Source organism: Calonectris borealis, chromosome 1 (genome assembly GCF_964195595.1).
Source record: "Calonectris borealis chromosome 1, bCalBor7.hap1.2, whole genome shotgun sequence".
NCBI classification, from domain to species: domain Eukaryota; kingdom Metazoa; phylum Chordata; class Aves; order Procellariiformes; family Procellariidae; genus Calonectris; species Calonectris borealis.
The window spans coordinates 7,114,432-7,236,327 of record NC_134312.1 but is presented as its reverse complement, the minus strand read 5'-3'; the positions used below and the strand labels follow the sequence as shown (position 1 = coordinate 7,236,327).

The window sequence follows — 121,896 nt, the reverse complement described above, 5'->3', positions numbered from 1 at the left end:
CTGGGGCGACTTTAGGGTTGCCCAACAGCCGACACCATGGCCAGGCGCACAGATCGTGAGCGTTTCAAATAAACTGGGAAGTCTTGTGCAACTTAATTTACCGTTGTAAAATGCCTTCGGATGTCCAGACAAGAATACTGTCAGGACAGGAGGACGAAGTGGAGATGCCATATTTAGACTGCAAAACACAACGGACGACATCCGTTAAATCATCAGATTACATCATAACTTGGTATTATGCCACTATTATTCCCACTATTTTATCATAGCGACTGTGAACAGATCAGGCAGCGCCGTGCCGGGTGCCCACCGGTGCGGTACAGCCACCGCGCGGTCCCCTCAAAAAGGCCATCCTTGACATGACGACCAGCGTGACGCGACGTGACGCCTCAGGACGAAAGACACGTCGCGGCAGTGACGTCACGCGGGGCGACAAGGCGAATCGTGCGCTGGGGCCACCAAGGAAGCGCCATTCGGGGCCCGTCCCCCCCCCCCCCCCCCGCTCCCTCCCGCTGTGAGGGACGGCGCCACCGAGCCCCCACCCCCTCCCTTCACCACTTCCGCCTCCGCACCCTCCCGGTAACCCGAGCAGGGCCGCCCGCCGTCAGGACCCCACCCGGGGCTGCCCTCCCCGCTGCCTGACCTCCGCCCGTCGGGAAGCGCCGCTCACCCAGCCGGCCGGAGCCGCGGCGACGGCGCGGTTAGGCGGTGCCGCCCTTCCTTTCGCGCCTGGGCGTCGCCGGGCGGGCGTCGCGGGCTTGCTCGGGGCCGTGCTGTCGATCAGGCAGCGCGGCGGGCGCCCCGGCAGGGAGCGCGGCGGGCGTCGTGAGGGGAGAAGAGCGAGGGGGCCTCGCGCGCCGGGGAGGGGGCCGCGGCGGGCGGAGGAGTCGGCGCTCCTCGGGAGACCGGGCCGATGTCTGCACCGGGCGGAGGTAGCGGGCATGGGGCGGCGGGGGTACCAGCCGCTTGGGGGGAACGGGGACGCCGGGCGGCCCGGAGGGTGGGGCGGCGCCGCGGTGTGTGGGGAAGAGGGCCCAGGGGAGGCGGTGGGAGGGCGCAGGGGCCTGTCGGAGGCGGGGGCTGTGAGGCGGCGCGGGGAGAGGGTTCCTCGGAGCTGAGGCGTCCTGAGGCAGGGGGGCCGTGGGGGTGAGGAGGAGGAAGGGCTAGGGTGAGGGGGGCCGCAGGGCACGGGGAGGCGGTGGCAGGGAGCGGGGCAGCTCGCTGTTTTTCCTCTGTCTTGCAGTGCGAGCGGGGAAGGCAGAGCCCGAGAAGGTGGCCGGGTTGTGGGAGAGCCTGCCTACGTGGATTGGCATGTGTAGGGGCGTCCTGAGGGAAGCGAGGAGGGTTGTTAGCTAAGAAGTCTTTTGCTCCGCATGTAGTTAGTGACTTGTCCGTAGGCCTCCTTTTCCCAGTGAAAAGCGTGTTCCTGCAGGTCTGACAGCAAAACACTTTCTCCGAGACGTATGGAATCGAAAGTAAAACTGCCCGGCTGGTTAGGCAGGCCTGCCTTCCCTGCCAGGGTGTATAGGGGGCTTCTTTCTCTGCACTATAATTTCCTGTCTTGCTCTGTGTCTCATCTTTCAAAACTTGTGGCTAAGTTTATTTTCTTCTGATTGATCGTGGTATTTTTCTTATGTTCCTTCCCTTACTTTAAGAGAAACCTTAATTGCATTTCAATTCTTGAAACTTTTAATTTTTGAGTGGTGTGATTTCTAACGATGAAGAAGTTTGTTGCTCTTTGAGGGTTTTCAGCTGGTCAGAAGTGGGACATCTTGCCTACATTCTTTATCTTCTTTATCTCTTTTGTAATAAAGTAGTTGCATAAAGGATTGTTTATGTGAACAACTTGATTTCCAGTAGCAGTAAAAAAGAATGTGAAAAATCTCAATATTTCTAGTTTAATAAAGCCGTATTTCTTCCCCCCACACTTGTGTTCGCAAGGATTGAGGTCTGGTTCATGGTACTGCAGTCTGTAACAGTCGGATGGTTTTGTTGATTTGAGAGGATTCAAGCATATCAGACCAAAGTGTTGATGTTTGTGACTAGATTAATGATGCTGAATACCTTTATGAATCTTCGGTTTCCTTGAGAGGGAGTACCTGGATGCTTTCTCTTAAATGTTGCCTGTGCATTTCAAGACCTATTTCTTAAGTTTTTGAGCCTAGAGTATCATAAAGCCAATCCCATCAGTTTTTCAAATTCTGAGATTGGTATGACAAAAACTAAGTAGAAATTCAGGTACAATAAAAAATTTCTTAATTAAGATTGAGTTAAGGTAGGTCAAATAGTGAAAAATTAAGATAAATAGTTTTCTCTGGAAAAATAGCATCTTTAAGTGATAAAACTAAGAAGATAAAGTGTTAAAGCATCTAAATGTCACTACAGAAATGAACTGCCAAGAGTCCAAAAGCATATGGAAAGCTTGCCTTGCATCTGTCTTCGCTGTCCTTTCTAATTTTCAGCTGTGAGCGCCAGTTCTTCCTATCTATTGGCTTATGAAGTTCATGTCATTTTTTCCTTTTCATCAGTACATTCACATAAACATTGGGTATTAAATAGAAGTTCTCTTAATCATTAAGTTTCTCTTAATGTTTCCTTTCCATTCCCTTAATCTGGACCAAACCATGTATCTTCAGCCTTATTTCCTGTGGAAATGAGACCCAGGCAAGCCTGCTGCTTCCCACAACTTCTGAAACTTTGTGCCAGTTTCAATCAAATTAGGCACATGTTTTGAAGGTATAAACTTTCTGCAGGTCTTGTGATAACTGGCAGCTGAGGAAGAGTAACAAGGTCTAAATTAACATTCTTGCTGAGGGAAGGGCTATACCATACGCTCAGTGGACAGTTCTGTTTTCTCTGTGCTGTTAGCTGACACTCATGTGCTGACCGGTGAATCAGTCTGTGCATAGCTTGGAGGCAGCAACCGCGCTGCCTGCCTCCTGCGATCAGTGGGTAGACATAAATGAGCAGACAGTGCGATCGGAAGGGTTTGTGTGATAAGGAGCTATATACGTAGCAGGTAGTGAGGAGTATTGTAATATATGTATTCTGTGATACAGGACAGAAATCGATTATAAACTAGATTGTTGGGGTTTTTTTGGTCACCAGTGTTCATGGGGGAAAAAGCAGATAATACTGCCTTATGGTCGAAATCACAATGTACCCAATTATGCTCCATCCCTTTTCTTTTTATCCCATCTTCTCTATTTTGTTTTTATACAAGCAAATGTCAGATATGTCTTTAAAACAGAATTCTGAGTTCCTAAATTAATGAGAATTTGAGTAATGTAATGATTTTGGTAAGTGACCATGTTGTTAAAAGTTGCATGTGTAGCTGGATATTTTGTTTTGTTTTGATTCTCCCCAGTTGTGTTTGAATTACCCTACTAACAACAGGTGGGGGACAAAGATAAAAGCCGGAGTATTGGAATTGTGGCATGTCTTTCCAGCATTTCTTTAATCAAACAACTCTTTTTTTTCCCAATGTTTTCTTTTTAAAGTTAGCTCCCAATTCATTACCTTTCAGAATCTAACACTTTTTTTTTTAATGAATGTGTTACTCTATTGTTTTTTTGTTTAATAGACTTCTTGGTGAAAAACTTTTTAATGTAATTATTGGGAGAGTCTCATGCAATGTTCCAATGGACCTAGTCTTACTAGTAAGATATTATGGTGATGTTTAAATGCTAAAAGTTTCCCTTTCAAACCCCTTTTGTTAAAAATGGTGGGAGAGAGAGTTTAGCTATCTCAAACTGATGGAATTTCCAATGTGGATTTGTAGTGAGAAAAGGTTAATAAACTGTTATTGTTGAATTTGAGACAGAACATGTAGAGGATTTGCATCTCCCAAATGGATCTGTGAGGAACAGGTCCCATTTAACTGGCCTACAGAGATGGAAAAATTAGTTCAGAGCTTTATTATGAAGGGGCATGAAGGGGCATGAGGGGGCTGCTTAGTTGTTTGGGTTTTGTTGATTTCCCCCCCCCCCCCCCTTGGTTAAGTACTGATTTAATAATAATACTGTTTTAAGATGATGTAGATCAGTGTTTTTGAAATCCAGGTAGTTCTGAGATGTTGAGCTGTGAAATCTTTTAGTTGTAGACATGCATAAGGGCGCCAAATTTGCTAGTACTTGTTTAAGCAATGCTGATTTGATTGGTCTCACTTCCATAAATCAGTGTCAGAAACATTTCTTCGTTGGTGCTGTTGCCAGTTGCTGTCAAAGAGGCCAAGTCCTGAATAGGTTCTGTAGTGGTAAGTTGTCTCTGCCCATATCTGAATATTCAGTGAATTTTTGCAAACAATTTTTTCTTCAGAAGACCCGGACAAACATCTTAAAAATTGTAACGCAGTGTTCTATATGGGATAGTCAGTGTATGAATCTGTGGTATTATGGTTTGAGGGTGGGGTAGGGAATGGGGAATACATAGTTAGAGATTTTCTTTAGTGTGATGCCTTATTTATAAATATCTTTCAAAATAGTTAAAAATAATACTAGAAGCACTCTACATTAGATTGGAATGCAAGTGTTTCATTATTCACTTTGTTGAGTAGATGCAGGAAACATGTGAATCTAGCATATTTTCATCATCCAGTCAGAGTAAAATGCTAGAAAGGCAAAAGTAGGGGTGGCAACTGGGAATCAAATTGGTGTTACTAATAAAAACTAAGTGATGTTTTTTTAGGAGGTATCACATGCGATCATGTCCCATCAGTCCCGCCTATATATGCATTTAACTTGAACATGTAAATATGTGAATATTATTTTTTGTTTTAAGAAATTAATGTAGTCTGAAGTAAATAAGGCTTAGGCGGTTCTAATGGCCTCTTTCAGTCCTGTCTGGCCCTATCTGATCCTGGACATGAGTTGGCAGAATGCCCCTGCATTAAGGCCAGCTGCATTCTAGACTGTACTAACAAGAGTTAGACAGCAGGTTTAGGGCGGTGAGTCTTCCTCTCTTTTTGGTACTTATTAGACCACATCTGGACACTGCATCCAGTTGTAGATTCTCTGTTCCAAGAAAGGCATTGACATGCTGGAGCGAGTCCACTGGAGGGCCACCAGGATCATTAGGAGGCTGGAGGACATGCTATCTGAAGAGAGACTGGGAGAACTGGGTTTCTTCATCTGTAAGAAGCGAAGGGGAAGTCTTATTACTGTCTACAACAGAAGATGGAACTGGGTTCTTCTCACAGCTGTACAGGGGTAGGATGAGAAGAAATGGACACAAGATGAGGCATAGCAAATTCCAGGATGATATTAGGAAAAGGTTTTTCACAGTGTGATTATTCAGGTACTGGAACGGGCCCAGAGGGGGCCATAGCATCTCCATCCTTGGAGATACTCAAAACTTAGGTAGCCAAGTCGCTGATCTGATTTGACCTGCTTTGAGCAGGGGAGTGAGCTAGGTAACCTCCAGAGTTTCCTTCCGATCTAAATTATTCTGTGATTCCATCCTTTTTTTGTTCAATATTTGTTATCTTTTGTATTCTTAGCCACATGAAACTAAAGCTTAGAGAGCTAGAAACCCCAAAGATGCTAAAGCTCCTACAAGTCCCCAGAAAAACATTGGTTGAGTAGAAAGAGATACAAATTGGAGCCTTTCTGCTATCATTTCCATTTGTTCTGCTGGCAGGGAGGGTTGTGCATACATCTTAGTTAGCACAGCATGTGGTACTTGTGCTGGTGCTTGTGCTATATGGAAGAGTGCTTGAGATGACTGGGGAAATCTTGGGTAAGGAAAGAGGGGAACAAGATGGTGCCTTTTAACAATGAGGACAGTCAGGCATTGGAGCAGCTTGGCCAGAGAGGTTGTGCAGTCTCCTTCCTCGGCAGTTTTCAAGACTGGAGCCTACAGCAATCTTGTCTGACCTTATAGTTGACCCTGCTTTGAGCAGGAGGTTGAACCTCTTGAGGTCCTGTCTAACCTGCATTATCCTATGATCCTAAGTAGAGGTAGTGGAATGGGGAGTATTCTTAGGATATGTGTCAAAAGGTCAGTGAGGCACAGGTGCATGCTGATGAATCAAATATTTTGATTAATTTTTAAGTTGGGGGTACTTTGCTTTCATCAGTCTTGGATTTTTTTTCAGATGGACTTCTGCTTATGTTCCAAGATCTTGTATTCCTCAAGTAGCAGAAACTTCAAATGCCTTTACTTCACAATTCATGCTGAAGACAACTTTGCAGTATAACACTATACCTGTTACTAGTTTTTACCTGTTGTTAGGTCCATTCCTTAGTTCAAGAAAACTTACCTTAAACCTGTAGTTTATTCTGAGAGTCAGGCATTTGTGAATTATCTTACTTAGTTAAGAACTAAATGAGTATGGGTGGGCTGTGAAAGTGACTTTAATATATCAACAACAAGTTAAAAGTACTTATTTTCCTGTAATTCTGCAGACTTGCCTGGGTAACACAATGCCAGCTGAGCGCAAAAAGCCAGCCAATATGGAAGAAAAAGAATCTCCGTTAAATAATAAAGAAAAAGAATTTAGTGAAAGGCGACCAGTGAGCACCAGGGAGAAGCCAAAAGAAGATGTCAAGGTTGGCATGAAGAGAGAGACTTTAAAGGTTCCTGAAGATAAAAAGAAAAAACTGGAAGAGGATAAAAGAAAAAAAGAAGATAAGGAGCGGAAGAAAAAAGAAGAGGATAAAGTAAAGGCAGAAGAAGAGCAAAAGAAGAAAGAAGAGGAAGAAAAAAAGAAACTTGAAGAAGAGGAGAAAAAGAAACAAGAGGAGGAGGAGAAAAAGAAACAAGAAGAAGCAGCTGCTCAACTGAAGTAAGTTGTCTTTTAATGGTTTAATTGTGCTAAATGCTGTAGTCCTGCTATCAGGGTTGTGGACAGAATTTTAAAAGATGAACTGTTTAAGTTACTTCTTATAAGTTGTATGTAGCGTTATAAATTTTACATGGCTAGCTAAGCATGCTTTATGACTTCTATGTAATTTTGATTTTCACCTCTAACCTCTGTTACTTTAGTCTCTAATATGGGTTTTTGATAGCGTTCGCCATGTGATGACCCTGTAATGCACAAATATGACTGAATAAAGAAGCACAGTTTCTTTTAAGATGGAGAAGTGTTGGTGTCATAAAATAGGGAATACAGGCTCTAACAGGTCCGCAGACCGTAACAGGAACAAATCTACCGCGAGGGTTGACTGTAATTTCTTATAATCAATCATAGACAATTGAAATCTGGATGGCAAACACAGAATGAAACCTGGCAGTTTAATATGTGATATTAGGAAGACAATGTTTCCTAGTATATTATCAAAAGGTACTACAGTGTTGAATATAGCATCTTTAGATTCCATGTAAAGATTCCAGTCAGTCTTGTGTTTGAAGTATGTCACTTTCTAAGACTGAGGCAATGTCATAGCTGAATTCTAGCTGGGATAGATGTATTTCACCTATTTAAAATTTTCTGTGTAATTTCAGTAGTCTGGGAATAAAAGATTTCCCTTAACTGTATAATACAGTAACCTGTTGAAAGGTTGTTGTCCTCTTCAGTAAGAACTTCATCTCTGTCTGGAATAAATGGAGTTTTATGTTTATATTTTCTAAGGCTGTTGGGATTAATATGTTCTGCATAGAAATATTTGAGAAATTTCATTTTGTAACAAGTAGTACTTGCCTTTTGCAGCAAAAAAAATAAACAGAGTAGTTTAAGAAGCAAATGCTTTAGCTTTCTAGGATTAACTTGTTAAATATTTAAAAATAGAGTATTAAGGGGAAATTGTGTTTAGAACTACTGGACGATTTCCAACTATGACTTTTTTCCCCTTGAACTGTTAACCTGAAAGTAAGGTTCTGTAACAAAAATGACTAATTTTTATTTCTCTTAGAGAAAAAGAGGAAGCACATCAGCTCCATCAGGAGGCTTGGGAGCGCCATCAGGCAAGAAAAGAGCTTCGCAGCAAAAACCAGAATGCACCAGACAATCGCCCCGAGGAAAACTTCTTCAGCAGACTAGATTCCAGTTTGAAGAAGAACACAGCATTTGTTAAGAAGCTAAAAACCATTACAGAGCAACAGAGGGACTCCTTGTCCCATGACTTTAATAGCCTGAATTTAAGCAAATACATTGCAGAAGCAGTAGCTTCTATTGTGGAAGCCAAACTGAAAATATCAGATGTGAACTGCGCTGTGCACTTGTGTTCCCTCTTTCACCAGCGCTATGCTGATTTTGCTCCTTCGCTACTTCAGGCTTGGAAGAAACATTTTGAAGCAAGAAAGGAAGAGAAGACTCCCAACATTACGAAGTTAAGAACCGATTTGCGTTTCATTGCAGAATTGACAATAGTTGGGATTTTCACTGACAAGGAAGGTCTGTCTTTAATCTATGAGCAGCTTAAAAATATTATTAACGCTGATCGAGAATCCCACACTCATGTTTCTGTGGTTATCAGCTTTTGTCGGCACTGTGGAGATGACATTGCTGGTTTGGTACCAAGGAAAGTAAAAACTGTTGCAGAGAAGTTTAACTTGAGCTTTCCTCCTAGTGAAATAATTAGCCCAGAGAAACAACAGCCCTTCCAGAATTTGTTGAAGGAATACTTTACGTCTTTGACCAAACACCTGAAAAGGGACCACAGGGAGCTGCAAAATATTGAAAGACAAAACAGGTGACACTTGAATGTTGCTTTTTATTTATGGAGAGAAAAATAGTTATTTATGAAATGCCTAGCTTTGCTGCAGTATTTGTAAACAGAGTCTGTTAGCGGTGTGTAGTAGATAAGTGTTTTCTGCAATATAGCTAAAAAAAGTTCTAAATTAGCTCCAAATACTTAAAAAGCAAAAACCAAACAGACTCTTTGAATATCTTTAAAGAAAATGGAGGTTGACCTTTAGTTTTAGTTCTCTATAAGCTTGGTGATGCTCCCTTAGCAGCTTGAGAATAATGCTTCTTTCCCAGCTGGTACTGTCCTTTTCCAGTTGGCACAATCTAATTTCTCCCTTTCCACCCATATGTATCTAATGGAGCATATGCCACAATGGCTTTGGCTTGTTTACTTTTTTTAGTTTACCAGTATGGAGGAAAAATTAGGTTAGGCTAACAAGGTATCCTTTACACTTTACTGTGGGCAAATTTTATATATTAAATTGTTGGAGGGTATAGACAATTTGAGTCAAATCCTCTTAAATGTGTATATGAAATACTAATACTGAAGGGTATGAATATACACACCTTTAAGATCTGAATAATTTAATTTCTACCATGACCACATTGTTTCATAATTGTTTGCTTTTCTTTAAAGCATCCTGAATTGCCATTATTGGAGCCAGCCTAAACCCAACTTCGGGGCTTAAAACATGGTCATTTTTAAATCCTTTTGGAAGCATTCCAAGCGGATAGAAATGAACATGTTACTGTGTGTAGGCACAGGTTTCAACTACAAGGCTGAACATCGGTCTGGAGCCAAATGTATGCTTGGAATACATTAAAATTTTATGTTCTCAAACCAAGACTTTAAACTTGGATCCACTGTGCTGATGGGTACTGTGCTGCAGTCCTGTCTGGTCTCGGTCAGCTAAGTGGTGTATTTCACAGGACCATAAACTGACTTTTGAGCTACTATTATTTCTACAAGTACCTTATTACTTTCAAGTGTGTTATTGACTTAGTTGTTATTTTTTTAAAGTTAATGAATATGAACTTTTATACTTTCACAATTATAATTGGTTCTGGGCACATTGGTTCTGTCTGGAATTTCAATGAGTGAGTGTTGAAAAGTCTGTAGGTTAGGAAATAAAGTGAAAAAAAATTCCAAGAGATATGAAGAATGTTAAGAAACCATGAAGGAGAAAGAACGTAAGTGATCTGCGAGAGGGAAATATACTTTGATGTCTACTTGCACAACTGGATAAAAATGACTGGATAGAACCCTGAGCAGCCTGGTCTGATCTCATCATTGAGCCTGCTTTGAGTAGATCAGACTAGAGACCTCTTCATGCACCTTATCTGAATTATCCCTATGAACTTGGGTGCAAGGCTTTGTTTTGGGGAAGGAATGTGAAGAAGTATAGTTTATCACTGGATGAAGATAATTCTATTATTTATCTCTGTCTGAACTTTTAGATGTTTATTTTAGCTGCTTACTAAAAGTTGGGGAATAAGTTTTGTTAAAGATACAAGACATCAAAAAACTTTCCTGCCTAATTTTATTTGCTTACAACGTGTCTGTAACAAGAGAGATGCTTGGCATTTGCATGCTATGGATGTGCAAGGCGTGGGGTCAAAGACAGAAACTTGCCTGGTAAGAAGTCTTTGAATACTATAGAAATCTTCCTAAACTGTGGATTTCTGAAAAGTGATTGTGGTGATGTGTTGTTGGTTTTTTTTGTTGTTTGGTTTTGTTTTGTTTTTTGTTTTTTGTTTTTTTTTTTTAAAAAAATGAATAATACTATTGGAAAAAACGGACCTTTGTGTATTTGAAACCTGATCAGCTTTGCTGATAGCAACAGCTTTTATTCCTACTGTTATTCCAGAACTGGTGAAGTGAACAGGGGGTGAACTGTTCCCTCTTGTGCATCAACAGTGTCATATGTTTAGGTCATGATATTTTGCCAGGTAAATACCTCTTGAATTTACCTCTGTCAGGAGAGTGACTGTGAAATAACTCAAGCTGTACAGATTGGTTGAGTTAATTGAAAATTAATATGCTAACTTTAACAGTGCTTTCATATTGTGTTACCTGCTGAATCATTTAGGTAAAATTAAAGCATTATTAGACACAAGGGTTTCTGCAAGTGGATAATTAGGAAAACTACCTTGAGTTACGCTTTGACAGTAGAACCTGATGGTTGTTTGGTTACACGGCTAAGGGCACAGCAAAACCTGTGCGGGCTGTGTCATTGGAAGGAAACAACTTGATTCCCAAATTGTAGTGTGAGTTTTCAAAAATGTGTTAGATGTGGAAAAAACTTCCTTTGTCTAAATTAAGGATGTTTTTAAGATCTGCTGAACTTGCATGATGGCACTTCATGAAATTCTGAAGAGACATAAAGTAAGATAAGTACTGTATGCTGTACTTTTAATTGCATTCAAAAATGAATTGTGCTTTTAAAAGTTTGCTTAGTATGCTTTAGCGTGCTTGGATTTGTTAACACTTGTCTTTTGGGAACTGAAACTGAGAACTGAAACTCTTGTACTGTTGTTACAGCACTTTGCTTTTTTGGTTTTTAATAATAGCACAAAGCTTCAGTGCTCATGTTTATGAGGCTGCCGGTATATTTTAAACTTAAAATATGTACCTAATGCATAGCTGTCTCCATGGAAATGCTATGAATTGGCACTTAACATGTTTCCTGAATCCAAACTGAACTACTGCACTTTAGAAATTGTCAGTGGTTATTTAATTTGTTAATTTTTCTTGCTCCACTTTGCAGGAGCAGGTAATACATGTTACATAGGTGTGTTTTTGCAAGAGGGACAAGAAATAGAACTTTTGCTAGCATTACTACTTCTTGCCCTCTAGCAAGACATCTATGTCAAGTTTTGGTTCTGAGCAGATAGGGATTTTGTTGCTCACCCTGTGAATGTGTTGTCATTCATACAAAGTCATCATACAAAGATGACTTTTGTTTTACAGTTAACCTGGAACTGAAAAATGCCAAGATTGTTATCCCTCAACGTAAATTGCTTAAACTGTTTTAGAATTTTTATGCTATAAATCGTTTGAGTCTTCTGGCAAGAATGTGATTGTATAGTTATTGCTTAATAAAAGCCTAATGATAATGTAATGATCCTACCTGCTTTAGGATTTATGGCATTCACACCATACTTCAAACTTTATCCTCTGATGCTTTCATCTCAGTGCGGGGTGCATTGTCAGTGGTTACAGCTAGTTAGTCCAATGTTACTAGCATTATTCAAGCTACTGTAAAACAAATTGGAAACTTGCTAGGCAAGCTCATTCTATCAGCTTCCCTTTGAAAGTCCGTCTGATCTGAGCCCATTTGTATCTTTGCTGTAGTAGGTCCCCAAACAGCTCAGCCGTCTCGAAGTGTCCCTTACTGGTAAAGAACTGACCATGCCTCGTCCATATAATAACTGTTCATGCAGAGTGGATCAAGCCATGGATGGGAAAATGCACTTCTCGGGAGCCCTAGCTGAGGACAAACTAGAACATTGCTAATGAGCAACCAGCTTATTCTAAGTTAACCCAAAATCAAGGATGATGAAAGACTTCTATGGCAAGCTTTGTACTAGCAGAGATTCCGTTGTTCTGTATATTTGGTTCAAACTACTGAAAGTTCTTGATATTTTTTGTCTGAAATCCAAGATGGCCTTAATTGTAGTTTGGTAAGAAAATTGAGTTGTACTGTTCTGCATGTAGTCCTGAAACTGCTTTACTGTGCACTTGTAAGCAGTGATTATGTTCCTTCAAATGCAAGTTGCTTTTGACAAAGGATTTCAATTTTAAAAATGAGAATTTAAAATAAGTACGGATAGTTTCATAAAAGAAAACAAAGAGCAAGTGAAATAATTTGGTTTATTGGAAAATTAATGGGCTGGTCTTAATGTGCAACTTTTTTTGAGCCTCCTAGCAATGATCGCCCATTTAATCATTTGAACAGCATGGAAATGTATTGTTACAGATGCAAAGCAACTTTTATGTAACTTTTATGCTTTCATGCAAGTTGAATGTTTTAATTTACTACAAAGGTCTTTTCATGGTGCAGGACTGTTACAGGAGAGTTATGACAAAAAAAAAGTTAGTCTTTCTCTTTGGACGTTGAAGTTAGGGCTCTTGTGACTGTGCTACCCTCAATGATACTGAAGTCAGTAATTCAGTATGGTTGTTTGGAAAAAAATAGGGTTGCTCAAATTTTTGCTATTGCGGTCTAAACTAGAATTCTTACAGTTCCCTCGAAGAGGGAAGATTAGCTTTGCTCAGAGAAATCGGTAGTGGCTCAGTATAGCTCAAATATATTTTAAGAAAAAAGGTCATCTTACTGTAACTTTGGTTTTTATAGGCGCATTCTTCACTCCAAAGGAGAGCTGAGTGAAGATCGACACAAGCAATATGAGGAATTTGCAATGTCCTATCAGAAGCTGTTGGCAAATTCTCAATCTCTAGCTGATCTTTTGGATGAAAATATGCCTGACCTTCCCCAGGAGAAACCAACACCTGAAGGTAGGCCATCTTCTAAAGCAAGTAAACAGGATGCTGGACTTGGCTTGGATGTGGTGGGAAAGCTAACCAAACCCTCTTACTGATGTGTTCTTCCCATTTATTTTTTTTTTATTTAGGTTTTCTCCCTTAAGGATATCAAAGAATGAATAATACATATTTTTTTATTAAAGTAATTAAACCTAACATGTAAACATAACTATTGTATAAGTAAGTAGATCTATTTAAGTAACATTAAATAATTAAGTAATAATTATTTTTAAGTAATATCTATTTAGATTTGTTTCAGGTAATACAGGAATAAATGGAAAATTAAAAATGTTTTTAACCTAATCCTTTCAATTTAATGTAATGCATTTTTTAATATTTAAAGAACTGTGTATGTTAGAGTTTTAAAATCTGATATTGTTAAAAATTGTATTCGAAGTATATTTTGGGATATGATGCTATGAGCAGGAACGTACTGTTAAGCCAGAAAAGTCACTAGGTGGCTCTCTGACCTCCTGACGAGAGGTAAAGCATTTAACTGGCAGAGCTATTCAATGCCTTGATGAATCTCAAATTTTAGATTTAGAGATGTTGAAATCATGCGTGTACCTTTTGTCTGAAGAGATCTTGAGCTTAAAAAAGCTGTATTTCTTGAATACCTCTAAATTTAAAATTATTCTCTTCAAACTTCTGTTTTTAAAATATGATAAGTATAGTTCATCATGCTCAAAGCAATTACTTTTTATGCTAATGTTGTTGAAGTCTGTTATAGCTTTCCTTTCTAAAACCACATAATGTGCTGCTTGGTTTTACTTGATTCGACTTTCACTCTGATACTGTCTGTGTTTTCTATCAATGCCAAATTTACAATTTTAAGATGGCTTATTCATATATCTAATATTAAGATTGGGTTGAAGAGTACGTTGCAGTATTTAAGTGAAAACAGTGGTAGTAATAAGTAGGTTAAAGTGCCTCCCTTTAGAAGGTGAAAAATGTGTGTGAATAACTTTCTTATGGTTTCACTATTTTTGCAGAACACGGACCTGGTATTGATATTTTCACACCAGGAAAGCCTGGAGAGTATGACCTGGAGGGGGGTATCTGGGAAGACGAAGATGCTAGAAACTTCTATGAGAATCTTATCGACTTAAAGGCTTTTGTGCCAGCAATTCTGTTTAAAGATAATGAAAAATGTTCCCAGAACAAGGATTCCAGCAAAGATGAATCAAGAGGTAGAATGCTTAGATGAGTATTTTTTTAAAATATTTTGTCCAACAGATATGCAAATTTGGTGGAAGTAATGAGTTTCTAACAAAATAATTTGTGATGATCAGGACAGTACACCAGTTTGGATGAAGTTTTAGGGAAGATACGAAATTTAATTGGAGATTAATAAATGCAAGTAAATGTTAACTTTTCTGTGAGAAACCAAGTAGTTTACCTTCTTTGAAAGATGTTAGTGTTCATTCTGTTTTTTCCACTAAATTTTCAATGGTAGCCAACTGTCTCAGTATGAAATTCCAGTAGATTAAAAGGCCTGGATGGTTCCTCACTTCTGACGCAGCCCTCGGTTCACAACCAGGCCTTGATAGACTTTAGTTATAATGGGATTAAAATGACATTCACCATCACTGGCTCAAAGTGTAACGGAAGATGCATGTTTGGATAAGAGCAGTGTTTTGGCATTGAGGAAATGCCAACAAAGACACAGGCTACATGGTTTTCTAATAAACATGTGGTAGGTCATTGTTGAGTATTAATGGAATTTCAACTTTATAGCTCATGGCCTTCTTTCTAACTTCTAAATTCTGAAATTTCCCTGTGAGGATAATTAGATGTTGGAGGAGTTTGCCCAGGAAGACTGGAATCTCTGCCTTAAGAGATTTTTCAAGACAACTGGGAAAAATCCCTGAGAAATCTGGTCTGAATACAGTGCTCACCTGCTTTGAGCAGAAAGTTGAACTAGAGACCTCACCAAGGTCCGTTCCAGACTAAATTAGTCTGTGATTCTAAACAGGTTGCTTGCTTTGTGAGTCTACTATTTCCATATGATGTGTACACTGTTTAGTTGTCATGGTTTTGTTTGAAAAATTTAAGTATTTTAATAAGGTTATTTGCCTTGAAAATTATTTTTTTATGAAGCGTAGTCTGCAAATGAGGCTTGAAGGAGACCTAAAAGAATGGTAAAATGTTGTAGATAGTAATCTCTTGGAAAAATGCTCTATGCTGGACCAGTGTTGTCCAAGAAAAACATTAGCTATACCTTTCTGAATCTTCATCTAGAGAGTCATAGGTTATTTGTGTTTGAGGAAAACATGATTTTTATTTGACCTACATAGCACGTTATTTCTTCAGTATCTTCCTCCTGTTCTGCTTTTTGCTTTTTTTTTCTTGGTCTGTATAAAATACTTTCTCTTTACCTTGCTTTGTAGATTTTGTTATCAGTTGAGCTATGAATAATATGAAGTGCAAGCATTAAATGAGAATTTGTACCTTTGAATCTGGGTCTCTTTGAATAACGTTTATGATATTCATTTACTGGGGTTTTGGAGGCTACTGTTTTTCTATCTGCCCTTCCCAGTATGGGAGGTTTTTTTGCTTGCACTTTCCATGTGATGACCTTGAATCCACTTTAAGCACTTTCAGTCTTAGATTGCTACATTTCTGAATATCTTTTTCTATTTGAACGTATGCATGTCATCCAATGAAGATGTACCAGGTGTAGTTCAGAACAAACCAAAGCACTCAAAACTGTTGGCAGTCCTTGACAGACCCCAATGTAGGTAAATGTTTGCAGTTTTCAGGCATATGGGTAAAGCTGTATGAAGGATATCAAACCACTGAGACCTAACAGATGAGACAATATAGTCTCAAGAAGTAAATACTCTTCTCCCTATTTCCTTTTAACGAGACTAAGACACTAAAGAGACGTAGGTTTAGCAATGTGAGTCTTCCTGTATTCTGATTATGACAGTGTGTATGTAATAGTTTGATATTTCTACTTAACTTTTAAATAGATTCAAAAGATGCCAAAGACAATAAGGAAGCACCTGGGAGTGAGGATTTGGAGTTGGAGCTGGAGAACCTGGATATTAATGATGATCCTCTGGAGTTAGACTGTGGAGATGAGGCAGAAGATCTTACAAAAAAGCTTCTTGATGAGCAAGGTAAGAAGAATTGGTTTTAGGAATTCTTTGTTGCTTCCCGATTGGTGGTTTTTTTTGAGCTTGATGGTTTTTAGTTAGTAGCTAGAATGACTTCAGGGAGAATTATTATTTATTTATGAAACTTTAGTAGCTAGACACTGTCAGGATTGTGGTAAAAAATGCAGTTGTAACGAGACATTCAGGTACAAGTGAAAAGTATTATATAGAGGTTTATGTAGTGGAAGTTACTGATTCCTTCATATAGCTTTTAAAAATAATCAAACGTGAAGGCAGTTGCCTGAAAAGTGACTAGAAAGAAGTATGTAGACTTCAGTGCATAAATGATTTTCTCATCAAATGTGCTTAGGGTGCTAATAAAATATTTTCTGGTTTTAACTTCTATTGAAATCTAAGATTCAGCTCTGCCTTTCTGTCTTGTTAATTGTTAAAGACTTTTCTTTTGATGTTATGGCTTTACATAGCAGGATTTAAGAATTCTAACTTCTAATTATGCGTAAAGGGCTGCAAGTGGCACCTATGAAAATCTAGCTGTGTTAGTTTTACTAGGAGAAACAGCAGCAAAATGTTTCTTAAGAATTTCTACCTGATGTAGTGAATTTATAATCTAATCATTCTCTTGCTTGAAACTGCATTGGGCTTTACAAGCTAAGAAATTAAAGCCAAAACTTCAAGCCATGGAGTTCACATCAAAGCAAAGAAGTTCAGGCCCTAGCAAAAACTGTGTATCGGTGTTTAAAAAGTAGGTTCGTCTAACCAAGCTGATCCATGGATCTGTGGATTTGGGCGTTGAGTAGCTTGAAAAACTCTTCAAAGTGCCAGACTCTCTCAGCTGACAATAGGGAAGGGTTAGGGCATATGGGTCTTTAAATTGGATGACTCTCTTGTGTACCGAAAGTTAGCTGAGCCTGGGACTATGCTGGTCTGTGACACCTCACAAATTTGAAGAAATTGGACAGCTCCAGAGTCAGACTGTTTCAGATTCCTTCTGAAAGGAAAACTGTCAGGATAACTCTATGTGATATTTCCTTAGGTTTTTCCTTTCTTTACCCAGACAGGTTGGAAAAAGCCATACCCTCTTTAGAATAAATTTTCCTTTCCATTTATATTCTTCTCTGAGTAGTCAGCAGCTCATTAAGCTGCGTAAGATGTTAAGTTTTAATTTCAGGATGTTGACCTTTAGTGAGTTGTTATCCTCCGGTCAGAGATCTCAAACAGAACAGTGAAGAGCTTGGTTCCAGCTATCTATAAGGGAGGTACACATAGATGTTCTCTTGCAATCAAAAGGAAAAAGAGCAGTTCATTCTGGATTGGTCATAGCCTGCTAGATAGGCCAAAAATACTTTTGGATATCCTTCATGTCTTTTTTTGACAGGATTCTTGACTTTATAGGAGGATGAAGATTATTCCAAATACAAAGACAAAGTCAAATAACATGAGTGTGAGATCCTGTAGAAGTGAGGAAAGAATAACAGCAGATGAGATCAGAAATAGAAGATGCAGTCTCTGTATAGTTCTAGCTAACTGGGAGGCAATGCCAGTTTGAGTATGTACAGTAGCACAAAAGGGATTGATGATCATGCTTTTGATTGTAAAAGGAAGATGATGCATGTTTAGTCGTAATGTAAAATATTAACCACCAATACTAGTTTCTGTTTTTAAACTAGCTATTGACTGAGCATTAAACATACTCCCATCTGAAAGGTTAATCTAAAATGGGTCAGAATGGGGTTTACTTTTTATCATTAAACAGCCAGCCCCTAAAGAAAGCCTTTTACCTTGTGAAGGTAATGTCATTTGGCTCCTAGTGTAGGCTTTTTCTTAGTGGAGAACTATTGCTTCATGGTTGTCTTTGCTCATTATTTATTTTTTGTGAAACATGCGGAAACTCAGTGTCTTTGCGAATTCTATACCTTTGTCAAATTTCTTTGATATTGATAAGTAGCTTCATAAATTAATGATGGAAATTAAAGTAGGTATGATCGCCAGATCCTTGTTCTGCTAGAAAACTAGGCTATAAATTAGCAGCATGGAAGTGTTACTTTACTTGAAACATACAGAGGAACACAAGGATTGTTTTCTTGGTGTATGTGTGGAAATCTGAGCACCCCTAGTTGGTAGCATCAGGTACTCAGAATTAACAAAAATCTGAATTTAGATGTTGTTTCAAGTTCTGTGATGTATTTCCAGCTAGTGAACTAGTAGATTTTTTTTTTCAGCCTTTCTCTTAAATAAAGTTCACTTAGGTTTGAAACTAGGAAAATTAGGTGTCCTTCAGCTGCAAAATCTAGCTTTAACTTTTCTTCATACGTACTGAATTTTTGTGCGTCTGTACTTGAGGTAAGTTAGTAGTTTTGTGCAAAGCCAGCAAAGAATGAAACCACTGTATTATGACACTATTACAAACATAAACCAGAGTATTCCTAGGTTGAGATGGGCCTTTAGTATAAAAAGGGAGGATGCATGAGTCCAAGACCCCATCACAGGCTCTTGGATGTAAGGTCCAAGATGAAGAAAAAAAGTAGCTTTAGTTATTGTGATAATCTGGGGGTGTGGATTTCACTGGCAGAGGGAATAGGTAAATTATAGAGGGGAAAATGCTATAAATGGGGTAGATAGTCCAGTCAGACAGTGGGTACTCCATATCTTTTGTTACTTCTGCATCTCCTTCTGTCACTTCTCTTCAGTCTTTTCCCCCCTGTCCAAATATGAAGGAGACAAGGCAGTTTTCCAAAGTGTGTGTTTTTAAAGCAGGTCTGCACTGGTGTACCCTCCTTCACAGCATTGCAGTGCCTATTTCTCTGCTTTTTCGCTAAAGGTTGGAGTCTGTAGTCAGCTAAGTTTAAGATATGAGTTTTAAAAGGAAAGTTGATGCATTTAGTTGAAGAGGTTTGTTTACTAGGAATTCAGCTAATTTATTTTGTTTCTCTATTGTGTTAACTTTAAGTGAATCTTAATTTTCTTATTTTCAATATGCTCAGGGAAGAGAGAGGGAGCAGATAGCACCGGAGCTGAAAATAGTGACGGAAAACATGCTGAAAGAAGTGAGTTTTGAGGTTGTTTTTAAAAGAGAAGATAAAATGTTAAAAATGAAGCTGTGTGAATGGAGACCAAGATGTTAAGTAAAGAATGGCCAGGGTGGACGCCATCAAGGGTACTGGAAGCAGGAGGAGTCTGATGTTAATATATATCTAGTGCCAGTTTTTGTAAGGTTGGTCAGCAGCAGAGATGATGCGTAGAAGTGAGTATTAAGTCAACCCTGTTAATTTTGCTACACTGTTTAGAGAGCTAGCAAAGTTCCTATCAGAAGAGCAGGAATTTAAAAAAGATCTAAAAATATTCAGTAAGAAATACTTTTTGGACTTGGATGACTTGTGAGACTAGATTCTGAACACATTCTTCAGTGAGGCTTTGATTCAACAAGATGTTTAACATCACGCTTATGCCTAAATGTTATGCAGAGAGGGGAATCCAGCCAACAATTTGCTCACAGTATTGGTTTGTACCATCTGAATGTGAGGGCTCCTGTATGATCAACTTCATTACAGAAGCTCATCTCGCAGAGGAATAGCTACTAGCATTACAAAAGCACTTCTGTTATTTCCCCTGTCTAGGTGATACTACACGAAATAGACTGAAGCTTTCAGGCAGAGTCAAGTTTCTAGAAGAGAGCCCTCTGTAAGGTTATAGTTTTGTAAAAATCAAAAAAAGATGTTAGCAACAAGGGAGCCAGGGCTTTCTCAGAAAGTATGTGTGTAGAGAGAGGGGAAGGCAAAAAACTATTGTTACTGAAGTAGAAGATTGATTGGCTCTAATCGTTGCAGGAGAACAACTTTGGTAAGTCCTTAGGGTCTTCTCATATTTTCTCCCCAAAAATTGCAGGATTGCATGCATTTCTGGTTAAATATAAAGGTGTTTAAAAAGAAAAAAATAATTTTTCTTTCAGTCTCTACAGTGATCTTGCTGCATGATTTGATCTGCACCCAGATAGACTGTTACAAATAGTCTAACCCTAATTGTTACGCATTACTACTTGTAGTAAATTTTCAAAAAGAGGAAATGCAGTTTTAAAATGTGGTGATGATGAAAGACTGCAACTCAAGAGGATCAAAGTGAAAAGCAAGAAATGAATTAATCGTTTGCATGAATTGCATACTTAGAATCGTTGTTTGCCTTAGAGAAGGAAGCTCTGACCATTTTCACTTCCTATCACTGTGAAATTCTTAATTTTCTGTTTTAAGTCCCAAACCTGGTTCAGGTACTTCAAAAAAGCCTTTCCACTTAGAAAGGATCCACATGCTATGATGAGAAAGAAATACCTAGAAATATAATGTGAGAGTATCTGTAGCTCTCTAGTCAGGGAGAGGACCAGTGAAAGAAGAGATATATTTGGGAACTCTTGAAATTCAATATGATTGTAGGGCCTCTTGCAAGATTGTCTTGAAAAGTGACTGAATTGTCAAAGACTTACTACTTGAATTTATTCCAAAAGCATTGAGTCAGTTTGAGTAGGAGACTGAGGTAAGACAACTGATGGCTGTAAGGGAAAAAGGGGAAAATGAAAGGTGACAGGAAGGTGTGAGCTATAAACATCTAAATGGAAAAATGCATAAAAACAAGATTTGCTAATAAAAATTGTCTGGTTTGAGCTATTGCATGCATCTTAGTGAACTCTGAGTATATGGGTGATGAGAGAGTCAGGGTTCTTTAGACTTCATGGTCCTCTTTTGTCTGAGCATCTGGAACATCTTCCTTTACTTCTTTTTTTCTCCTTTCTTAATGAACCCTTCTCTTGTTCTTCCGACTTCTAGTTACCTGTACAAGAGAGCAGGCGATGTCATCTGCTTTAATCTCTCGCATCTTCAAGATGGGATAGCTGGCAGTGTTCCTTGGAACAATTCTTAGTGTTTCTCTACCTAAGCTCAACCCCTGGCCCCAGCTGTCTCCAGAAAACACCAACGAAAAAACGTCCTACAACATAGCATCTTTGTTTTCTCTTTGCCTTTCAGTAACTTGAAAAAGGAACTTCAGTCTTTTATGCTAGTTTACCTTACTGTGTAGCCTGTACAGACAAAGTAACTTTACCAAGTCGTGGTTATTTTGTAGTTTATTTGAGTGCTATTTTACCACTACCATACTCACCTTTTTTGAAGTCTGTCTGCCTCTGTTCTGCTTTCAAATACCTCCTAGGTATTCTTGTTACTGCTGAACGTCCTCAAACTGAAAGAAAACCAAACATCATGTTCCTTTTTCAGGAAGCAGTGTTCTTTTGTGTTGCTTTGGCCAATGCAGGCTTCTTTCCAAGCATTTCTGTTATAACTCATTGTTTTGGCTCATGTTGTGCTATAGAGCAAACTAGGCTCTTCTCTAGGACTTAGTAAAATCCAGAAAATTTTTGAAGCATACCACACATTTTGCAATTAAAGGGTAACTGTAGGGGCATTGGTCTGGTGAGATGTTCGTAGTTGATGCCAGAAAATCTGAATTTCAGTGGTAGAGTTGTCCTACAGTCTTTTACTCGAGTAGTGTTACTGACTCAATTAGTAGATACATGTCACTGTCACTGCTTCCTATGTTGCAAATTACACGGAAGCATTTGCTTGAAAAACAAGTTGTCACTTGCCTTGCAATTGCTATGTGATCAACCCTCCATCCTTGTCACTTTATGGTTCTATACTCTGGTTTCTGTACAGATGAAGGAATTGAGTTGGCCTCTAGCTTTTACAGCCTCAAGTGAAAACATGTCAAGAACATACCAGATGAAAGAATGGCCTTAATGGACGTTTTTGATCAAAAATTCTATTTCTCCTGCAGGGCAAACATACATAAAAAAAATAGAATCCACAATTGCATTAAGGTGTTTTGTTGTGGTGGGGTTTTTTTTCCATATTATTTTCCCCCGTGTTTGGGCCTTCTTGTGGTCCTCCTTTTATCACCTAAAGAAATTAACGTAGTTTTCTAGGAATATATATTTGTTGTTACTCCTGACAGCATAAATTAGGAGGTAGAGAACTTCATGAATAGGAAGACAAGATACTTTTGACTTTTGTCGGCATAGACAATCAATGGATTTTTTGCATTAAAAAACAAAATTTTGTATTCACCTTTATATCTTTTTCTTTTTAATCTGTGGATGAATATTTAACAACTAAACGTTACAAATGCACTGTGTTTGGGGAATGTGATTGTAAATCATTATATTTCATAGCTTAAAGATGTGTGCTGCTTGTTTATTTCACTCTGTTAGAACAAGAGGATGAAGAAGCCAGTACTGGATCTCATTTAAAACTTATAGTAGATGCTTTTCTTCAGCAGCTTCCAAATTGTGTCAACAGAGACCTCATAGACAAGGTATAGTCATGGTTTTCTTTTTTCCCACTCTTAAAAGCTATAATGCTAGATCAGATTGATCGGAAATAAAGATTTGAAGTCTGGAGTCTAGCAGTAGTAGAATTTACTAGTAGTCTAGTAAATTAATTTTTAACCTGGAGGAAGTATTTTCTTTTTCTCACTTAGTCAGCCATTGCCCAAATACCATGTGATACTGGTTTCCTCTGCCCATTCTCTTATGTGTTAGTTTGTTTTAGAAGTAGAGTTGGCTTTTTCCTTTTTTCTTCCCATCACTCCCTGACAAATTACTCCCTGTCTACCTAAAGCTGCTTTCTTCCTTGTGTTGATCCAAAGAATCAGTCTGTATTCCTGTAACTGGACATGTTTTCTAATTATGTCAATTCTAGACAAAAATGAAGTGTTTTTTTTTTTCCCCCCTTTACGGTTGTTTTTAAAGCAGCTGCATGTTACAGGAATAGCTCTGTAAAAGATGCTTTTGAAAAGCATGCTATATTACTTTAAATAAAAAACTGCTGCATTAAAGGTGAAGTATTATATTGACTTTTCTTTTTATAGGCAGCAATGGATTTTTGCATGAATATGAATACAAAAGCCAACAGAAGAAAACTAGTACGAGCACTTTTCATAGTTCCTAGACAAAGGTAAGAACTGAAGGGGAGCAAGCTGGATCCACTCGTTGGTTATTTAACTTAACATATGTATGTATTTTTTAACTGTTTAAACTACTGAAGAGCAGTGCATATTCCAAGTTGCATTTGTTTATTCCTGATGTGCACTTCTGGAGTGATTTATGCTAGAGCACCAAAGAAATATTTAGGATTAATGATCAAGCAATTTCCCACAATATTTTGCCATAGCAGTGTAAATTTTTCTTAATAATTAGTTTCTCTTTTCTGGTACTTGTGTGTTTATAGTGGATCTTTTAATGACTTTTTAACCATGAAAACAACAGCAAAGCCTACCTTCTATCAAAAAAGTCAAAATATGTTATTCAGGAGAACTAGCGCTTTTTTATATAAGAACCGATGAATTGTTAGAGCATAGTGTAGTTTAGGAAAGAGGATTTCTTGTGACATGTTAATTCTGGTATAGTACATAGCCATTGTAGCCTTTTATCTTCTGGAAGAGAGCTGGTTCTACGCCGGCCAGTTTAGAGAAAGCAAGGATAAGAGTTTGAGCCTGGCCTCTTCCGCCCGTGTCATTCTGTCTAAGTAGAGTTTTCCTGTTTCTCCTTGTCCCTCTCTTTGTGTAAGAGAGGTCCCTGCACTTACAGGACGAGCCATGCTTACAGAAATGATTGCAAATATTGAGATAAAATTGTTAAATTCATTGGAAGAATAATATATTTCTTTGCTCTCTGGTAAAATTGTAACTTAAATAGATGCAACTTAAATAGGTGCAGTTATGAAGGAGTCGCTTTTCTAGCTCCACCTTGCCCTGTTTCTCCTAAGAGGTTGTTTTGATGCTGCTTTTAGTTTCAAATGTTTCATCATCATCTTGGATTTCTTGTTAAGAGTTCACACCACTTTGATTCCATTCCCTTTTAACACCGAGGAAAAAACATAGTTTGAGTGTCCATTTTGTCTCAAGACTTGCGTAGACTACTGCTTTGAATAAACACACTTTGGTGTTTTGTTTTCTTTGCTTTTAATCACTTAGTTCTTGCATTGTGTTTTCAACCTTAATTCTAGCCTATTTCTACATCCCATCTGTAATAAGCATCTGCTGTGCTAATAACTCTACTCTCTTAGCTGTTTATGAATGGTTTGTTTGCTGACTGTATGCATTAACCTGACTCTACGTTGATACTAGTTTTGCAATTAGAAGTGCACATAATCTTTCTTTCTCTTAGGTATTCTTTTCTCTAAAAATTATGGTTTTGACACCTCTTTGGTGTCAAAAAGTTGTTGGAGACTTTGATAGAGGCCTGATTGTGCCCGAAATAGGAATTACTGACAGAGGAGGCAGGCAGTTGAATATCTTCTGTGTTAGAGGTAACAAGGTGCTCTTCAGCCCAAATTTATGATGTAGAGGAAACAACATTTCTATTTATCAGCCTGCTGGTAATCACGAAATGCATCAAAACACAATTTGAGAAAAACTTTTCCTCACGGCCTAGAACATCTACAGCAATGTAAATCAGCAGGATGACTTAGACTCTTGTCTCCAGCTCTACCATAATAGCGAATCTTCCATGTTTGTTTGCAAAATGGAAGTGGGTTGTTGGCTGGTCTGTGAACATACAGTAATATTCGTACCACTGCCCTGTATTTCTTCCTGGTGCTGTAGATTCCGGACTGCTCAAATTGATCATTAACTCTTGGAACCTCTTTGAAGATGCATGATTTTCTTTGCATAAGCCACTAAAGTGTACTAAATGATAATGACCTAAAGGAACTTGTTGACATTGTGCACAGCAAAAGAGGTAGTTTCAAAGAACAACAATATGACGGCTTGTAAATTCAGCAGTGTGATTTCACAGATACCATGAAAGCAAAAGTTAAATTCCTGGTGTATTGTGGTATTAAAAAAAGAGATGTGTCTTTGATCAGGCTGTACTAGGAACATGGTAAGTTGCCAGAAACGTGTATAAGTCTCCACATTGCCACTGATTTGTTGTCTTCCTGATGGTAGTTCCATTATCCCACAAATTTGTTTTAAAAATAATAATTTTAAAAAGATTAATTTTTCTGTAGGAACTCAATAGTCTAGTGTAGATGGTGTGGTTGGCTCAAGGATCTGCTATCTTTGTGACAGTTCTGTTCTCTAACGGTTGGAACTAATACTGAAGCGAATGGCTCAGCTGATCACTGCTGTTCTTTAATTATAAATATTAATTATTCTTAATATTAAGAAATATTAATATTCCATGTACAATTCTTTTTTTTAATACCTTTTTCTGCTGTCTGCTCTGAGACCTACTGGACTAATGAATACTCCAGCTTCCAATTGTGAGATCTTAAGTTCAGTTGTATATATCTGCCTGTTCTTTTGCCTGCATTAGTGATGCCCGTCTCTGGGCTACTAAGCAGGAGAAACAGGATGTTGACTGAGCTTTTTGTTCTGAACCACAAACAGTTGCAGTGAAAATACCAGCTGAATAGCCCATAGATGCAGACGATTTTAAAGGGCAATCTATCCTAATATTTAAGTTAGTTTTATTACTGTAGTTGGTAAAGGTGTAGTTCTGCTTTCTGTCTCAAAATCAACATTCTTCACTATGAGGGTGGTGAGGCACTGGAACAGGTTGCCCGGAGAAGTTGTGGATGCCCCCTCCCTGGAAGTGTTCAAGGCCAGGTTGGACGGGGCTTTAAGCAACCTGGTCTAGTGGAGGGTGTCCCTGCCCATGGCAGGGGGGTTGGAACTAGGTGATCTCTAAGGTCCCTTCCAACCCAAACCATTCTATGATTTATAATCCTTGTGGAAAAACTTCAGGTGGGTATATGGCACACAGTATTAACGGTTGCTATAAAATGCTACCAATTCATTTAGAAAATTATTTAACACACTGCTTCGAAGCTCTGTATACTATGCATTAACAATGTTTTTGCTTCGTGTATTTCTTCACTGAGCCATAATGGTATGTCTTTACCTTCTGTTATTGTTGTTGCATACTAGTTTTTACTAATTCCAGGATTTTCTGCAATATCCCTCCAGGTTACCATGGGAGAAGAAAGCTTGTTGTGGTTATGTTCTTGAGGACTTTTGGTTTTTTGTGAAAGATTCAGAGGAACAGTATCCTTATAGGATGTAGATAAAGCAGTATATTTTTCAAGTGTTTAGTCTCCAAGCATATCGGATAATGTTGTCTAAGTGTAGCTGTTATGTTGGCAGCCATAATAAGGTATTTCAATAACAGAATAAGTTCTGTTTCTTCTCTTGAGAGATCAGTTTTAGGAAATGTGCAGGCACAACAATTTTACCAAGAAAGTACAAAACTGGTGTCTGAGGCGTAATGCAGACACTGTGAAGCCAAAGTGATTATGCAGTGTTGCCAGGGAGCTTTCGTGCTCCTACTAGGGTTGGATAGATTGGGATAAATGCAGGGTTCTTGAAGACAGAAAACTTAATTTGACAAAAAAGGACAGTTTTTCCTCAACTGACTGTAAATTAGTGTTAGAATATAACATCATTGCACTGCTCTGTTGAGTACTTACAAACGGATCGCTTTTGTATTTTCAGCTACAATTTGAACCTCCAACCCAAAACAACAGAAAGCCTTTTAAAAAGATTTTTTCAATGCTAGTATACACGTGGCTTTCAGATTTGCATTGGAGGATTGATTTAAAATTAAATATTAGCCTTTTAATTCAGGACTATATAGTTTGCACTAAAGTGACAGTACAGTGATTTAACCCATACTGCTCGCAACTTTAGGGCATTTTTGTGTAATTCTTTGCTATCTAACTGAATTATCTTCCTATACAGATAATTATTTGTGTTTAATTGCATACTGCAATTTTGTTGAAATTTTTCAACTTCAATATGAGAAGTTTAAAAACTGTTTTTAGGCCTTAAATTCTAAACAATTCTAGACAAATGCTAAACAGCAAATAGGGGCTGTTGTGGCTTCTGATTTTTTTGCCATTCTCATCTATGGTGAACTATGAAGTTGCAGGTTTACTAAGCAAGAGATCTGTTGTTCATACAGAAATTTTAGCATTATTGTTGGCTATTCTTAATTCAGAAGTTAGCTGCTTAAGTGTTAAATAGTTCTGAGCATTTTAACTCAAAAGATGTAAATCTCCTGTATATCTACCTTCTTTCAGCTTTTTATCCTGAGAATCCTCAGTAGCAAGGGCCTTTTTGTTCAATTGAACTTGACTTACCAGTGTTTCAGTGGCCTCTCTCATTTGAGGATAAAATTGAGGGATGTGCTTGAGATAAGGAGTTTATGCCATGGCTAAGAAACAAAAGCAGAAAGTGCTTATCTGATAGCATGCAAATTCCACAGCATCATTCTCTTCCCACTGAGCAGCGTGGGTGGCAGTTTGTACCTGTTCAGGCCCTGTGAATATACTGCATTTATCTGGATTATGATTATGCTTGTGAGGCAGGAGTTCTTGCTCTGTTGCTTCCATCTTTAAGTGTCTTTCTGGTAGAATCCCAGTTAATAAATGTACCAAATACCCCCTTCACTCTTTCTGGGTATAAAATTTTGAGATGCATCCATTCTAGAGAGATTGCAATTAGGACTTTAATTGAGCAAAGTCTCTTTTTTTTAAAAAATAAACTAACATTTGAAATTCTACAAAAAAAAGATGTGCTCTTAGATATTTCACTGAAGTGCAGTCCATGTGATCCAGAGTTGACTAAATAGCAATCCAAGGTATGTGGTCAAAATGACAATGGTCAGAAGTAGTGGGTTTTTACTGTGGTAGTTTGTATTCAGGGTGCTTAAAACAGGCTTCAGAGAGTAACTGACTCATCCCTGATGCTAGATCTTGCTTCATAATGTAGAAGAGCAGGAAGAGAAAGAAATACTGTGAGTTTTGGGGGGGTTTTAGTTAATATCTGCCCCCCTTCTCAAGAAAAAGAAGTGCTTTTGGAGAAAACAAAAAACCTAATTAGATTAGCCTTACTGCAGGTACCAGTAGATGGTGCCACTGATACTGCAATCTCTCCACTTCTGAGTCAAACTAATTTTTGACTCCCCTGTGGGAGAGGGAACAGATTCAATCTCTGATTGCCAATTTCACAGTAATTGACCCAATGCTTTTCCTTATTATATTTCACCTATTTAGAAATACCCAGTCTTAGTATTCTTCCTCATGAAGAAACCTTTTGTGTTCTTTGAGGGAATAACAACAATATGCTCTAAGACTTTAATTTTCCCCCAGGTATGTTCAGTTTACAGAGATGAAATTGTTAGCTCTCAGCAGGCAGGTGCTTGTTCAGACCAGAATAAAATTTTCTGCTATTTGTGTTAAAAGAGATGCCATATAGAAATCCCCTCAGTTAAAACACACCCCCTCAATTCAGCTAAAGTCCTTCTTTAGTTTAGCTTGTGTATTTGTGTGTGAAGTAATGAGACTTTCACTTCTTCTCTGAAAGTTAATGGCTAAATGCTTAATAACATCATAGTAATTTGCTGTGGCTAGTCATCCTTGACTGTGTGTTCCAACAAGCTTGAAAAATGTAAATACTGCTTCAGTTATTGATTAACAAGAGAGAATAAAAACTGTTAAATAGGTAACTGGGATACTTGCAATGTTTCACCAGGAGTTTTATGTATTATCAGGAGGCTGCTTAGCTATGCCTCTTTCAGGTAGTATATTCTGATGCTTTTAGTCCACAATTAAATACATAATTATCCCTCTCTTTCTATGAGTGGATATTAAAGATCTTGGAAATATGCTCTAGTGACATAGCAGTAGAAAGGAGCGGGGAGGCAGTCATGTATGCTTTGTTTTGGGGTTTTTGTCCTGATGCTTTTCCAGTTTTACTTTGTGCCAGGGCAAGCTCTATGTATCGACTGTGCTTTTAGATATTTTCAACAGTGTTTTTTTTTCTTTTCCTTTTTCTTTTTTTTTCCTTTTCCCTAGCAGTAAGGAAAACCTTAATCCTTTATAAAGTGTAAACTCAAGATCCATTTTTCCCTTACAGGCAATTTCTCACTTGAAGCATGCAAATTTAAGATATTTCTCTCCATTTAAAACAGTAGGCTTGTTCTACAGTTCATCTGTTTACAGCATTAACTTAACGTTCTGAAAATAAAACAAAAATACTTTCTTCACCTTGTTAAATGATATTATGAGGCCTCAGAGTGCAGTTGGTTTCTCTGCATTTAAAAGTGATACATGCACATTTATGTAAAGCAGCTGTGTAATATTGTGTGTCCTGTTACACGATGCCGTAAACCAGGTTTAAGGGCATTTATCCCATTTTTACAACCAGATAGAATCTTTCATGGACAGAAACAAAGTACAAACTAAGGAAAACACAAATTGCCCTCCAAAATTCCCTAAGGGAAACATGTGATACTGTGAAATGGAAATGAAGGCATGTAATCAAGGAAAGAGAAAAGAAAATAAGGAAAGTTCTACAGAAGATTTTGAAATATTACCATTTGTGGGACTACTAACTGAGTTTTGGGCAAAAGGGTTGCCACATTGCATCTGCTGAGCTTTGTTTTATGTAATACTATTACTACATTCATTTAGAAGTTCACTGCCTTAAAAATAAAGATGTTCTTACCTTCCTGGTTATGTCTTCTGCTGCTCTTAAAAAAAAAAAATTGCAATAACAAATGGAGTTGTCTGTAAGAATTTTTCATTTTGCATATTGAGCGGGATCTGACTTTTGTTTGTATCTGGTAATTTCTTAAAGGTCGAATTCCGTAGTTAAGATGGTGTTTGGCATTTCACCTAAGGCAGTAGTTTTGAAAGGAGATTAACTGTAAAGGATTCCAATAGGATGTGGTAGTATACCTTTTTGTATTGTTATTTTTAAATAATATTGCAATCTGAAGTGTGAGCTCATAAGATTGCACGTACATAGTTCTGTCAGTATACGCACATTCATTCTTTTCACGAGCAAAATGGTATCCATACTTGTAGACATAAATACATTTTTGTCTATAACATAAATTAATTGTCTATTTTATCATCTCCTTTGTTTGCAGGCTGGATTTGCTACCGTTTTATGCAAGGCTGGTTGCCACATTGCATCCCTGTATGTCTGATGTAGCAGAGGATCTTTGTTCCATGCTGAAAGGGGATTTCAGATTTCATGTATGTTTTGTTGGTTTAGTTTTCTGCGTTCCAATTAACCAATCTGAAAATTGTAATCTTTTGAGGAAAAAATAACATTTGATATTATGTAGATGCTAGTTCTAAAATTTAGTGACTCAATTTAGAATATTTTTCTGTCATCTGAGCAAATTTGTTCTAGAATACTAGATTTGTATGTTTAAAATTTTTTTGCATATATATACAGACATATATGATAAGTTGTATTGTTTGTAGTGTCATCCATAATTTCCAGTGTTAAACAGTGATTAAAATGAACTGTGTAACAGTTACAACAAAAGTTGCAAAAATTAGAAATTGTGCTCCAACTGTAAGTGTTAAGAGTTTTCTGTTAATTAATAACTTACATTGAAAATGAGAACTGACCTATTCTAACAACAGATCCCCACTACAAGGTTACTATTGTAATATAGTGGTTACTATTGCAATGTAATGATAAATTCTAAAAAAATATTTTTTACAATTTTCATCAACCAAAATTTTCTATGCCTCATAAATGTATTTTTCAATGTTGTTTCTTTCACTTTGTTCTAAGTTTTTTAATAGAATTGGTTATGGTGCACAGCAATGACTCCTTCACTGTTTTCTGAATTTTATGGCACAGGTTTCAAAACTTTTTTCCTAATATTGACGCTGAAAATGTGTAGGAATAATTCAGATTTAAGTCTTAACTATCTGATGTTAACTGTTGTCAGAAAAAGTAATTTCTGTTGTTCAGAAATACAATTTTGTATTTTGCTGAACATAATTATGTTTAGAAATAGAGATAAATTTGTACTTTGTCAGTAAAATTATGTTGGATGACAGTGATTTGAAAAGAAAAAAAGTCTGCACTTTATTAAACCTGACTTGAAAAAGCTGTCAATATTTAGTATTTCCTTAGGGACTATACCAGTGGTCCTATTCATATAGAGACTACTTATTGATTCTAAAAATATAGAATCTAGAACTCTTAACCACTATTTCACCATAGCAGAATGGGGGTGGCCAGGTTGATGTGTGTCTATAACTGTAGGTATGTTAGAGGACTTAGGTTTTTGGGGGGGGCAGGGGGGTGGGGAAGGAAATTCAAAAGGTTCTGAAGGAACAAGGTTGTAGAGAGACTTTTAGAAAACCCTGTGATAGGTAAAGGTAGAGCATAAGGAACAAAACAAATATGAAACACTTCTGAATTCCCAAGCTTATTAAGCACATTTGGGGCAAAGTAATTTATAAGAGGTAGGTATTCTTGAGGGCCTAAAATCAAATGCTTTTTTTTTAGGTAAGAAAAAAGGACCAGATCAACATTGAAACAAAGAATAAAACTGTGAGATTTATTGGTGAGCTTACCAAGTTTAAGATGTTCTCCAAAAACGATACTCTTCACTGTTTAAAGGTTAGTGTTGCCATAGTCCTGTATTACTGTATATGCTGATAATGTGTCCCCATCCTATTCCCCTTCATGTATCTGTTGCTGACGTTACCCATTAATTCATTGCATATGATGTTTTAAGCCCTGGTGTCTGTTGCTACTGTGTATGAGGAGACTTTTATAGCTGTTCTGGAAGTTAGAATGTTTTAATTTCTCTGATGGTAGGAATATATTAAAACAAACTTCCACCTTTGGACATAACCAAATTGCTAATAATTTGCTTTGTAAAGTGCTGGTAGACATTGCTACGTATTCATCTGCTATATCTTGCAAAACGGGAAGTGAGCTTTTCTTTCCATTATGTTGATTTCAATTAATGTTTTTACAGAGAAGATAACCGTAAGGAGGAGGGGTTAGAGGCAGAAAGCTTTTCAGTGATGCAAGGAGAGGCTTATATGCCATCTTAGCAGGTGCTTTTGTTTGTTGAGGAACAAAATAAATCTTTGGAAAGCATTAATCTCTGCCCGTATCATCTCAATTTGCAGGCTGATAAACATTCAAACTTATCTTTAATGTCAAGTCCCAAATTAAAAATGGATTTTAAAAATGAAAGTGCCTCTTGCAAAAGGTGGTTGAAGACTCAACAGGGGTTAAGATCACTTCCTCTAGGAATAGTTTCTATTCATTGACCCATTAGGTATTGAAGCTGAATTCTTAAAAAATTATACTCGCTCATTTTTCCTCTCTCATCTATAAAATATCCTAAAATGCAAAGCTCAATTAATTTTTAGTTGTTGCTTAATTTAAACAATACAATTAAATTTGATGTGCTTTGAGATTATTGTGTCCCTGTGCAAGATTATTTGGTGGTTTTCCAATCTAGCAGCAGGAATTTTAAAGCAGATATAACAGAGTTGGAAGGGGTATGGGAGAGATTATAGTGTTTGTTTTAATATTGTGTAGTATTTTTATGCTAGGTTTAGGAAGCATCCTGGTTTTAGGTTTCTGGAGCCTAAATTTGGGGTCTAGACTGTTCTTATAATACTTTTTTAATGAGATGAATATTTTGTGTTTTGCTAACATCTGATCAGTGAAATAAGTTTGCATTTTTTTCTTAAAGAATATGGAACACCACAGTAGTGTAAAGTCTAGTAGATACAATTTACTGTTTTCTGCAGTTGAAAAAGATGTTTAACGTTCTGTGTTTTTATATAAATATATACTAGATGCTTCTGTCAGACTTTTCTCATCACCATATTGAAATGGCATGTACTCTGCTGGAAACCTGTGGAAGATTCCTCTTTAGATCACCAGAATCTCACTTAAGAACCAGTGTTCTTTTGGTAAGAGAAAACTCTTGTCTTATGGGGGAGGGTGTCATGTACTGAATTAAACCAATTACTACTTTTATTTTCTGTCTTTGTGATGTGGTCTGACCATAATGATGATTGTGACTAATATCTTAATTGTCAGTTACAATATTCAAGCACTAGTAAGTGAAGACTTCTGATAAGTTTTATCTTGAGTGCTCAAGGAAGATTAAGTTCTTGATTCATTAATAAAAACAGAGACAAGTATGTGGGAGGACAATGAGTCTGTTTTTCTGAAATCTTGCCTCCTCATTGTGGAATGGGGTTGAGATGGACTGGTGTTACATATGTTCAAGTCCTGGGCTGCTTTGGCACTGTCAGCCGTTGTTTGTAGTCCTTTGGACTTGTATCATCTTGTTATTTATAGCCTGTCCAGTGTTGTCTCAGCTCTGAGATTGTACCTCCTGTGAGAATAGGGTTCTGAAAATATTCTGGAGAACTCCAGTTGACCTAAAATCTCTTCATGACTTAAAAGAAAATGTAAATAAGGAATTAAATTTCTGAAGCAAAAAACTATTGCTTTTGAACTATAAATAATTCAGAGATAATAAGCGAAAACAGAGGATGAGGTTGAAAGAATATAGTAGCTGTACCTGAACACACCTAAGATACTATTTGAGGGGGAAAATGGTAGTGAATGGAACCAGAGATGATATTTCAACTGGAGGTGAAGACAATTGAAAGATGTGGTTTCTGTGCCCTGTATAACGATCTGGGGTTCTGTATTTGAAGAAAAAGTTTATGAAGACACTAGAGGAAGGGGTTTTAGAAATAGAAATTGGTAGTTAAGGTAAGAGTAGAAGTGGTATCCGTAAGTGTAGATAAGTACTAGCAAAGACTTAAAAATAACAAGGATTAGCTTTGGGTCTTTTTTAGTGTATGAATTTGAGCCCTGAATAATATGTTTACTGGCTTGAGAGACAATCCTAAAACTCTGTGTCCAAGGCAAGAGACTGAGTCAAACATGGTTGAAGAATTCCTTCAAAGGTAAATACTAGCAATAGGAAATTGCATTAAGTTAAAAGCAGCTTAAGCAGATAGAGATCAACTAACAGACCATGTTGTTGTATTAGAAGTCTGACTAGATGTTCTAATGTTCCCTTCAAATCTGGGCATACAGGAAGAATATAGAAACGTATCTGCAGTAAAGAAAGTAGTCTCTGCATTTGCGGGAGAAAGTGGACATAGTTTGTCCTTCTGGAAGGGCGCAGTTTAGGTGTTTGGAATCCCTAAAGACACAGCTCTTAAGCTGTGAAATATCACTGTCTCTGCTGTATTTATCTCCCTTCTTATCAAAGCACAGGCTTACACTTGACAGGTCTTTCTCTTGGATCTGTAGCCTCCCTTTTCATGCTGTAGAGTTAATGGAGAAGCAGTTGTTGCATACTTGGGTATATTGTTGTACAATTTCTTTTTCACAAAATGCTGTTTCTTTCTGAACCTCTTTGAATGTCATAGCATTTGTTGTGGTGGTGTAGTCACAAGAGGAAAGAGATGGACAAATTAACTGCAAATTCTTGGCTGATGCTTTTTGTTGCAGTGTACTTTGTATCTTAAAAGGTTTGAATCTCTCAATCTCCTAAAGGTTTGCCAGCTGATGTGTTTTATTGTTAAATATATTCCTTTCCATAATCAAGTATTTTTCCCCTTAAAACGCTATTCCATTATCTTTAAAACACACTTTACTCATTGCTACTATTTTTTTGTAGTTAATAAAAATTTTAGAAGTCAAGGAAAATTATATACCTTTACCAGAGCTACTTTTTGTAACTGAGTGCTTTCAGTCTTATGCACTACAAAAACGCTGACTGTTAGCTGTATTGCTGAAATCTGCTGGATGAATGCTAAACATGATTTAACTGTGAAGTGTAAGACAAACCACAAACACTGTTTCAATAACTGAGGCTTAAAGCCTCACAAGGTTTCGGATGAATGGTCTTTTCTTATGTATTGAGGAACCAGAAGAAGATGGAGATGGCAAATAAGTTTGGAATATCTATTGATGAAGGTGTAAAACAGGCTAAATAGATTTATATTCTACAACCATCTTAATAGCTGCATCTTCTAATGTTGCCCTATAGAAACTATAGAGATTAATTTTGACTTAAATAGTATTATACAAATTGGATCATAGTCTTATGGTACCAGTTAGTGTGAACTGTAGAAAAGATTACTCCCAAAGCAAGCTAACTAGGATCTTGTGGTAAAAATCTAAGTAAATGTAAAGCTGATCTTATCAATTACTCTTGTGGGTAGAATTAAGGCCTGTTGATCTTCCAAATAATTATTGGTCTTAATCTTTACCGCTGACAATATATTATGTAATATAATAAGATGCCAAACAGGCTGTATGTCTCTTGTTAAAGACAGTATTGCTTTGTCCTGGTGTGGAAGAAAGTCATAGTTAAGAATGGATTTTAAAAGTAACGAAGGGAAAATGAATTATTAAGAAGTAAAGTGTTGTATAAGAGTGGCACTAAGTGACTTATTCTAGAGAAACATCTAATTATCACATTCTGGTTTTGTAGAACTACTGTCATGTTTTGCAAATTATTTAAAGATTCTTCTTTTATTGGGGCAATGTTTATTTCTGTTAATCATTCTTCTTGGCAAGTCATTCAAATTCAATGTCCTTTATGTAATTTAAAATATTAATGTAAAACTAATTTGGCTTTAGGATTGGTCTGTTGATAAATGGATTATTTGAATTGGATTATTTGAATTGGTGCTTTGGAAGGCAGATCAGCATTATCTTGATCTATGTTTCTGTAATGTAATCATGTTAAAATGTCAAATTCTTGTGTTGCGCTGTTGTGGTCTTGTTAAAAAAATATTTGAAGTTTTGGTACTAAAAGCCTTCTGATGCATTTTTAATCCTTTAACTTAGACAATTGTGTCAAATTGGTTTTTTTAAGCTTTAGGGCAAGATCATTTGTATTCATAAACATAGAACTTAAGCTACATGGTGGCTTATTTCTCGGGGTGACTCCTTTTATAGATGGAGTTGAAACTGTAGGAGAATGTTGTTTGTACAGACAGAGGCTGTGACAAAGTAATTGTAGTTAGAATGAGACTGTGTTAATTCACTAAAACAATAGTGTGCTTCCAAGAAATTTAAAATTTTGATTTTGAACCCTTGGAACATGTAGCAGGGCAGAGCAGTGTAGGTAGTAAAGGGAAGGAGGGAGCTGAACAGTTTCAGTATCTTATTACAATCTGATAATTTAAATGTCAGTCATGCTGAAATGCTTTTCTGAATTGGGCTTTTCCTACCGCTTAGTTTTTACTTGGCGACTTCTCTCTCTTTTTTTTTTTTGGTGCTGCTTTGCAAAAATCCTATTTCTTGCGATGCAAATTGGTGTTAGCAGGACTACTAACTAGAGGAGCTCCTCTTAATTCTCACCAGATTTTCTTTTGAAATGCATCTGCAATATATGCTACGTGCAGAGAGGTTTTGTTACTCACCAAGGAAAAAGAAAAAAAACAAACCCTTTTACTGTTTTAACTTGGACACTTTAATGTTATTTGTGATCTCCTTTTATCAAAGGAAAAACAGAAACCTAATCTTCAAATGTAATGCTTTACCTTTGTAGTTCTTCATTTTAGCCTAGTAAAATGAAGACCCAAAGTCTTCATTAGTTAATTAGCTTAAAGCGCTTTAGACTGCAGGTCTTGCTTTTTTCTTCTGAAATGTGTCAAGGTTTTTGTTATTGTAGGCAGTGTATTGTTATGGTTTCTCTTTCCTGCCCGTCCATCTGATTTGATGCCTTAAGTGAAAAAGCATTGAAACACACAGAGTTGCTTAAAATGGCGGTGACTTTTAATAGATATTAAGTCTAATACCAACCACTTAGAGTTAGAATTGGGATTGCTCAAAAAAAAGGATAAATTACAGCGATTTTGAGGCTTGGGGTAATGCATATTGACTCTTCTGGGAAGAAACATTTTAATTACAACTTACTATTTACAGTATAATGTGCAACTTTTTATAACAGGAAAATATACAAATTATATAATTTTAGGGGGTTTAAAATTTTATTTGCAAGCCCTTCTGTCATTTTCTCTGTTATGCTTTACTTTGCCCCACTTCATTTTTCAGTTTATAGTAAAACATGATAAATGTCATTAAGGCAGCAAAGATGTATTTTCTCCTGATGCATCTAGAAAAGGTAAAAAAATTTACAAAGGTAGTATTAACATATATGACACGGTAAGGTTTTGGTACTTTCTACTCTAAGTGGTTTTTCCCCCCATAACAACGGAATACATAAATTGTTTTAAGTGCTGTGCATCTGTTAAGCACCTGTAGATAAACTTGCTACTACTTGACAGAAATTTCCCATTTGGAAGGGAACAGTCTTGGAGAATCGAAGCGGAGGCCATTTGTGTCACGGAAAAGGTTAAAAATGAAATGCCTTAGGGTTGATGTCAGATTGAGACCTTCCTGGCAATAGATGCATACAATCTAGAAAGAAAATTACGTTATTTTTTGGGTTACTATGTGTCGTGGTTTAACCCTAGCCAGCAACTAAACACCACACAGCCGCTCGCTCACTCCCCCTCCTCCAGTGGGATGGGGGAGAGAATCGGGAGGGTAAAAGTGAGAAAACTCGTGGGTTGAGATAAAGACAGTTTAATGACTGGAATAAAGTAAAATAGTAGTAGTAATAATAATAGAATATACAAAGCAAGTAATGCATGATGCAGTTGCTCACCACCCGCTGACCGATGCCTAGCCAAGTCCCCAAGCAGCGATCACTGCTTCCCGGACCACGCCTCCTAGTTTATATACTGAGCATGACATCATATGGTATGGAATATCCCTTTGGTCAGTTTGGGTCAGCTGTCCTGGCTATGCTCCCTCCCAGCTTCTTGTGCACCTGGCAGAGCATGGGAAGCTGAAAAGTCCTTGACCAGAGTAAACACTACTTAGCAACAACTAAAACATCAGTGTGTTATCAACATTCTTCTCATGCTAAATCCAAAACACAGCACTATACCAGCTACTAGGATGAAAATTAACTCTATCCCAGCCGAAACCAGGACACTATGTTACACAAAACTACTCTTCCTCACTGAATTAGCAGCTGAAACTCAAGGTTAAGGAGCTGTTTGAGTACATTTACATTTCAGTTGAACTGAACCACTGCCTTGTAAAAGAAACTTAAATTATTCAAGTTTAGTGGAAAGTCCACCTGCACAAAAAATTGTGCTTGTTCACCAATGAGGTTTTAACTCTTTTCATTAGTTTACTGGACTGCATGAATGTGTATACTAACATTTATGTGTGGTGATAAAATAATACTTACATGTTAGTTTTGTTTATCTGTTTGATGCTGTAAATTACTGTGTAGCCAACCTCTGTTAAATAATAAAGTCTAAACCAATGCAGTTTCTTTTCCTGTTGAACCACCTTAGAGTGATTTAGAATATATGGGATCATATGATGTACATAAAAATTTAATGCAACTTACAGAATTACACACATACATACATATAAATATACATATGCATATTAAAAATGCATATTATAAAATGCATATAATGGAATTATATGGAATTAGCTCATCCTCATCTTTAACTGTAAAAATCAGCAGCTTAGAACTGCTACTTTAGTTCTTATACAGAATTTTTAGATACAAGGAATTTTTAAAACCCACAAAATAAATCCAAACTGAAGTATGGAGAAAAGATTGTATTCAGTGAGGAAAACTAGGACAATCCTGACAATTAAGCACAGTAATTAGTGTTGATGTAGCAACCTTTAACTTGTCTGATTTTTCCTGAAATACTGCTTTATGGTAGGTACTGTTTTTCTTGCAGTCTATTCTGCTTGGGTAAACAGCAACAATGGAGCATGCAATAAGGAAAATGCCATTGCCTAAACCGTTGAAAATTCATGTGAAACCATCAATATAAACTCTCTGGAATTGCATACTGATGTAAAAAGTAGACTGCCACTCTTATGATGATTCACTATGCTTGTGTCAAAACATTAATATTTCAGCTACTTTAGTTAAATAAAATCATGTTTTGAATAGATGGCTAATAATCTTTTTAACCATTTATCTTAATATAACATTTAGATTTCAAGTTAAATTTTAAATACTTTTCTGAAACCTTTTTCACCAGAGGTGAACTATTATAAAAATAGGGATTGTAAAGAAAAATGACCTTGGAAATAGTAACACAGAACCATATATATGCTTTGTCCTTTCTTCTCTCTACCCAAGCTTTTAACCTACTTTTCTGCAACTTTTCATGTTTCCTTTATCGCAAATGTAACTGTGTAAAAGCCTTCGGCTTGAAAATGTAGTATGTCAACATCTTTAACTGATCATTTGCATTTATTTCCAGGAACAAATGATGAGAAAAAAACAAGCAATGCATCTTGATGCACGCTATGTTACAATGGTAGAAAATGCCTATTACTACTGTAATCCCCCTCCAGCTGAAAAAACTGTGAAGAAAAAACGTCCTCCTTTGCAGGAATATATTCGTAAGCTTCTTTATAAGGATCTCTCCAAGGTCACCACGGAGAAGGTAAATTCTTTTGAAATCTTTAATACAGATTTTACTGGAAGTGATGTAGTACTAACTTTTGAAGGGTTTGGGGAGGGTTATGATTTTTTTTTAATTGTGAGGAAGAGGGATCATTTTTGTATCCCTGATTGTTAAGATGGTTTCATTTCTTTTATTGTAATGCGTAGAAGCTCCAGTCATGGACCTGCATTCTCCACAGCATTAAGCGCTGAACAAATAGAGAATGAAATGAGAATCTTTGTGCTAAGTGTCTTATGTGCAGAGTAAGAGACAAAAGACTACAGTTAAATACAGACTGTAAGAACAAGGAAATTATGGAACAGATTTGGACAGCTTGATTAATAGCTAGAGGACAGCAGTTGAGTTATACATACATAAAGTTTTCTGTAGCTACTGCAAATCTGAAGGATGCTTGAAAGAGAGAATGATGTTGCTTGCAGGTGCTTACAGGGATTTCATCCCAACTGTGAGAGACGGGATGAGAGTGAGTGTCTTGATATTTTGCCTCCTAAAATGTTAAGCTTGTCGTAAAATTTGGTTTAGGTCCTGAGACAGATGCGCAAGCTGCCTTGGCAGGATGCAGAAGTAAAAGACTATGTTATATGCTGTATGATCAACATCTGGAATGTGAAATATAATAGCATTCACTGTGTAGCCAACCTCTTAGCAGGGTTGGTCCTTTACCAGGAAGATGTCGGAATTCATGTTGTGGATGGAGTGCTAGAGGATATTCGACTAGGAATGGAGGTAAACAACCAACATTCTTATTAAGCTATACTTATCTACTTGTGTTGAAAGGAAAACAGTAAAATAATCTTGCTTAAAGACAGGAATCCTTGGATTCTGCATTTTTGTCTGATGACTTTTCTACCTCAGTTGTTTGCTTTATGTAGGTTTATTTAAATTTAAAAAACTGCCCCACCCAAAAACCCAACAAACCACAAAGGTTACTAGGACAGTTGTTTTGCCCCCCTTATTATAGTACGGGCATACAATGTATTCTTTCACAGTGTAGTCAGATTCATGCAACTTCAAGTAACTTTGGAGACTAGTCCATATTTTGATAGATATTATAATTATAAGAATTCTCTGGACAATGAAAAATCATCATAGATTTAAGATAGAGCATATGCTAAATGTATTTGAACTTTATAATAATGACTAGTTGACCAGCTTTCATAACTACTTTTTAATGTTTAATTTTGTGTAATGTATGCAGCTATAAATAATAATCTTTTATTATAATGAATTCTATCGATTTTTTTATGCTGCTTTTTTCTTTTAAAAAAAAAAACAAAACCAAACCTTTTACAAAGATTCTATAGTGTCTGCATGATAAAGTGAATTTTTTGTTCTTTTTTGATAAAGGTTAACCAGCCAAAGTTTAACCAACGGCGGATCAGCAGTGCCAAGTTTCTGGGGGAGCTTTACAATTATCGAATGGTGGAATCAGCTGTAATATTTCGAACTCTTTATTCTTTCACATCATTTGGTGTGAATCCTGATGGTAGTCCTAGTCCACTGGACCCTCCAGAGCATCTTTTCAGAATCAGACTAGTTTGTACTATCCTCGATACATGTGGGCAGTATTTTGACAGAGGATCCAGCAAACGAAAACTTGATTGCTTTCTTGTATATTTTCAGGTATTCTAAACTAAATTTTGTATAGTTCTGTAGATTTCTTTAACAAGCTAATGTAAGTCAGTCTGTTATGTATTTCTCTCGTTGTTCTCTAGCGCTATAATTTTTAGAATCCTGTCTGTCTGGTAGCAGTTTTATTTTAAAGTGACATGTTATGTTCAGTTATGTGTAGATGTTACTGTTCCAGCAAACTTGCAGAACACTGGGGTAGCAGTTGATTCACTGAAGGGTTTAGGTTCCCCCCTTCAGGGGGTCTCAGCAAGTGGAAGGGTGGGCTGACAGAAACCTTGTGAATTCCAGCAAAGGTAAGTATCAAGTCTTCCAGCTGGGATGGAATAGCTCTGTGCAACAATACAGCCTGGCACTGACTACCTAGAAAGCAGCTTTGCAGGAATAGAGCCAGGACTCCTGCACTGTATGAACATGACATTAAGTTCTGCACCATTAGGGTGATGAAGACCAACTGCACACTACATTGCATTGACAAGAGTGTAGCCAGCAGCTTGAGGAAAGTTATTCTTTTTTCCTTTTTTCTTCTTTTCTTTTTTCCCTTCCCTTCTGCTTGGCACTTGCGAGGCCACATCTAGACCACTGTTCCCAGTTCAGGGCTCCCTGGTAGATGAGAGGAGAGACATCAGCAAACTGAGCTGAGTCCCGCGGGAGGGTCACGAAAATGATCAGGTGGCTCTCAGTTCTCATATTGTGGGTTTGCTCAGCTTGGAGAAGAGAATGCTAATTAGACTGCTGTCCTCAGCTAATAGTGTTTGTAGAGGAGGAGTCGGATACTCTCAGGCATGCACGGTGAAAGGATGAGAAGTAATGGTCACAAGTTGCAGCAAGGAAAGTTCTGACTCAATAGATGTAAGGGCAGGAAAAAGATTTCCTAACGGGAGCGTTTAAACATCGAAATAGGTTCTTCTGAGCAAATGTGGAATTCCAGTCCATGGAGTTCATGCTAAAACTCTTTGGAATTAATTTCTTTTTCTTTCTGCTTCTCTCTTTTAATGACCTTGTTTTAGTATAATTTAAAATTGAGGTGATAATGATTTATTTCACACCTTCAGGATGCATATCCTTCATCTGTATCTGAGATGTAAAATGATTTTTTTGAAGTACAGTATGGTCCTATTTTTAAACGCAAAATAAACTTGTCAGTGAAGAAGTCATCATATTTTTGTTACACCTTACAATTTCAACAAGTGTTCCTTTTGACCATATCGCCTTTTAAATAAACATTCTGTTACTCATACTTAATTTTCAGATGCAATTTTTGCAACACCTTTGTTCGCAGATTCTACTGTTAGGTTCACTTAAGATCAACATTTATTTTTTACAATTTTATTGGAAGGGGTATGCACTAATTTGTTGCAAAGCAAACTGGATAAGTCACTTCATGCTAGCTGCAGGCTTAAAACTTTTGTGAGTTTCCCCCCTTCTTCCCATAATATGCCTTTGGGGCAATTAATTTGCTTGGAAAATATATGGAGGAAGGAGTTGAAAGCTGGCCAATTAAGTGCTTATCTCTCATAGAATCTACCCTTAGAAGGCACTTTCTTTTCAGTGCTTTTTTGCTCAGTCTTCATACTTCTAACAGTCGTTATGGTAAAAGGAGCATATTCTTAATGTTTGTGATATCCATTGTTACCAAACAATGTTTAGTGATATCAAAATATCTAATACATATATGAAGTAGGAGAGTAGTGATGTGAAATCTTTTGCATTTTCTACTGTCTAAACATGGCTAGGCAAGTTAAATAGTTTATAAATGCCAGTGTGCATATAATTTATTTGAGTATTTTGTATTCTAGCGGTATGTTTGGTGGAAAAAAAGTCTGGATGTTTGGACAAAAGACCACCCGTTTCCTATAGACATAGACTATATGATCAGTGATACACTGGAACTGCTGAGACCAAAGATAAAGCTCTGCAATTCTTTGGAAGAAGCTATCAGACAGGTGCAAGACTTGGAACGTGAATTCTTAATAAAATTAGGTAAGAAAATGTGCAAGGGAAATGAGGTCTTTTTGCCAGTTCCTGTATTTCTTAAAATGATCTTTTTTACGATGACAGGTAACAATTGTTATTCTCATGATATGATCTTTTTATTCTCATGGTAGAAAAATTTTTGTAACTTGTTTGCATTTTTCTGATCACCATAGAGGTCATGTAGAAACTCCGTAACTTAAAGTGGTTGAGTGTTTGGGGAGGGGGAAAAGTCAGTTTGAATACTATTAATATAGTAGTATTTGGAGAGGGGGAAGGAGTGTGTGTGTATATGTATGTATATAAAATAAGTAAATGGAGTAGTATAGTGCAAATGATGAGGAAGAAAACTGAATTTCATCAAAAAAATTTAGGAAGCACATCTACTACAAAACCCAAGGAGTATCTGTGCACTCAATTACTGCAGCCTATTAGTTGGTGAGCAACTGATGGAAACTAGCTTGGTCATTTTGGTAGATTGGTTGCTTGCAACTCTGTTCCTTCCCCAGTTCAGATTTGACTACAGCTGCTGTATCAAAGTAAGCATTAGTGTAAGACTACAATAAAAGAGAGAACATGTTTTGCTTATAAAACGCTGTCAGGTACTTTGATCCTTCCACTTCCTTTGGAATAATTTTGAATGGGCTTTACATTTCAGTAGAGGCCAGAGGATGATTTCCTTTTAATGATTTAGAGCTTTGGTTGGTTTGTTAAAGTTTTTTTTTCTTCTTAAAATGTATCTGTCAGCTAGGTTTTGTGGTAGTTTGTAATTCCTGCTAAGACTGCAATGGTGTATATTTATAAATCTTGCTGTATTAAAAATCACTGAATTTCAGGAGAAAAAAGTTGGGCTTGCAGCACAGCTCAGTTGACAAAATATTGGTTAGTGTGTATCTAAAACTACTATCATTATATTAACCTTCAAACCTTTTGTAGTTATCAGTTCTTACTAATTATTGGATAGTACTGTGCTCATTTCTCATTAAATGGAGTTGTATTCTAATCTTCCATTTTTATTTGAAGACAAGCTTGGTCATGAAAAGCTTTTATATGTAAATTCTACACTTTATAAGTGTTAATTATAGCCTTAATAGCACTTCATCTAGTTAGACAAGTTCAATTTTTAAGAATAATCCTTTAATCCAGTGGGATGAGTATGTGTAATTGCCAGGTGAAACGTTGCAACTTCTGTTTTAGGAGGAATTTATATTTTTAATATGCTGTTTGTTTAGTTGACATGCCTTAGAATTACCTATGTAGCAACTGAAATTCAGACAAAAATTTCCCTACGATATGATCTAAATTAGTAGCTTTTATGCTCTCAAAATGGTAACCAAGAAGTAATTTACCACTAGTTACATAAACTGTAATATTCTTTTGAAAGATACTCATCACTTCCTTCCTACAAATCATAAGAACTTCTGTTCTCTGAATCACCACCACAATAGCAGTTGAGTTCAGTGTAGTTAAGGGGGAGGGAGATACGTGGTCACTGGATGTGAGCAAGTGTTGGAGAACATTTTATTGTGTTTGTTTTGGCATGAGCAAAGCCCATCAACAGTACAGCCTTTAAAAAGGGGGTTGTCATGTGTCCCCCCCCAAGTGTGTTGCCTTTCTTGATACTGATATTAGTTGCTTGCTATTAAACTTCAGTATAGGGTGGGATAGTTCCTAGTCCTCCTATTAGGACTGTTTGAAGGTGGTCTCAGGAAGGTTGCCATCTACCTTTCTGATCTTTGAAGGTTATGAGGATAGGTGTGAGCGTATCTGAAGGAAATGAGTTCTTAACGCTTTAGCAAAAAGCTCTAGTAAAACTGCAGTTCTTGATCAATTTGTCCCCACAGTTCCTCGGCCCATGGACAATAACACTGAGAAGGTATTGTGCTGAAGACCATGACGTGCTTTGCTCTTTAGCAGTCTGAAGCGTAATTCTAGGCAGAACAGTGGGGTAGCTTGTTGCCTGCAGACCTTGAGTTAGGAGTGACTGTTGGTTCCTGCGCCACTCTGGTGATTTTGTAGCAGTGAGAATATACTGAATGATTCAAAAGAAACTCTTGCATAATTATGGAGCAGCACAGAGTTTGAAGAGCACAGTGTTTATAAATAGGGGAAAAAAAGAATGCTTTGAAACCTCTGGAATATGAAGGAGGAAGTGTATGTGTGTGTGTTCACACAGAGCTGAAATCCTCAATAACTACCATACAGCCATATATACCGCTCATTTCATTTCTGAGTTTTATCTAATTCAAGTATGGCTGTAAAGATTCACCTCCTCCTAAAGCTGGTCTCCGTCATCTTAGTCATATTTTTGTAGAGACCTGGCTGTGTGTGTCTGCGTATTGCATGTCTTAAAGGCACCTGGAGGTGGAGCAAAAACAAAAACAGAAAAATCTGGTATGCCCCCAAACCACTTGTATGTTCAGAATCTAGACTTCCGCTTAAGAATTGCGTACTACTGCATTTGTTCTTTGCATGTGGCAGAGAACAAACAAGGAGTGCCACGAGCACAGAACTGATGTGTTCATTTGCCATCCAAAAAACTTTAAGCTAACGGCTGACCCTAAGTATGGTTGGTAAAATGTCAAAATATGAATGAGAAACTGCATAGTAACTGTATTGACTCCTTAGTAAAATCTTTGAAAAATTACTGGCTTAGATCTGCTCTGTCGCAGAAGGCTGGCATCAGCATTGCTTTCTCAATTGCTGGCAATCAGCATTGCTAGCTCAAACCATGATCCTCTGGAGGATTAAGTGGCTTTGTAAATTAATGAAAAAAATTAAAAGAATGTGTGAGAACAATAGTGTATGCTGGAAGTTTGTCCTTTTTTGCATTAGATGACTTAATTTTTGCAATAGCTGTTCTCTAAAAACAGATCTTCATTTTTTCCTGAATCAGAACCATGCTCAATTCTTAAATATTTTCTCTGAGAACAATTCTGCTTGAAATCTATATCTAAGACTACATTGGACACTGAAGCAATTTTTCACTACTGTGGGAATGATACAGATAAGGGTATTACATTGAAGGATATCTTATTGAAAGAAAGCAGAGGTTTAGGGAGCTATGCTTGATACCTTACACACGGAGTAAACTAAAATGTCTTGAGGGATAGAGGTGGCAAGCAAGTCAGTGAGGAAAACTGCAAAATGAACTAAAACACAGTGAAAGAACTGTCAGTCCTGTCTGCAGGTAGGATGAGCACGCTCGATAATACTTTCGGAAGAGACTCTGATTTCCTAAAGACTTTATATAGGCACCTACATCCTCATAGGTTCAAGTGCAGCCTCGGAGTGTTAGAAAAGGGTCAGAAAGGTTTATTACAGGCTCAGAAAATAGTTGTTTCAAAACTGTTAATTGACAGTAGTGCGAAGTACTGGAACTAAGACTGCAGAGGCTTGATGTCTTCTGGGTTCTGCTGGTTTTGTAGAGCATCTGTAATTTAGTACTCATGTTTCAGTGCATGTTTCAGTAAGGTTGCATGTTTAGCTTGAGGATATTTTGAAGCAGTTTGCACAGTGCAGCTTCTTGATTGCTGTTCTGTGGGAGATTTTAAACATTCCCCATGTTTTCCTCCTTTTTCTGACAGGGAAATTATTACCCTTTACGAGTAAGGTAACTATATAGAAAATATTTCATTCAGAAGTGGAATATTATGACCCATTGGAAGTTTTAATGTTCAGTGACAATGGACTTTTGAAGTGATCTTCCACGTATAACTTGAGTGGTTTGTTCTAATGTTCTAATTCTGTTCTAGTTCCTTGTTCTAATTCTTTCTCTTTTTCCAAATTTCAGGAATTGTGAATGACAAAGATTCCAAAGATTCCATAACAGAAGGAGAGAATCTGGAAGAGGATGAAGAGGAGGAGGAAGGTGGAGCAGAGACAGAGGAACAATCTGGAAATGAAAGTGAAGTAAATGAGCCAGAAGAAGAGGTGAACTTAATCATTTACCTTACCTCGCATAAAAAGAATGAGTAATCAATACTCTGATTACTCATTACTTTCTGAAGCCCTTCTATGTCACAGAGTTAACAGGTGAAATGTGGGTATGCACAACCCAGTCAGGATTTTGAGGATATTTCCATCCCAGTTTTCTACATATGGAAAACTGAATACAGTGTCGGAGGCTTATTCCAGAGAAATTACGGCAGAAGCTTGAACCTGACAACTTTGCTCAGGGTATGTGCTGCTTCTCAACATCCTCATAGGTTCAAGTGCAGCCTCGGAGCGTTAGAAAAGATGCCTTCAGTTTTTTGGCATGAAAACACTTTCAGATAATTCTCTGTTGTAGAAGCAAATGTATTGACTAGATGTCAAAGCAGTCGTGTAGGAAAAATAACAGGTGTTCAGAGTTTGCCTGTATAATATGAATAAATAAAAGATTTATGGAGCATAACAACCTTCCTTGTTTACTGTGCCAATAATCTTTTGAATCAAAAATGGTGGAGCCAATAAAAAAAGACACGTACATAGAAATTCAAACTTGTCACTATGACACAGCAAAGTTGACATGATAATGGTAGTGTTATGAGAAAATGAGTTCATCAAGGAAATAAGAAACACTGTTTCTCCTTATGCTTGGGTTGCTTGGTTTACTAGTAAGCTTTCTTTCAGTCTGTGCTTTTCAGCATTGAAGTTCCTGAAGTTTGGCTGGGTTTGTGCCTTTACCCACAAATTAATAATATCGTTAGAATCATAAATGGTTGGGAGGTGGGGAAGGGACCTCTGGAGATCTTCTTGTCCACCCTCTCTTGCTCAAAGCAGGGTAATCTACAGCAGGTTGCCCGAGGCAATCAAGTTTTGAATATCTCCAAGGATGGAGGCTCCACAACCTTTCTGTTCCAATGTTTAAATACCATCACAGTAAGGAAGGCTTTTTTTCTTACGTTTAAATTAAATTTTTCAACTTGTATCTCTGGGTCTGTCCCTGGGCACCACTGAGGAGAAGAGTCCGACTCACTCTTCTTTGCTCCCTCCCTTCAGGTATTTATACACATTGAGGTCTCCCACCCCACCCTGAGCCTTCTGTTCCCCAGACTAAACGATGCCATCTCCTCCTATGACAGGTGCTCTAGTCCCTATCATCTTCACAGCCTATTGCTGGACTTGCTCCAGTGTGTCCATATCTGTCTTGTACTGGGGAACCCAGAGCTGGGCACAGTACTCCAGATGTGTCTTGCCAGTGCTGAGCAGGCAGGCAGGATCACCTCCTTTGACGTGTCAACAACACTTTTTCCTAATGCAGCCCAGGATGCAGTCAGCTGCCTTTGCTGCAAGGGTGCATTGCTGGTTCTTGGTTAGTTTGCTGTCCGCCAGGACCCCAGGTCCTTCTTTGCTGAGCTGCTTTCCAGATGGGCAGCCTCCAGCCCGTACTAGTGAATGGGGTTATTGCTCCTCAGGTGTAGGACTTTGCATTTCCCTTCGCTGAACTTCATGAGTTCTTGTCAGTCCATTCTCCAGCTTGTTGAGTTCCCTCTGAGTGGCAGCACAACCATCTGGTGTATCAGCCACTACTCCCAGTTTTCTGCTGTATGTTTGTGAAGATGTCGGATAAAGCTGAGTGAGTTCAGACTGAAACATTAAATACAAAACATAACAAACAAATTTACTACGACTGAACTGAACTAAACAGGTTTGGATGGGGAGAGGGTAGGAAAGGTGCAGAAAATGTGTATGAGGGATCAGATGCAAGCAGTCTTTTTTGTTTTAAAACAGTCAGAAGTTACTCTATTCTCAAATTTTAAACTGAATATTTCAGGAGGGCTCTGACAATGAGGAAGAAGAAGGTGAAGAAGAGGAGGAAGAAAACACGGATTATCTTACAGACTCCAATAAGGAAAATGAAACCGATGAGGAGAATACAGTATGTATTGTTACTTTAGATAAGTGAATTGACTTTTGCATCTTTGGTTTTCTTTACTGAATGATTTTTGCCAATGCTGCTCATAACATATTTGGGAAAACATGGCAAGAACACTCCCTGCTGTTCTTTCAAATATATTTTGGAGCTTATTTTTGTATTTGCAAACTTCATTATCACTTTCTGAAAATACTTATGCCGTCAATTTTACGACAACATGTTTTCACAGGACCGAGCACTTTCACAGGTAGCTGGACTAGAAAAGATTGCATAAATGATGGTTTTGCAGTGCCAGCAATGGTAGCAAACTGATATAGTACAACAAGATAAACTAGTTACTCTGCACTAGATCTCAAAACTGGAAAGGACACAAACCAAGAAGTGCAAAATTCCTAAAATACAGATTTGGGATTGGCAGATTATAACATCTGTAGCAAAAGAACCCATCCGGTTGAGGCTGAATTGCAGATACAGAGTAAGGAAAGTAATGGTCATTATAGAACAATGTGTTGGGGTACTGACTTCAAACATTTTTGTTGTCATGTTGTGCTTTCCAAATACTGAAGGATAGTATTAATCTTGAAAAGACCAGCTAACTTTATGGATTTAATGGAAAAAATAGTTAAATTAGGCGTGGTGTGGGGATAGAGACTTTTCCTTGTATTGTTGCCATATCTAGAATGTGTACATGTGCATGTGTACACATACGCTAGTATGTCAGAATGAGTGGCCAGCCTTCGTAATAATCGATGCAAAAACGTAAGAAAATATTTCTTCAAGAAAAAAATCCAGGCTGAAAACTTTTTTTCTTTAACAATTTATTTTTTAAGCTTTTGATTATGTATGATATGGAAGCAATAAGGATATTTTTCCCCTTATTTCTAGACTGAATATTCATATTTCTGGATCTAATGTAATAGGTTTTTTTCCCATTGCATTAGGAAGTAATGATTAAAGGAGGAGGACTTAAGCATGTCCCTTGTGCAGAAGATGAGGACTTCATTCAGGCATTGGATAAAATGATGTTGGAAAACCTTCAGGTATAAATGTTTATTTTCTTAATATGTAATTTGCTGTACAGCTAACTGTATTTAATTTTTTTTTTAAGTAAATAAAAGATTAATGCATAGCTTACCATACTAAAGAACATGGATTTTTTTTTTTTCTTAGTTGTGGCCTCTTCTCTGCAATTGACATGTTTGGATAAGTAGCTTTTAGTAAAATAGTTGTTAATTGTATTGTTTGCCCAATAAACATATGACATACTGACAGATATTTTATTGGATGAATAATAACTGCATCAGATACTATGCAATGCTTCTGACTTTATCCTAGACTATCCAAGCCTAGGTTTTAATATGTTTAAAATGTAACTGCATTTAAATATACATAACCATTAAGTCCTGTATTTTTTGTCACATCTGGTAAATATTTCAGTATTGAGTATTGAAGCCCTGTATGAGGAATACATTAATAATACGCTGCAAAAAAATCTTGAATGTAGAATGTCCATTCTCAAGTGTGTTTAATCAAGTCTTTAGATTTCTTTCCTTACAAGGTTAAGTTATCAAAAATTCCTTTGAAATTTGAAGCATTTTGTCCCTGTAACTTTCTTCTTCATAAGCAAGGAAATCAAAGGAAAATGTAATAAAGCCTAATACATTTATTTATATATTACTCTGTTTTCTTGGAAGGTTAAAACTTTTCTCAGTTGTGAAAATATGAACGTTGCCAGACTGACATTTTTAGCATGTGATCATTTATAGAATTTACTTTTTTTGATAGCAACGGAGTGGTGAATCTGTTAAAGTACATCAGTTGGATGTTGCTATTCCTCTACATCTCAAAAGTCAGCTCAAGAAGGGCCCTCCACTTGGAGGTGGGGAAGGAGAGTCAGAGTCTGGAGACACAATGCCATTTGTCATGTTAACACGAAAAGGCAACAAACAGCAGGTAAGGTTCACGTAAGCTATAGATATTGCTTAAATAAATAAATAAAATCCTTTCACTTTTCGGAAAGTCACACTCTGACTTTTGAAGTCACAGAATTTTTTGTTTCTTCATCCTTTTTATCAGATTAGGATGCAGGCATCTTAATTTTGATAAATAGAAAATACCGTATGTAGTTTCCTGGAATTCTTGGTTAATAGAAATCATGTAGGAAAATTCTGTAGTTAAATTATACTGTTTATACTGTTAATAATTACATTTCATAATCACACCAGTGGGACAGTGGTACATTTTATGTGTATTTTAAACATAGTTGTTGGAGATGAATGCTTGCAGTTGGTGTACTGGCACTGGAAGTTAAAAGGAGTAGAAAAGAAAAGGAGAAGGAATATTCCAGAATATTCAAGATTCTACAGCTTTTTCTGAAAACACATTCAGCTTCAAATCAAGATATATGGTGTTTGCTAAATTCCATTTCCTAAGTAACTGCCACTTGGTTGAATTTGTTCAACGTCAAAAAAAGTCGTTATCTCTTAAGGCTTTTTTAGGGGACTTTTCCAGAATGCACTGAGTGAATCTCTCGGAGAAACTGAAATAGAAATCATGTTGATAAAACAAATAAACCTCTTGCTTCATGCAGCCAAGCTATACATTTGTCTTGGCTCTTTTCTCCAGTGTATGTTTGAATTTTCTTGCGTCAGCAAATGCATGGTATACAAATCAATACCTAACACATTCCACATGCATTTCTCGTCATGGTTTAGGTCCTTTAAAGAAACCTTTTCATTTTGGTTGTATAAATTGATGATGAAAGTGAATGACTCTAGTGACTTTTTGTGGAAAGCAAAACCAAGGCATTGTTTCATTCCATGCATCTGTGTCTTTCAAGTATTTAGATCTATGTCATCCATGCCATTACTTTGTTTTGACTTCTGTTACCTGAATTGTGACAGTAGTGTAACAGTTGAGGTGCAAAAAGCTGAAGTAGAATCTTTCTTTTCTTCCATGTGAAAGACACTTTAAAAATCTGTGTAGGAAGTGAGGTCTGTTTTCAGAAAGCCCTTGAAGTAGTGAGTGTGTGCGATTCCCAATCCATCTTTAAGCCTGTTAAGAAAATGCTGTGCTATGTAAGTGCTCTGAAAATTAAGAGGTGATACCTGTTTGAGTGGGCACATAGGTGCTTGCATTTAGTAGTGATGATTAACTGTTTTCCTTACTACATTTGTTTGGTTATTCTGTTTTCCTGGAACTTGAATGTTGTATACAAAGTTCTACAGAAGTTTTGAGTGGGGAGTTGTAACTGTTGTCATTGGGCTGAGAGGGATTTAAGGGAATTCCATTGAAAGAAAATGGTGTTTAGCTTTTTCAGGATAATTTACTGGGAGTATCTGCAGTTACCGAGAATTTAAGATCTTCATATTCTGTGTGATGGGAAAATATTGCCGACGTGTGGCTTGAAAAAGAAAGCGGAACTTGTTCAGGAGCTTTCCCTGCTCCTCCCCCAATATTTGCTTTTGGGAGTAGGCTCTTCCTGCCAAAACTCCTCTCAATGTTTCTAGAAATGTAGAAAACAGTTGCTTTATAGACTACTTCAGTTCTTGAGTCAATGAAAGGCTTCTTTGTCCACAATTCTGTATTCAGAAAAAAAAAAGTCTTAGTAGTCAGTTTTAATAGAAAAACAAGCAGGAAAGAAGAGGTGGAGTTGAAAAGAAAATAATTATTCCTTCTTACAGTACTTTATTTTAAATCTGCATGAGCAGAATGCGCACAGAGTTTTGAAGTGATGGATGCATACTTTACTGTTAAGTTATAGCTGTAAACTTTCAGCTTTTTAAAAACAGTCAAAAGGAGTTTGCAGACAACCTGGAAGGCTGTAAGTAACTTCTTGCCTGCACAGTCACTGGAATGATAAGCATCACCACCTCCCTACGACGTCAACCTAATCGCGTGCTATGTTAGCAAGTGGTTTGGTCTCTGTGGTTTTTGTCAGTGGTGCTGCTGAAACTAGAAATCTTCACTATAAGGAAGTACTTACTGACGAAAATGGAACGTGCTGTGCTTCCTTCCGGAGGTTAGTATTTGGTAGTTGAGGTCCAGTCACTAAGTACTCAGTTCATATGTCAGTGTTCAGCCAGATTTTAGCACAGCATTGACAACTATTTTTTTGAAGCAACACAAGAACAACTGACTGCAATTTACCAGCAGCATACAACCTGAATTAATAGTCATTGCAGGCTGATAGTAACAAGGATGCCATATTTTATCCTTTTTTGTCACACTGTGATTTACAAAAACAGGCAATAGCAAGGCTATTGGGTAGACCAGTGTCTTGCAATAGATGACTGGGTTTTTCTACCCATCAGCTGTAGCAAAGAAGTTGTATGACAAAACTTACAAAACTAGTAGCAGTAGAACTGAACATGGTTATTGGAAATTAGACTATGGCATCATGATTTATCCACAAGCCACGAGAGAGCAAGGGGAAATAAAGAAATATTGCCATCATAAGGGATCAGAGCTGAGGTCTGTCTAATGCCATTTGATGTTTTTGAAACTGTCCAAGAAGTTTTATGCCAGATAGGTGTGAACTAAGGTGAGATTTAGACAGTAAAAAGAAAGTTACGTAGTGTCAAGAAATTTGGTTAATAACTAAGACAAAAGATTTCCTTTCATTTGAAAGATTTTTAGCAAGGTTCCATAAAAGAACGGTAATATCCATGGAATGGTCAAGTCTGTCCTTGAATGTGAAGTTCTTTATCTCAGTGACGTTTTTATGAAATCTGTAATCTAGTCTTCTGAATGATTACTTTTGATCTTTTTTCAGTTTGCCATCTTCTAAGTGAAGTCCTTATGTTCTGTCCCCATCTCACAGATTTTTATAAGACGTTTTTGATATCTCTTCAGTGTTTGCAAATCACAAATGTTTTGTTTGCTCATTAATCATCATATCCTTTAGTAATTGTCATTAGTGATTTGATTTCAGATGGCAACTGTCTGATTGCCTTGAGATAGTGACTCAGTGATATTTTGTTAATTACCAGTCTGTTGGTTTTTTTGTTTTCCTGGGTTTTGTTCCCCCCCCTCTCTCTTGTTTTCCTTTTCACTACAATTTTTAAAATTTTTATTTTATTTTATTTTCAATTACTAAACTGTTCTTATCTCAACCCACAAGTTTTCTTACTTTTGCTCTTCAGATTCTCTCCCCCATCCCACCGGGGCAGAGGGTGAGCGAGTGGCTGTGTGGGGCGTGGTTGCCGACTGGGGTTAAACCATGACAATCTGTTTCTTTCGTTTGCACCCTTCTATATTTCAGTTTTCTTTTTTCTACTTTAAGCATCCTGTCTAAAAACACTTACCAATCCCATTAAGGTGATAAATCCATAGAACAGACAAAATCTAAAGGACATATTAAGATGGATGATGAGCTTAATGGTGAAGCTAAGGAATGATTTTTTTATTGTGAAATGCTGCTAATGGGTTAGTTATTGGTGTGGTTTGCATAAAGCTCATTTGTCAATATCTGGGAACATGCATAGTCTGCTCAGCAATAAGTAACTAAAGCTTACTTTTCTGTTGGAATTTCAAGAACTTCCATTTTTATTCTTCCCTGCACACCTTAATAACAAGCTTGTATTTATGTTCAATGTAATATGCTATTACCCTCCCTTCCCCCCCAAAAAAAAATCTTTTGCCTGATTTGTTTCATCTGAATAAATCTTCTAGTTGATAGGGTTTCACTGTACCCAGGTTTTTCTCAAGTCTTTGCAAGAGTCTGTCTTAACTGCTTCAAACACAGTTTATTTTTGAATGCTGCATCTGAGTACTTGGTGTCTTCTCACACTCATCATTCATCATCTGCTAGTGGGGCACTACTGTCTAATAGATACCTTGAGATTTCTTAGTAATTATCGCATTAAATACTAACCACATGCAGGGAGGGTTTTGCTTTTACTATCTACCTTCTGAACAGAGGTTTTGATAATGTATCTTTCTGTCTGCAGCTTTTGACAGGGTAGCAGAAAAGAACTCTTGGAAATTTGCTCTGCTTCTGTTTCTGTGGAAATAGATCTCAGATGACAAGAACAAGCAGCAGGATTCAGAGTAGTTCGTGGAATATTGAGTGATTATCCTTAAATGCATTACCCTACTTACAGCACAGAAATATTTATTTCTAATGGATGTGCAGTTGAAGGAGGAAGTGAAATTTTTCTAAATATGTTCACAAACTTTAGCATTAAGGGGTTTCTGAAAACTATTGTTTCAGTTGCAGATAAGATTAAGAATCACTTCTCTGTTTTGGAACAGTTGTAAAAAAATTTTCTGTGGAAATAAAAACTTGGATGTTCTGAGTCTGGGGAAGAAGAAAGCATCTTCCCTGTGCCTCGCTGAAAATCTCAGCTGTATTTTTCAGAGAGAGGGTACTTCTGTAGGAGTAGTACCAAGCTTACCTTTAATGTAGTTTATGGCAAATCAGATAATGTGTTGAATGTGTAGTGTGGATGTTTGGGTGTGGGGGAGGTGGAAAAGATTAAATTTGACACCAGAGTTGTCTCCAGACTAATAAGAAGCACTGTGGAGCTAGCATGATTCGCAAGAGGAAAAGTACCAGCCAAGGAATGCCAGAAGATACCTGAAATGCTTGGAACTTTTCTCCTCTGTTATCACAAGGGATAATAGTAGAAATTCTACATAGGGGCTTCATCTCTTTGGAAGGTAGAGACCTCTGGAGGAAGATGCAGCTTTCTGAGGCAGCTATGGTGCTTTTATCTCAAGACCAGTGTAATTCACTGTGAGGATATCTGCTTGTATGAAAATAAGGAATAAAGCATATAGCTATGTGTTCCTGGTGGAAGTTAATCAATTTTGTTGCTGTAAATACTGTGCGTAATAGTCTTTTGCCTTCGCAGTACGTCAGCCTTTTTTGTATGTTCTCTTTGTCTTTAGGAGGTCTGAATATCTTGTATTTTCTCATGCTTCCTTATGTGAAATAGAGTTTAAAAACAAACAAACAAACAAAACCAACAAACAACACACTTTCCAGTAGAAACTTCTGTAGAAAGTATCTCATCACAATAACCTAGAAATAACCATAACCCTTCTGCATTTTGGATTGTTTTGTGGTTGATTTTTTTCTGTGATGGGTACTTAAAAACTTATTTTCATTTGCAGTTTAAGATCCTAAATGTACCAATGTCTTCCCAACTTGCTGCAAACCATTGGAACCAACAGCAAGCTGAACAGGAGGAGAGAATGAGGATGAAAAAGCTTACTTTGGATATCAATGAACGGCAAGAACAAGAGGACTACCAGGGTAAGAAAATCACCAAGTATTTAATTTTTATTTTCAGAGGAACTTTTGTGGATCTACAAGAAAATATTATTTGTGATAATTAGCAGTTCAAGTTCTGAATATTTATATTGATTTGCAATACTTTGTGGGAAACCTGTATTTTAGTTTCAGTCACTCATTATTTACTTGCTGGTCTTTGTGCTTGAAGAAGTTTTTATAACTCTTCCATGAAAGGGAGTTTTCAAGCAGGCCTCAAATCTCACCATTTCCATTTATTTTGGGAAAGGGGAAGAACTGAGATGGTTTCCTTAAAAATAAGATAACGCAAAATTAATCTTGATGTTTGTGGCATTGTCTCTATTACTGCAAGACAGTTGAGTTGGATACAAGAGGAATTAATTCTGTGCAACTTAAATTCTGCTTTTTAGATATTAATAAGTATTTTAGATATTAATAGTATTTAGAATCTTCATCAGTCTTGTTAAGACTTGCAAATACTAAGAGGTAACCTTCACCTGAGAAATAAAACTGTCACCTCAGCTTCAAATAGCTAAAGGTTCTAGGAGTGCTACAAATCTGGAGTGTAAGAATATATTAACAGAAGGAAGGTTTCATCCAAATTATATGATCTAATTTGTTTTTTAAAGGTAGGTAAGTCAGGCATTTTAGAACCTGGACAGATTGAAGCAAACAGTTAATACAACAGATCATAGAGCTCCTAAACTGGTGCATTTGATACGTTTGGTTGTTGGGTGGTTTGTTTCGGGTTTTTTGGTTTGGGTTTTTTTTTTTCAGACTCAACTTTCCTTGGCTTACTCATAGTAAACAAGCCAGACCAATAAAACTGATGGTATTCGGTTCTTATGTTAGTATTTCCATTTAACATCTCCAAAGTTCTTGCTCTATTTTTTTGTAAAGATGTTGCAGTCTGGTGGTAATCACAGTATAAGTAGTTAATTAGCAGGAAATCTCATTTAAGGTATTTAGTGAAAGGTCATTATTCATCAAGAAATGGGAAATCTAAATTAAAGCAGCTCTAATTCTAAAACCACTATGGAATCTAACACTCCTTTAAGAACTTTGATAGTACAAGACCTAAATTTGTAATAGTAAAAAGGGAGTATTTTTCCAAAGTGAGTGTCTACAGAGCTCTGAAATGGTAATACAATATATTCTTAGTATTAAACATCTTAATCAGCTTAAAAAAGCCCACTTATGAAAAAGGAAGAGAAACAGTAGACTCCAGAATTAGACATCTAAGTGTTTTTCTCAGTCTTTTTGTGGGTTTTTCCTCATTAATGATATTTCTGATATTTTTACTGGTCAGGGCATTTGGGGTTTTATGCTTTGTCATATGACTTCATTGGTATCTTTAAAATCAGTCTGTTTAATCTAGGATTTTATTGTGAGCAATTGTGTTTCTTATCCAAAAAAGGATCACATTGATTTTGTCCAAGAGAAATTAATCAGACAAGTGATACCAATTGATAACCAGTAATAGGCAATTTTTTTTAACTTTCTCATAGTTTTTCGAAGTACTGTGTATAAAGCATTATATAGGAGGAAAATCAACACAGAAGAAACAACATCCACTTAATGGATGCCATAAGTGACATCCATTTTTAAAACAGCTGTTGATTCTTTGTTATTAACCTGGGTAATATATACAGTAAAACCAAAGTAAAAAAGACCTTTTAATCAGGTTAAATTAAACAGGCCAAATTACATTCCTCTCTGGAACTATTTTTTATTTAGATTGTGTGCAGTTGATTGTTACTTTTGAAGAGTCAGCTTGCCTGTAACAAGTTGGTATGTACGTACATTGAAAGAAAGAGTTGGTTTTAAATTTCTGTGTCAAGCTTTGAAGTTACCAAGGGAGGAAGAAGTCTCAATTTCTGGAAGAATGCCTCAGGGTTGTCCTAACATTTGCACATACATTTGGTTTTTTTCATCTGCACAGGGTAGCTAATAGATGAAAATTCACCAATGTACTTCAAAGTAGTATCAGATAATTATTTAATACTTCAGCAATGTTTACAAAGTATTACAAACATTTTTAATTTAAAGAAATATTAGGAACTGGGTGACTCTAGTTTTAATACACTAGTATTTTTCTGTGTACGTTCTTTTTTTCTTCACTAAAACCAAAGATGGGTGACAGGCCTTCAATCTTCATTGTGCTCACTTGCCGTTTCTTCCTTCTGTTACCTTCTCCATTACTCAAGTTGTCAGTTACTGACTTTTCACAAACCCCAATATTTTCTTTCACCTACAGTGTGGAGAACGGAAGAGACAGGCATGCACGTACTTGCTTGTTCATTGCTTACTTCTAGCACCTGGCTGGCAATGTACCATAATCTCTTCTTATTTTCTTCCCGGGTCTCGTCACTGCCAACAGAGATCTCTCCTGGCATACAGAATTGTTTTGAAGGATGTTATTTCACGACGTTTACAAAAATGGACTGTCCGTGTGTTGAATGGCTTTCTTTGCCTTTTCCAGGTGTTGATAGGGGAATATATAGAACGTGAATAGATGGTTTATTAACTGTTGACACCAATATTGTATATTAAATCATTCATAGTTTGCCAGTTCCTTAAAGATTGGGTGGATAACTTACTGAAAGCTTCATGTGCATTTTGTAAATGGCAGGAGAATCTCATTAGAGTCTCTCTCTTTTGCCTTGTGCAAGTCATCGTGAGAGCAGTGGAAGTTTGTTTCTAGCAGATGATGGGTATGTGTCTCCAATGAGATTACCAGAGACTAGAGAACCAGACAGAGCAGACTTTCAAACATAATCTGTTTAACAGCTTATTCCACTTTTCCCCTTCATTTATTCCATCTGTCTGTTTGCTGAGTAATGTAGATTCTTGCACAGGTGGACTGTCAGAAATACTTTCCATTAGATGCATTAACATATGGGCAGAGGTTATGTGGAGGGTCCCTATGATGTGTTTGCAATTATATTGAGTACTTAATAACCACTAACTTAGACTGGTAAAGAACCATCTTTTTATCATAACAAAAATGAAATGAAATTTCCGAAATGAAGCTTTACCAAATGCCAAAACACTGATACTTCTACCTCGCTTAAACTGTCCAAAAGTTGGATGTCCAGGGCTAAACTGGGTAGTGTAGGTTTCTTTCTGCATCACCTATTTCTTCCCACTGATCATAAAGTGAAAAATGCCATCTATGAGACAGCTGGTGTAATGTAGGTCAGCTGAGTCACCCTCTTCAGGTGCCTGTCTTCTCTGTGAAGGATCCTATTATGGCGAGCTTAGGCTTAAATACCTGACTTCTCAAAGCCTAATTTTAGGACAGGTTTCTGGCTGAGTCTTTAATTGGCAGCAACATTGTCTGGTTGTTACTATTTCAGGGCAGTTTAATGTGGCTTCTCATACTGCTGTGAACCTTTGTCCTTGATCATTGATGAAGAAAATGGTGGCTGGTATGTTTAGAAAGAAAAGGTCACAGCCCCTTCCTTAAGCACCTGTGATGAAAACCTTTGCTGGCAGTTCCTTCTGTAAGAACATCTGGAAATGCAAGTTCGTATTATGGAGTAGCTTGGATTTGTCAAAGCTGTCTATGCAATTTAGTAACTTTTAAAAAATTACCTGTTGTGGAATAACTTGAGGAGTGTTAACCCTAAAATATAGCGAAGTGTAAATAAGGTTTTTCGGTTTTTGGTTTTTTTTACTACATGGCAGTGAAGTGTGCTTGTGTAAATTCCTCTTTAAAAAGATGCATAGAAAATGTATTTAACTTTTTTTTCTGTATGAAATTATAGAAATGTTGCAGTCTCTGGCACAGCGTCCAGCTCCAGCGAATACTAATCGTGAACGGCGGCCTCGTTACCAGCATCCGAAGGGAGCACCTAATGCAGATCTAATCTTTAAAACTGGTGGGAGGTAGGACAATCTTCCTTTAAATGTGGTAATTCTGGTTCTAGGCAAGTAATTACCTTCATAATTGAAACAGATAATGATCTGTGTAGTGCAAGTGCATTTGTTAGTAGTTTCCATTCTAAAGCGTTCTGTTAAAATACTGAGCAGTGTTTTGTGCTTCTAACACAGTGTCTGTAAATATGTCTGAGGATTTTTTTTCAGTTGTGAAATGGCTGGTAGAATCTGAGCCTCTTTTTATAGGGGAAAAGATGCAAGTCTGCTTTCTCAGTGAGAGGGGGGAGAAGATATTTTTTTAGTATCTAGAGAAATTCCCATTGTGCTTTTTCAGTTTGGTGAATTTGAGAGCTGTACCTCTGTACTTGAAGCCCTGAATGGAAAGTAAACATAGGAAAGGTGGGGAGGGGGGAGGAGAACCTTTGATTTATGGAGTGCAAGAGCATACCAAAACCAGTATTAACATGACAAGAGTCGTTCCAGGTTGCCTAATAGTCATTCTGCAGCTTTAATATATCTCAGTGTGTCTTTTCTCACTCGGAGTAAGCTTGCGACTAAACCATTAAATTAACCCTGCAGCACAAATTTGAATAGACAGAGTTTCAGGTGAAACGCAAACTGTTTTCATGTTTCTTTTCTTTGCAAGTTAATTTGGGAGGCGGATAGATAGGAGCAGCAACTGGGAAGGGAGAGTTTACCTACTAATGGGTCTGTCTTTGTAAGCTACAAGTAAGTTAACGTAATGTGTTAATCCTGTGTTATGCCAACATTGCCAACTTTTCTGGTACATTTTTGTAGTCATTTTATAACTTCCTGATGATCACTCACTCCACTGAGACCCCTATACAGATACTGCTTGTACAAAAAAACCCCTCTTTTTTGAAAACAGACTGCAATTTAAAATAAATATTTTTTTAAAAAATTAACCAGATGTAACTCAATAAAATGAGCAGTGCTGTCCATTCAGTTTTTTCATACCACTGTGGCCTAATACTGTCATAGAAATACAAACTATTCAGTTGCACTGAATTACCATAATACTTGCAGATGTATCATAAATAACTATAGTCTTCTCTTCTTCTGGTCATCTTTCCCAAATGCCTTGCAACCTGTATGAGGAGCACACTGCAGTTATTCTTTAAATACAGCAGCCAGACCAGTAGATGTGATACTTGCAGATTTTTTAAAATGCATTTCTCTTTAAAGCTTTTTATTTTCAAGTGTTTTAGGGAAAATACAATTTAGGACTTCACTGTAAACTAGGTCAGACATTGTCCAGCGAACAGTTTAAGTAGTGTTTGCTTGTTCAAATAGCTGTGCCGTGCGCTTGCAGTTCTGATGTAGTTTTGTATTATGTAATTTACTCTTTGTTCCTTTTAATCTGTAAGCTCCTTAGAGCAGGGACCAGGAAGTTTGTTTTAGCAGGCATATTTTATTTGTTGTATAGTGCAATGCTCAGGCTTGCAGTCATGCATCAGTTGAGCCATCTTAGCCTGTAGTAAGGGAATGTTACTTTTCTTAGGCCCAACTGAAAGATACTTTAGCAGAGATTTATTTATTGGAGACTGTGGGTCCACCAATGGCTTACCACTTGTGGTATAGATTCTGTCACGTACATTTTTAGAGCTTCTGATTTATAGGATATACTGAAGATTGTCTTCTGACTTTGAAGGGTGAACTGCAGTCTCTCTGCCCAGACCACCCTCATGTTTTAGTTCAGAAGTTACCCCATGGACTCTGAGGACCCTAGAGTATCTTCCTATTTGCTGGGAGCAAGTAGGAGCTGAACTATTAATTTTGGTATCTGTTTGGAGAAGTTTTCACTTTCCTACATGATAGAACCAATTTGTATAATTACAGATGTTATCATTTACATGATGAGTGAGCTGTGTTGCGTTGTTTCTTCTTTGTATATGAAGAAGACTGATACGTTATTTTCTTGCAATAGTAACTCAACTTTATTGGAAATAATGGATGTTATTTTCTTTAAGGTATGCAGCTTTTTATTTTAAATTACCTGAGGTTAGGGGTAATCTGAGCAAGTAAATCTCCTGGTCGATTCCACTGTAATGTACAGTCTGACAGATTCTGATAGCTAAGGTTGGGATGAGGACTTTCTTGCGTTTCAAGTAGTGTTAAGAGTAGAGAAATTGATGTGGTGTTTTTACCTTTATTTTTGTGTTGCTAAACGTGTCCTAAGCACCGTGTTTCAAACATCTTTTAGAAAGTTAAATCCAAATCTACCCATCATAATGGATGATTCAAAAATTAATGAAGGCAGCACTGGGTTCTCTTGAATGTTTTTGGCCTTTGCAATTAGCCCTGCTGTCACAGCAGGATGCGGACTAGGTGACCTCCAGGGGGCCCTTGGAACCTAAATTTTTCTGTGATTCTGTTTTGGTCTAACTGGGTGCTAAACCAAAACAAACCAAAAAACCCCAAAACACCCATAAATGTGTTGCCTTCTTTGCCTGTGATGAACCCACAGTAAATGGAAGAATGGGGAACAGGCTGGGGCTGTACAGCATGCATTTTGTTAAAAAACAAGAGAGAAAACTTTTGCAGTGTTTACTTTGTTATCTATTAATGTCCTTTTTCTGTATTGAATTAAATCCGGTGAGATTGACGGGCTTTGTCAGACCTCTTATTATTTAGCGTGTGCAAAATGCTGGATCAAAAATTGGAGTTTATTGCTGTTTGTTTATAATCGCCTGCTTGTATAGCCTCAGGTTTTAAGGCCTGCTAATCCTGCAAGGAGGAGATTCTTTTTGGGACTCGTACATTTAAGGCTGACTGGCCTTAAAGATAACTTACTGTGACTCCATTAAAAGTAGGGTTCCTTGATCTGCTTCAGCAGAACTGGGAAGGCAACAGTTTTCACTCTTGCCTCCAGTTCTGTAGCATTTGTGTATTAAAAGAGGACTTTGGCTATCAAGCTGTTAAACTGATACCTTCAGGAAACACAAAATTTATAACAGTAGTTTTTTTCGGTGATGGGATTATCATGAAAATATTCTTTTACAGTTTTGGAGAACAGCCTCTCACTTCCTTTGTTTAAAGAGGATTGAGATCCATTAAATGGCTTGCTTATAAAGTGAATTGTAAATAACCACATTTTATGAAATCTATTTAAAAACATTGATTACCAAGAAAGAAAAAAGAATTGCAGTGAGAAATTTGACTATAGAGAAGCGAGCCTTACCAAGGAGTTTCTTAGCTTGTTAAACCTCTCCTTATTAAAAGCAGTAACCTCAAAACTCACTGCTGTTTTGAAAGTATAGTAAAGAAAGAGGACCCCTCTGTGTGAAAAGGCCTATTGGGATGCAGACGTAAGCTGACAAACTAAATCATATTCAAGTTAATTGGTAATTTCAGGTCTCCTATTTGCATCTGACTCTTATTTCTGTTAATACCCATTTAATAAAGAAAAATCAAGCATAAAGGTAATAACAGGATGCTAGTATTTTATTAGTTAAATATTCTCGTAATAAAAAGTACTTCATTAATGCTGAAAAATCAGAGTATAGATAATAAGGAAAAATGGGAATTTAATGTGATTTCCTGTTTCGGCTACTGGACAAGCACACTTCATACTTCACCCGCTACATAGTGGATGTATTGACCAATATTATACTTGGAAGCCTTGAATTCACTTCTTGTTGACATATACCAGGAGTCTTGGGCAGCCTAAATCCAATTTCTCTGTTAGCCTCAGTCTAGCTGATTGTCGTAGACTGTCATTGTCTCAAACTAGACAAACTCTTGGGTGTTGGCGTGGCGCTGTCTTGAACTGACAAATCTATCGCCTGGTAGATCACGCAGCTTTTGAAATCTTTAGTTGTCATTTCAATGATCTCTTGTATTCTTTTAAAAAAAAATGAGGTGTCATCACTTTAGCAGTAATATTTTGTTCTTGCTACAGAGATTTTTATGATGAAATGGCTCCCATCTTCACATTCTAGATACCATAAAAAACCTCAGTGCTCTATTTAATTGTGTGCTAGCTCAGTTCACCTTATTCTTTACCATCTTTTTCGTCAGTATTTTAATCTTGACCTTTTCTCAGTCGTCATTCTTAATCCTGTACTACATCCTTTTCCCTAATTACATACACATGGTAGTGTAGCTTTCCGTGAAAGCCATTCAAACTCAGCAGAGAAATTCCAACCTCCCTTTTCAGCTGTTTTATGGGAGGAAAGCCTAGGGTAGGAACTTGAAGGAGGGGTTTCCAAATCCTGCAGGGTTTTTTGGTGGACTGCACTAGAATTGAACAGAAAAAAAAAAAGTGAGGTCCTCAGCTTTTTCTCTCGGCAACATGGTGCTTGTTGGGCTCTGCAAATGTAGCTCTGAGGCTAACCCATATAGCAAAGGTGACGAGATACCTGATCACAGTTATAGTTTAGAGGGAAAGGAAGGCAAGATTTTATTTATTAGCATACTCACTTATAAAGACTCTTTTAAAAAGTTGTTTCAATATAAATTAATAATAATAACAAACCAAACAAAACCCCCTGCAGCTTTGTGGCCCTCTGGAAACTAACTACCAATCCTGAAAACACCTTCCTGATAATAGCCTACTTTGCATGCTATGACTTTGATTTGATTTTGTCAGAGTATTTTATTTTTGTTGAACAGATGAGAATATAAAATAACTTGCACAACTTAAGATTCTCTTACTTAGGTGAGTCTAGCTTTTGTGGATTATTTGAATCTGTGATGTTCACAATGTGGAAGTTGATAATTCAGATTTTTTAGGAAATGACCAGGGCACCTTAGTATTTCATTAGTCCAGAAACACACACTCTGAAATATGATTGTTCCAGAGAATATATTCCTGCACGGCTAAATTGATAGCAGCTATTTAAAATCCAGTGCTACATTTTTTCAATACAAAATTATAGAATGTAATTTCCAATTTTGCTGTTGAGAACTTAGTCGCACCAGCAGTAGTAATGTGTTTAGAATAAGTCTAAACACCTTTACATTTGTTGAAATTTCTCTCCAGCCCATATTACGGTACAGTATGTCTGTAATCTCTGTTACTGCATTCATTACTGTGGAATCAAGTCACGGTTTGATACGTGAGCACCCTTACACACTCCCGTGTGGAAGACAAGTGATGTTTTGTCCAATTCCTTGGATGATCTATGAGACAGGAAAGAAGCTGACGGTGGCGTGACAGGTACTTGAATTTAAGTTTCCCAGGACTTAAGTTAGTACTCTCCAGTATTTTTCTTCTCTTGCCAGTACACGGGAATGCGCACACACTGTTTATTCTCAAAGGGCAGTTTTGTGGGAGGAGAGCAGAAAGCAAAGATTAGTCTCCGTGAGTTATCTGTGCTGTTCATGCAGGCAACAGTTCAGAGCAGGAGTCTGAACTTCAGAGGCTGTTTTCCTCTTTAAGAACTGTCCTCCCCCCCTAAAGCTCATGCATCTGAAAGCAGGAAAATGTGTTCAGCAGAATAAGGCACACAAAGAAAAGAACTGTTCATGAAAGAGCATTATGTTTAAAACAAAAAAAATACATTTCAGGTGTTCATTGTGTTTCTATTTCATGTTCCTGTTTTTGGTTAATGTGATTAGGAGAGAGAGAGAACAGAGAGCACCAAAGCTGAGATTAGTCATGAAAAGCAAAGCAGCAAGTGAGGTTTGAGAGGAGGTGTTTGCAGGAGGAGGAAGGTGCCTGAAATTTGTGAACACATACATTACTCCAGAAATACATAAAACATTGTGGGTTGGTGTAGGACATGAAAGTCCTTAGGGAAAAGTGTGCAACTTCATCTCAAAGATCTCACGTGTTAAGAAATAATAAGAATTTTTTGTGATCTTGTAATGTCAACAGTGTGCAAAAAAGACTTGATTTCATAAGTCACATGCATTCTCCTGGGCATGTTTCAACTAAAGCCATAAGGTTGTCTTGCTGACTTGAATTCTGCCAACTTCACATGTGCAATGGATTTGCGATTATTTCCTAGCTATACTATGGTGTAGTGTTTCTGTGCCTTTTTACAAGTTCTGGTTTTCTACTCCAGCCATGGTGAGGTAAAAGTTTATCTGTGTGTTTCTCTATCACATGGAGTATTTAGGCAGTATTAATACTTATGCAGTGGTATTGAAAAGATGACTATAAGATTTTTATACAAATTAATAACTGCAGGGAAGGGAGGTGGGGGAGTAGGTTGCAAAAAACTTACTCGTTTTACACATACAGTTCAAGATGTCTTTAATTACAGCTATGTACAGAGTTTGACCTTGCCAAATATAGGTTTGGATCAAGTTTACTAATTTGGAGAGAAATGTCATGTGAAATACTTGTTTTTGGAAAGACTAAGATTTTTTACCAGCAGCATCTCGCCCTAATCCTTTGAAACTCTATTTACTCTGCCTTATCTGCTGCCAGCATGCCATGGCAGCTGCTGTTTTGGATGAGAGTAATTTTTACAAAGTTAGATACATGCAGCTAGTCCTGGCCGTTCTCCTTCCCTCCCCATCAACAGTGGAATTATTTTTTAAAGGAAGCTGGAGAGGTAAAAGCACGATTCTGCAATTCATTGATGTTTGAAGTTGTAGCGTTCTGCAAGTGAAATCTCATTTTACTAAATGTATTAAAATCAAAGTTCCTTTCTTTTGCAACCACAAAGCCAATGTTCCTGATATCGAGTGTGCCACAAAGAATTGGAATATTATATTACGTAATGCTAAAAGATGGTTAAAACCAAGTAATAGAAGCAATACTGCAGTAAGTTCTAGTGCTGCATCAGCTCAGTACTTCCGACAAAAATACACAGTGTGTTCAAATAAAATACACAAATACTGGATAACAAAGCAAAGCAATACATAAGAATACAGAATTACTGTGAAAGCTTTATCTGTTACAGGAAATGCAGAAGTTACTATTCCAGTTAACGTACTTGTAACACTTTCCTTGCAAGGTTTTCAATAAAAACTAGGTTTAGATTACATTACTGTTCAACAAATGCTTGAGGTTTATACACTAATGTAAAGAAACATGAACGGTTTTGTTTACATGGTGAGACTGGGGTGTGTAGCCCTGGAGCTTTCTTGTAATTGTAAACGTCTAATTTTTACTTTGCTTTGTACTACTAGATTTTAATTTGCAGTCTAGAAATCAACTGAAAACCAGCCCGGATACAGTAACTGACAGTTGTGCTGAAGTTAGTGACACTAGATTAGCATTACTGATAGATTACTCTGCTCTTGTTGAATCACATGCCTGCAAATTGGTGTAAATTCTCAATGCATATTTACGTTCTTAAAAGAATCAAATGTGACTTTTTCTGGGTAGAGACATGTTTTTCATGAACAAGGGATGATCGAAGATTTTAATACAACTGTCGACTCTAAAAATGTTCTGAACAATTATTTGACTCTAGACATTTCTGCAGTACTTCTAAACGTTAAGAAACTGCACAAAAAGATGAAAACTCTTTAAAATAACTTGTATTGCAACAAATTCACAAATCAACTGTGCACTCCAGTAGTTCAGGTTCTCATCTGGGAGATAAGGCAGCTGTCTATTTCTGAACAATTTTAGCCTTGTCTGCTGAAATTGTGTGTTATCTACCTTCTTTTGTCTGATGTGGTCTTTTGAAAAATTTGTGCAGATAATAGAAATAAGTAACTTTAATATGTAGGGGCTAAAAGAATACCAAAATCACTAGCAGTTGATTCTACTGGTTGCTAACCCGTACAGTATTGGATATCTCATATTTATTTTTTCCTTTCTTTTCTTAGGAGACGTTGATCCAGCAGCAAGTGTCATTTCATTAGGTCCTGTATCTCTGATGTTGTGGATAGTGGAGTCCTCCAGCGATTAAATGAGAGCAGTGGACACATCTCAGCATGTCAGTCTAGAGCGTTCAGAATCGAAACCTGGGACAGGCTGGGGCCGTGGGGCAGAAACAACAGCCTCCTCTCTTCCCCCTCAACCCCACACAGAACAAGTGGAAGCTTCCAGTCATGGCCTACCAAAAAAAAAAAATTAAAAAAAAAAAAAGCTTTTTGTTATGGGAACCGCGTTGAGGGTTAATTTTCTCATAAGAGCAGAAGTAAATGAATCAGATGGTTAACTTGACCAGTGAGCAGCTTGGTGAAAGGAAAGATCAACCTGAAATTCAGATGGATTACACTGGAACGGAAAAGGTCTTTGACAGCTCAGTATGTGGGAGAACGAAGTTCCAAACTTGACGCAAGTTACATTATCTCCGAATCGAGCACTTTGCGTTGGAAGGATATTCTTTGGGGGCTGTAAATCTACAGTAGAAAAATGTAGAGCAAATGGTGAAATCTGAAAGAAAACCCTGACAAGTAGGATAACTTCGTATCAAACACTCCTCAACGAGAAAGTTTTTGGTTAAGGAACAGCCTTTTGCTGCCAGATGAGCAAGAAAGAGGGGGTGGGAGGGGTGAAAAACTCAAGAGCCAAGGAGGTAAAATGTCTGTTAAGGTTTAAAATAGAACGTGAAGTTGATTTAACACAGGGTGTTGACTCGTACTGCTTGGAACAGCCTGACACCAGCCTAAGGACAGGGATATGGTTGAGCCCATTGTATGTATCATTGAAAACCAAAATGTGCCAGTCAGCATAACAGGAGGATGTCAAGGGGTGGATCCCAATATTTTGTTGATCTTCATGGGTTGATAAGCCTCTGTGTCTATTGAAACAAAAAAAAAAAGTTTAAAAACAAAAAAAAAAGATTTAAGTCTGGAAACAAGTAGAATTTTTATTTTTTTCTAAGTAGAAATGAGGTTTCTTGGTCTGTTTCTGACAATCTGTTATTTATTAGCATAGTTTTTTGTTTGCTTTCAGGTAGAGGTTGTTAATTGAGTTAAGGAGCTCATCTGTATGTTACTACTAATTCTTTTTTCTAGCTCTTTTAAAATCCTTTTTACCACTGTTTTTGGTTTCTGCATGTAGGGAGAGAGACTTGTAAAATTGTAACATTTCATACAGAAATGCCGCCCGATCTTCACCAGCTTCAGAAATCTGACCTTTGCCAATGCTGCAATAAAGTGTTGTAATTTAGAATTGGTGTCCGTCTCTTTACATTGACTTTGTTCTTCTGAAATGATGTTTTGAAGAGTTTGTGGTATATCGGGGCTGTAGCTGGGACAGCGCTTGGTACAAACAACATTAAAATAGATGGCATTTTACCAAAGCAGGAGGATTCCTGCCCCAAGAAACACACTTGAATCACACCTAGTAAATGCAAGATTTTCTTACTGTTTAGCAAGGAGTTGTGAAACTGAGATCATCATTTCACACAACGTAAGCTGTCGTATGCATTTAATTTAATCTGAGTTAAGTTAAGCTGATTTTGGCTAGATTAATAGTAAGTTCCCTCTCGTAGCTCGTTGCATTGGCATCTCATTCATGCCCTAACACGTGACAGGGTGAAACGCTGTGCGGGTCCATACCTGGACCAACACCAGAGAGGAGCAGAACCCCTCTTGGTGACAATTTGCTTGAAAACATAAGTGAAATTGTGGTCAAATAATGTTTCTGTTCCTGTCACCGGGCAGTCCTGAAATAAAGACAGCAGCCTTCTACTTTGGCTAGTTATACTGCTAGCTCAAGCAGCTACAGTGAATTTTAAAATGCATAAGCTTGGCAGCGATGCTGTGGAGAGAAGTCAAGGTTTTTACCATGTACCTACTCAAAGTTACATTGAAAGTTACTACAAAGTTACAAAGATTCTGTTCTTCAGTCACAGAATCGAGCGTTGAGAGTGGAAAACCTGCAAGGGCAGCTTTAGGTCTGCGCCTTCCATTCACGTGCTGCAAGGACAGTCGGGGGTTGAGGAGTGCTGGAATGATTACAGCACAGCTTCCCCGAGGACGTCGCTGGCCAGGCTGGTGGCGGACAACTTCCAGTTTGCGGAGCGTGGCTGTAAGTTTTTATAACATCGCATGTAGATGTCTTTTTTCTAGATTTCTGCAGGACTTCGATCTCATCTTGTAAGGAGGCAAGTATCCGGAATGTGTGCGGTCACCCAACCCCACCTTTTGCAAAGCGTCTCTGTGCTCACACCTTCCGTGCCGTGGCTGTGGGACGCCCGTGCCCCCCGAGGAGCAGTACGTTGTAGGAAGACCAGGTCTTTGTTTCAAGTCTTGTGTTTAAACAGCCTGTGTGTTTCTTCTCGTATCATTTTTTTCCCCACATACAATTTGTGGGTGCATTTATTAATCAAATTTGTAACCCTGAGCTCCTCCAGGAATGTCTTCTACAGCAATATGACCGTATCCACTGGTTAAATCTAATTTCCACTCCCTGATGAAAAATGCCTACCAATTCCTAATAGCAAATTAAGCATCTAATTGTGGTTCAAACTAAAGTCAACTTCCTTTTCTCAACATGCTGCGTAGTTTCAAAGGCATTTAGTTTATCCAAATTGAATAACTGCATAAAAATAAAACGTGAATTCACATTAGCTTTGTTTGGTATCTGTCAATCTAATGCCTTGGATGGAATTTGGATGGAATTTGGATCAATGGAAATATTCTTACAAAATTATTTGCTGAAAATAGTTTGGGGTCAGCTGGAGCTTTCCCTTACTTCAGGCTGACATCAATTGGTGAAACCTTTTGAAGTTTAATTTTAAAATAAACTCTTCTGAATGAATAAAAATCTCATGTCAAAAATCATTCTGAGTGAAACCATCAGGGTTGAACATAAACAGCGGAAAAAAAATGTTTGGATCCTATTTATTCTTTGCTTTTCCGTTTGCTAGACCTGGTGGTGTGGCTGGATGCTGTCCCGCTGCTTCCAGAGCAGTTTTGCCACCTGATTCCCGTACAATTTGTTGCCATGGGGATTGCACGGCTTCCTTTCATTTTATGTCATTAGAATAACGGTTTGTCTTCCTTGAATGAATATTTAATTAAAATGGTCAGGTGAGCAGCCTGGTTTTGATACAGGAACAGGGGAATAACCTGTATTTTGATCAGTGCTTGTCTGTTATCTATGAATATTGCTGCTTTATCCAGGTTACAGGATGTTTATTTTAATTAATGAAGTTATGTCTAATAGCATTGCTCCTCTTTTCCTACAGTACAGTGACCCGCAGGTGTGACAGGTCACTGGGGAAATCATGCCGAAGTCAGGCGGTGGCATCGTTTGATGGGAGAGAGGATGTTCCTCCGGGAGCGTTTCTCAAGGGATGCTAGTCAAAGGCGCTCCTGCAAAGAGTATTTCTAAAGCCGCGTTCCCGAACACGCGTGGAAGTAGTTAAATCAGAAAAATGTACGTAGATGAAAGAGAAATGGTTTCACGTCCTTGATTGCGTACAAGATTTCTGTTATCTTATCGTTCTCTGGAAAGAATTTGGACTCGAGTCAGGTCCAGGCATTTGAAGTTGCGTCTTCAGTGATGTGAGGCTCGTTGAGCTGGCTTGCTGACAACCAGAAAATGTGTTGCACGATTGTACTCAACAATATTTTTGCCTCAGTTTTCGATGGTAATCTCTCTTCCCGCATCTCTCAAGCCCCTAAAACTCAAGGCAGGGACTGGGGGAATGAAGTCCCCCCGCATTGTAGGAGATCAGGAACCTAAGGAAGGACCTGAGGAACCTAAACATATGTAAGTCCATGGGACCTGATGAGATGCACCCTAGGCTGGAACACGTCTCCTGTGAAGAAAGGCTGAGAGAGTTGGGGTTGTTCAGCCTGGAGAAGAGAAGGCTCCGGGGAGACCTGATTGCAGCCTTTCAGTACTTAAAGGGGGCTTATAGGAAAGATGGAGAGAGACTTTTTACCAGGGCCTGCAGTGACAGGACAAGGGGCAGCAGTTTTAAACTGAAAGAGGGTGGGTTGAGATTGGACATAGGGAAGAAATTCTTTATGATGAGGGTGGTGGGACACAGGAACAGGTTGCCCAGAGAAGCTGTGGATGCCCCCTCCCTGGAAGTGTTCAAGGCCAGGTTGGACGAGGCTCTGAGCAACCTGGTCTAGTGGAAGGTGTCCCTGCCCATGGCAGGGGGGTTGGAACCAGGTGATCTTTAAGGTCCCTTCCAACCCAAACCCTTCTGTGATTCCATGATTCATGGCACATCACTTGAAAGCCTGTTTGAGCTGAGATGCTGTGTTAGTCCTTGCTCCGGGATGGAGCCAAGGTGGCTGGGAAGCTCCGAAATCGGGAAGTGCCGGGTTCACCCGGGAATGTGAACACTTACAGGCAACACCTTGAACTCCAGCTGGCGGTATCGGCCCTCTTTTTCTACCCAGCCAATGCCGTAGATAAAATTTAAAAAATTGTATAATTTTTTTTTTTTATGAATTGCTGAGTTGTCAGACTTGTTCTAATTTTAGTAACTTCCCAAGCCCTCAGAGCAATAAGTCAGTTCTGCTGTTTGTGTTACGGAGATAAAAATATATGCAAACACATCAATGCACATACACAGCGGCACACACGCATAATGTAATTTTATATATATTAAGGCTTAGAAAACCCCCTCCGTATTGTGGAGAGTGCCTGATTTGCTCAAGTTTTCAGGTTTTATTCGTTTGCCCTTCCCGGTGAAGCAGTAATTGTGTGCTTGGCAGGGCGGCACGCTGAGAGCTGCGAGGAGTTACCGCGTTCGGCTCCGGCAGTTTGCTGATGCAGCCATCTCTTCACTTTACGTGGGAACGCGTTTGACTTAAGCAAATGCGGTGCCGTTGCAAAGTGCTGACTTGGGGAAATAACCCAGGACGGGCTTCGCGGGCCGGCAGCGCGGCTTTTCCCAGCCCGTCCAACCGATCGGCATCAGAACGGCCGCGGCCAAGGGCGAGCAATTAATAGCCCGTGCACGTTCGACCTGAAGGAGCTCCGAGGCTGCCGGGAGAGGCGGCGTTCGCGGGCCCGGCAGCAGTGTCAGCACTGGGGGAGGCACCGCGCTGACCCAGCACGGGCGCTGAGCCGCTGTCGGCTACAGCGCTCGTTATCAAAACGGTCATTGCGCTTTTCTGTCGGGAGGTATAAGTGAAAGTAGATAAATGAAAAAGCAAGTAAACAAACTTGCTAATTACTATTGTCCCCCAAAAGTGGTGCTGTAATATTAAGGCCACGTATCCCAGCAGGTGAGTGAATATTTTCAGAATAAACACAGTAATAATAATAATACCATGAGCCTGCTGTTGCCCCCTGATAAAGATATTTTTTTCCCTTTTTTTTCCTTTTCTTTGGAGCATCATAACTCACTTTTTCCACACTGAGGTTTTTCCTCGGCCACATGCTGTTCTGCCCTGCTGAAGATGCTCGTCGCAGACGACACTTCGCTGTCTCTTCTCAGAACTCAGCTATAAATAGGTTTTTTCCAACCACTCCTAAGGAGATCCAACATACTGGGAGTAGGAAACTATGTGGGCAAGAATCAAACAAGTGAGTAAATGTCAAAACATTTACTTGTATTGTTTGAATTACAAACTTTGCTTTTAAGTTATTATTGTCAGGGTACAATTGTGCCATGAAAACACTTAGTGTTTATGATCGTTGTTAGAAGAACGCTGTTTTGTTAAAAAGACTCCTTCCTTCCCTCCTTCCTTCCTTCCCTCCATTACCTGGATCCAAGCCATCAGCCAAACAGAAAAATAGTTGAGACACTTAAAAAGGAGGAAGAAATTTAGCCTTTGCTGATGTTTATTTGTTCTTTGACATTTACCTGCAGGAAAACAGTTTCTGTTGTGCATGGGGAGTGGACCTTTTCTGCTGGAAACAAGTCATGGTTGGCAGCCCAAGAGCTTGAAAACTTCGTTGCATTTACTCCTTAACTGTTTTTTTTTTTGTCATTTTTTGGTAGTACCTCAGGGTTGCCTTGGTAAGGACACCCCCGTCGCACTCTCATTAACGTGTTTCACAGCCCTAACGCTCACGAGCAGGACCTGGGAAGTGATCTCCGATGCTGGTGATGCTCTTCTCCACTAAAGGTACCAGGCAGCTCTGGAGCCAGCGGCGCGATGAGAAAGCCAGCGGGTGTCTATATTTTGGGTCGCATGATTGTGGTAGGTACCTGGCTGCATGCTCCGTTCCATCCATTTGATGCAAGTTGTTGAAGTTTTGGGAAAAATACTAACTGTGAGTTTATCTACGTGGTGTGAAGTCCTTGGGGCTACATTTGTCCCCAAGAAATACCACCACTCCCCTAATTATCCAATGCTTTAAGGCCGGTTACATCACTCCGCTCTGTTTGCAGAAAGTACTCGTAGCCAGCTCTCCCCTTGCCACTGGAGCCCCCTTGATAACACAGCGATGATTTTTGTGGCAGCTTGTCCTAGCGGACTGTCGCTTCTCTGCGTGGCCAAGTGCCGTTCCAGCGTCCTGAGTGCATTTTTATCGCTCACCTTCCAGGCACCACTGCAGGGTTATCTTTGCATCTAAGCAGCTGTACTGCTAAACCTGTCAGCGCTGCCTGGTCCTAGGCAAGCTCCGTCTCACCTGATGGTTGTTCGGCCGTCCCCGCTCCTCTGTTGCGCCAAGGGAGGTTTAGATTGGGCATTAGGAGAAATTTCTTTACTGAAAGAGTGGTCAGGCCTTGGAACAGGCTGCCCAGGGAAGTGGTGGAGTCACCATCCCTGGAAGTATTTAAAAGACGTGTAGATGAGGCGCTTAGGGACATGGTGTAGTGGGCATGGTGGTGTTGGGTTGACAGTTGGACTTGATGATCTTAGAGGTCTTTTCCAACCTGTATAATATTAAAAAAAAAAAAAAAAGTATCGGCATCCTGCAGCAATACGGGTGAGGAGCCTCTTTTCAGGGTAGACAGAGCTTGTTGTAGGAGTTTGTACCTCCATCATCTCATTTATTTATTTCAGACTGCAAATTTCTCTCCCAGACACTGGAATTTGAGCTCTATGCGCATGAGGAGACTCCCCCTGTGTACTGCTCTTCCTCAAAATAGGAATTTGAAGTGGAAGAAGACCTTAAAATGCAGAAAGCTCCATGGACGCACCACCAAAGGCGGTGTGACCATCAGGGAGTGATGCTGTAAAGAGTGATGTTGTGTCCTGCTGGTTCCACTAAAAAAAAGGTCTCCGGTACCCACAAAGCCTCATATAGATGCAAAATTGCTCAGGTGCTACTTCTTGCCTCTAACGGGTGCCTGAGTGTGGAAATCGGCTGAGATGTCTACACCGTGTGCGAGGCATCGAAGTCCTGCTGCAGTTGGTGGAGATGGATCAGTGAAGCCTCAGCAGCTACTAGGTGTCTCCTTTGGGGCGAGTTCAACCACTGCCCAGGTGTCACGGGTGACATCTCCCTTGCAGTGGCGGGAGCCAGGTGTCCCACGTGTGCGTAGCCACCAAAATTCGGGTGCTTCCATCTGGAGCTGAATCCTGTAGGTGCCTGAGGCTATTAGAGGTGTTACTCAAGGCGTCTGTGTGTGACCAGCAGATACGATATGGGGCTTGGGGTAGACCTGTGTCCTTCTCCAGTGGTAGCAGAGGCTCAGACACGGTACGCTAGGGCATGAAACGTCTCTAAATACCTGTGAGCAAATGATTTGGGTTGCTCTGACTGCAGTCAGCTCACTGCGGAAGAATAAACGCTGAAACAGTGTTAACGAGAGACTTAATTTTGCTAGCATTAGCCACTACTGTCAGCTCTGCCCCCCCTGCAAACAGGGAAAAGCCCATGGAAGTACAGGAGTTGGGGATACCTAAGGAGCCTACCCAGGACTGCACTTTTCCACTTGCTGATCCTACCTCCTAGGGCTTGTAGCCACCAATCAGTCCCTTAAAAGCCTCTTCTCTGGTTAATTTGTTAAATCAAATCAAATATAATATCCCCATTTTGGAGATAGACATTAATTTCTGAACTCTTGGCTTACTACTTGGGCAGCTCCTGGGTGAAAACAGCAATGCTATGAAAGAGCAGTGGCTGACCGACTGCGACCACCTCTCCTGAGCCAGAGGGTGCCCCAAGGGAGCCGGCTTCAGAAACCCTTCCACACCCACGGGGCCAGGATGTCACACTGGCTGCGTGCGCCTGGCCTCGGGGCCACCACTAGTCCTTGATTGCTTCTCTTAGGGAAAGGATTGCTGGAAGCCCCCTCCAGCTGTCAAGGGAAGCCCATGTCAGCTCTACAAGGAGAGCTGTTCCCGGCTGCAGAGCTGCCCTGTATCTCAGCGTCACTGTCCAGCTGAGCTGGTTGTCCTCCTTGCTGCGCCAGAATCCAATTTTTTGAATTATATATATTATATATATGCACACACATCTCTCTCTCTCATATGTCTGTTCATAGTAAGCTAAGGATCAGATGTTCTCTCCTGGGAAGCAAGACTTGAATGCATCCGTAAGGCTTTCATAACCCACCTGAAGAGATGTTTGTTTGGTGTCTCTTTTGTATTAATCCAGTAAGCGGTTACTAAATTGATACGAATTACTGGCAGTTGCATCCCTGGAGTGATGGAAATGAAGCCCAGGTAAGTAGTGAGAGGGATCTCGGAGGCAACTTTGGCTTTTCTTATCTCTGCTCTGAGAAGCTTTTCATGCTGGTGGGGCTCCGGCTTCCTCCTCGGGCTCGTGGCAGGATGAGCCCTCTCCTGGGAGGAAAACCCAGCGGTCAGCCTGGTCGGGGAGGATCAGTCTGCTTCTCTCCAGTAATTCAGCCAAGCTCTTCCAGGAAGGCGCCGGTTCCTCATCCCTCCTGCGGCAGCCTTTCTCTTCCAGTGGAAAGATGGATGCAACAGCAGGACTTACACAAACTCTCCCTTTTTTTATTGTTACGCCTGAGAGGCATAATTGTTTGTGGTTTATTGTTCAGGTTGGTCCCAAATCCCACGCCCAATGAAACTAGGAGTTTATTACTAGTTGTGAATCTTACCTAATGTAAAATTGAACCAGTTTTTGGTTTCAGAGAAAGCATCGCTGCTGCCTGCAGGGCGACGTGCCATGGAGGAAACCCTCTGCTCTTGGCGTGGCTGGTGCAGAGCTCGGGGGTCTATTATAGGATGTAGCAGGAACCCCCGTGCTGGGCACACAGTGCCCATTGCCTGGGCTTGAGCGTGCTGGAAAACCCATGCCATAAATAAAAACGAAAACTAATCAGGCAAGCTAAATCCATTTAGGAGGCAGGAAATGTTCCACAGTAATGAAGTTTGTGTCATGAAGCCTGAAGACCCTGTTGATCCTCTATCCTTGTGCTGGCTTGTACATTGGAAATAAAACGTGTTTAAATATGAAGAAATAATCTCCCTCCTGCTGTGACAGCTTGTACGAATGCTCTTTTCCTTCTCGTGTCATTCCACCCTCTGAGCATCTGTACAATGGGTGGCTTATCTTTGTTAATCAGAGAGTATGAACAACTCATTGCACGTGTGAGTCCAAGCTTCCAGGCTGCTGGTTTTTTTTTTCTCCTGGCCTGGCAAGTAAACGCTCCCAAAGCAGTAGGTGTGGTGGTGGGAGAGGAAGGGTGATTCAGGATTCGTGCATAAGTCTGGGAACCGGAAGGTCAAGCTCATCTCTGCTCCTTTTTTCTTGGCTTACCATCACTGCCCTCGTTTCCCAGCTGGGAAACACAGCTCTTGCCCTTCCTCACGGGAATGGATAAGCAGGCAGAGAACAGATAAAAAATTACACAATTTTCTGATGCTTACAATAATAAAAGCCCAAAGAGTAGAGAGCTGCTGCTGAAATTATGGGGAAAAAAAATACATCATGAATGGTTGATGGTGAATTTGACTTCCCCAAACCCCTGACGAAATGAGTGGTCCTGTTATTAACAGAGATCTCCGTGGCTGAATCGGAGCGGGAGGTGACTTGCACAGGAAGCCCCTGTCAGCGAAAAGAGCGGAGTGCTGTGATAGCTGCTGTTAAGCACCAGTGTGCGCTGTGCCCAGCAAGAGCGGGGGTCTCGAGGGCCCCGTGCAGCTCGGTGCTGGCTCTCCAAGTCTATGAAGGATGCTTGCACCCTGCCATGCAGCTGCATTGAGCTCTGTAAGGCTTCAGCGTCGCTCCTGGGCTGAACAAGCCACAGCTCAAGAAAATGGGACCTGTCCTAGGGTCTGTGTTGGGCTTTGTTAGGAAGCACAGCGACACTGGGAGGTGGCTGTGCGCTTACTGGGAGAGCTCGGACAGGGGATCAGTGGGGACACCGTACTGGGTGCAGTGATCGGAAGTGAAGGTACTAACGTGAGTAGCTATGATGATAGACCTCAGGCAGCAGCTTGACAGAGTCCTCGGCTGGCTACAGCACAGGGATGTGGGGGATGTTTAATCCCACAGGCTTTGGAAATTGGAGCTCAATGATGAGGGGAAAAAAACCCAAAACACTTGGGTTTTGTTTGTCCCTCAGGTGAGGACACTCTAACAGCTGCATTTCTTTGTGACACAGAGACACCCATCTGAGAAGAAAACAATGGTCCCAGGATAACAGTGCCTCAGCAGCTTTGGGGAACCTCTTGGAATTAGTTTGCAATTCCTGGGGCTCTGTGAAACGTTCATTAAAGCTCAGGGGCAGGTGCAAAGACTGGTGAACAAAAGACAAATTGAAGCTGAGTAACTCTTTCAAGCCTGCCAGCTAGTTTCTCTACTGTTCCTCACACCTGAAGTTACTGAAGCCTCTTCTGGTTTTCTTTACTTTGCTGGTTGCAAGTAGCAGGAGGTAATTATGACCCAGTGGAAAAATCCAAAGGCTGAGAAGTAACAGCTAGCCCTATTAACAAAAATAATCTTTCCTTGCAGATCCCCAGAGGCAAGAACGCATCTGACCAGTCAGTGAAGTAGTCGAGGATGCACCGGACAACTTTTTAAGGAAGGCATTTCCTAATTTGGGAGGGGTCACCTTGCATGGGAAGAGAAAGCCCTGTTCTGAGGGGGGGGTGGGGGAAAAAGACCGAACAAAAAAAAACAACGTGCAAGAGAAGGGTGTGTTCACTTGGAAGGGTTTGGCTCCATCCAGTCTAAGGACCCTCCTTACCTCAGGGGAAAAGATATTTATAGTTTGGGAGTCAACACCATGATGAAGACTCCTCTGCCTTTGCCTCTACGTGATGGAGGGAGTATCTGAAAACAAGACCTGTGCAGGTGGAGGGCTGCATGTAAGAAGTGATGAATTAAAGGCTTCCTCTTGTCTAAGATCATGTCTAAGGGAGCATCCCTATCTACATACACACCTGTTTTAAAATCACTTTGCTAAACTCAGTTACTAGTGCCAGTACCTGAGCTTATGCTGGTATAGCTTGTTCTGGGGAGTTAACAGGAATAAGTATAGGACAAAATTACGTACAGAACAGCTATCTATCTAACGTAACTCTCTCTTGAGCTAGTGGCCAAGCAATGCTAAATGAACGGCTAAGGCGATGGCCAAACTGCCTCACCGTGCAGGCAGGGGCCATGCTTCTCTCTTGCTGGGCTGAGCAGTCACGCCACCGCCTTCCTGCTCCAAGGCCCTTCCTCCCCTGGCTCTGCCGTCATCGCTGCAGTCGTGCAACCTCTTAACACAGCCCCCAAGATACCACCCAACCCACCCGCTGCATGACCATGTTGCCAACATGGCTGCGGCCGGTGCTATCCCAGCATGGATGTAAGCTTGTAACTTTTCCAAAGTATTAAAAGTAGACTGGTAGATGAAGCCAAGCCAACTTGCTGTCAGATTCTTAGAGCAAAAGAAAGGTTAGAGGGTAACATTTAGAGGTAAATGTGTTTAAGTAAGATACGTTTAAGTAAGGTAAACAGATTTTCAAGTTTTTCCACTCACTTCACATTCACCTCCCCTATCTTTCAGTGCTGACCTATTAAAGACATCAAACGACTTGCATAGGGTCCAAGTCATCAAGAACAAGTTGGCTGGAGTTGTGGGTGCTGTAGGGGTATGGGATACACCTGAAAACTGAACCATCAGGACTTGGCTTTGTAGCTGCCTCCCGAGCAGCCTGAGCAATCCCACGCCATCACTACGCTCACCGCTGCTTTTGAGCTGCGCTACCCCAGCCTCCCACTCTGCCAGGAATAACGACGACCAACCAGCCAGCTAAAGAATGTGTTCTGTAATTTTCACCTTGGTGGGTTCAGTTACAAAAGAGTTTGAGTTCATTCAGGAGCACTGTAAACTACAGTCCTTCTGTTTGTGCCTCCAGCAGTACAGAAAACTAGCCCGAGTTGCTGAGCTAAAACCATCATCTACCTTTAGCCTTATGCCTTCTCTGATCAGTTATGGATAACACTTTCTGAAACTGTTTATTTTTAAGGGAGAAGCCAAATTTGTTTGTGTGTGTGTATGAAACAAGCACAGGAGTCAAAACATCAAAAGCTTATTCCCAAAGCTGCAGCCACTTGAAAGGCTGACAGTAACTGGGCAGCTGTGTGAGGTTTTACCCTACAGCAAAGGTGAGGCACTGTAACTTAGTTTAAGTTTCATTATAGATTGAGCCAAGTTAAATTCTCTCACACTGGCTCCGGGCTGGAGCTGGACACAGTTACGAGAGGCCACCTGCCCTGTCCTGGCTGAGACATGTGCCCAAGCCCTGAGGCAGCCCTGGAAAGCTTGAGGACAGGCTGCTAGACCTGCTGATGCTTTTTGGCTACCACCAACATCCTACCTGGGGGATAAAAAAAGTTTTGCTCATGCAAATGGGAGTTAATTTTTTTGTAGAGTGATTTCCACTCTATCTTTTATGATACGTGGTATTTGGACAAATGCTCAACATTACCTGTATATAAAGAAAAAATTCCATCTTCAAAACAGTAGAATTGTTTCAAGGGTTCCTCCCAGGTACAAGCTGGGGGGGTAGTGCCACCCTCCAGCCTCCTACTCAGGGCAGCCTGCAGGAAGAACTGGGGGCTGAAGCCCCTGAATGCAGTCCTTACCCTAGGGAGTCTGAGTGAAAAGCAGCCACTTACTCCTGAGCATCTGTTCTTCTGAGGGTTTTGTCATCGTTGTTATTAAGTCAAAGCTTGTTAGTTTTGGCTCTAAACCATTCCCTACTTGAAGTGGGACAAGTCTCAGCACAAGATGATTTAGCCACCACCTCAGCTATGTATCATTTCATTAGGAAACCTTCATCTCTATAGCAGCAGTAACTCTAGTAACGCATGCCAGAGTCAGCACTAATTCTTGGTTGGAAGTATCTTAGCAGTGTTGATGTGCAAGTATCCAAACAAGAGACAGAAAGGCAGCAAACACATGCACATGCTCAGAAGGGATGGGTAGGAATATTCTCTATTTGTCCTGTGCAACAAGAAGGACTTCTACCCTCAGCGGGATCACACTCGAGTTCACCATAAGTATCACATTCACCCATGGAAGGCAGCCATGGAAACACGAAGATGAGTTACTATTCATTCATGTATACAATATTCCTCTTGGAAAATTCATTTTAATATTGCAAAACAGTGGGAGAGGGAGGCTTTTGCCTACTTCAAACACTGTTCAGCATGAACTTTGTTCCTGCAAGGACCTTGGTCACAGCTACTGAAGCCCAACAGTGAGAATACATATCTCTTGACAGAAGACAGACGTAATCCTCCTTTTTTTTCTCCTTCACTCATGGTGTGACAGGATTGAGCTCTGGCTCACACACACATCCACAGTTGCAAAAAGAAAAAGTTATTAAATTGATATTAGTCATTTAAAAAAAGTCACTTCCCTCCTCCAAGAAAGATGCATGCTACTGGGTGACAAAGAACAAAATTCCACCTCCCATCAGCCATTGTTTCATTGGTTTTATCCCAGTTTAATAGATGATTTATCAGATTTGTGCAAGACAGTTACCTCTAACACAAGGGAGAAAAAAAAATAAAATCACAGCAACATATACACACAAAACAAGATACACAAAATAGAGCTAAATTTACATACAGGTTATTAGCAGCTAGACTCTTAACTTCATTTAGTACATGGCTTTACTTACTACAGTTTTAGGCACAGAGAATATAGGATATTTGCTATAACGAAGGGCCACAACGAATACCTCGTTCCAAGTCCTCACTGGGCAGAAATCGGTTTATCTAATGAAGATCTAACTCTCACTTCCCACCGGTTGAGGATGCAGCCCTGCACACAGGATGAAAGAAGATGATCCAGCTAATTCAGCATACTGCAACTTTATACTTTAGATATTAAACATATAATTTATTTTTTTTTAAATAGGTTTGTTACAGAGTTATTGAATAGGACTGAATTTCAATGAAACAATTCAGGGTTTTTTTTCCCCCCGTTTGCTTAGCATGGACTCGCAGCTGTAAACAGCTCAAAGAAGAGCTCGCAAGAAATGATTAGATGTGAAGATTGCTTTGTACGCACTTCACATTTATAATGTAGAATTTGCTTTAACAGGATTTAAAAACAGAAAGGTCATGAAACATTTAAATTTACTTGGGAGGTTTTGTTAATAAATTACGATGCATCATCCATATGCAGGACTCCACTCCAGGCTGCACTGAAGCAGGTGCTTGGATGTATTTTACGTGCTTCCTTGTCTTTCTGATTTAGAACTACAGACTCAGAGCCCGGCAAAATAAGTATGTGCTTTACTTGCAGCATACAAGCAGCCTTGTTTGTTTCAGCAGCACTTCTCACATTTGATTATGCATGCGTAAGTCCTTTGCCAGACTGAGGAATGGCCACATATTTTAATTACTGATTGCTTATGTATAGTATGCCTGTCACAATGAGGAACATGATCGCTTACCCAGTGAAAAGGCTGAAAAGAATAACTACATAACAGAACCAGCCAGATACCCTAACAACATAATTAAAAATTTAAGCAGCAAGCAGATAATTAAAAAAAAAAAAACACAAACCAAAAAAAACCCCAAAACCAACAAAATACCTAACTTAGAAGGCAGGTTGAGAATGATGCAAAGATTGTTCCTTCATGACAGCTTCATTTACAAGTACAGCTCAGCAAGTTTGAAATACTTTATCACAAGAACTACAAACTTGTTTATCACAGTTATGTCAGTGCTCCTTGCTGAAGGGTGTGTCAGTTTCTATTATAGCCGCTCCCCTCCTCTTCTCCAAGGTTTATTACTCAGCTTCTTGGGAAAAAGAGGGGGTTACTTGAGGCTTTACAAAGTGCAGAGAATAAGTGAACATGCAGGAATAACAACGAGAAATTTAGAGGGTCTGGAGTTTGGCATTTGATTTTAAAATGGCTATTCTGGATGTTTTCAGGTGTACAAAAAGGGAAGGGAGTTTTAATGTGGAAGAGCAGCTTTGCCATATTTAAAAAAAAATCATACCAACACACAAATATGTTTTGGGACCATCTTTAAAAGCATGTCTATTGAACAAAGGCAAAACATGCCAACTTGGACCATTCAGGAGCGATGTGCTCTCACATACAGCTCTCCTGTAACTCCACTTACCCTGCAAGAATTGTGGCTGTAACTTCTGTTATGCATTGGCAGGGCAGAATCAAATAAGGCTGTGAACAGAGGATTATTAGGGCTGTCAAACTACAGGAAGTTCAAATGACAGTTTTTAGAAGTAACAGAACTTACAACTATTCAATGTAGTACAGCTATCGTCCAAAAAGTAACAGTTTCTTCATGGGAACCCTAACGTAAAAGATAAGACTTTTGACATAAGGTTCTCGCATTTGGTACAAAGTTAACTTGTTCCTATGGCTTCTCTGCTATAAGATCATCACTGGTACAGAACAGTTGGGGTCACAGATTGTCAGGAGACTCTTTGGCTGTCAGTGCGAAAACCGGGGCATGGTGCATATCCTTGAGGCTCATCTGGTGCCTTTCACTGGACACGTAGTTGCTAGAGCGTGACCAAGAAGCAGGTGGCTGGGAAGAAAGGCAAGACTTCAAGTGAAGCAGCAGAGTGGTGCAGTCACCCACTCAAAGCCTGGGCCGCTCTGTCGAGGAAAAGGTCAGAACAGAAACCACCCTCTGTACAGTCTTGAGTCAAGTGGGCACAGAGCAAGGAAGCAGAAGACTCACACCACTGGTAAGGAACGAAGCCAAGCCAGATAATATAGACAACAAAAAGTCACAGAAGTGTGTCACGCTGGTCCGAAATTTCAGTTTTGACATTATCTCGAGCTCCCACAAACAGACATACACGTGTGGGCAAGACAAACGGAACTCTCGTTTTTGGCTTCAGAAAGATCAAAAGGAAGATTCACCATTCAGTTTGCTATGTACAACAATACTGCTCTGTACACTTCATTAATGAGATGCTGTCTGCTATAGTTCAGCATTACTTAAATAAAATTCCTCTTAGTCACAAAGAGCAACAGATGAGTATCTCTGTAGGAAGGAGAGCTGGTACATGGTGCCAATCCTTCTGGGATAAACACGAGTGGTCATTCCACAGTATTAGTACCTCCTTAGCTTGCCTGAAGCAGAGAACTTTCCCTTTCTTCTTCCAATCTCTTTGATCCCAATCCTGTTGGGACTATTCTAGCACAAAGCCATGCTATGACTTCCCACCACTACCAAAACATTCCCATCCAAATTATGCAGTCTCTTTCAGTAGTCCCAGTTTCCGAAGTGCCTCTCTCCTAGCTTCTTCTGTTGAGCCACGGCCAGAAAACTTTACTGTTATCCCTTGGGATCGAAATCCTGAAGGTCTAGGCAGCGAACCTGATCTCTTCCTCATATCCAGGTTTAGACTAGGTTGTTTATAATCATTAAAACTTTTTGCTGTGTTCTGCTGTGTGCTGCTGACCTTGTTAGCAGCAAGAGCTACCTCTGGTTTGATTGTTACAGTTTTGCCCATAGGAAGGAAAGGGCTGGGCTCACTTTTTAAAATATCGTGGATGTTTTGATATCCGTTGGGAACAGCGTCTGCCTGTTTGGGCTGCAAATCAAGCTGCTGAGTGCTTGGGGCATGGTCTACTTGGTCCTGAGCTGGCTTTCCCTTAACTAGGCCAAGTTTTGTCAGGGCCTCGTATCGTGTTTGCTCAGAGGAGAGATCCCTTAAGGAAGAACTTCTGTTACGTGACAAGAAATCATTTTTCTGCAGCTTCTCCTCCAGTTCAGCTGCCAGAAAAGCTCCTCCATTGATGTTGGCCAGCACCTGAGCTCTCCGCTCCTGGACGTTAACTGCTGCTTTTGAAATAGTCTCATTGAATTCTTTGCCACTGACATTTGTTATGTTGATGTTGCTCGGGAACCGGTGCAGTTTGGGTGCAGGTGCAGGAGGGTGCTTCGGAGCCACAAAATAATCACCGTTGGCTACTGGGGTTTTCTTCCTGTCTGAATTCCCTTCCTTGAGGGCACTGGGGAAGCGCACCCTGCTCTCCATCTGCTGCTCAGACATCTTCTGGGCCATGATGAGCGGAGTGGGGATGGAGCGAAGCAATTTTGGATGCTGCACTGGAGGAGGGGGTAGAGGAGGAGAAGGAAGCATCTCAGACATCGATGGTGGTGGTACAGGGGGATGTGGGGAAAGGTCAGCAGGTACAGCTGGCTTAGGGCTCTCAGTTCTCCAGGTAGCATCCAACACTTAAAAGACAAAGCAGCAATCATGTCATTAAGTCTTCACACAGAGCAGAATACAAGGCTTTCTTTCACCTGGGATTAGCAAGCATCAGTACTCTCCTCCCCCAAACTTTCTAACTCAAACGCAGCCCACATTGCCAGAAGAAACTATAACTGAACTCCTAGCAACGGCATCTTGTAGGCGATGCTATAGTTGAAATCACCATATTTACAATGCGTTCACTAGAGGCCCTCTTTCTGCCATTCATTCACAATCTGCGTGTTAGCTTTACTGTGTTCCAATGGCTGCTGCTTCTATAAGAGTTTTGCAATTCTTATTTATTATAACAGCCAGGAGAGGACACATTACATCCCCCTGTACGTACTAGCTGATAAATCCATTCTCCAAAAATGGAGAGAGCAAACTCTACAGGGTGATGAAAACAATGTGTCATACACTCCCTTGTCACAAACTGTGTGCCTTTCAGTCCCACATAAAGTAACACTACAAACAATCTGCGATCTTAAAACTCTTAGAAAGAGTCTTAAGAGGTCTCAGAGAGAAGCAGAGCGTGAACGCATTGATGGACACTAGTCTGCCTTCCTGCAATGACTCTGCATAAAACTCAGTTCTGTTACAACTCAGTCACCGGGTAGGGGACTGAGATAGCAGTCCAACAACTTAATCATATGCATGACCTCCATGGGGGGACAGGGGGGAGGGGGGGAAGTTATAGTAACAGCAAGAATTTCAGAAATCCCAAGTCAAATTAAAATCACAGTCCTTAGAGCTCCTGATGTGTAACAGATTCATCTTGACGTAGTAAGGAAGGTATGGAATTTCTGTAGCTGTTTCTACTGAGAACTGGAGTATGTCAGGGCTAGGTCAAAGGGAAAACCACATTTCAAGAAATACTACTACCTGGTTCTGCATCTCTGCTAGGAGGGCCTTCATGGTCGCTACTCTCGGGTGTTGACTGTACTAAGTCAATGATATCTTCAGTGTCTGAATGACTGGACACATTTTCTTCCGTTGACCTTGGAGACTGACAGTGGATGCCACTGTCACGTAGGACCGGCTCCTCCAAGTCATCTTCTAAGGCATCTATGGTTTCCTCAAAGAACATGAGAACATCCTGCTCTTCGTGAGTTAAGTATTTCAGACTCTCATCATCCTATGGGGAAAAAAGAAAAAAGCCGGAAAGATTAACACCCTACAGGTGAGTACAGGTAAGTACACTGATAGCAAAGACAGCACCCCTTTTCGAAGGCCGAAAGGGGCAGGATGAAACAGGCAGCAGTCACATCAGAAGCATCTCCAGCTTGCTGTTTCATCCCTTCCCAAAGAGGCGTTCAGCCACTACAATACAAGAGGGGAAAGAAAAAAAAAAGCCAGGAGTTTACAGTGCATTAGTTTTGACTGAAGAACAGCAACTGGTATTTCATCCTTTAAAGTACCTGACTTTAGTTCAGCAGACAAGTAGCCATTTAGTTGGACAGAAAAAATTGCTGAAAGATCACAAAAGCAGACAAAAAAAACCCCTAAACAACCACACCCCCCGCCGTGTCTTTACAAGGGTTAAGATAGCTTCTTCAGGCTCCAAACTGGAATAAGCTGTTTCAGTTGCTGTGTCAGGTTCAGGGACAGGCCTTGGGAGCAGCATGGGAGGAAAAGGGTGCATTCAGGACAGTCCAAAAAATAGGTTGATTCCTTTTTTTGCTCTAGACCAAAGTGGGACTTGGCTTTTAGAGGCAGAGCTAGAGCTGAAATCTGTCTCTACCACTGCAATCTCTGAATTATCCAGAGTTATGTGGGAGGTTACAAAGAAGTAATAATAAGGAGGGACAGGGTTTCTAAAGATTTTACCTTTGAGTTACAGAAAGGAAAAATTTAGAATAAATATGAAGATGTGTCCCCTAGCAGTAAAGTGCCCTGGGCTATTTTCCCCAGCAGGAAACAATCCTGTAGACCACAGAAGTGATAAATAATCACTTGGATTATCCAGTCTTCATTTGCTATGAGTCACTGCTCTTGATTAACTCGATTAACACAATATCGCTATGAGAAGCCAGGCAGCAATGCGCAAACTCCTTTTCCCTCCACCTACACCCTGAGAAACACTCACTTTTCCAGAAGCTTGAAGATGACAAAGAATGATTAGGAAAGGCACTACATTAAGACAATGGTTACAGGAAAGACATTTCCCAAGAGAGCTGTGTAAGTTCTGGAATGTAACTAGGTATTGTTGAAAAGTAAGTGAGGTTTTCCCTTTTCTGGATTGCATTTCTCTCCCACCAGGCATATACTGGAAACTTTGTCATCAGTAACTTAACAAGAAGGCACCAGCAAAGTGCCTTCTTGAAACAAGACAGTTTCCTTCCTCATCTCTACTTTTCGCTTCTCCAAGGACATCTGATTGCGCATGCAGGTAACAAGGCCTGCATGGAGGATTGGGGGAATTTAGGTAAGTACATAGAGGTATGCAGTGCAAATATCCAAGAGGTAGACATGCTCTTGCTAGGGCAGCACAACTTGCTTCAAACTCACGGTGCCTGTTCAAACTGTCTTACATTAGATTAGAATAGAAAAAACTGTGTGCAGCTCTACCTGTTAACTCAACTCCTTGTGCAATCAAAGCTTTTATCCCCATCCCCAGCATTAAAAATAAGAACAATGTACCTCTGTAGAAAAGCAAGGCCTATAGATTAAGAACTATGAAGTGCTGCATTGTACTAAGTGGCAGTTAGTCTCTAAGCACTCAAAACACTACAGATGAGAAAATAAATGCTTTAGGGCTCTTAGTTGCCTTCTTCTGTGTGGCCAGTAGAACATTTTCCCTGTAAATAAATGAATGAAATACAGAAGACAGACACACAACCTTTCAGCCATTCTTAGTTCAGACACTTCAGGACAGGTTTGCTTATCTGTAGCTGCAATCATGTGAACACAGCAGTCTTCAGTCACAGCTGGCAGAGTTTTCTGTTAAAACAGAAGACTGAAGTCTTGCAGGGAAATACAAAGTTGGTTTCAACAGGAGGTTCATTCTGCAACTACATTTCCAGAGATTCAGATTTATTGTCATCAGGGTGAACATGGTTTGATGGCTGGGAGATATGTGCAGAGGTGTGGGTACCTATAACTCAGTCTTACCATCCACAGTGCACTGTCAGAATAAGTAACTTATTCCACCTTGCAGCAAAACTGCTACAAAAGCTTAAATTTGGATGCCATTTGCAATTGCCTATTTAAAGCACTAACTTCAAAGGCTGACGTATTCCACAACTCGCACCCACCACATGGCAGAGCTCCATTTTCAAAGGCCAAGGAAAGTTTTACAGCTGCACTTGAAAAGTGAGAGACAGACAAGACTTCTTTTTTTTCTTAATGGATGTTGCAATCTCCTTCCTTCCCCACCCAAATACTCATACAGCTGCTATGTCTAGTAGGCTAGAGAATGACAGGAAAGGAGCCGTTGTTAGGTAGGTCCTAGCTGGAGCTGAACAGGACTCCAAGAAGCTTTTGTTGTGGGTGAGCTCATTGCAAGAGCCAGACTTCCGCAGGCAAAGGAAAAAAAGGGGGTTGTGTTTAAGAGGTTCATGGTGGCAGCAGATCCAGAGCGTGGCACAGTACAGAAATGACTGCACTACACTTTGTTCATTTAAAAGAAAAACTGCTCCCACATGAGCTTAACTCATTTCATAGAATCACAGAATCATTAAGGTTGGAAAAGACCCCTAAGATCATGGAGTCCAACCGTCAACCCAACACTACCATGCCCACTACACCATGTCCCTAAGCGCCTCATCTACACGTCTTTTAAATGCTTCCAGGGATGGTGACTCCACCACTTCCCTGGGCAGCCTGTGCCAAGGCTTGATCACTCTTTCAGTAAAGAAATTTCTCCTAATGTCCAATCTAAACCTCCCTTAGCGCAACTTGAGGCCATAAAGAGAGGCCATTTGATCAAGAGCTGAGCAAAACAGCATGTGAATTGAAGCAAAGGACTTTCAGAAGCCCTTCCTTTCACCCATTTTTGTGCTGCCAGACTGAACGCTTCTCCATGCCAGGTGAGATCTGCAGCAGGACTAGTCAGCACAGCTCTGCCTGACTTACCATCCCTCATGGATCTTGCTGAAATGATCAGTTCCCCTTTAGGTGAAGGATCCGAAATGACTAACCATCCCTTTGCAAATACATTTGTAGTAAATGGCATACCTAGGTTTGGAAGGCCAACCTCATTTCAGTTAGCACTTTGATCTCTTTCCTCATACAGTTTTCCTTCAAGATGACCAATGTCACATTTCTTCAGAAGAAAAAAAAAAAAAGACAAAAAAAAGACAGCAGCTCTAGAGAATAAACAGCATTATGGCAGGTCACCATACTGAGATATAAGGCATCCAGCCTGGCTAGAAACTCCCTCAGGCAAGGCAAGGTTTCAGTTTGAGAGACAAGGAAATAAACCCATTTTAGACACACAAGCACAGTGAAAATAAACCTACTCAAGCTGGTCAAACCGAAGGAGCTCAGAGATGTAAAGCAAGCAGTGACTTGCTTTACCACTGGTCTGAGAATAGTGGCGTATTATAAAATGCCCACTTGTATTACTTATATTATAGTAAAGCTTTCAGAAAGATGGGAGGAATTCTGTTGTAGCCAACTGGTGGCAGTTTTAACTAAGGTTACCAAGTCTATTTGTAATTAGTTCATTTTCCACATATTCCAAGTACTGGAACAGTTCATATTCTTTCTGGGCTGGTTTTCTAGGCCTCCTTTCTCCTTGAAGAAACTGCGTTTTTAACAGTCAAAGCAGAGTCTTTTCAGCTACTTGAGTTATTCCCCTCATACTTTCCACCAACTCCCTACTCTTAATACACAAAGACACCTCCCAAAACTAAATCTCACATACACCTAACACTACCGACTTTAAAGCGACTGTCAAAAGACAGCCTAAATTTGAAGCTTAAAAACTGTGCCTTAGCTGAGGATTAAAAAGACTGCTTGGACAGAAGAAATTTGGGATGCAAACAGCTGAAATAGCTGAGTATGCTCAGCTGGCATTAATATTTTAGATCCCTGTGCAGCCAAACATTTCCTGCTTAAGCCAAACAGGAAAGAGTCTGTTATGATGGTCTTTGGTGTAAAAGAGGAAAAAAAAAGAAACAAGAAAAGAAGAGAAGAATAGAATCTGTTTCATAGAAAAGATCCCTTTCCTAGTGAGTTAGTATCAGAGGCCCACAATTTTTCACATGAATCTGAAGAAATTCTTAACATCACATCCAGACCTAGAATCCCAAGACCAGCACAGACAGAAACAAAACAGCAGTGGAAATCCCAAGACATCTGCAGTAGTTAAAAAAAAAAAATAATCATTTTTCTGAAAACTGCTAGAGAACTAAATGGTACTACCCCATGTCAAACAGTTACACTGTTACACTTCAATTAGCAAACTACCAGGAGAACACTGGATTCAACTGATTCATCACCAATCACTTGACAGTGCCAATGAATTAATAGGCGCAGTTCCATGAGAGAAGTGACTGGATGCTTCTCAAAAAAACATAAGGGAGCAAACTATTCCAATATGTGGGAGGAAGAGACCGATGTGGCACCACTTAGGCCTCAGCCTGCTAATAACAAGGCAGGCAGTTCTACTTGCAAAAAGAAAGGGCAGGAAGAAGAAATCCCTGCATGCAGGAACAATATCAGAACAGGTACAAAAGCTTCAGCGCAGAAGAAAAAGGCAAGTACCTCTGATTATATTTACAGAAAAGGGAAACAGAATGGACCGTACCACTGCATTGCTTAAGTTGGAAGCAAGTGAATTACAGATACGAACAAGAACTACCACACAGGATCAGACCAAAAAGTCCATTTAGCTCAGTGGCCTGCCTTCAGCCACCAGTAATGCACAGGAAGGGGAATGGGGTTGGGGGGAAGAGTATTGCTGTAAAGTGGGTGGATTTCTATTTTTCTTCCCTGCATCCTTCCAGTTTCCAGCAATACGTGGCTTAAGGACTTCCCAGGCGCATCTGCATCTGTGTACTTAATAGCTCTTAATAAGCTTTTCTAGCATGAATTCATCTTATTGTTTAAGCCCATTTAAATGGCTGGCATTCACAGCATTCTGTGGCAATGAGTTCCACAGTTTAATTGTGTGCTGTGTCAAAAAGTACTTCCTTTACAACCCTCTATCTGATGATTTTGATAATACCATTTCATTTGGTGAAGACGACTATAATATTGAATGTTGTTTTCTTCAGTTTATTAACATAATTGTACCTGTGTGCTTCATAATAGTTAGCAAAGCATATAATCAATAGGTCATAAGTAAGGAAACAAATGATCTAGAAGTATTTAAAAAATAAACTAGATGAACTGAAGTCATAAACTGATTAAATTACCTCTAACCTACTTTTAAAAAAAGCAAGCTAAAGCAATGCAAGATCTATATACACTCTGAAGACATCTCTCTGGTTATCAAAGTTAGGTCGATCAGCTTATAATTTCTTCTTCCCTTTAATTTCTATTTTAGAACAACTTTGATAAAATTTGGGAGAAATTTCAAGCAAAAGCCACTAACGCTGTTTTTACAAAATCAAGTAATTTCACACCAATCTCATTTCTCACAAGAGGGTTACTGACTTGGCCAACAGGTATAAGCACGAGATGTCATATACCTTGATTTGAAGGCTTTATGACATGGCCTCCCAAAAATATACTCATAGATGAATAAGGAAACTATGCCTAGATGAAGTTACTGCAAGGTACCTATGTAACTGGAGACAGGGGAGAGATTATTATTTTTGAGAAGCAGCATGATGTATCATAAGTTGTATAATGAAACAAGACAAGTCCTGAGCAGATTTCTCTCTCCACCTCTAAACTTTCGATACTTTACTAACAACAGTAGACAATTAACTTAGTATTTATTAGTCCCCTTATGCTGGAAGATGTTGCTGCAAGAACTAGGTAGGACAGAATGAGGCTTTCATGAGCCATGTAAGTGTGCTGGTAGTCCATAAGATGAAATTCAGTTGAAAAACGTATGAATATAGAGTGATGAACAATGTCTAAGTGGCAATACAAGACAGAAGGAGTTGCAGGTCAGTTTAAGTGCCATAAAGAGGAAAGAGAGTGCTGTTCAGGTATGCGAATGTCATTCTGGGATATATTAACCAGGGTGATGAAATAACAGCAAAATAACAGTACATCCTCATTCAGAACACAGAGTTCGGATTCAGTCACTGAACTTTGGAAAGGATGCAGCCAAGCTGGACAGGGTCCAGCACGGAGTGCTGAGAGTTTAGCCGCACAGGAAGGCTGGAAGAATGGAGCACGTTATGATTTAAAACCGGGAAGAATGGGTGGTAGGCAGACGCAGCCCTGTATGTATGTATTTTAATATCTAAAATGTTGACCACTATGTGCACTGAAGGCGAGACAAGTTAAAATTGGCTTTCACGTTACAGAAACTCTAATCCAAGTATTCCTTGAAAAAGAAAGTAGTGGAGTACAAAGAAACCACTTTGGAAGTTCAGGAATGCCTATCAGCGAGGGTTACAGAGCAGAGCTGCCTACTTGCTGGAATAATCTTTATCTATCAGATCCCACTTTGAAGCAGAATGATGCAGTTTATAGATCCTGAAGGCAATTTGCACTCTATGCACTTCTTCACTAGCACATTTTACAGCAAGGTCATTCCTTGCTAGGAGTCAGGCTCTTTACCTTAGCTCTACACTCATGGCCCAAAGCAAGCAATCCTCAAGCCCCTCTTCCTCTCTACTTCTTGCCCTGCTGGTAGGAACAATGACTCTCATTTTTCTAAGGCATTCTGCTCCCAAGTCATGTTAATATCAATTTAAAGTGGATGAAGCATAGCATAGCTCTCTCCACATCATGTAAGGAATGGCTTCCACCTGCTCAAAGACAGCTGTATCCATAGAAAGTATCAAACAGTCATAAAAATTTTTCTCTTTTTTTTTTTGCATATTCTTATTTGGCAAAGTGCTTTGACATGGTGAAAGACCTTGTAGTATAGTAAAGCCTGCAGAGTATCAGTATCAAGGAGGGAAAAAAACACATTAACTTTATGAAAGGAGTCCTTCTCAGGACTTGCCCTGTGCAGCTCAGCATCACAAAACTCTGCACACTCAAATTGTGAGAAGAACGGTGGCAGTGGGCTAACACACAATCTCGCCTTTTCCAGTAACTCCTAAAACCACACTGGAATCCTAGGAACTCTTCAGAGATGCTGGGGCAAGGAGATAGTAATGCAGTGCACTTAGAAAACCAGGTCTGTTGCATTTGAATTATCTGTACTGATCCAAAAAAGATAAAGGTCATAGGAACTAATTTTTAGGCTCCAAGAGACATCATAACTACAAAATAACCAGGTCAATCCTGAGTTAAATGGCTGTGTGAAACAAGATACTGAGCAAGCTCAGACTGCTCACAAGATACTTGCTCTTTTTGTCTATGTAACCAAAGTTCAAAATGTCACCTGTACTATACAAGGTGTCTGGTAGTAACAAACCATCTTCAGCGACTGGGTATAAAGTCTTGTTAGAGCCACAGAGGAAGCTCCTTTGAAAAAAATAACAAACGGAATAAGCAAGACATCTTTTTAGAATCATGGCCATCTGCCAATTTAAGCCACTTGATTAGAGATGAAAAGAGAGTCACTTGACCAAATTCTAACGGTCACCACTGCCCCAAAAAGAGTGGTGATGAACTGTGGCATTAATTGAGGATCTGTCTGAACCAAAGGCAAAAATAAAATAATAAAAATAACCAAGCCTTACAGGCATGATCCATTGAGAGTAACAAGAAACTCACTACCCCTGAAACCTATCACTCAGTAAGGCATGTTCAGATACAGAAGCTATAGTATGAAGTTGTATCAAGAGATCCAAGGCACTGACACCGCTTATTACTAGCGCAGTTCCAAGTAACACAGCTCACTTTAGGTACAACCAGCACCTGCTGGCATGATTTCCACAGGCGATACTATTGTCCTAGCGTGTTATTCACACCTAGAAACTAAAGCAGTTACTCACGGCTGAGAATAGATACACGGTACAATTACCAGAGTGAAGCACTGAAAAAGGACTGGCTTTAAGAAGTCGGCCTGTGCCTATTCGGTCAATGGAACAAGCCAAATTGCTTCAAAAAAAGCTAAGACCTAGTTTTATCTGCAAATTAAGCGTCCTTAAATTGCTGCAACCGTCTTTCACTGCAAGTTAATTCTTACACCACACATCAGGGAGTGTCATTCGAGAATGGGTTTTGGAAGTCAGGATTGCCAAGCAGAACAGAGTGTTTTAGTTTATCCTCCCCCTTGGATAGTGCAAGTGATCCCATGTATCGAGAAGATAAACTTGTCTCATCCTTTTGCAAGCATATGTATGGATACCACCTTCATTAAAAAGAAACCAGAATATATATACAAATTCATGTCCTCATATATAAGAACTTTTATGGTTATAAAAGTTGGTGTGAGGTGAAAACATCAAGGCAAACATTCCTCCCGTCTAAACGTAGGCTCTTGTACTTGTCTTCAGCCACTGTGATAAATTTGGCAGCATAAATCCAGACCCGAATATCTATCATTTATATGGAAAATTATATTGCAATCAAGACAGGACATCAGCACCTTGCTTTCCATTTAAAAAAAAAAAAATTGTCTTTAAGGACTGCAATTGTCAAAGATTAACTAAAAGCACCATTGTGTAGGTAAGAAGAAGTTGGCAAAATTAAACCGGACTGACAACAACTGACTGGTAAGAATCACAGAAACAGAATTTTAAGACCTTTTTGGCACATGGCAATTCATGCCCATCTCCTAGTCATTCCTAAACTGACAACCAGTTCCACAGCAAGTAATGCCAGTGCAGACACACAGTATGCAAGAACAGCCAACAGTCAGCCAAACCAGCTCTAAGCAGTCAGCGTAGGCTAAAGCCGGTCCAAGTGTTTGTCTCCATTATCACATCCCTAGGTTTGTTTGAATTCCACAGATGCAATTCAAAGGTTATATTTAGTGACTAATGTAGTTTGACACCAAGAAGCTTAAGAGCCTCTTTTCTGTAATCGAGTAGGAAGAAGCCTGTACAGCAGTACAGGCCTGTCATAAGAAGCACTGCTACACTTCTTTCCTTTGCAAGGGCCATTAAAAAAAAATTCGAAGTCAACCCTCGTCTTCCTTGTTGTGTCTCTAGGTGAACAGGCCCAGAAAAGTGATAAATGAAGAGGCAGGTAAGTCTGTAGTTGCTTCTGTTTCAGGGTTATAAAGGTCCAGTGTGCCTGAAAATCCGCCCCTTCCCTTCTCAGAATTGGTCTAATAAGAAATTATTTGTCTACACGAAGTTATCTATCCCCTCTCTTCTCATTAGGCCATCAAAGCTGCTGCATCTTCTGAACCTTTTTAACAAAACCACTGAAGCAAGAAGTGAAGGTCTCTAGGAGCACGTTCCAGCAACTAGCTTTTCCTCTTACAAATCCCGATCTGCTTAGTGGACTGTAAAAATCATGCTTTTAATACGCAATTACACAAGGATATAGAAAAAGAAATATTTGAAGAATACTGCTTTTTATCCTGAGGATTTCTAAAGCCTGTTTGAGTGCTGAACAGACAAAAGGTATCAGCCAGTGGAACGATACTGTTTTCTTACATCAGATCACAAAAAGGAAAGATCTGAGCAGCACTGAAGACTTGAGTCCTATTTACTCAATCACAATTGGCAGAATTTCCTTCATACTCAATTTACCACAGACCCCTTCTCAAACTCAGAAACTGAAATTATGCCTTTATTGAAAAGAGTCTCCATTCCCCAACCTGTTATTCCACGCATGCTAGTTGTCAGCCTTATCGGGCATGCCACCTACTATACTGCTGGAAGAACAGTCATGGAAGGGGATCTCTGGCACCAGAATTAAACTTGTCAGTACATGCTTCACTTTCTTCATGCACAAGCTCAAACAAGACAAACTCAAGGCTTCGGGAACTTCTGTTGCTGATGCACAGGTCTGATGGGAATTGCCTAAACCTGCAGCCAGCTTTTACTCCATCTATAAATTACTGCATTACAGAGTAGGAAGGGATTTCAATTCTAGCTGATGCATCATCATACGGGTTATCACATGGTAAGATCTAGTTAGACCAAGGGAATCTATGCCATTTTCTGACACAGCAGACTCAGGATGAGACTGTACAAACATACTGATTTATACATAGCCTCGTTATTCGAATGACCAGTCTCATGCCTGCTACTGCAACTAAGAATAAAACCCATGGAAACATGATTGGCTGCTAGTTTGATAACCTGGAAAACTGGAGTCAGAGTAATGCATAAAATTAACTTGTAATTCTGCATAAAATTCAGCTGTAATTCTTTAACAAAGCGCAGCTCCCACTGTAATTCTCTAAGATCCAAGCAGTTTTCATATAACAAACCACATACTCTAAATAACTGAGTCCAAATGGTGTGCTTGGCTACTCTCTCGACCTCCCCCACCCTGACCCTTCACAACTTTGTTCTAGCGCAGATCAGAAACAGTTAAGGGAGTAAATTTAGTAATACTTGTTTTATGTTTTAACTAGCAACACAAGCTGCCTTAAGGATACAGCAGAATATTAACTGAGTTGTATCTTCATTAGAAACAGACGAGAAGGAACATCTTTAGAATTACCTCAGTTGCCAAAAAGCTCACAAAGTAGCACAAAATACTGAGCATTTCGGAGGTATATAGATAAATACAGGTATCAACTTGCTGACTTATTTTCATCACTGACTCCTTCACAGCAACAAACTAGTTCACTAAAAGGAAGCTAGCAGGGAGGGCAGAGGGAAAGATATGGAAAGCATAATTCCATGTTTAAGGCAAGGCAGATTTAGATTCCCATTTAGGGAAAGCATGTTTACTGGAATGCTCTTTCCTCAATTAAAAATGGATGCTTTTCAAATGGTTGCGATGATTAAAAAAAAGGTGCAAGGAACCATAGCTGCTTTCTAGGCTTAGCTCGTCACAGTACAAACAGTACTGTTGAGTTCATTGCCTGAATCATCCTGCTAATTAGAAAAATGCAGAAGTGCATCCTACTCCTTCAATTACTCACATACTATTTAAATGGCCACACACTCATATTCACTAATGTGAAGACAGCTTTGTTTATGGTGACGTATTTGTTACTCACCTAATTATATGAAGGTGGAATAAGCAAAGACCTTCATTCAGTAGTGTCAACAACGAGCTTAAGCAAGAAACAGCATATAGAACCAACATTATCCTTAAGTTCCTTTATGAGCTACTTAAGAAAGCAAGGGCAGATGTGCACCAAACCGTGCACCACATGCAGGTGGGAGGCATTCTCTGGTGGGCATTCTCTGGGAGGAATGGCCAGAGGGAAGCACTCTCGAAGCTCTCAGAGACAATCAGACCAGAATAACAAGCTGTTGTACCAAATCAGAGTGGTTATTTCTGGCCTTTCAGTTTGTTAACAACCAAGACCACAAGCAACCCTTTAGGACTAGAAATGGCAAAAATCAACACTTAATGAAAAAAACCCCTTTGATGTGAACAAAGCTACTAATGTAACTTGTATGACTAAGCATAAGGCTCATAAACTTACCACGGCAAGATTTCTGCATCTAGCTTGGCTGCCACGATTTTCCACACTGCCATCCCTTTCCATGCTCCCAAGTGCGTGCTTTGGAGAGATTTCGGATGCCATTTCAGGAGAATCTGAGAGGAGATTTCTAGGCATCACACTCTCTTGACTTATCAATCCCGATGCAGCGTAGAATGCCATCAGCGTATTACGTAGGGCTGCTAGCTTTATTCATTTCTGAAAACAGAGAACAACATGTTATATTTACGCCTGGTTTTTAAAATACTTTAAAAGGAGTGGAAAATAAATAGTAAAAAAAGATCCCACGCAAGTTAATAAAGGGCATATCTTTATGCTCTGGAACATGTCTACCACCTATGGGCACCTTTAAAAAAAAATTGGTCTTTTTCTAAAAGGTGACTTTAAAATTCAACATAGCAAGGTTCTGTACCCCATCTCATCTGCTTCCAAACCAGATGTCTACATTTATAAGCGTGGACCATGCATGCATACCTGTCCTACAGATTCAGTTTGTGTTTTCCATTATGACACATCATTAACAGTAATAAAAACCCATCAGCTGAGATACCAGCCGGCCCAGTTCAAATGTCTTCATCTTTTATTAGCTTTTAGACAAGAATTCTATTTATTGGACCACATGAGGGAAACAAAACCCAGTTCCTTTCCTAACACTGCTGCAGTTAACTCGTATGTTACTGAAGCAGCTCTATGCCAACTATTTCTGGTGAAAGACCCATGAACAGAACTTAGTGCCATTTTTGCACCATCAAAACCTAGCAAAATTGCATTTTAAAGCTTACAGAGCTTTTATTCCACTCAGCCATGAAGAAACAGTGCTTGGACATTTGGAAGATGCTTATTGGAACAGACATACGTACCAGCGCTTACTGGAGCAAAAGTCCCCAGTTTTTTAAGCCATCCTAGTGCTCAGTTCTGTAATACTCTCTGAATTGTCGTCATCTCCCAAAACACTCTGGCAGAACTTCTTCCTTCATTCTCAAAGTACCACAAAGATAAAAGTAATTCTTTTGCACTAATGGCACAAACATTACGTTAAAACATCATTTGCAACAAAAAATTGCCTTGTTCTTTAACAGCCCATCTTTTCACCCACCCTGCCTGTGACCAGGAAACAGCAGTGATGCGTTCCTCAAAACAGGTGGATTCTGAGGTACCACATTATATGCAACCAGCTGGGAACTGGATACCATTACCCCAACAGGGTACAAATGAAGTGAGATGGTCCTGCTTCCCAAGTGCTTCTCCCTTTATTACGGTTCGAGAGGCGACATGAGAAGCAAAGTCAAGTCTGCATTTCCAATTCAATTGGATTACTTCTCCCTCCTCCCTACCCGTCAGCTGAGGGCTGAGAAACCAGAGCCTCCTGGTAAGCCGATTAGTGTTTCATAGCAGTGAGATAACATCTGCCAATACTGAGCAACAATTCCATCCTGCTGATCATTTCCTCCCAGGAGAGGGCTATGACATTACCAGAGGTACGTACGAACACTCCCTCATCTATGCTGTAGCACCAACATGTGTCCTGTGGGAAGGCTCCCACACAACGTAGCTAGGCTGCAGTCCAGCAAGTCTTGGAAGCACAATCCACATAAACAGAGCACTGGATGGCCACAATAAAAGCATCTGATAGCCTTTCTTATGCACATTAGGTCTAACGATTAAGATTTAGGGTTGCTCTTACATAAAAAGAACATTCTTCCTTTCTTCTATTAATAATAATAGCTATAAATAGATACAATGCGTCCTCAGGATAATGGTCTTTAAGTGATGCCGCAGAGGTAGAAACATGCTTTTGGTCCTGGTTTTCAGAATCGCAGGACAGGCAGACATGAAAGCGCTGCAGCAGCTGCCGCACCTCTGATTGCCACATACCCAGACTCAAACCAAAAAGCTATGCTACAGAAAGCTAAACTGGAAAAGCGCAGCCCAAGCTTAGAACATATCCTGCAACAGCAGCTCCATCTACAACAAACCCTGTGGCACTGAATAGCCACACACAAACACACACACAAGAAAACATGTATCATTTTTAGAAGGTAACATTATCAGTGAAAAACCTGACTCCTCTGAAATGCTACACACAAACACACACACAAAAATATATAATTTTTAGAAGGCAAGACTATCAGAGAAAATCTTGACACCTCTGAAATTCACAGAAAACACCCACTGGCTTCAGAATTCATCCCATGACTTTCAAGGTGATGTTCAGATAGAAAGGAGTATTTTTCTACGGAGGGACCAGCAAGAGCTGAGTACTCCTACTAGCATCCAACATAAGGTGAGTATTATTTCTTAGCAGCACTTTTAAGCTGCAGCATCAATTTTTATCCAGGTGTCCTCAGTATAAACTGGACATGCCATGTTTGTTCAGTCCCTCAGTGATGTATTATAGACAACTACTAGATTTCTAGAATTATACTCTGTTTGTGAACATTTTATAGACTACATTATGAGAGGTCATAGCTCCAGATTACAATAGGTATCATAGACAAGATCCACATTTAAAGACTAATCAAATGAAGATATTAATCCAGGTTACCAAGAAACCAATTAATAGGCAAAAATTTTGAGGGAGAGGAAAGTATTTAAGAGTACTGTTCTGCTTTCTCCAACAGCAAAACCTTAGCATAACCAGGTCTAAGCTTCACAGTGGGCTATCAGCATCCAGGACAGCAGGAACACCCAGATTCAGTAGTAATAAACATTAAACCCACAAGTTCTAAATAAAAACAAATAACTCTGCTTCCAGCAAGCTCCTATTACTCATTTTGGAGCTCAAGCTCAGATGTTTCACAAAACTCCTGAACAATGAATAAAGGCAGTGACTGCAACTGGTTAAGAGAGCCACCCACACAAGATCAAGTAGCAAGCATTATGGCACTGGTTCTGCTTTTGCATTGTAAGCCGTGGCTTCTCTGGAGGTTTTACTCATTTCAGAAAAGCCCGGGAGCTGTGCGACAGCCTGTGAGCCTGCAGAAAGGGGGTGGGGGGAAGATCTTTTTTCCTTCTGTCTTTCACACCATCTCTAACACTTCAAGGGTACATGTCAATAAGATTCATATACACTATTTCTTCTTCCCTTTGCTGTGTTTTTCATACTTTAAGGGAGAAACTCCTACATAGTTGTATGGTGCCTAGTGCAGCTACAGCTGATGTGAGGTTGCCTGGCACTGCTGCAATACATATAGCATGCTTTACAGAGAAATTCCCCTCCTAACCATGGCTAACACAAAAGTCCCTTCACCCTTTTATGTCCCCTCTATTAAGTGAAAGGCTTTGTGGATTTAAGATCGAAATAGCCAAGAATCTAATGAATTTCAAGACGACCCCACTGCCTGTTTCAGTAGGATTGCCTAGGTAACAAGCAAGGGTTCAAAAATAAGGTAACCATCCTCAGAGCAAGAACAGCAGGACAACAGGCGGCTGTTCCTCCTGACCTTCAGAGATGCATTAAATATGAAAGTTGCTCACAACAGGATTTCAAGGCATTGTAGTGGGGTTTTTGTCGCTTGGTTTAAGAAATGTGTGCCTGTACCATTAGGGATTAATAAAAACAAAAAGTCAGACTATGATACAAGAGTGTAGAAGTGTGACAAGAACAGTACTATTTGGAGAGAAGATCCCAAATATTAAACCAAAAAGGCATTTTAGGGCAGCTGTGATTCTATCAGTTGAAATAACTTCTTGGTTACACTAGAGCTAGCCTTCATAAGATATTTAAAACAATACAATTCACATATCACGCATGTTTGTCAGAGGGTAGTAGGAAGAAATTGAAATATTCTGAAGTTAACATTGAATTTTACCTCCAAAGATTTAATTTTGCTTTGACAGAGGCACATGATTCAGAGAGACTGTATTAAGTTGCAGTCTGTCCTTTTAAAAAGGATATTTTTATAGTTTTGCTGACTAAGATTACTTCTCCACTGAAGTCCAATGTTAGCATTTACAAGGGACTGCTTCTGCAGTAGCAGGAGATTGAAAAAATTGTTTATTAACAGTCCTGTTTGAAGACTATCTTAACAGGCAAAAAGATCAATCCCACAAAAATGGAAGACATTTAGAGGCTAAAAGTCAACTGCTACATAAGCCAGGAGCTGAAAGCCAGCAAACAGACAGCATCTTGCCATTTACTGCATGATATATTTAAGGTAAGCACAGTTGACAATTTTTAGAAAGTTATCATACATTTTTAAAAGGGCACAACATCAGTCTCTCCCTCCCTTCACTATACATGCAATTTCTAGAACACTCCGCATAAGACATTTTTTAAGCTAGATTTCTAAGCCTAGTCTGTATTCTGAGCATCACACACACTTTGCCCATTCTTAAATAGCCATTTCTCAGTGAGACAACCGAAACAGAAGAACTGGCCAGTGAACTTCAAGGTTTGTTTAATGTGTCAGCTGTATACAGACACACCAATGCACACACTCAGCTCTGCACGCACCGTCAGTCATCTTGCACTCCATGGCTGTGCTTGAGTTTGGAGAGTTAAGCATCTGGAAAAAACATCTGAAAGTACTCTGAGGTCATTCAAAGTGTTACTGTGGGACAGGTTTTATAAAAATGATGGTACAGGGGCAAACTACAGACCTGTACCTCTATTAGCCTCTGACCATTAGCAGCAGATGCTGAGGGAAGAATATGTAAAACAAGGCAAGCAGAAAATAGGAATTCATTCAGATTCCTGCACGTTGTGGTCAGGAGACCACAGGGCTTCCCAAAACAGGCCAGGTATTTGTGTCTATAACCTGATGAATTTTTCCTTGTATTAAGTGCTCCTGCAACATACCTTTGAACCTGCTGTACAAGATCACAGCTAAACAAAACCAACTGGCCCATGACCTGTCTTCACTGAGCCACTGCTGTTACAAACTCTTCAAAACTAACTGATCCAGTATGGCAGACATATTTCCTCCTTATGAACAGAGCTATCAGCAACTGAATTCTTCTCACCTCCTTCAGTGTATGAAATAGAGAGTAAATCCTTGAGCTTTAGAGGTAACCCATGTCCTACTCTTGTGATTTAAGATTTAAGATTAAGATTTAAGACAGTAAGATTTAAGCTTTCTGGTAGAAGAACAGACTAAGTGACAGTACTGCCTACAAAGGGCAAACCTCACAGGCAAGTTGACTAACTCCAGGAGCACACAGGGTGGCTGAAGAGGTATTGCTTTGAGCACATAAAAACCCCAGAATCAGACAATAAATTTGTAAACTGTTTTTATAGAAAGAGTCAAAACAAAAGTGAAGTAACAATCAACAACGCTTGATGTTTAGGAACGAAGGTAAACCAAAACTGGCCAACACAGTTAAATTCTGACTTTTCTTCTCCGTATCATAACTGTAGATGCTTATGATAATGTGCTAGTGCATTTTAATACGATGCACATTCCTTATCTGCTCATGAAAAAACCTGTCTGTCCAAAATAGTCATGGCAATTTAACATCCAATAACCAGGAAATGCTCCTGCCCTTGTTTAGAAAGGGACTGTCACCATAATACAGCCAGCCAAATAGAAATGCTGACCATTAAAAAAAAAAAAAGAGAACAAAAAACCCCATCCCCCAGTCTATGACAGTATGGTCCTCCAAACAAGAACCAGGCCAACAGCATTTTTATAGACACTTCCTTGGATATCAATTCTGATTGAGGTTTTCAGAACGGGAGTCAAGTAAGTTTGAACAATGTTTAGCAAAGTGGGAACTCGAGGTACTCTCACAGTAGCATGGCAGCCCAGGACAGACATGCAGCTACCATCAAAGTAATTAGAGTGCTAACAACCAGGAAAGACTCCCACAATTCAAGGGAATTTAATGCAAGTAACCCCAATATTTTGTTTTAAACTTTCTGGTTTCTGTGGTGCATTCGTGACAATTCAAACTTTCCTCTACAGGCTGGAGAGCTACAAAATCCGTTAGTTTCAAAACTAAAAACAAAGATTCTCTCAGTCCTCTAAATCTGGAAGCTGGAGCCTCAAGAAACACACTGAATGTCATTCATACAACTCGCACTAGAATTTGCGAGAGCTGCCAACAGTGAAATAATTAATCCTGTGTACATAAGTTTTTAAAAGAACTAGATGGGCAAGGCACCAATTCAGTAAAACTTAAATCCAGCTGACTTCACTAGGATATTTCATCACACACTTAAATGGTTTGCTGAATTGGATCTCAAATTAAATGTAGCAACCACTTAAAAAGAAAGGAAACAATCACAAACCAACATTTCCATCACCTAATAATAATTCAATTACTACCCTGAATTCTCCAAATCATGCTTTGCTCAGAAACAATGCTTAAGGTCACACCTTTGACCACATTAATCCAAGCCTCAAGATATCAGAAAAAAAGAGGATTCAATACTGTGCTTCATTCTTAACTGGTCTTTCTGGATTTTCAAGAACAGCCTTTTTATTTTTTTGAGACCCTATACTTTAGAAACTTCATCACTTACTGAAGACAACTAAGCCAACTCAAGATAAGAGACCTTTTGCAAAAGCCTAGATCATCATTACCTCATCACCCTCTCTGCAGTGTTTGGGAAATGCTGCTCCTTCTAAAACAGACAGTGGAATACCAATGCAGGATTTGACAATGCTAAGCACACTGGTCCAGCCTCGAAACAGAATTTATTCAGGAGAAATCTGTGAAGCAGGTTCTCACATGCCTTATCCCTTGCAAGCAAACTCTCTTCCCAGTTCACTACGTCAACAGCAGCTTCAGCTGAATCTTGTTGCCTAAAGCAAAGAAGGCCAGTGGCAAACGTTCATATACAAGCGTGGGTTAAATCACCAGAGAAGGATCCCTGAAGTGCTCACGTTACCCATGCACTTACAGCAAGAGAATCCTTCCCTCCCCCAACTAAAAATAAAACTATAGCCAGTGACAAGTAGTTACTTTTCTTTAGATTAACGCCTTACCCAAGGATAATGATAAGTCTCTCACTGGTACTCTATAGTTGAGATTTGATGACCAGTACCTACTCAGTGGGAAAACTACCTATGATACCCAGGGCTGCCCAGTCCAGTATTATATGGGGCTTTAAACGCATCCAGGTGATGGCCGAGGTCTCCTCTGACTTCAAATGTCCTTATGCAAATTTCAACAAGGAAAGTGTCCAATTTTTTTAAAGTTACTCTTTTTAAATCTCCCCTGTAAACATCAGGGTGGTGTTATCTATGACAGCCAACACTTCAGAAACATGAAATGTATGTACATAAACAATTTCAGGCACAGACTCCTCTGTAATTAGCCAACTTCTGTCTTGTTAGAGGTGTAGCATCACTGGGGTTTAGGGTTTCATTATGTAACTACTGCTACAGTCATAGCAAAGGTGAACCAAATCCTGTTTTACAAAGTATTTAAGACGGCAAGATAATTTTCAGCCCCAGTACGGCTGTATCACAGTCTCATAGCTGGATCTTACGTTGCTTTTCTATGTTTCTTTTTGTGACTGCTGTGCTGGTATAGGGAAGAGGGCAGAAGACATCTGAAGCACAAAGCAGAGGTGTTTACTTTAAAAAGCAGCTAATTTAATGCACGTTTCATTCCTGTGTAAGTACATAAAGGTCTGCCTGCCCAAGGCAAACAGAGCTGAAAACAGCACCGGCAAAACAGAGCAGTAAAGTCCTTCCCTGGACCTTCCTTGGTACAGGGATAATCAATACATACCCAATTGAAAAGGATACCTTTAGGCAGTTAGTTGCACTGGAAATTAAAATTCCTTGCTTTTATTTTTTAATTAAAAAAAAGGAGGCAGGAGGACTTGGTAACAGTATTTGACACAGCCTGTCTGGCTGGCTTTGAAAGCCACATTCATATGCTCATTTATTTTCATGTTCCAGTATTTTAGAAGGTCAGTCAGCCTGAGACTTGTCAACTGCTCAGGAGTTAAGTTGTTCCAGTTACTATATCCAACCAGCAAGCCCCTCTGCCAACATTCTTGGTTAATATTTCTCTCAGAGGCATGCCGAAAAAAAGTAGCTATGACCAACAGGAGGAGAAGAGTTTTACTATTGACAAAATAGAGAGATGTAATATAGAATCTCCCTCTTCCTTTCGAATGTCAGATATTACTTGTACTTCTAGTCATAAAACTTCATTTTACTCATTCTCTCTCTGTTGTAAAAACCCCAAACAAATTCTTGATAAGAAAGACACAGCTGGAAAAATCTATTCCATTTCTGAGAAATAATTAGTATCTTCATTTCTTGGAGACCCAAGTGAGCAACTGCCTTTTTTTTCCTTTTATGTTCAAACACCAGCTCCCCCCTTATACAGCAATAATTACTGCAAAGGAAGGAGAAAAGTCACAATCATTATTCTTTATAGTTGTACCTGTACAAGGAAAGACATCTGCAATGCTGCATTAGTCAAGGATCTGTAGAAGAGTCTTAAAATAATACCTTTTTATTAGCCTAAGCCAGAAATTGCAAAAGCTTTTAAAACTAAGACTCACGCTTTAGGGTTTGGAAAGAAGTCTTCCCTTCTGTGCTCTTCATAAAAGGAAGGGGAAAGGAAATAATTGTTACTTACATTTCTGATACTTGTTATAGTTTAAAATCCTTGCAAAATTTTTAGAAAGATAGACAACCTCCTCCAAATTTCTTTCCTAGCTCATCGCATGCTTGTTACCGCAGGAATCATCTCTTGCTACACCCATGCACAGGACCAAGCACAACAGAGCTCCACGCTACCTCCTCTCGGTGCCACACTAAACCAAAAACTATTCAGGAAACATGCCCTTGAGATCCTGGATTACTGAAAATCCCGAGAGTATTTTTAAGGCTGTGGTTTCTTTTACACATACTAAACCTCGCCCGAACTACCTCAGATTACGATTTTAAGAAGCACCAGCCATCTCACGCTTACCATCTCCGGATGGAAAAGGCACCTGACAGGCGGTAGGGAAAAAAGTATTCTGAACTGAATTTGCTACTGTTCAAGCCAACAGTTTTTCCAACAGTAATGTTAAATTGCAGACAGTCAGAAAACAATGAGAAGGAATAAGGCAGCTCTTTCCCATCACCCTTACTCAGTAACACCATACATCCAAAGTTTAACAACGCACAGGTACGAAACCTTTCCTTAACTCTCTCTCCTTTTTAAGTTGCCAACTAGCACACACAAATTGTTTTTAGACAGGATATGATGGGGAAGAACAAGAAATCCAAGGGGAGAAAAAAAAAAAAAAGAAAAAAAAATCCTTAACGCAGGTCAATACTGGGAAACGAAGCCTCACATACAGCAGGGAAGCAGTTAGCTAGTAGTTTTTCTCCTCCCCTCCTCTGCACACAAAACTAAGCCCAGCCCAGAGCACCCCTCCGGGGCTGTGCCAGTCTCCCTTTCCCCGCTGACAAGGCTGCGGGCAGGCCCCGCGCTGGAAGCGGGCAGCAGCCCGGCAGCGGGCAGGTCCCAGCCCGCCGCCCGAACCTGCTTGGGGGGAGCGGAGAGAACCGCGGGGCGAGAACCCGCGCAGCTACCGGGAGCAGCCGCCGTCCCGCCTGCTGCTCTTGGAACCACGGCAACTGGCGTGAGGGGGGGAAAAAAGTAATTAACAATCCATTAGTGAGTAATAACACCAATATTGAACCATTCCTATCAAGGGCTGACAAACGCGCGGAGCGCTCCGCGGCCTCTCCCCGAAGGGACCGCTGAGGAAGACCGAGCCAGCAGCAGGCGGAGCGGCGGGAGCTCATCGCCTCAGGCCAGCGGCTCCCCTCACCGCTCAGCCCCCGCTCCCGGGAGACGAGCTCCGGAGCCGGGGCGGGAAGCGAAGATCCCCTCAGCCGGAGCGCCGCGCAGGGCGAGAGGAGCCCTGTGAGGGAAGGCTGCACTCACCGGCTGCGGGTAGCAGTCCGCACCTCCCCCGGCAGGCGCGGCGGAGGGCAGAACGAGGAGCGGGAACGAGCCCGGACGAAGGACGGCAGCAGGCAGGTGGCTGGAGCAGCACCTCCGGCCAGGCGCGGACTCCGCCAAGCAGCCGGCCCCGAACTCATGCGCACTGCGCCCGGCCACCACCCACGGCGGGCGGTTAAAGCGACAGGCGCTGCGCCAAGCTGGGCTGCCCCGTGTGGGGAGCGGCGCCCCGTCCTGTCACGGCTCCGCCTAGCCTGGGTGGGACGGTCGCCTTTGTCCCAGGCTCTCTGGGCAGGGCGTAATGCCGGTACTCCACCCTCCCAGGCGGCGGAGGGCGGCAGCCTGCGGTACGGTCTGGTCTGAGGGGCTTCGCTGTGCTGCCACATAACCCCGCGGTGCGCGGTTTAAACGCGTGTTCCCGCGCCCAAAGCGCTACCTGAGATGGCTCGGCCGAGGACGGTCCCCAGTGTCCCCCCAGCAGTGTGCGCGGGGTGGGGGGGACGTGGGTTTCCACAGCCACCCTGGGAGGGCGGAGAGGGAGGCGAGCTGGGCGCCATGAGGGCCCGCAGTGGGCGAGGGGGAAGGCGATACCTTCGGCTTCGTCTGAGAACGCTGAGGTAACACCCTGCCCGGCCCTGGCGCCTCAGGGCGGCGGGGACGGCCCCGACTGTGAGGGGTAAATTGTGTTGGATCTGGTGTCTGTGGAGCTTGTCCCTCCTCTGAGCTACTGGAAAATGTTGAGGGTAATAGAGGTGAAAAAAGAGGGTCAAAAATGACTGGCCCAACCCTCTGCTCCCTGCCCGAGCCTGCGTCTTCAGTGAGGAAAAGAAAGGGGGTTGCATGCCTTGTTAATCTGTGCCACCCATTTATTTAACAGCTCAATAAAAATACTGCCTATTTGTACTCCTATTTATTGCTAATATATCATCATACTGATTGGTATTTATCAAGTAATCATGTCCCCTCCCTCCTTCATTGTGCAAGGCTACGGCAGCCATATATTACACTGTAAAAATTTCAAGCCACTCTCAGAAGTCATTTCTCACCCATGCTGTGGTGGCAGAAATAATCCTAGAGCAGGAAGTACCTCAAAGTATGGAAGATGGAGATGTTTCAAACAGATGCGACCTGACCCAAAATAAATGGCGTAACAGAACAGGAAAGGGGGAGCTGTGCAATGTGGGTCAGCAAGGGCTGGGAAATGGTAAGACCATCCCCAATCTGCAGCTTTCTCGTGAGCATCTCCAGAGCTGCAGGAGCGGTGAACAGGAGGAGAGCAAATGTTTGAGATCCCAAAAAGAGATTTATCTTAGGTAATTTTTGTTTATTTTAAAGCTGGTGTCTAAGCTGTTTGGTCATTCTACAGTCGAGAGATAGGGTATCTCCACCAGCTTAAGACAGGTTGGACAAATCACCTTGTGAGGAAACGTGTCTCCAGTGGTTGTAGAGTGGTGAAGCCTGACCAGAGTCCTACGTGTCTCTCTTGATTGGAGGCCTAGTTTGTAGCTTGCTAATGTTAGGCTAGATGAATCCCACCTCTATTTTTTACTCTTGGCTCTGCCAACAGCTTGGTATAGGATCATACGACTGTCCCGTGTAACATCTGTTACACAACAGTACGGGAGAGGAAAGTGCTTTATTTCATCAAGGAGCAAAGTGGGAGTGGTGTCTACTACATACAGCATGTAGACCCTGGTTAAGGAGAACATCTTTCTTCGGGAAACATATTTAATTCAACAGTATACTTAAAGGCAAGCATGTACGTTACTGATTTCCAGTGTGGGGATATCAATACGCAGATGCAGAGTGCTTTGAGATTCATCAGTGTGGGATGTTAGATAACTTCAATGTATTATTCTTACAGCATTATGTGTAAGTACATGCTAAGTCACCCTGCCTCAGCTAAAGCTCTCCTTGCTAAGTAGGACATCACCTTGAGGAATATCTTACAGTTCCAGGGCTTTGTTAGCTCCACAGTGTTATTTTCTTTATTTCTTGATTTACTCTCAGCACCTTGTAATATCAGGTCTAGTCTTACATTAAAAATGTGCTCTGTCGACATTTTTCTACTCCAGGTGTGTCTGAAAGAGCTTTTTGTCCTTTTGATCATCATTTGTATGTTTTTTCTTCTTTCCTCGTTCTTCAACATTACCGACTGCTATTCCGGGCACTGACTTTATTCTAGGAGAGCAACTGTGTGTTGACACATTCTGTCCTGAAGGTGGGGAAATTTGTGGTGCACAGTTCCAAGTACACAGCCCATTACTATGTATTGTAGAGAACTTCTCTCTGCGCTGTGAAAACTTGTTATACAAGTTTAAAAATATGTCAGGCATGCATCTCCTTCCTCTAACATTAATCATTAATTTACATATGATACTGACATTTCTGGCTGCTACTTAAAAAAGCAAAACAGTATTCTATGTGCATTTCTAACTTCTATCATACTCCAACATGGACGTCACAACATACCCAACGGTCAGTGTCGGTACAATCCAACGTGTGGGAAGCCCATTCTGCAGCCCCTCTGGAAATGCTGCCCAAACCAGAGCCACTAGAACAAGCCCATGTTTGCAAAACTCCTCTTGGCAGTCTGACTCCTTTTCCTGGTGTTACAGGCCAAAATTCAAGTTTCTTCTCACAGAATGTGCTTGTTATATTTATTACTGAAATAGCTGAGACTAGACACATTGAACTAAGCAACTGTGGTCAAAGAAGATCTTATTCGCCTGTTTTGGACTTTCTTCACAAATAGTTTTCATTTGGGGTCTTTTTTTTTTTTTCTCTGCATGTGGTCTGGATTTGATAAGCAATTGGTAGAACTGAGCAGTCAGAAACAAAATGCAGAATGATGGAAAGCTATCTGTTATTTATTTGAATTTCAGTAGGCTTAGAAAGATCCACAGTTAAAATTCAGAGCCCCCTTGTGCGAGGCAGTGTATATAAAGTAAAAAAAAATCATCTTTTAGAAAGCTGGTAATTTACATATTGAACGTCAGGCAACAGATATAGACAAAATAGGGAATAAATGTGCACTGAGATATGAGATAACCATGAAAGAAACAAGGTTTAGCTAAAGTGAAGGTTGAGTTATGTTTATGGTCAGTATAGTTGACTTACTGTTGTGATAAACACGGTATTATGATTTGTTATTTGTGTAGGAGTGGCCATTGGAAACCTCAAGACAAGACCATGGTTTATTGTACAAAATATTGTACAAATACCAGGTAGCATATAGTCACTGTTATTCTTGTTTAAAATCGGTAATCCCACATGAAATATGCTTCATGACTCATTTATACGACTTTTCCTCATGATTGACCATGTCCTCTTTTTGGCAAGGCAGTTACAGCTAGAGCCAATGAAAGGCTTTGATGTCACAGCACGCCTTGCTTTCCAGTGCCTAGCTGGCAGAGTGAGTTTCCAAACAGTGAGATAAACTTACAGTAATCAAAACTTTGGGATTTGTCTGTGACTCAGCAGCAGGCTGACATCCCAGCCCAGATGTCACTGCTGCCTCTCTCGTGCCAACTCGATGGCTTTTGTGGTGCTGTCGGTCAGGTCTGTAGTGCACTTGGGCCACAACAACCCCAGGCAACGCTACAGGCTTGGGGAAGAGTGGCTGGAAAGCTGCCCAGAGGAAAAGGACCTGGGGATGCTGGTTGACAGCCGGCTGAACATGAGCCGGCAGTGTGCCCAGGTGGCCAAGAAGGCCAACGGCATCCTGGCCTGTATCAGAAATAGTGTGGCCAGCAGGAGCAGGGAGGTGATCGTGCCCCTGTACTGGGCACTGGTGAGGCCGCACCTCGAATCCTGTGTTCAGTTTTGGGCCCCTCACTACAAGAAGGACATGGAGGTGCTGGAGCATGTCCAGAGAAGGGCAACGAAGCTGGTGAAGGGCCTGGAGCACAAGTCTGATGAGGAGCAGCTGAGGGAACTGGGGTTGTTTAGTCTGGAGAAGAGGAGGCTGAGGGGAGACCTCATCGCGCTCTACAGCTACCTGAAAGGAGGTTGGAGCGAGGTGGGTGTTGGTCTCTTCTCCCAAGTAACAAGCGATAGGACGAGAGGAAATGGCCTCAAGTTGCACCAAGGGAGGTTTAGATTGGACGTTAGGAGAAATTTCTTTACTGAAAGAGTGGTCAGGCCTTGGAACAGGTTGCCCAGGGAAGTGGTGGAGTCACCATCCCTGGAGGTATTTAAAAGACGTGTACATGAGGCCCTTAGGGACATGGTTTAGTGGGCATGGTGTGTTGGGTTGACAGTTGGACACAATGATCTTAGAGGTCTTTTCCAACCTGTATGATTCTATGATTCTATGATTCTATGATCTAGATTAAAACAGACAAGACAAACTGGCAAGATACAGATTGGATGGGTGGTCTGCGAGATAGGTAAGAAATTGGCTCACAGGCCACACTCAGAGGGTGGTGATCAATGGTCTTTATTCAGGCTGGCAGTCGGTCATAAGTGGGGTCTCCCAGGGATCAATACTGGGCCCCAACACTGGATGGTGGGATTGAAAGCAAACCTCACCAAGTTTGCTGACGACACTAAACTGGGTGCTGAGGTGGACATGTCAGAAGGGAGAGTCATCTTACAGAGACACCTGGATAGGCTGGAAGAGTGGGCTAGCAAGAACTGTGTGAAGTTTAACAAAAACAAGTGAAAGGTCCTGCACCTGAGACAACATAACCAAAGAGCCCAATACAGGCCAGGATCTGTGTGGCTGGCATCAGCCTTGCTGACAGGGACCTGGGGGTCCTGGTGGACAACAAGCTGAACGTGAGTCATCAGTGCACCGCTGCAGCAATGAAGGCAAATCGGATCCTGGGCTGCATCTGCAGAACATTGCTAGCAGAGAGAGACATCATCATCCCACTCTACTCAACGCTTGTCAGGCCACACCTAGGGTACTGTGTCCAGTTCTGGTCTCTGCAATTCAAGAAAGACACGGACAGACTGGAGAGGGTCCAAACGAGGGCCACTAAGATGATCAAAGGGCTGGAGAACCTGCCCTATGACGAAAGACTGAAGGAGTTAGGTCTTTTCTCCCTGGAGAAGAGAAGTTGCGGAGGGGACCTCATCACAGTATTCCAGTACTTAAAGGGCTGCTACAAAGAGGGCGAAGGCTCCATCTTCACAAGGAGCCACATGGACAAGACAAGGGGCAATGGGTACAAGTTGCACCGGGAGAGGTTTCATCTTAATATGAGAGAGACATTTTTTACAGTGAGAACAATCACGCGGTGGAACAACCTCCCCAGGGACATGGTGGAGTCCCCGTCGCTGGAGGTTTTCAAGATGTGACTGGACAGGGTGCTAGATAATCTCATCTAGGCTCCCTTTCCCATGAAAGGCTGGACCAGATGTTCTTTTGAGGTCCCTTCCACCCTGGGCTGTTCTATGATTCTACGAACGTTTTTGGAAGGAGCTTGTATCTTTTTTTTGCCCAGATATTTTTGCATTTGGTTTAGAGTGTCATGGGACAAAACCAAACTTTAGGTTGAGGGAGACAGATAGCAACCTCTGAAACCAGATCCGCTGCCATAGCGACAGGAATATGGAACTCCAAAAATGGTGACCCAAGCTCCAAAAGAACTAAAAGCATTAACTTTCTCAGAAGAAAAGATGAGAGGTTTAAAATCCCGTCCTCTGAGCTGCAGAGAGCAACTTCCATTCTTCCCCTGGGTGATTAGGGTACATGTGTAGGAAGTGAGAGGTGAGTTTGAACAGTCTGATGGTTCAGAGACAACTAAGTCTCCTAGACTGATGCTTCCTAGACAAGCATTTGAGATACCATCACTTGCTGTAAAAAAATGGCCAAGATAGGATCTGTGGAGAGCAGAGACAGTCAGCATTTATTGGGCACTCTAGGAACGCCTTCAGCTTTTAGTCCTATTTGCGATTAAGCCAGAAGAATATCTAATTTCCAGGTTACGTTCTAACTTAATTGAGCAATAGCCCTGAAGCTGCTGTGGCCAGTGCCGTTCCGTACCTGTACAAAAGCAGAGCTGGAGGCATCGAGAGCTGTGGTTATTAACTTCTCTCCAGCCAGCCGTCACAGTCTTCCTTTTGTCTTCTGGATCCCCAGATTCACCCCTGCCCCCTTCTCTCTTCAGTACCTTATCTCCTTCCTGTATTGCTGAGGCCATCTCACTGTCCCCAAGCCATTCCTTCTGCCTCCTCCACCATTACCCCCACCTCACCAGTGCTTCTTGACCTACCCTCTTTCCCCAGAACTCGCCATATCGCCTTTGTGGCTTCCTACTGCCTTCTCTCTCCATTAAGCCATGTCCCTCTTCCTTGCTGGTGGCTCCAGAGCCTAATCTGATAGGCATACTAGTGACTTGTCTAGTAAGGACCTAATTTCTCTCCTCACCTTATTTTTGATGTTAGTGCACTTCACTGCTGAGACAAGATTTGCAGGTATGAGGAGAACTCTGCAGAGGAAGAAGTTGCCTAATGAGTTGTGCTGTCCTCAGGGTTTGTCTGCAGTTCAGCTGGGGGGAGAGAAAGGGGAGCCGGGATGTATTTTTGGCATTCAGTACCTCAGTTGCACTTAAATTCTAGTTTCAGCTCCTAAACCTTTTATTGGATCTAGACCTTCATCTTTTCCTTCAGCAGATCCTACCCTTAGAGCAAATACTTCCCTTTTCCCATGTTTTGTCTGTTTAGAGGGGGGGTGGGACTGCCTTTTACTGGTTTTGCAGTGTCTGGTTGAAAGTGGCCCAATTTTAGCAGGTTCCTCTAGCATTAATGCGATAGAAAAGTATACCTAATAGCTCTCCCTTGGCTTCTGCTATTTAAAACCTATGTTTTCTGACATTTAATGGTAGTTTGTTCTCCCATACAACCCAAAGAGTATAGACAGCTAGTTATTTTCCAGTGTCAGCAAGTTTGAAATGAATGCAACTTATTTTCCTGTGGGGAATGAAGACATATGTCACTGAACTGAATTAAATATTAATCATATTATTTCCAAAGGGGAGGAGTGCAAGTAGAATCAAAGAAATACAGAAGATGATTTATTCTAAAAGAGTATAAAATACATATACTCGGAAATAAACTTGTCTTTTTAAATTCTTGTAGGTTTTTATGGTTTGGGGGTTTTTTTGTTGTTTTGTTTTGGTTTTTTAATTTCTGGTTTGATTCCTGTTAGAACTGAAAGTTAATTCTTCTAATGGTCTTCCACTGGCCCATGACATGAGCCTGGATGATCTTAATTCCAGTTCCCAAGGACAGGGTGTGCTGTCATACAGTGAGCTGTATTTTGCATTTGAGCTGTATTTTCTGTTTCAGCAGAAATGAATGGTTTATGGAGAAGGAGAGCAGCATGGAGGGATTCCTTATACATCAAGTCTGAGGGAAGGACTTGCCGTTGTTATCCAGGATGTTCTGTAACTGTTCTGGAAAGGGATTCTGGTAGGGCTGTGGGCTCTGTCCAGGGTCAGCTTCAAGTCAGTGGAACAAATCCTGGTAATTTCATTAGGAGCTGAATCAAGCCTTTACTAGATCAAGAAAGGGGTTTAGACCTCTGTAGCAGAATGTAGATGGACTTTAGACATTTAAATTTCATCTGCAATCCAAACAATGTCTGCTTATCAGCCATGTAAACCTGCATCTGCCTTATCTCGTGTAGGTGCCTCTCAGTTTGACCTGAAAGTTCACTAGATGCACACGCTGCGTGAGGTGAAAATTTCAGCACAACCTTAACCTTGTTCAACATCGTGGCTTACACATTTTCCATCCTCAGTCTCACTTGGGTTCAAAGTGTCCATAGTGTGTTTGGGGAGCTCAGTGCTATTTACTTATGAACTGGGTTTCTCTGTACTGTACCATCATAGAAACTGGGCTGGTGGGTAACCTTCATGGTTCAGAAAGTGAAAGCAGAGATAAAAGCTTCTAATCAAGGCGTTACAGCAAGAAGAGGAAAGAGGGAAAGAGGGATGGAAATCCTCACCTCTAGACCTTCAAGGATGAATCATGTATTTTACATTGCCATCGACAGATAAAAAAATTCCCCATCATGGCAATCCTCTAATCTAAGGTTATTAGAGGATAATCCTAGCCTAAATTGCAACCCTATGCTTGAGTATTGGTTCTCCTAATGCTGTAGGATACAATTACAGAACAAGGCCTGGAAGCCACAGCCTTTGTTCTGCCTTATTGCTTAATTGTTTAATGAAGTATTCACTTCATCTAAGTGAGTGCTTTGTAATTTTGTACTTGCATGCAGCTGGCAGTGGCAACGAGCAAAGAACTGGCTTTTTTACAGAATAATTTGTTCTCTTGGTAAAAGAAGGTACCATTAAAGATATCAGGCTCTGATAGTAAATAATTCCCATAAAAGGGAAATTTCACCCTTAAAAGTGAGGAATGAAAGCACATTTGTTACTGCTTTTTTTTTTTTTTCCTTTTCCTCTTGATGCCATGCAAAGACAGATGGAAGAGGTAGTGTGACAATTAGTACCAGATCTTGCACTAACAGCTCAGTTTCTAAGGTCACTGCTATCATGTGCACCTCTAAAACTGGAATGGGAGAGGCATTCCCGACTGAAAAAAAGGTATATCAAAAAAGGCTTATATCAAGATGAGAGCAATATTCAGGCCCTTAAATAAGTGCAAAGTCAGTATATGTAAGTGCAAAATAACATCAAAAAAGTTTATTTTAAAATCTTCTGTGAGTTTCAAGAGGAAAACAGTGACCCTGTTCTACTCTTGAAAATATTCCTGTGCTCAGGACAATGTGTCAAGACTCCAGCTCCCAAGGAATTCCCTGGTGAAGGTCAAGTGCTCAGAGACATCAGTTCCCTACCAGCTACCGCTAGGCAGCTCTGTACCTCCCAGCATTTTGGGGGTTTTGATCTTTTGAAGCATTTATTTCTCTTTATAACTATAGAAGGAACTTAGACAATTAGCTCTGGGCTTGGATATCATTTTTGGCTGGGGACCTAAGCTCCGGACACCAGATATCAGGAGATTTGCAATAGGCTAGTGAGAGAATATGACCCTGGGAACAGGAGAAAATTGAATGCTGGAGGTTTTTTTGAGTTCCAGCCATGCAAGGGTCTCTTGCAAATGCTAAATACCAAAGTAACATTGCCAGTCTTTAATATCGAGTTTTTCTTTAATAGCTATAAAAGTGTTTTATGAATAACATCAGTACAAACAGAACAGGTGAGGTCACCTGTGCACTAACCCCTTCCTCTCTTGCCAGCCTTTGCCTCTTGGGAGGTGATGCCTGTGGATACTTTGCTGGTTCTCACAAGGAAGGGTGCTGCTTCACTGAGACCACATTGCTAGAGGAAGACAGCAATGAGAGAAGTGGTTTACAGCTAGTTCACTTGTTTCTTTCCATGCAGACTCTGCTATAGGTGCCGTTCTTGTGAAGTCCATGGAGTGCAGATGATGGGAAGGAAACATCACGCAGTGGCATTTGGAGCATCAACAAACAGTATGGTATAGGACCTGTGTGTGTATATGGTAGATACATGCATTGTTCTTGGCCCAAAAGAGGTGACAAATGCACGGCTTGTAACTGTTCCATTTAAAAGGAACTACAGTGCAAACCTTTTGTTTGTCGGGATGCTTTGTAACTTGTTTTCATGAAACTACCATTTTCAACATCATTTAACAAACCATTATAGGCCTTTTAATAAATTATAGTCATTAACCTTGCCTAGGGTAACTGAGGGCAGGATTTCAATTCAGGCAGTAATGAGTCTGTCCTCTAGGCCTGAATGTTCAAGATCACAAGAGTGTCAGAGCCAACATCAATTCAAGGTCCAACAGGAACAAAACTGGCTCACAGCCATCTTTTGTACCTTTACAATGCTGACGGGTTCCTGCCTGTGCCAGCGTACGGAGACTTCTCAGACTGCTTTTATCTGTGCTCACTGCAAGCTGCCTCTGTGATCTGTTCTTGCAGTTGGAAGAGCTAAAGCGTGGGAAGACCCTGGGTCCTTTGCCTTGAAGGACATACCTGCCAGCTTTTCTGTAGGGAGTTTCCTGCAGAAGGATTGACACAGAGGCAGGGATCTGACTCATGGCTGCTAGAGACACCTCCTGGAAGAGCTGTCATGGAATAGCCACAGGGCAGTCGTGAATCAGTCCTGAGCAGTCTCATTAGCACCTGGTTGGTGCTAATGGCATCCCGTATATACTTATGTTACCAGCTATTTTTGTATCCTCTATGCAACCACCGCTTAACAGGAACTCTCTGTCCACATAAAAGAATGTGGTTTTTTTTTTTTTCATCTATATGGAAATGCTTGCATAAACTTTTGTTTAAACCCTTTAAGATGTAAGTTTTTAATTAAGAAGAAAAAAATAACTTTGCTTAAAACAGATGTTCAGCACCTTTTTCCTAAAACCAACATTTTAGCATCTTTGAAGAAAAGATTTCAAAAATATTTCTTTAGCACATTTTTGGCTTATAATACTGTCTTGCCAAGTCTGTTATTATAGCTGCTTATCACTCTGAGGTAACATTTGCTTTTTGTTTCAAAGCTTCAATTGCTTGCTTTTAGTGTTATTACTGGCGGTGACTCAATTTCTGTGGTTACAGATGGCCATAGTCTGAAACGGCTTCTGCGTGAAGCAGCTTAAGCCTCCACACTGAGTCAGAGAAGGATCAAAAGTGGCAGAGAGGAAAATGAAACAGAGGGCACAGATCACCTCTGTCTCAGCTGTGTCGGAGCACAATTGTACAACAGGACCGAAGGTTGTCTGGTGGAAAAGGCATTGAATCACGACTGACAGGGATGACTCTGGTCTGAGCGGAGCCTTCGTAGTAAAAGCTGATGAAGCAGTTAAATTACATCTTCCACTCAGTCTGCTGCTGAGAGCTGTCCAGAAGCTGCCCGGCACAAAGCTGACATAACCTCTACCCCATTACCACCGGCTCCTGGAGGTTTAGCCTGGGCTGGACCGCGCTTGTCACCTTGCACGCTTATCTGTGTGCTTGTTGACCTAGCTGGGTTCACTGCATTCCAGACCTGGTCGTTGAATGTTGTTTATTTGAATTCCTCTGCAGCTTCAGCACACCCCAGTATACTGGCTCTTTTGATGTTTGAAGTTATAGGTTTCCCTCATCATGGTGGCTTTGAACAATGTAATTGCTCCCCATCCTTTTTCAACAGTATGGGAATTGGGGGAGGATAGGTTAATTCAGGCTGATAACCAGTGTTCCCTGAAATTCCAAATATTATTAATGGTATCATTATGGGTGGTCACGCTTTCTTACTTTTCATGCAGCCAGGCGTAAAGCTGAAGCTCAGATAAAGAGACACCTGGCATTTGTATTCTTTAATATTTACAATAGTCTAATGATTACCATTGCAGACTCTTGCAAAGCGTTCACCTGCCCTGAGGGATGGAATGATTTGGCAGGATATCTGCATTACAGTTGGAATATTGTTCCTGCTGGGAGAGGACTTGAGAGAATATTTTTACTTTTCAACAGTTCCTGCTGTGCCTCGGCATTTACAGTCCATCTGGAGTAACACCTTCAGCAGTTTTCTTCTCTACCCAGGAGACTCTGGGCCAGCAGTGTGACAAGTGCATTAGTTCGTCACCAAGAGTAGCACAGTTGATTAGTTTTTATTATTCACTGCTTTTAGTGTGTCACAGAGAACTTTATAACTTCCTTTATAGGTGGGGAAATTGAGTCACAGGGAGAAGAGATGGCGTCACTTAGTTCACCTGTTAAGGAGGGTGGAAAAGGCAACACTGAGATCCTGGCTGGCTGAACTCTGGCCGGGAGACCCATCCTCTGGATTGCTACCTATTCCTGAAAATCTGAGGCATAAAGGCAGATTGTCACACTCTGCTCACCTCTTCTGCCTGTCTTGCCGATCCAGTCTCCTGGAAGGTCTTTGTGAATCACTTGTTTCCTCCAGAAGCTCTTACCAATCTACACAAAGTCATTTGGATCTAAAATTAAAACTCCCTAGGAAAGCCAGAACAGCCAGGCTTTTCCAAACTGTGCTCTGCTGAATGGTCCAGGTCCCCAAACACATCTGTATTTCTCACAGGTGTATTTCTGAAAGCAGAACAGGGCCTCCTCTTGCTTCCAAAGATCTTCCTAGAATTTGGTACCGGGTCACCTGTCTTGACTATTGGATTGCAACTGGTCCTCCGACATAATCAGTGAGGATGCAAAGACAGGGGCTGCAGGGAAAGTGGGAGAAAAGAGTTAAGACCCATGACTTGCATGACTTCCAGGAGTACTTTCTCACAGATGTTGTTCAGAGAGCTGCCTGTTTAAACCAGGAGCTCATTCCCAGTGAGCAGTCAAGGAGAAAAACAACACTGGCAGAACTGGCCTAACACATTAACCAGGAATTGCTTCACGATGTGAGCTGCTATTGCCCTCTGCTGACAGTTTGTTATATAGTGCCATCATTTTAAAAATTCTGTATTTGCTGCTGCAAACAAGGATTTCTGAGGATCTGTAGAAAACTGAAGGAACCTCCCTCAGACAGAGATTTTTGAGGTTTATTGCTTGATTTTTTTATGTCTTTCTCACTGTTGTAACTTATATGCTACATATCAATCATAGAATCATAGAATCGTTAAGGCTGGAAAAGACCTCTAAGATCATTGAATCCAACGGTCAACCCAACACCACCATGCCCACTACACCATGTCCCTAAGCACCACATCTACACGCCTATTAAATACCTCCAAGGATAGCGACTCAACCACTTCCCTGGGCAGCCTGTTCCAAGGCCTGGCACTCTTTCAGTAAAGAAATTTTTCCTAATGTCCAATTAAACCTCCCTTGGCGCAACTTGAGGCCATTTCCTCTCGTCCTATCGCTAGTTACTTGGGAGAAGAGACCAACCCCCACCTCACTACAACCTCCTTTCAGGTAGTTGTAGAGCGCGATGAGGTCTCCCCTCAGCCTCCTCTTCTCCAGGCTAAACAACCCCAGTTCCCTCAGCTGCTCCTCATCAGACTTGTGCTCCAGGCCCTTCACCAGCTTCGTTGCCCTCCTCTGGACACGCTCCAGCACCTCAGTGTCCTTCTTGTAGTGAGGGGCCCAGAACTGAACACAGTATTTGAGGTGCGGCCTCACCAGTGCCGAGTACAGGGGCACGATCACCTCCCTGCTCCTGCTGGCCACACTAGTTCTGATGCAGGCCAGGATTCCATTGGCCTTCTTGGCCACCTGGGCACACTGCCGGCTCATGTTCAGCCGGCTGTCAACCAGCACCCCCAGGTCCTTTTCCTCTGGGCAGCTTTCCAGCCACTCTTCCCCAAGCCTGTAGCATTGCATGGGGTTGTTGTGGCCCAAGTGCAGAACCCGGCACTTGGCCTTGTTGAACCTCATACAGTTGGCCTCAGCCCATCGATCCAGCCTGTCCAGGTCCCTCTGCAGAGCCTTCCTACCCTCCAGCAGATCAACTCCTGCCCAACCTGGTGTCATCTGCAAACTTACTGAGGGAGCACTCGATCCCCTCGTCCAGATCATTGATAAAGATATTGAACAAAACTGAGCCCTGGGGAACACCGCTTGTGACCGACCACCAACTGAATTTAACTCCATTCACCACAACTCTCATCAAAGAGATCCCTCATCTTTGATCATCCCTCATCAAAGATGAGTCCAATCTAAGCTGTTGTGCAAGGCACTGAGTGTACACATAGCGAGGACCAATTTTCCCCTGCAGAGCCCTTGTCCCCCAGAGACAAGACAGATAAAGGATAGCGAAAAAAT

General features: G+C 40.1%; 2 protein-coding genes across 8 annotated transcripts; one reads left to right on the top strand and one right to left on the bottom strand.

Moving 5' to 3' along the window:
* The first annotated feature begins 803 nt into the window (after window positions 1-803).
* Window positions 804-69,333, top strand: UPF2 (UPF2 regulator of nonsense mediated mRNA decay). 5 transcript variants are annotated; one of them, XM_075143441.1, is made up of 23 exons: window positions 804-932; window positions 6,405-6,784; window positions 7,851-8,630; window positions 12,985-13,145; window positions 14,165-14,362; window positions 16,148-16,297; window positions 19,276-19,338; window positions 22,542-22,645; window positions 23,201-23,286; window positions 30,270-30,378; window positions 31,658-31,771; window positions 32,974-33,090; window positions 39,475-39,660; window positions 40,204-40,407; window positions 41,029-41,304; window positions 43,110-43,293; window positions 47,078-47,217; window positions 49,043-49,147; window positions 50,086-50,184; window positions 50,930-51,097; window positions 56,264-56,405; window positions 60,173-60,293; window positions 68,040-69,333. In XM_075143441.1, exons 2-23 carry the CDS (start codon window positions 6,423-6,425, stop codon window positions 68,047-68,049), a joined length of 3,879 nt encoding a protein of 1,292 aa, XP_074999542.1. In that variant the 5' UTR covers window positions 804-932; window positions 6,405-6,422; the 3' UTR covers window positions 68,050-69,333. The 5 variants fall into 5 exon arrangements, with proteins under 5 accessions (XP_074999542.1, XP_074999560.1, XP_074999569.1 ...); XM_075143450.1 differs by lacking the exon at window positions 804-932 and adding an exon at window positions 1,067-4,255; XM_075143459.1 differs by lacking the exon at window positions 19,276-19,338.
* A 13,096-nt stretch (window positions 69,334-82,429) lies between these two features.
* PROSER2 (proline and serine rich 2) lies at window positions 82,430-108,399 on the bottom strand. Of its 3 annotated transcripts, none has more exons than XM_075143583.1 (4): window positions 108,156-108,399; window positions 98,286-98,501; window positions 86,576-86,831; window positions 82,430-85,680 (listed from the first exon to the last, which is right to left on the bottom strand). In XM_075143583.1, exons 2-4 carry the CDS (start codon window positions 98,463-98,465, stop codon window positions 84,689-84,691), a joined length of 1,428 nt encoding a protein of 475 aa, XP_074999684.1. In that variant the 5' UTR covers window positions 98,466-98,501; window positions 108,156-108,399; the 3' UTR covers window positions 82,430-84,688. The 3 variants fall into 3 exon arrangements, with proteins under 3 accessions (XP_074999684.1, XP_074999692.1, XP_074999701.1); XM_075143591.1 differs by having other exon boundaries at window positions 86,579-86,831; window positions 108,156-108,397; XM_075143600.1 differs by lacking the exon at window positions 108,156-108,399 and adding an exon at window positions 97,851-97,907 and having other exon boundaries at window positions 98,286-98,347.
* Between the last annotated feature and the right edge of the window lie 13,497 nt (window positions 108,400-121,896).

Coding starts and splice junctions, on each gene's coding strand:
- UPF2 (XM_075143441.1), top strand. CDS start 6,423: ATGCCAGCTGAGCGCAAAAAGCCAGCCAATATGGAAGAAAAAGAATCT. Junction 47,218..49,042: donor TAAATGAGCCAGAAGAAGAG/GTGAACTTAATC, acceptor TGAATATTTCAG/GAGGGCTCTGACAATGAGGA. Junction 50,185..50,929: donor TGATGTTGGAAAACCTTCAG/GTATAAATGTTT, acceptor TTTTTTTGATAG/CAACGGAGTGGTGAATCTGT.
- PROSER2 (XM_075143583.1), bottom strand. CDS start 98,465: ATGGCATTCTACGCTGCATCGGGATTGATAAGTCAAGAGAGTGTGATG. Junction 86,832..98,285: donor GATGCAGAAATCTTGCCGTG/GTAAGTTTATGA, acceptor TTTTCCCCATAG/GATGATGAGAGTCTGAAATA. Junction 85,681..86,575: donor CAGAGATGCAGAACCAGGTA/GTAGTATTTCTT, acceptor TTGTCTTTTAAG/TGTTGGATGCTACCTGGAGA.